We start from the raw sequence: 113,453 nt of genomic DNA on the forward strand, positions 1-113,453 counted from the left end.
ACACACACACACACACAGGTACGTTGACTAATCTTTAAAACTCCCACACACACAATCAGTTGCACACTTACCCAAACTGCTGTTATACATCAGTGGACATACAAGATTCACTCCCACACTGACATACAATACACACGCATGTACACGCGCACACACACAGGATGCACCTAATCGCATTAGGCAAATGAGAAGGAGGCAGTGTGCAGTCAGAAAGGCGCTCTGTTCGAGTGCTGTTGCTGTGACGGATCCTGACATAAATCATGTTTCGTTGTTGTTGTTTTTTTATGTGCAAATCTCCAATTCAACGCACGGACTAGTTGTTAACAAGCACTTTCAAACACACACACACAATAATGTATGGATTTCCGAAGGAAAAAGGAACCAGAAATCGTGTGGCAGCAAACGCACACACTTGCTGTGCAAAGTGTATGGGATAGATGTGGATGCGAAATGCCATGGCCGTCATTACGGGACCCATATTTCATAATCATATGGCCATCCATCAGCCCTGTTCAGCTAATGATGACAAAGCAAACACACACACACTCATAAACTGCTCATACAAACACACACCTAGAGAGTGTTCTCCATTGCAGGTTTGAAAGCTTCTGCCTGCAAGGACAAGCAGGAGCAGCACAAAGAAGAGGAACACAGCCACATGCGTTCACATGAGCACTCTTGAGGAAGCACAATTAAACCAGCACATGTTTAAAACACATCAGCACAAAGACATGTCCAATATGGTACCACACAAACACATTCACGCACACGCACTGAATGAAGTGGCTGTTGACAGATTCAAGCTGTAATTGATACCCGTGTTTGGCAGCCATTTTTATTTGGCTCGACCACAAGCCAGGAATGATCTAAGCTCCCAAGCACAAACACACACAAACACACACACACACACACACACACACACACACACACACACACACACACACACACACACACACACACACACACAAAGGCTTTCTTTACAAGCACCACTTGAAACATCTTGACACATCTCCACACATCTCTCCACACACACATACATGGGAGATAAATCCACACTTTAGGCTCCTTAAGGCTAATGCACACAGGCTAAAAAACTTTCTATCTCAGTTGGTAAAAATAAACGTGCTACTGCTGCCGCTGATGGAAACTCGAGGAAGACAGCCTGCATTTTAATTGGTTGTCATCACTCCACTTTATCTTGCCAGGAATGTTGGGGAAGGGGACAGGTGCAAATTGAATTCACAGAATTCTTCACGCAAACATAAAAGGCAAAGAAAGGAAGAAAGATGAATGAGTTAAATCTTACCTTAAACAGGCGCAAGATGTTGGCCACCATAATTGACACAGAGCTAGCTGCAGCTCCAATCACCCCTACGATTTTATCGGGCTTTGTGAAGATCGGAGGGTCCCCATTAGCGCAGCGAACATCGGATCCATCCCTCTCTATCAAGGCTTGCACAAACGTCAGCGACTGCTCAAGTGCGTATGTGTCCCTGGAGCAGGTATCCAAGATTCGGGCCCCCAGTGTGATGTTAGGCAGCAGATCGGGGTCCTTGTTGATCAGGTCAATGGCGAACATCATGGCCTCCAAACGATGGATACCCTTTTCCTTTTTCAGCTCCCCGCAGGGTGTGCCGCGATCCCCCCTTGAGTGCACAGGAAATAATCCACCGAGGATGATGTCCCCATCCAGTCGGATGGAGTGGGCATACTCAGGTGCGGCCTGGGGGTCTATTGGGAGCCGTTGAGGGGAGGTGACAGGAAGGAGCCAGGTGTAAGAAGTAGCCATAAGCAGGAAGAAGACAGAGGGAGATCCTAGGGAGGATGCCGGGCTCCAATGTGGTTCCATGATCAACTAATGATTACCAAACAACAGCTAAGGTGATCTTTACAAAGATATTCTAAAACTCAGGATGTGTATTTATGAATATAACTAAGGGTCTTGCTATTGGTCAAAAAGGGAGGGGAAAAGGTCCCCGGGGATGGAGCTAGCCGAGCCCCATGAACAAATCATATTCCAGAACAGGCAGTGTGATGCAGAGAACGGTTTTCCTGAAAAATGTGGCAGTGATGTACTGTAGAAGTCTTGTTCTGGTTGATGCTGTAATCCAAAAGTCACATCTTCAGCAGAGCCTGTTGAAAAGAGACAGAGAGAGAGAGAGAGAGAGAGAGAGGAAGTCTGAGCACCAGTGTGATGTGAACATCAAGCTGCTGTAGGGATGCACGGTCCACATGACAAACATGAGTAAACCACTCACGGGCCAGAAGAAAACGCAGCCAAGCATACAAAAAAAAAAAAAACTAGTCACAAATACACACATGCTCATTTGCCTGCACACACTCACATGGGTATAGTCTTTCTAGGAGGAGCTGTCAAATTTGCACTTACATTCTATAATTGAAAACCCAAAGTCTGTCAGTTTATAATCACCTCTGCACAAACACACACATTCACACTCCTCTCTTGGCGTATCGATGAGTGGAACAGCTGTTAAAATGACAGCGGAGAACCCTGGGCTATTCGCGCAGAGGCCCAGACTACCTGCTGCAGTGGAGACGAGGAGAGCAGGAGAGAGAGAAGGGAGGGAGATGGGGGAAACACGGACTGAGGCGAGGGGAGGTGAGGGAGGGAGGGAGAGACAGAAAGTGAAACCATGTGAGACAGTGCGAGAGAAACAGGAGACAGCAGTGAAGAAGACAGAGAGCGGCACCTCGGAGCAAGCGTGCTGCATCATTCAACAACACCTGTTGTTTCTGCTGCAGCTAAATGAACATATTACATCCAGTACACCTAGCTATGCGCACACACCACAAACAGACACACATACACAAACAAACAAACACAGGGCTTGAACTCTTAAGAGGTAGTTTAAATTTTGAATGTTGTTTTGAGGCATTAACAGCATTAAGTTCGTAAAAGTGAACCATCCTGGTCATGATACAAGTGCTAATGTGCTTTCAGTAGGCAAGGCCCTGGGGATTTAGTTTGTCATTTGCCTTTTGTATGCTGAATATGTCCAATCTGAGAGCAATTCTTCTGCTAACTTTTGTCCCTTCATTAGTAATATATTGGGCCGTGCAAGGCAAAAGAGCCTCGTTAATCCATTCCCACAGTTTACAAATCTGTGGGCACAGTTTAGGAAACTGTGCACCCACATTGCATATCCACGCGCATGCATTTGTAATCTGTGGGAACAGATTTGCAAACGGCTTTTTCTTTAGTTAGCTAAGCCTTATCGATAAGACTGGACAATGTGGGAAACAGTTAGCCTACCTGAATTTCCAAAAAATCTGCCTTACACCTTAGAAGCTTGTGTATTAACATGGTTTTGTTATTACTCTTACAAAAGTTTAGGTATAAGAAAATGTATATATTTTTTTTAATGCAGGTCCAATTTGCAAAAATTCTAATCATTTAGCACAGTTTGAGCAAATAAGTACATTTTTTTCTTTGGGCTTTAGTTATTCTGACAGATAGACTATGTTGTTTTTGTCTCGTTGTCACATAAAGGCAAGCTATCCCTCCTTGTTTTTAGTCTTTATGCTAAGCTAAGCTAGCCCTCTGCTTGCTGGAGTGTCATATTATACCATCCCATTAACATATTCACATTTCACTTTCAAACATTTAAGAGTGGATTATATGAATTTATGAACCCAGGCTATATCCAAGGCTAGAATACCAAGTAGGTAAAACTGCTCTGGGCACTGGACCCAAAGGGGCTAAAAGACTTCAGGCTTACTTTAGGGAAGTTAGAGTGAGGTAATTTAATGAATTTCAAATGTGACTGTCTGTACTGTATGCATCTCTAAAGCACATTATAAACCTTAATGTAGAAGATCCTTCATTTTGACACCATCTGTAGGCCTTCAGCTCTGGTTTGCCCCAGGGACCCCCAGTGGGTCTGTCCCTGCCTCCATCACGTCATATGAGGCCCTAATGATTATTTTAACCAGCACCTTTTCTACCGACTTAGGATCAGAAACTACTCTTTTACACTCTTAAAGCTTTCTTAAAGGAGCAAAGTAACTCTGACACCTAGTGTGTAAAATAGGTACTGCAGTCCAGCTTCGAAGCATTGCCGCAAACTGCCTCCCCCCCGCTGCCTCCTCCCTAGAGTCGATGTGCAGGTTGCCATGTCGTGGACACTAAAGCTTCAGTGTTTAACCAGCTCTAACTTATCTTCATTTTTCAAAAGCATCTCTAATATTTATCCTGGATTTACCTCGTGTCTGGTCGTGGAGCTTAATAGAAACATGCAGATGCTTTTTTAGGTCCGGTAGAATCAGTTAAATCTGAACCTGTTTGCTTGCCCACTTCCATTGCTGCAACACCTGTTGGTTTGCCGCCTGAATGTCAAGTGAGGGGCGTCTAAATTGGCCGAGAGGGAGTGCCTGAAAGATGCCTATACTGCTCTGGTCAAAACAAAAACAAACCATTTCGCACCCAAATTGGAACTAAGAAGGAGGACATACTGGTTTCTGCACTGTTAACAGAAAAGGTCATACTTCAACATAGCATGTTTCCTTAATGTCTGACGATAAAGTAAGGTCATTTTATGATTTAATTCAGTAGATATCTTACATATTGGACATTTAACTCAGAGAACACCAACTAAAAGGTGGCCAAACTAATAGCAAGGCATCATCTATGAAGCTTTGATTGACCTAGACTTTCTAATTTTATCCACAGGCGCCCCTAACATGTTTCAGGTTGAGGCCTCATCACAGCTAGAGTCACACTTCCACAAATGTGTCTATAATTTGATTCTGTCCCAATTGATTCATCAGTTTCTTTCAACTCTAGATGGAATTAGGTCAAAGCCACTCATAGTCAGCCAAGCCCCCTCTATGATTAAAACCCCTGCTTTACATATAGGTTAGCCACTACTCTTCTTGCCACAGTATTGTTTATTCAACACTTTTTCCTTGGACTCAGGCTAAATATAGCCCGAATAGGATCCACTGTAGCTCTCAGACTCAGCTTCTGTTGATCATCTCTCTTGCGATTCATCTTCTCGCTTCTCAGAAATGGGATCTTCCAGTAAGGGGGAGCTACCACATGGACTTAAATTGACCTAATGGATGTCTTTAATCTGGGGAGAGCATATTCACGATTTTAGAAAATGTTAATTCATGATGTAACTACATGCAACGCTGTTAGGAGACGTGTCAACATAAATCAGATGTATGCGTTTCATGAGGGACTAAGGCCCTGAGGTTATTAAATGTCTTATGTCTCATTTACGCTGATGATGCTCCTGTCTGCCTGCACGGTCATACGGTATATCAACACAATACTTCTCACCTGATCTCAACACCCTGATCTCAGCTATTACTCTTTTAGTCCTTATCCCCATGGGAGTCCTTCATGACGCCTTACAAAGGCTTAAAAACCAACCTTTTTCTCCCATGTGGCAGCCTAATGGAAGGCACCAGATCTACCAAAAAGGAGGTTTCCTGACTCAAAGATGAAGATGGTCAAACCCTGGGAGGCTACAGCTGGCTCATACGCTTGTTTTCATTTAAACCCCTGCCTGGCTGTGCAGGTGAGTGTTTCCCACTTCTTGTTCTTCTCTTGTTTTATCCGGTCTGCTTTTTGGTTTCACTGCTTCTATTTTATCCTCTCACCTGGCCTCCTTGCCCCTTTTTCTTTCCTCCACTCTTTAAGTCCTTCTCCTCCCTAGATTCTTTAATTGTCACCCTCTCCTTTTTTCTACCTTTTCTCATTCACACTTTTTTTTTTTTTTTTTTAAATTCCATTCCTCTCTGCCACCTTCTCCTCTCCGTCACCTCCTCATTTCTCTGGGGAGCGTGCTGCTCTTTCTAAAAAAAAAGCTTGTCTCTTTCTCTCTCTCTCTCTCTGTCTTAGAAGGGTTTTCTCCGAGGCTCCCATTCAACCATTTCTGTCCGTTTTCCCTCACAATCTCTGTCTACGTCTCTTTCCATTGATATCTTATTCTTTTTAATCCCTTTTGCTCTGATCTCAACCATCTTCACCACTTTCGATCTGATTTTTGTGTGTGTGAATAAAGCAAGATCGTGGGCAGAATGGTGATCCTTCTTTCCTCACCCACACACACACACACACACACACACACCCCCTCTGTGGATACACCCCCCTAATTCAGCGAGGCACTGGCTTACCCAGAATGTGAATAAATTCATAATGAGGCATTTCCTAAAAACACATACATGGAAAAGACACCCATGCAGGAAATTTCATATTCAAAACTGTGTGCAAATCATACACATTATCTCTTCAACATTATCACCAAGTGGAGAGACTTTCAACCCAATGTCATATTTGGATTGATTTTCATATGTATTCATTTATAGAAGTCCCAGCTTTTATTGCTATGAAACACACAGACTATAGCACAGCCCTTATTTCTAAAAGCCCCATGCTTCTAACATGATTAAGTCATGTGTCTGGAGATAAAACACAGCCTACAGGTTCAGAAATAAAAATGGGAGATCAAAGTCTATGGTTGAAGCTCATTATGCAGCGCTATATAGGCTTCCTTTCTGCACAGCATTGCTGGTATTCTGATTGCACCCTAATTAAGACAGTGCCATCCACTGTAAAAGCAGATGTACACCATTGCATTGGTATCTTCAGGGAGAGCTTTTGTTCATGGCTCTGTGTATAAAACAAGGTAAAATTGAGTTCCTATGAATGAAACATACCTCTTTCTATTTACTCACCTAACCATCATTGCACAGATTCCAGGTGAAATGAAAAGAATAAGTCGGGATATTAAGAAAATCCCATAAGAAATAGGCAGCAAGAGGAATTGAGACAATAAATAAGACAGAGTACCCAAAAATCCATCACTGGAGAGAAAACACCCATAGAAAAACAGGAGGTAATGGTGTAAAAAAAAAAAAAAATACAGAATGACTGTATGAGGTACCTCAGGAAATCAAATTTATCCGACAGTGTGTGAAGGGTGAGGAGCTCCGTCTCTCCAGCCTCCCCCGCGGACTCCTCGGGGTCCCTGTCCGCCTCAGGCAACTTCCTTGCGGAGCTCAGCAGTTTTTACGCCCAAATGTATCAGTTCTCCTGGAGAGAGAGAGAGATGTTTTCCACAACAGCAAACGGATTTACAGACAATATGATAATCCCAATGGCGAAGACATGACAAAGAAAGGCATCTTTAGGTGGTCGATGTTAAATGTTCAAATTTTTTTTTAAAAGTGCGCAGTCGTGACCAGCAGCGCAGATTTTCCTGGTGAAACGCAATTATTACGCCTGCACTTGTTTAATGTGACAAAAAGAGGGAGGCTGCCTGTAATGAAGTCAATACCAAAGAATGTGAGTGAGCTACAGAGAGGGAAAGAGAGAGAGAGAGGAGAGAGAGAGGGGGAGAGATAGAGAGAGAGAGAGAGAGAGAGAGAGAGAGGGGGGAATCCATCATAGACGGAATCTGTCAGTCATGATCAATATTGTTGGTAAAACCCACCTGATTTCCATCCACGGTGCTCCTTTTCTGTCTCGAAGCTTTACGCACTTGGCGCATAGACCCCGTCCGCGCGTGAAGTCCACTCGTGTCGCTCTTCCACGGACGCGCGCACACTCCTCCAGTCGGTCGTCGGTGCTGAAGGGGACAGCGCACGACTCCACAGCCGATGAAATAACCCCCCCCCCCCCCCCCCCCTCTCTCTACATGAAACATATGCCTATTCCAGGCACCAAATCATCGTCTAATTGCGCGACTGTCGTCCGGCAGAGTCCGCACATTCAATCAACTTTATGACTAATCAATCGGATCGATAGTTTCCACTGTGGAAGGCTTTGGTTATTCGAACACATTAATAAGTCATAGAAATATGCTCACACAGGCGTTGCGCCACACACTCTTTAATTGCCTCAACTTCAATCCATTTTTACAGCGCCCATTGATTCCCCTTGTAAAAGCAGAGCGCCACGCACGGCTCTTTGGGGCTGAATGGAATTAAATAAATGAACCGCGTCCCATCTGCTGTGTAATAACAATTTGATAAGCTGTGAGGAGGGAGAAAGCAGGCAATCGAAGCGGACCCGGGTGTTCACTCGTGTGACAATGTGGAAGATGTGCGCAACATGTCCAATTTGCGACTCTGCCACTGCAGAAGGAGGTTGAAGGGCACGCGGGGCAATGGCGCCATCTTGTGGCCAAAGTCGTGTAATCGCAGCGGTGTGGGGGAAAAAAAAAAAAAAGAAAGAAGCAGGTTGGGGTCTGTAAGTGCAGTCATCTTAAAATGCCTGAGCAGGAATTGTCCTGAATGTACTTTTTGTCTTCTTCATTCATTCAGAGTTGTCTATATGGCAGGTCTACTGCTTGTGTGGCCAGACGTCATCAAGGGTCCTTCAGGGTCTATTAGGGAGCCCCCTCCAAAATAAAGGTTCTACAATTCTTTAAATAATGCTTCCTTCAATATCAGGTTGCTGAGAAAAAAACAAGCATTTTGAAGTGTTTCTTGAGTGATTTATTTGATAAGCTTGAACACAAAGAGTCCATGACTTTCCAATCCTAAAGGACTGCATTTCCCATGATGCAACCATCTTCAGACCCTTCTCACCTGGAAAATGAACATTTTCATATAGGAGCAAAACATTTTATGCATCTTTTATTTTATTACTTTTTCCACATCCCTACATCGTTATCAAGTCGATCTCCAAATCAAACCTCAATGACGTTTTCCTTGCAGCAGTAAGATCATTAGTTTGTACTAATGTGTGCTTTTAAACTTTTTATTCATACTGCAGTAAGATACCCTGCACTGATTCTTTCCACTTTATGCTGTTCCATATGCGCTCAAACTCAGATTTAATTCACAGCATAAATCCTTGTATCACTCTTTGAGGCGTCAGAAGAAATGACGTACTGCAGCGCAGGAAATAATGCAGGAACGGAAACTAGTAATCTTTCAAAAAAAATAAGTGAAAATGCAAATGTCGAAAGAAGCAATTCCTGAGAAGGCAAAAGAAATCCCCTCTCTGCAAGCACAGTAACAAACAAACATGATTGATGGAAGTTTATGAGTCATATACAAAAAAAAAAAAAAAAAAAAAAAGCCACACAAAGTCCCCCGGTGAGGTTTGAAGCAGTACATTTTTATTTATTAAGTGGTTCGTTTTAACATTCTTGTCACATCTGAAAGGCTTCTGGAACTCTCCTCAGGTTTCTGTAGAAGGTGAGCTTAATAACATGTTACAACTGATCATGAAAGAAATGATATTAATACAAAAGAAAACATGTCAAGGTTTGAAGCCTTTTCACTTCATGACTCATTCCAACAAAACCTTCTTTAAAAGGAATGAGATAAAGACAAGTAATCGTGGAACAACGTAAAACAGACAGATTGTAACTAGTCAGACATGTTTGAAGGAAATGGTCAACCAACAGTTAAGTACAATTCAGTAACTATTTTCACTGATATAATAACTATACTTTATATCATCCGGTTGAGGATGAATCCATATTTACATGTTTTCAGACCTTGTTGCAGCAGTTATAAAAATAAAGTTTGGTCTTTCATTTTCTTCCGGTTTTGTTCCACTTCATGGCTTTCTGTTTGAACATTAAGACGTATCTACATTTGGTCTTTCTTAATATCTTCCTCCTGAACCATGTGCCAGTGTTTCTAGACTACATCTGGGTACTGTTGCTATAAACCAACAAAAGCTGCCGCTCGAAGTTTGAATACAAGCAGAGATAACAATGAAAGCAGAGAATCCATAGATGAAGGTAAAGACAGGTTGACAGAGTTGTGAAACAGCATGTGATGTGTGATGTACATTTTTCAGTTTGTAGAATGAGCTCTTGAGCTTTCTTTTTCGTCACAGCGGTCAAATTTAGCCCCATTGTATCAGGATGAGAACCACAAACTAAAGATTCCCAAACAGCGGGTATCAGTTAAAGCCTGTTACACCCGCTGCTCGGTAACAACAGTTAAGACATGACTGCCTTGTAAAAAAAAAAAAAAATCACCGGGCGCCACATTGCTGTGAAAGTGCATTTTTGCCAATCAGGACGAATTTCTGGAGAGCCGCAAGACTTAAAGCAATAAGTCACTAAAAAGAAAAAGTCTTCTTCTAGTTAATGGTTGCTACGATTTAAATAAGAGTGACTGTTATTGTGACACCGACGGCAACCTCTCCACATAAAAATGTATTCAAACACACAGGAGCAATAATATGTGCAGTCGTCTCGTCCATCTTACTGTAAATTGGATTCTTGCACATTAGCAGAAGGGATTTACAATAAAGGGGATAATAACAGTGTTAATTTGATACTTTGAATGTTTGGCCTGTGGTTGCAGCTGTTATAAGTAAAAAAGAATCCACATTTAGCAGAACATTAACGTAAAGCCGTTGTGATTTAATATTCATTAAGCATCTGTATTATCATTGCATAACCTTCAGCCCATCACAATTAGTGCCACAGTGATTTCTTTTGTTTTTGGTATTCTGTCTTGTTTCAGAGCATTGCTCCCTTAGCTCAGAGTCGTAGGCTAATGAACATCTTAAGACACAGATATCATTTGGACTAACACGTTGGCTGAAGAGTTAGAGCGTGAACAGGGGTTGGTCAAAGATGGAAAAACTCCTTTTAACATAACAAGCAAACACAAGTGAGTGGAAATTGATAGAAGAGTTTCAAGAAATAAAAAGAAGCAAACATCATTTTTAAGAAGAACAAAATATACTTTGGGTTTTTTTTTCCTTACTTTGACCAAACCTTGCAATCAATAAACAATTCATCCTGTGATAAAAGAAATGGCTGCTGTTGGTCACTGCAAAGCTGATCAAACAAAATCAGACTGTGGAATTAGAAAATGAAAAATAATAATAATGAAGTGAGTACTGTTCAACTGATTTGAAATGCTCAGAGCTAAAAAGGCAGGTAGGTTTGTGTGTGCGTCTGTCTGAGCCTGCATGAGCTGAATCCTTTTCTTTCTCAAAAGGGGGAAAAGAAAGTTTCCAGTTTTCTGTGGCGGCCACGATCCAGTTGATTCCATCCCTCTTCACTGACACACTCGTCCTTCCATTGTCTCACGTTGTCCCTTTGCTGAAGGATTTTTACAGAGAGCAAAGCCCTACAAGTCAGTCCTCTGCATATTATCTCTATTTACAAACTGTTGTAAGTAAATACAGATAGAAACCGCCGCAGTGAGTCTTCTTGTCACTACAGTCTCTCTTCTGATAGCAGCGCCACCGTCCAGCAAACTGGCTGGCTTCATAATGTAACTATACAAAAAAAAAATGGGTTCGGATTCCAACAATATATTTGGTTCCAAAGCAAAAGGTGGAAATCCTTTGTACTTCACTCCTCTTGTTCGTTTCCTTCATCTCTGCTCTGAGCTCGTTCCACTCGACCATTGTTTTTCTAAATCGAAACTTCATACGGCTTCTTCTTCATAGGTGTCTGTCCCCTTCATTATCACCGGCAGACTGTGAGTAGAGAGAGAAGAAGAAGAAGAGGTGAAAAAAGAGCAAAACAGAAGAAGGAGGGGGAAAGGGAGGAATCAAGTGAGGAAAAAAAGGGAGCATAAATAAACAAACTGCAAGAAAAGAAAACAGAGAAAAAGAAGCCAATGGGTCTGACTGAAACACAGAAATGAGTAGGAGGAACATGGGAAACAGCTGGCAAACGGCGGAGTGGTGCATTTAAGTCTACAGAATGACTTCATTTCTCCCCCCTCATTTCTCGTCCTGGTGAATGATCTTCTTCACAAACAAAAACAACACACACATCTTTCCACAAAGGAACCTCACACACACAGACTTTTACATATTTGCTCATGTGCACACCACATAGCGGCGTCTCGTTGTGGTTTTTTAAAAACACTGCTGCAACTAGGAGAGAACAAGATGGTAGAGATATCTACTGTGACTAAGAGAAGAACAGAAAAAGAGGGGGGATGAGAAGAGGAGGTGCAGACAGGCGTGAAGTAACAGAGTCTCTGCAGAGGAGGTAAACCCTCAGTATACTCACAGTGTTGTGTGTCTCACCAGACCAGAGATTTGGAGCGGGTGCTGACTCCTTTCCTCCTGTTTGCTGCTGCTGTCGCTGCGTTACGATGACTACGCTTGTGAGACTCCAGGTACCTCTGAACAGAACAATAATAAAAATATGATGATTTATTCTGTTTTATAATATAATAACAATGTGTGTAAAATTACTTGTGTTTTTTGTTTCACCAAAGTGGTAAATTCTCCTCTTTTTATATCTTTAATTCATGATTTAAACAAGTGGTTTTGTATCACTTTTGACAGAAAGAGACTTTAGAATTAAAAAAATATATTAAAAAAAAAACATCTAAATGTTGAGTTTGATTCAGCTCATCAACCACAATATGAAGTAAGGGTCATATTTAGTAAAAGGGTTTTGAGTCAAATTTAAATAAAGTCCCTTAAACCTTCCATTGAGTCTTTTTGAGACAAAGAAGCAGACGACAGAAATGATCCTCAGTTTAATGAGAACTATCTGAGCACACACTGACCCTCACACTGATATTCATACAGTGGATCATTTTACTTTTACAAGAGAAAGAGATTGGTCAGAGTCCATTACCTTCTTGGCGAAGGCTCGTCCACACTGATCGCAGGCGTGGAGCGAGAAGTTCCTGGTCACTCTGACCTCAGTGGACCCTGTACCGCTGCTCTCTGATTGGGTGTCCTGTCGTCGGGTGTGTGGGGTTTGATTGCCAGAGGAGGAGTTGCGCTGATGTGTGTGTTTGTCGCTGCGACGGGTCAGTGGGGGGCTGATGGGCCGATGCTGCTGGTGGGTCTGCTGTCTCTCCTGCTTGCGGGTGACAGGAGGGGACGGGGTCAACGCAGGCGATGAAAGGTCCTGCTGTTTGCGAGTGATGGGGGGAGGCGGAGGCGGAGGCGGAGGCGGGGCAGAGGAAGAGGAGGAGGAGGAAGTTGAAGTGGTGGCTGAAGGCGCTGTGGTGCACTCCTGCTTGCGAGTGACCGGGGGTGAGGGAGAGGAGGAAGAGGATGAAGAAGAAACATGGCGTCCGTTCACTTCTTCTTTGATGCTGCTGCCCGTCCTCTTGCTAGGGTTCGGGCTGTTGAGGACGACCTCGGCGAGCCTCTTCACGGCCCGGCTTTCCAGTTTGGGCATGATCTTGGCCAGGTATGCGGATGACTTCTTATGAACCACAGTTACATGGCGAAGGACGTCGCGTTTGCGGCGCGACTCATAGCGACAGAGAGGGCAGCGGTAGAACTTGATGAAGATGTCGTTGCCGTCCGTGTGCAGCTCAATGTGCTTCGTTAAATTCTGGCGGGAGCTAAACTGCCGCTTGCACAGTTTACAGAAGAGCTGCTTGAAATCAAAGCCCACCGAAAGTTTGGTCATTTTGGCGGGCACCACAGCGCTGCACACGTTTGCACCGCGGGACGTTGAGGAAGATGAGGACGGCGGCATCTTTGGGCTGGGCGGAGCCTCTTCCTCCTTTACCTTCAGGGCTTTGTGTGCCACAGGAACACCTTTAGCTGTTCCAGTGCTGCCGCTAGGAGAGGGCGCTGGGCTGCTCTCAATTTCCTCCTCTTCATCATCATCGTCTCCCTCTGAAGGTTCCACTGCTTCCTCCTTCACTCGGACGTTGTTGCTTGGTGCTGTGGTAGTGCTGCTGCTGTTGGGAGTGGCTGCAGGAGTGGAGGGAGTTGGCGTAGTGGCGTTCTTGTTACTTTTGATGCTGTATATTTTGTGGACGATACGCATGTGTCTCTTCAACATGAGCTGAAACAGAAAAGAAAATAACACAAAATAATACATTTTCCTTCTTGAGAAAAAAACAAAGTAATATACACTTAGGATGACCCCCTAGACTTGAAGTGCTGCTGAGGCCGTTCTTCAGGGCCCTTCAAGTGCCCTGAAGGGCCTGTCATTTTTATACAATCCAAAGTGAATCAAAACTTGGGATATAATAGCCACACATATATATGAGGAGAGAGTTTTATGGAAAGATAAGAGGTTTAAGTTTTCAATTTCTTTCTGTATATAGAGCTGTTTGTTAGGATTGAATCGATAATTGCTTGTTTGTGTGACGTGCCGAGTGAACTGCAGCAACATGACACGATTCTACCAGGGTCCACAGGGTTAACATTACAAAGCATCACAAACATGACAAGATTGATATCTCACAGTTCAATGACAAACAAACCTGGGAGCTGTAGTTCCTCTTGCAGAGAGTGCAGCGGCATGAAGCAGGGGTCGTCTGTGGAGAGGCCGGGGCGGGACTCTGAGGTTTGGACTGGTTCGGGTTTGAAGGCGGCGTCTTTGAGCTCACAGGGGTGGACTTTGAGCTTTGTCCACGGGTTGGAGAGGAGTTGTTGCTCTTCCTGGGGGGTGTGGACTCCAGATTGAAGGGCTGGCCGGGCCGAGAGGCGAAGCCGGGTGAGATGGTGTCCCTCCTCATGCCGCGATGCACCTCATCGAAATGACGACGCACGTTGGCTTTAGTTGCAAAGGTTTTGAGACACACCGGGCAGGATTTTCCAGTCGGTGTGCTGAGAGTCCTCTGTCGACCTCCAAAATAAACACAGATAGTTCAATTTATTATTCAATGTAATTTCTTTAACAGGCACAATTTACCCTTGTGATATTGAAAAAACTGGTCAAATGTGAAGAAATCCTGACACATCGAACCCTGCACTGTACTCACACAAGTACTTAACAGCAGCAAAAACAAAGAACTGACATTGCTGATTTTAAATGTAGGTTTATGTCAGGCACTTTTTCCTAATCCACATCTTAAAGCGAGGATCAATTAAGAAATAACCTTAGTTATGTAAACTCTTACCTTTAACCATAGAGAGTAGGCTTGTGGGAACTGTACGTGTCTCTGTGAACTTTCGGAGCTCTTCCAGTTTGGTCTGGTGCATCTTTCGACAGTGGCGCCTGATGCTGCGGCGAGAGTTAAAGTCCTGACCGCACAGGCAACAGGAGATTGTCACATCTTCAACCTGGACAGGGAGGAGAGAACAAAGAACAGGTTGACCAACTATGATCAACGGGTTTGTTGGGGAGAACTAGACTGTCTTTCTTCTGATTTGGCATTTAAAATGCATCATATCCCCTGCAGCGCTTCATCAAATCCCCAGCAGTTAAAGGAGCATGTCCAGCGTCCTACCCCACTAGTGGATTCTTCATCTTCATGCTGCGGCTGCTCCTCTTTATTCTCCTCCTCAGCCTCCCATCTCCTCTGTGCATGATTGAGCCCTGGGCTCTCTGGCCCTCCCTGCTGGCTCGGCTTGTTGCTGTCTACACCCTCCACTTGTTCTCCTTCCCAAGCCACTGGACTCTCCCTGGCACTGTGAAGGACGATGAGACAAAACAGCCCGAGATGAATAAAAAGCTGAGAGTGGCTTTAAATCCTGTACTAACAATGAGGGTCTAAGAAGTCTATAGAAACAAAACTGTACATTCTGGACTTGTGTTGATAAAGCATGAAGTAAATGCTACAGTAGACTGAGTACAACTTTCATCCGCTAGAATTCCACGCACCTGGGGTTGTGTGATGGATATCTAGCCAGCTCCTCCTCGGTGGTGAGGTACTGGAACACAGCCTTGGTAGTGGTCTGAATGGGCTCCAGTCGGACAACGTAGTCTGGCCGTTCAGCTCTGGGATATATGGCCTCCAGTAAGTCCTTCATAGCTACACTCTGTCGGTCATCACCTATAGGACATAGAAAAATAAATAAAATAATGTTTGAATGATCATAACAATAAAGTTGGTGTTTAGTTCGAGTTGTTTACTTCAGGTCCAAAACTAGACTAGAACCATTAGAACCATTAGACTTCTTACTTTTATAGCTGCAGAAAATTGATTGTATCGTATTATTAATGCTTTGCTGAGCGTTGATGTGCTTTGAAGTGATTGTCTGAAATTACTGTCTATCAACAATCCTGTGTGGACAACTGTGCAGCACTTTCAGACATTCACACATTACCTACTGCTTGTTTTTGCTTATATTATTGAACATCCACCAGATGGATTTCTCCACAGTATACAAGTTATTATTAGGTGCTGTTTTACTGGCTGTTTGATTCATTTACAGATCAGGAGGGATTTTTAGCCTTAACATAGCAACTAAGCTTTGCACTGGAGTCAGTTAATACTTAGTAACAATGGACCAGAGTAGATAAAGAAAAGTTTATAAGACACGTCTTGTTTTTTGGGGGTCTTTCAGAGGGAAATCTAGCTTCTTGTGTGACTATTTCGCTGCGTTTAGTTTCTGTAGTGCCATCTGTTGTTGCCATCTTGGGTTTGCACTCCTGTTAGCCTGTTAAGTGACATTGATAGTTGTGAGGTCAGCACCCACAGCCCACGACCAATTGGCTGGTGAGTCGTTTCAATCAAACCAGCCAATCAAAAGGTTTTATCTAATTAACAGTGTACAACTGTTCTCTTTAAAGGAATACTTATGACATAATGAGGCAGAAAAATAGTTAAAAAGTGGCACCACAAGCCTGCTTTACTTCTATATATACCAGCAAGGTGGCTGCATGCACCACACAATGAATCGGGGCAAATATTCAATTGCGTCAGGTCGCTTGCGAGGGGGTGACGGTGGCAGCTGCACTTAGGGTGTGCGATGGTCTCCGAATTTTACACTGGTATATAGGTCTCTTGGTATATAGGACACAGCAAGCTTTCAAGTTGAAAAATAGATATTCAAAGTTTGTCTTGTACACAGAAAAGCTTTCAAAATGTATTGTAGCAAGACACTGAACCCCAGCCTGCTTTTATTCTTCATCAGATGAAAGCCTAAATATCTGAGTAGATAATCTCACACATGTCAAAAGGCCCTACTCTTGAATCTGATCTTTTGTTGCAAAAAAAAAAGAAGCCCTCAAGAGGGAAAAAACTAAATGCAGCATGAAAATTGATCTGTTATTATCCATCTATGTGCTGAAAGGATACAGCTTCAGTGCCATCTAACATTTTCTGTTTGCACACTCTTTTTTTTCTATACTCAATAAACTACTCTGTTGAGCTTTCTTTGAGTCAATGCTCCACTTTTAGTAAATGAACAAGTTTCTTTGGTAGAAGTCTTCATAACTAGAGATACAGAGAAGATGGAAAGAGGGGGATTGGATTTTATGCACTTAAAAAATGGAGCACAAATCATTTGGACACTGAATGAGTCCAGTGTCAGGGCTGGATGGAGAAAGATTAAGCTTTTTAAATAAAACAGTTTTGTTTATCTTGTATCCATGCAATAATGCTGAGCATCTTAATTATGAAAAACAGACACCAATTAAGTCATTTATCAAAATAACAATACTATACATATTCAGCCACTTGTAATTGACTCTTGATTGAGAAAAATTAAGTCGCTGGTGAAAGGAACAAGATCATTAGGAGAACAGGCAGATGAAAAGAAGATTATGATGAAACCAGGCTCTTTTCTTACGACAGCGATCATTATAGGGAATAAAGCTGAGAAAATTATAATTGACCATTTCTGTTGAGATTGATTTCTCTTTCAGGAGGAGATGAGAGGAGAGTTGGGTAACAAAGAAATTACTTTTAGACTCTCCTAAGCTTCATCCTTTTCCTCAGTCTGCTACCACTTCTAAGCATCAAAAAAGAAGAGAGACAGACACATATGGTGGCTAATGAGATAAAACACCAATGCTGCGAGATCAAAGTAAATTTTCTTCGTGATTCAAGAGAAGAGGAGAGGACAGACTGCACTTTGGGTACCAGACATGATTGATGGATTGAACACTTTACGATGTGCATATGTGAGCTTTTGTGTATTACGTGTGTAATGGAATGAAAGACCGCGGTGTGCAGACGGAGAATAATGAGCGGGAGACAGATGTTGTGTGGCAGAATGTGAAAGAAAATACAATGAAATAATCATTGATTCTGAGCATAGGTCTGTGTATGGATGCCTCATAGGGATGCGACAATACAGTCTGCCCACGGTTCAATAAATACCTTTTCTTTTTGGTCACAGTTTTCGGTTCGGTTCTGAAGGCCCCGCTGTTTTGTTTTTTTGGTATTCCATTCTTTAGAGAACTTTACAGTTAAGATAAAAAGCTAATTATTTTAATCCAAATCTATTTCTTTATTTCACTTTGAAGCAAAAAAACTTTTCCATGTATACACATTCCTTGTGTCTGGCTTAAAGTCTCAGTGAAAAGAAAGCAGCGTTTAAGTAGTGCCGTGTAGACCTGCTGTACAAATAGGAAGACATTTCAGTGATTTTTGTGGACTTTCACACGGAATCAGTAAAGTGTTTCATCGTGTACGGTAACTTTCTTTCAAATGCTGCTTCGTCTTTTCTCCGTCCACCCTCACCCCGTCTGCATCATACAGGTATAAGCTGGTGTCTGTGTGTGTAACAATCAGCAGCTTCATGTGAGTAACTTAACAGCGTTCTGTAGTCTGTTGCTTTAAACTAAGTCAAACTCCATTAGTGTTTCCATTTGAGAAGGTGACACGTGTGAAACAATATTTGCAGAGAGTATTTTTGTTTTGTTTACCGTTGTCTCTTTGTCATTAAACTCAACGCTGAAACCAAAATGTTCCCACAGCACTGATTGAAAAGACGATGGTCAATGTTTCCCCTATATGTGCCGGGTTATGACAATAGGATGGTTGTTGGTTGATTATTTTGTCCAATACATTTTAATAATTATTTTAATGACAAGAATTTTAAAAAATTGCACGCAACTTAAACATTGTTCCACTTCACCACCGCTGCTACAACTCCAACCTAGGGGAAACACTGATGGTGCTTCCAAATATTGCTGCATCTCTTCACCGCTTGCCATGTGAACGTAATGTGTTTTCAGCTTCCCCCAACTGTGGTGCATTCGAGTTTACTTATCTGGTTCACTATTGTATTGAGAATTGTTGCATCCCTAGTTTTGTTTTTAATTGTAGAAACCTACAAGTTTGCATTAATGTATCCTCAGCTTACACTGAAGCGCTGGGTCTGGCCCTTGGATTTATCGTTTCACCTGTTTTGTCTGCTGCAGTATTTTAAACATTTTACAAAAAAAGGAGGAAAACAAAACAAAAAGATGCAAGATCTGCTGACCTATTGTAAAAATGTCCCACTGGATATTGTAAATAAGTTTACTGCACACCTTAACTGGACACCTTTCGTTAGAGTAAACTGCTGGGATGATGCTTTGCCTCCTCTTTGTCTCTAGGATTTTCCATGGGAACAAAGTCTTTCTGCTCTTCACACTGCTATTCATTTGCTGTAAATAAATCTAAATTAGTAACTTTAAAGTAACTTTAAACGTGCCAGAGTTTTATCAATTCCATGTTTGAAAAAGCTGTTTACAATCCATGAAGACTATTGGGGAAATGTCTCAAGTGATGTGGTTGAAATACAGTTGAGACCGTGATTACAAGCATGTGGCATTCATTGACTGATGTTACATGAGTGTGTGTCTGCATGCTGTGCTGTGTCACTAACCGTCGGGTTCGGGCAGCCGTGACAGGCAGTAGTACTCTTTATGTGTGATGAGGTTGGGCAGACCTCTGAACAGACTGCGACACAGTTTACACTCAAAGATGGTGTCCACCTCCCTCAGCAGCATGTGTCTCAGCTGGCTGGTGCCTGTAAGACAAAGAAGTGATAATTACTAACATCAACTAAAGGGAGAGATATAGGACATTTGTTATCAAGCCTTTTATCACGGGAGAGTTACAAAGAAACACTGTCACAGGGAGCCAGCAGCTGTTATATCACTGTGAATCTAAATTCAATCATGTCTACTCTCTTAGACGCTAGACAGAAGTCTGCAAGGTTGTTTACTAGTGATGAGCCCAGTTTCCCAGAAGCTACGTATCTTGCTAGAAAGCTCAAATATTACTATAAAAGATTGGTATTTTGGGAATCTTTTATAAGCACCATTTCATTTACTTAAAGGCAGAGTTGGTAATTTTCGAAAACTAGCATGAATTTGAAAGTAGCATCCCCTCTGTGCTCCCTCAAAAGCCACGCCCCTCACTTACATGCACAAGCGCCATTGGTCCAGAACCTCAGCTCATGCTTTGAGTGTGGGCTCATGCATGCATGGGGTAGAGAACGAGCAGGGAGACAGGGAGGCATGTGATTGGTTCATCAGATTGGTATCTCGTGGCAGACATTGGTCAAAGTTTTTACAGGCTTAAAACTGCTACAGATGACAGATTTTCTTTGTTCCTTTTTTCAGAGCACATGATATCAATGTCTGTCAGGACCTAAAGACAACTTCAACCCAAATCTTAAAAAGTGTATCAGGAGAAAATTACCAACCCTGTGGGAAAAACAAGACTTGGAACAGAGAAAATAAGCAGATTATCGTAACTCTGTAACAAAGCTTGACGGGTCAGATTTCCTCTTCCCTAAAAACACAACTTTTAGTTTCTTCCTTCTTTAGAGGCCTGTAACGGTCCTGGCCTTTGTAACATTAAGTGCTGTTTTTGCGTCACTGCTGTCATCACCTTTACTTTCCTGTCATTGTCGTCAGCATGCTGACTCATGTGTCCAATGCCAAATTTGTCCATAAAGAAGCAGTCAGTGCTTTGTTGGGATTTGTGACTCATATTTGCACACAAACAGATCAACTGCTCTGTCTGCTGGACTGTGCAAGGACACACACACGCACACTTTATAGAATCACTGCCTAAACACTTTTGTATTAATTCCCACTGACATGAGAACCTGCACATCCTACTGTCACACACATTTACACACACATTGTTGTGTCCTTTCACATGTCACTTATTTTACTCTTTCAGATTTGCGTGGTCTCTGCATTTGATGCTCTTTTCCCACTGGCTCAGTAGAAATGTGGCTTGGGTGTGTTAAAAGGCTGGCTCTTAACATACGTAGGTGGCCATGCAGGAAACATGAGTAAAGGAAACACATTTAAATGTTTTATGCTCTGCTTTACATACCTCTTTAGCTCTAACTTAAAGAGGGCAAATTATAGCCATTTTCCACCTTTTCAAACAGTCCCCTGTGGTATAATGAAACATCTGTGATGTGCTTTGGTCAAAATATAACATGAATCAAGCACCAGAGGAGGTTTGTGACCCTGTATAAACCAGCTCTCTCAGAACGCTCTGTTTTGGTGTGTGTGTCTCTTTAAATGTAATGAGCCCCCCTGAGTTTTCCCAGTAGACATCACTCCTCTGTAGCGAGAATAAAAATGGTGGACCTGCGCAAAAGTTTTGTTCTCGGCTGGGGATAGAGTCCATGGGTGGCCCATTTGTGACATCACAAGGAGAGCAAATTTAAAATGGAGCATTTTTCCCTGTGTTGTCTTTGAGAAAGACTTATGCAGACCACAAAAAAGCACTGGATGGGTTTATTTCACATTTTGTGGGTTGTGTAGGTAGACACTCAGGTTACCCAAATATCTGTTCAAAAACACTGTAAAAGTGGATTTTTCATAATATGTCCCCTTTAACAAAGGAATTGGAGCTGAAAGAGTCTGCTGTTGTGCAAATGCCAATCTATTCCTTATAAACAGATACCACAATACGACAGCCAAGTCTCAAGACATGGGAGATTTTCTTGTTTTGGCTCACAGTCATTTGTAGACATGCAGTATTGACAAATCAGGGACCCGGTCATTATGAAAACAAAGCAAAGTTTCCAGATTAGACAATATGTTTTCCTGCAAAGGTGTGAAACAGTATGCACTGGGCTTCCGGGTACATTTACACTCTTTTGGGGGGATGTGTCAGGACTAAAGTATCGGCCATTGTGCTTTCATCAACAAAACATTTTTCTGATAACATCTAGTCTGTTTGTGGCGCTGGTGGCAGAGTGGTTAGTGCACGCTCCACGGAGGCTATAGTCCTCCAAGCAGGCAGCCCAGGTTCAAATCCGACCTGTGGCTCCTTTCCTGCATGTCATTCCCCACTCTCTCTCTCTCTCCCCCTGATTTCCTACTCTATCCACTGTCCTATCTCTCCACTACAGACACATAAAGCCCCCCCAAAAAATATTTAAAAAAGTAAATATAGAACTATAAACTAAATTCTTGTTCTTTTTCTTCTTGTTTAAAGTTCAGTTGTAACTAAGCCAGCGTGTTGTTTCTGCCATTTGGAAAAACATCGGTGCCGTAACCGAATTTAAATGATCATTAATAGAAAAAGAATGAATAATAAATGCATTATGTCACATACCTGAACGGAAGCATTCTATTATCTGCTGAATACCGGACTTGGAGGTCTGCAGTGGCTGCTGGAGCAGAGGAGGGTCTCCTGGCTCCACACAGAGACCTAGACAGTGAGAGAAGGAGAGCGAGGGAGCGAGAGAGAGATTGCACTTTATAAAAGTAGAATAAATAATTACATCTGAGTATGACAGTCTTTGAAAGTAACAGCATCACCTGGGAATTATGAACATCTTGTAAGACACAAGGTACAGTCTGAATGGGGCAGTGACTCACTCTGGCCTCGTTTATGTCACTCATACACACACACACACACACACGCACACACACACGCACACACACACGCACACGCACACGCACACGCACACGCTCCAGCCTGAATGTGAGATTAGCTTATTTTGTGATCAGAAACGAAAAACATGTTGCAGGCGTTAAAAAATGAACGACACATCACAGTGATTTCACACATGAAATCACTGTGATGTGTCGTTCAGAGGAACACAGCTCATGTGGGACTTTTAGCAAACATGCAGTTGAGGGGCAGAGCCATGCTAATGATAAAAAGATGTGCTTAGTCCAACAGAACTCGGAGCCAGCGTAGTATCTGATACCTCAGCATGGATATCAACCAAAGCAGGAGTGTGACCAAACATAAAAGTATTAATGGGTATTGAAAAATGATTTGCTTTTACTCGACACAAACACCAAAGAGTGCAGGGTCATCTGGAGAACAGCCATTCTGGTGCTGGTAGGGATTTTATGTCTGTTTGATTTACTGGTCGGCTTTTTCCGTATTGTCACTTCATTGCTTTTTACAAATCGCCTGCCACAATGTTACAGTAAGGGTACCACATCATCACCTTTTCTCCCTCACATTTCAGGTTGCTAATAAGCTTTCTTGATCTGGAAACAAATCCACGTGCGTTAACTTAGTCAAATAACCAACAAATCAAGTTGAGAGCTTCACAGAGCCCTTCAACACCCTCAGCATACAATGTTACAATATGACCCTGCTAGCTTCTGCTTTGTCTTGTTATGCTGTCTGAAGTGTTGACACTTATTTGTCACATCTCCCATATAGTATTGCTCTTGTCATGTATCTCATTCATCATGTACTTTTCAACATCCCTGATGATAAAAAAAAGAATGAATCAAGTTAATGTAAAAAAGTAGAAAATCCAGATTCATGCCTGAAGCAGAAAGAAATATATAACAGACACCAATAACAGGTGTTATTTCAGCTTATTGATACCAGTGACATTTGCAATTAATTATCTAATGTTGATTTTAAGTATTCAATTATTATTATTAAGTATTAAATAAAAAATGAAAGGAGTGAAGTTTTTGGTCCTTTAATGATTGTTGCAGCAGACCCTGACTCCATGACCAACAAGGGGCTTCTGAGATGAATTGCAGGGTGGTTAAGAACTCTCATTTTATCTCTATTGATGCATTTCATTCAATGAAAAACTTTTTCCCTCGTTATCCTCTTAACTTTTTAGGCAGACAGGAATCAAAAGAGACTTAAACAGATCACCTACACTCACAAACAGATTCACAGACTCTTCAAACGATTGCATATAAGTTCTCACATTATGAGGTGAATATGGTGACAGGGAGAACATACTTTTTGCAGCGACAAAACAACGTTCTGTAACAGTGTTGACTGGGACATAGCTCCAAATTAAACATTGTCAGTGTTACCAGCTGTGACAAATATCCAGTGTTTGTTTGGCTTTCAATCACAGACTTCAACTGCATCTAACAAACTGCAACTAATGTTTAGTCAAGATGCACAATCACCGACCCTAGCAAAATGCTTTATTTTTCATTAATTAATGGCAAATCAAAGAAAATGTTTAGTTTTTAGTAATAAGACCATTTTTGCATTTATTTGCACTTGTTTTGCTCTTTAAAAGATTAAGTTGATTCTGGTCATATAATAACACAAGTATTTGAGACGTTGCAGGTTTAAACCCTTTCTGGCCCCACACATGCTGGTCTGGACACAAAGCCAAGTTCTGGGTAAGTAGAGCAATGTGGGACAACGTGTGTGTGTTTGTAGGCGGTTGAGAGACAGACAGAAGGCTAAAAGGCCAGCAGCAGAAAGACTGACATGCCCAGAAACACACAAACAGAAGAAGGGGTTAAAATGTAAATGAAAATATGGTGAGTTGTGGTATTTGAGGCAGGGAGGGGAGAGAGAGAGAGAGAGAGAGAGAGAGAGAGAGAGAGAGAGAGAGAGGTTATGCATGTGTGACAGAATTTACCCCCCACCCATCCCCCCACACCTCTCCCATACAAGCTACCATCATCCCAGCAAGCCAGGTCAGTGACCGACTGACCTCCACGCCCCCCTCGGCAAGAGGGTCAAAGATCAACCAATCAGGAACATCAGTTGAAGTCAACAGCTTCTTTTTTCACCGTGAGTGCAGAGACTTTTAGCAGCCGTTAGAAATGTAATCCCAGTGGCAAAATTTACATCTGAATTGAACCAAAATCTGGGGTAACATTGAATGATTCTGCTCTTTCCAACATTATGATCAGAAGTCTTTACTTTCTTTGATTATGTTTAGACCTCTCGGAAACCCCTCGATGCGGGCGCCAAGATGAAAAGCTACAACGTGTTGTGAGTTGTTTCACTCTGCAGGAAGTATGATAAATAAGTTAGGGACTACGAGAGTAAACGGACAAAAAAAGCAATCAAACATTCTGGTGTACTTCATCTAAATATCTGCTAATCTTGGTTAACATGAGATTAAACTTTCTTAAAAGTTTATGTATGTGTTAATCGTCTCTGATTTGAGTGTGCTGCAACAACCCCAGCACCCCTACTTCACAAGTCCTTGGATATAGGATTCATTTATCAGGTCTGAACAGAAGAAGAAGAGTTTTACTCCGTTTTAAAGGTACTTAATATTTGTTTAGGAGTATTTTCCTGCTCAGTTAGGGGCCTGAGCTGGTTAATTTCTACCACAGCTTTCATTGTGAGATTAAACATGACTTTCAAGTTCCTCAAACCATTGTAGTTGTCATCCTGAAGCTTGTGTAATAAACTCAGTTCCTGATAAAACTTTCATATGTCAGACATGAATGTGCAGCTAAAGATCCACAGGAGGCTGACAGACAGTTTTAGCCTGTGGGGGTGTGAATCACAGCAGCAGGGAGTGCAGATGGAAGACAGAACTTTCCCCACCTGTGTTATGACTGTTGTCCTCAGTCTGACAGCTTTGGTCCCTGGTCCGGGGGCTGTTACCGCTGTGGGGCTCGGGCATCAGAGGAGGAATGGGCTTCCACAGTGGTTTTGCCTGGAGCTGGGTAGGAGAGTCGTCCTTTTCCTGGATGTCCATCGTGGTTTCCTTCTGGTCCAAGTTCTCCGACGGAGCCTCAATCAAAGCAGAGGTCTCCAGTTGAGTTTCATCATGGGCTTGTTCCCCTTCTTTGGGCTGCTCCTGAGATGGTTGCTGGGCATCTATGTTGAGCTGGTCTTCCTCCATCTCCGCCTCACCACCACTCTGCACGGAACGAAAACCAGACATGAAAACATGAGCTCCTGAAAAATTAACATAGGACTGAAAGGTGCAAACAAATATATGTTTAGAATTATGTTCAGAGAGATACCAAATGCTGAGGATTGACATGTTGTTATGGACAATATACAACAGAAAAATCTACTTTCTCTGCAAGATTAGAGATACACAATTTTAAAATAATATGGGGGAATGGATAGGATATATAGCCTGGAAGACTAGAGTTGATTAAATAATAATAATAATATATATATATATATATATATATATATACTGCTTTATTTGAAGAGGGCTACAAATTCAGTTCCTATATTATTAATTATGTTTTTTTTAGCTGTAAATGTCAATTGTTTTTCTTTGTATTTTCATATATTAAGTTATTCATTCCAAAACTAATTTGGTTTACAAACATAAGCAAACATCAGCATCATTATTTTTAAATCATGAGTTATAAACATATGAACAATGGTGCAGGCTGTGTGTTTCTTTAAGTCAGATTTTCTGAGTGTCCCAGGTCAGATCTGTGAGTGGTTGGGAAAGCAGCAGACAGATTACTTTCCTTAAGCTACCGCTGGATGATGCAGAAATCAAAACATTAACATTCGAGAGAGATAGACTTCCAGTATATCATTTAGAAGACCTTTATCTTCCATCTTGATTTGAGATATCGCTAGAGTCAATTTTGCATTTCAAATCTTAATTATCCAGATCATCACTGTGTTTCTTTATCAGAAAGGAAAGTGTGACCTACTGTATTGAGCATGAGAGACACAAAACTCTAACATAAAACACACACTAACACACAGACACACCATTTCTTAAAGCTGAAACCTGATCATACATAAATAAACTGGACTCAATCAAACTATCAATGACGTCCTCTCACAAAAAAATGTTTCACTGCTTATTGAAAATTTGCATATTGCAGGGCAGCAGAGGGAGGGGTCACAGCAGGTGACAGAGGGAATGAGAGTGTGTGTGTATGTGTGTGTCTGTTCGTGCTTGTGTGTGTATATGTATGTGTGTATTTCTGTCATGTCTCCTGAGCATCCATTGCAGGCGGGACATTAACCTTGTCGCACAAACCCACCCTTCAGCAGATAAGTGACTCCTCACTGACCCAATGGATACACATGCATCCATCTGTGCTAGTGTTTTGTGTGCACGCACACGTGTGTGTGTGTGTGTGTGTGGGGCTGCGTCTCCTGACCAGACCTCCCTTTTCTCTAAATCCCCCATCTTTCTCGTTGTCCCACCCACCAATTTATCCTCATTTTCTCTGTGTCTGTCTCTCCTGCTCCTCGTGTCCCTGTCGCCCTTGAAGAGGGATAAATGACTCCAGCGTTCAGGCACATTACAGCACATCACCACAGAACAAGTGGGCCACTTGGACACTTGTGTCACTCTTACACACACATGCACACAAACACACCGTGCATCAAATGATTACAAAATAGCTTAACTGCATGTAACACATGCTCAGTGAAGCCATCTGTGCAGTACAACATGTATAAACGATTTAAGCCCAAACAGTCTCATGTCAACCAGATCTGATCTACAGGAGATTTAGAAGACATAAACAAAATACCATAAAAAGTTAAATGTACCTTATTGATATGATGTTTGTTTTTTTGCTCAAAAGTACATTAAATGTAATAGCAATGATTTATGTTTATTCCCAAATACAATAAATAGCTGATAGTTACATTAAAGGGAATGATCCAGATTATTAAGTCTAATTATATAACATCTTTATTGTTCTCATTCATAAGAAAGAAGTATCTCTTTTAGCAAAGTTTTTTCTGATTTGATTCTTCTTCTTCTGTGTACTGTACTCGTCAGCTGACTGTCAAAGTAAAAATCAGTCAGTGTAAAATGTACTTTCGATTGGTGCTAATTGTTAGATTAACCGGTTGCACAAGTGGTGGTCACTAAGAACCTTAACTTAAAACGATAAAGACTGTAGGATAACTAGATAGACGCTTTATTAATCATCTGCAGGAAAATACACTGTTACAGCAGCTGCAATCACAGTCAAGACATAAACACTGGATGATAACATCCAGGCAGTATTATTGATTCCAGTACCTGTCTGCGTTGACAGAGAGAACTCTTCCTCCCAGATGACTTCTGGGCCTTCACCATGTTGCCAAGACTGGCCTCCTGCACGTTCACTACCAGCACACCTGTAACCTGCAACAACACTCCACATGAGCTAAAGGAAAAACTGAGGATACAAGTGCAAAGGCTCCTCATGTCTCATAATTATTTATACATTTTTTTTTCAGTATGGATTCAAACCTATTAGTAAGAATGCCTGCAACAGCAAAGCTTTTGCTAAGAACTCTACACAACATCTAGCTTCACTTCACTGTACACATCCTACCCGTAGTATCACTGAAAAGTGTTAATGAAACAAGTATAATTCAAGTTTAAATGAAGTGCAAATCAAGCTCCACCTTCTTAAGTTTCAAGAGCAATGGAAACAACATGTGTTTATAAAGTTCACACTTATTCAGGTTGAATTATGTAGTTGGAGTTATGCAGAGAAGCTGAATTTTAAAGATTAGAAAGTTTAGCAAATTTAATTCTGCCACAAACATCTCTGAACAAGGGAGTGTCCTTGTAAATGGTGAGTATGAAACTCTTTTTCACTCTATGATATTCTGCCATCAGCAGATTCACCAATTAGATCACATTAAAGTCACAAGAACAAGCAACCAATTAAAAAAAAAAAAACATTAACCACCTCTGTATATTTGTATTCTGTTTCCAAACAGTACATCTCCAACACATTTCTGTTTGGATACTTCTTGTGAAAGCATTTATATTGCATTAGAAATCACACAAGCAACATAACAGCTTTGTGGGTTACCTGGCTGCAGTGTTTGGAAACCACCAGGCCACAAACATGATCTAAATATAAACAGAATTAAATAATTTAAGGTCACAGTAATGATTTCCCACAATGCTAATTTGGCTGCTCCTCATATTACTGTCAGGGAAATTAAACCCATGTTACCTTCACCATTACTCTGCATGAGGCATAATATCCTTACTGTGTGCATTCAAAATGAGAACTCGGGCCTTTCTAACATGATGCCTTTCCCAGAGGGCCTCGCAATGGGAACACTGTAACTTTAAATCAGTTTCTGCATGAAAATGCATTTAATAACAGGTCATTTTATGTACAGAAAGTACTACTGACACATTCACACCCACACATTGAAACCCAAACTCTACATTTGGGTTTCAATTGTGGATTCATGTTTATCCACCTTATATCTTCTCTGGCTCATAACTTATTTCTGCCATATAAGAGACTGTGTCAAGATCAATATTTTGTACCAGTTTCTATCATGTTGCATGTTGCATCCCCTACTGGGAGATAAATTAAGACCCCTGGAATACATTCACAGTCTTATTATCTACTGGGTCCATCTAAATCGTTTTCACAACCTCAATTAAGAAATTTGAGCTTCAATTCATGTATCACAGCATCTTTTTGGGAAATAACACTTCCTGCTGCCCTCTAGTGGCAGTCTTAATTAAAACTGCTTGCTCCAACTCAGCCACATGCACCTGACTCCACAAGGATGCTCAATTCAAGTGGAACAACGTGACAACGGAAGCTTCACTCTAGCAATGCTAAACAGCCTCACTCATTATTAATTAGATAAATTGATTAATTTGAAAAGGTTCAGGATCTGTTTCCGCCAAAGACGGCGAACCATCTGATAACTCCAGATTTTGATAAATGAACATTTGGCTCTTTCTTTGTCAGTTGATTAGCTTTGAATGTCCCAGGAGCAAAATGGTGTATTAATAAGATTAGCTGCAGGTGATAAGTGCTTAAAGTTTGTACATGATAAAGGAAAGAGTCCCAGACAACAAGCAAACAGCATGACAAGTACATTCAACTTAGCAGAATAAGAGGGAGGCATACACTTGTTCTTCATGTCGTTTTAAGGTAAACTATCAAAAAGTAGTACAGGAATGGACTTAAAGCTAGAAATGTTGATTGTGTAGTTAACGTCCGGGAAAAGTTCGATCAGGAATACTTAGGAAACATGACAGAAAAGACATGTTTTTTTAAAACGCTCACTGTTTAAAGAAGCTTAAACCTACACATACAGATGCTTCCACTATGCAGCCTGAGTTACACGCACAAGCCAGTAGATTTGTAGTTCCACCAAAAGTCCAGCAGAGGGAGACAGAGCTTGTACTTAAAACATTTTCAGGTTGAAAAGTATTTTAGTCTGGTGATGTGTTCAAAAGACTTGAAACAGAACTCCAACTAACACACGAGCGGCCACAGAGGGGGATACAAAAAGCTTTCTAACACAAAGTATGTGATTTGCCTGTAATATTTCACAGATTGAGTCTAAGAATCAAAATGATCCGCACATTGTATTAAATGCTCCCATCAACTTCATTGCAAAAGCATCTCTGATCTTCATTTTTGTGATCAGTCCGATATCTGATACATTTTTGACTTCAATAAAAGGACCAGATTCTGATTTTAGATTAGGACTTTGCCTCCGTACGTGGGGTGCACCCACTTACCCTAAGGCTACCGACGCCCCCATCTGCTTCCTCTTTAAAAATGGCTTGTGGATGTTTTCAGTTTGTTGTCACACTAAAGTTGCTTTTCTGTACTTTTTGCAGCTAATGTTTGAGGTCAATTCTTATGATATAGGAATTTGTAAGTAAGAGTGTGACTGACAGTGTGTTTAATGTATGTTGATGTGTATGGTGACGAGCGATAGGGGGCGCTTTGAAAAATGTTCATCTGCCAAAGGGGGGCCAACAGAAAAAAGTGTGTGTCTGTGCACTGTCTGCACACTGTCTGTGTGAGTCAGTCAAAACAAACTCATTTGTTTAGGAACTATATCTACAGTTATGGACTGAATACAGCGCTCTGTAACAGTTTATTCATCTCAGTTAAAAGATACAGCCACCAAGTGACACCTGCTTGATAAAAACCAACACGAGGAAATGAGAAAAGTCAAAGAAACATTTGAAACAAAATGACCGTTGACAGTGAAATAACAAAGCTTTAGGTCCCCTTTCTGCACACTTAACAAAATTATCTTTTTAAAAAGACTCAATTGTCTTCCTATTTGTACAGCGGCTCTACACGGTGCATGCATGCATTACATAAACGCTGTCATCTTTTCACTGAGACTGCACAGGGAGTTCATACATTGAAACTAGGCATTAGCTATAATGGGAAATTAAAATTGTCTTCCATACCAACCACTCAAGTCAGGAAACAACCTCATTAAAAATAAATCTTATTCCATGATTTAAAGAAAATGTAGTTATTTCATACTGAGGGGTGATAAATCATATCAAACCCTCCTCTCCTTTAAAACACTACACTATTGACTGTTAAGTGTGAGGCCCCGTAGCCCCTGATGACCTGTTGAGGTTGGTTCAGAGCATTTCACCTGATGCATGCTGGGATAAACTCTGGCAACCTGTCAGAAATCAGCATGAAATATATGAATACATGTAGATCACAAAATTGGGACAAAAGGAGACCATGAGGACGGAAAACTGCAGACGGAAACTTCTGTGGAAGTATCATTGTAATATGAAGCACATAAGTGAATAAGATTGATGGAAAAAAATGTTGTATTCTAAATCCTTAAACTCAGACTGTTTCAGGTGAGGCTTACACTAACAAGTCAGGTGAGGTGTACACTAAGAAATCATCTAAGGCCCCTTTCATAAGAAGCTCTTTACCTCTCAGATTTGATCTTAATTATACTAAAAATAATATTTTATGGAGTAAATAAAACTCCCCCCACCCTGTAAATTCCTGATGTTAGAAATAAGCAGATGAAAAATACCAAACTCAGTTATACTGGAAGGGACACTTTGTTGTTTAGAATATTTTGTATGTTGTGTAACTAGAAAGTTCTTTCTCGTAGAGCTGCCAACCTCATGTCATCAGTGCATGGCTATACAGGGATGGATATAAAGAGGTACTTGTTCGACCACATGAGGTTATGCCAAAAAAATAGGTTTGTTAACCATATTCGTATAGACTGGGGGTCCAAGCAGATACCAGAGGAATAGTTTTGTATTTGAACTGGCAGTCACAGGATATATAAAAAAGTTTTATAGTAGGCTGTGCTCTAAGATGGTTTAAAATTGTTACACCTCAACATTTTTTCTCTTCATTCATTTACAATATGATTTTATCTGGTAATCAACAGCTATGTTTGTCTTGGGATCTGTGTCTTATTTCAATCTGCTGTGGCACCGGGAAGGTTGGAATTCCCAAACCAAGACCAACAGCAGCCTAATTACTCTGTTGAGAAGTGTTTCATAAAAAGCTGACAGGCAGCCGGTGCAGCCAGAGGATTACAAAGCCCAGAATGGACAGCTGTCTGAGAACATAAACACTTATTTTACTCACTTTTTAAGAGGCTGTGTGTACTACAAGGTTGAAAATAAAACACTTCCAACCACACAAGCGCATGTGCCAATGATACACTCACATGAGCACGAGGGACTCTTCCGTTTCCCTGGCAACAGACAGACGTGGTTGTTCCTGTTCTGACTCAGGTAATGAGAGCGAAGGTGTTCAAACTGATTGTTGACGTCTGTGGCTAGGCCTCCTAATCTCCTCTCCGCTCACTGCTTACTACTGGACACTTAAAGTGTTGATGGATGACATATTCAACTTTTAAATTAAACTTTTCTATATAAACTATATTGTTTATTGGTATTGTTTACCCGCTCTACACAAGCCTAAAGTACAATATCAAAAGATCAATATGAGAACAAAACAAATCTGAAAAGGATAATATCTCCCTTTCTCCTCAGCGTAGAACTGTTTAGGATAGGAGTAACACTGTAAGAATGGCTTATACTGCAGAAAAGGATGAATAACCTAACTCTCCGTTATAAATGAAAGGCTCAGATATTATTGAAAAACCTGAGACACTTCTGGCACCTTGGATTTCACAAAAATATCTGACACTTTCGGTCCTCAGAACGAAGAATTTTTATAGCTAAAAATAAGGCAGCTTCTTATTTTCAGCTACGCACAATTATAAAAGTGAACACAGCTATTATTTGGAAAGTGATCCAGCAACACAAATGACTTACTCAGCACACATTTATCTCAATCTACAATTTAAGAATGTAAAACTTCAACTGTCCTGTCATATTTAGAATGTATTTTCAAGCCCTTACTATACCCGGCCAAAGTGCTACATCTTTGCTTCATAATTCACAAATACACCTGCAATTTATTCACCAGTGTAACATATTTATGAGCAAATATGTTTAAATTCAATCTCCAGCCATAATCCATTGTGGGTTCCCAGCCCGAAATCAATTTATCAAAGCGATTCCTTTTTGGGAACATCTTTTATTTTATTAGACAAATCCTTATTTGTCCTTTCAGAGGCAACTAATGGGATGAAATCATGTCAGAAAAGAACTTTGTCGTCGCCGGTGAAGCCTCAGATTTTCTGCTCTCAGTCAGTAAGCCTAAGCTTGCCTTGCTTCATTATATACGATTGTGCATGTATGCCATGTAATATATACATGTGTGTTTTTCGAGCAAATAAATGGAAGCCTGAAATCTTCATTGCCTATACTCGATTATATCCGATGGCTGTGTGGGGGCGATCTGACAGGACTTCCTCCTAATGGAGGGACTCCACACTCACTGACACTATGCTGACGGCTGGCAGACAAACAATCACAACAACCTGACCACAGGATAGGATGGGAACATAACTGACTTATAGATTTCCCTTGTGCTTAGAACTACAGCTTTTTTACACTGTGTTCATGTTCTGTGGCTCTGACTTTCTTCTGCCTCACTAATGGTTCTCCTTATGAACACAATGATCCTCATAGGTTTGTTGAACTGTCACTCTGAAAATGACATCATATGCTCTATAATTAAGTTAACTTACAAAGCAACACAAAGATTCATGCTCCTCATTTAGAGCATGTATCACAAAAATGCTGCGTTTATTTTCCATCTAGAAGTCATCTCATCAAGAGCAACCCGCATACAGTACATCTGTTAAGTCTATTAAATAAAACTACTTGGAAGCTTCTTTGTAAACAATACAGAAACAAGCAGGAGGCTGTTTCCAAAAAGCAGGTGTATTTAATCAACAGACTATCTAATGTTTGACAAATGCATCACCATCCCAGATCTGTGGCTATAAAACTGACTGACAATTTGACACCTATAACAACAAATAAGGAGTAAATTAAATGAATGGAAACAAACACATAATCTCACATATCTTCAGTGTCAAAGTTTTAAAAACACTTTAGGACATTCCCAAAAACTTAACATTGTGATGACTAAACTTTTTCTACACACACAAATGACACACCTACATTACTCCAAATGACAGATTTATCAACAAATAACAAAATGAGTTCCTACCAAGTTCCATTGCTCAACAAAGTTCACAAGGCTGAGACACACATGGAGTTTTGAGCATGTTCTGGCATAAGCTCCACTGTTTTTTTTCACTGTGATAACTTCCATCACCCTATCAGGCCAGAACATTTGCAATTTGCAACTTCTCTTCAAAAAAAAAGTTTAAGAAATTCTGCACAGTGAATTGTGCAGTCTTGATTGAAAGGGGTGACACCGCACACACGAACATGGAAAAGAGACGCAGCAGCAGAGTGTGGAAATCAACACGGACATGGATTGGCAGGTGTGAAAGCACAGCCTATGATCATTAAAATCAAGCCTCTAAAACTATTTGAGAATGGTGATGTCAAAAAGAAATGGGAACACAAAATCTGTGGAAAAGTGATATCCAAAAATAATTTGAAAGAGATTGTAAGGAGACAATTGAACTGATCTTCGCCAGGTTGTGGGAGCAGCTTTCTTCAGCCGAGAAAGTCGGGGCTCTCTCAGGTTGTGCTCTACTGGAAAACTCACAGTGTTGGCCAGACAACAGTTCAGGATTAGATTGTTTTTTTTTCAATGAGTGGCTGACACTGATTTTCTGATTGATGTCTGAATGAGTATTTTAATTTTCTGTTTGCTTACTGACAGGTTGTATGACTGTCAGGTTAATGAGTGTGTTGACTGACTTAAATGAGCACAGATCTGGCTGCTGTTCTAATAAGGAAAGACTCATCTCAGGTTGCTTTAACCCCGAAGTCTCAGGAGATAATGGGAGGCCAGCTGAGGCGCCCAGGAAACATGCAACTTGGGATAAATTTAAATAATATTTTCAAATCAAATATAAAGTATTTTGTAAATGATGTCAACTTCATACCAATCTTTCCTTCTGATTTTATTTTGGTTCCTTATAACCCACTTTATTATCTGCCCTCATGTCCTAGTTACACATTCATGTTCCTTCTCAAGGTTAGACTGGCCATCTATTTCTTTTTCACTTCATACTTGTATTTCCAAAGAATGAAAAGACACCAGCATCAGTGGTTAAACACAGACTGGCCTTGTCTCTTTTGTCTGTATAGCTACACGTGTACTGCTTTTACAGCGGCTGATGGGCCTAAATGTACTGATGAATTAACTTCACAACACATGTTCAGTGGAAAACATCTCTACATCTGAACAAAGCCTGAGCCATGTTCTCAGTCAAAACTTATCCAGTCATACAATCGTATGAGAATAACAGACACATACTGGTTGCCCCAACGGACCTTGAATTGAACATTCAATTATAGAAGATAAAAATAGCCCATAGCAGCAGGGCTGCCTGACTCAGGACCTCTGGGGTGAATCTGTCCCCTAGGGAATAACTTTTCTGGATGCAGGTTAAGAATTCATTTTCCCCCAAGTGTTTTGTTACAGCACCTATAACAAATATAATTGATACACTATGTGACTGATTCTGAAGGTTTCATAAAACAGCACAGAAGGTGCACCTTGTCATCTTAACTAAATACGATCATGTAAACATACAACTTTAAAATTGCCTCATTATGTTATGGCAAGATTAGACAGTGTATCTGTTTGAAATTATAATGCTATTTCAACAGTATAACTGATACAGTACCATAATAGAGAACTCAATTCAACATTATTTCATCGTCAAATTCTCATTACATGCTTCAAAGATCAGACAATAAAACGGGCTGTTATTGTACCAGCATGTTACCAAATACATCTGCAATATCTATTCAATATAAATTACATTTACACCAAAACATAACCTTTAACAGGATTACCATGCTGACTGAATATGCACTTTTTACTGACACTTTCGGGACTTTCTGCCTCGTGAACAAGTTCTCTGAGCCCTGCTGGATGAAACCATGCGCAGTGCCCAAAAGCGCAGGAGCAACAAATAAACGTTCCTAGATATAAAACGCCCAGCACATCTCCATAGCTGGAACGCATGGCGCGCTGTGGATGTAGAAACTGACTCGGTTGAGTGTCCAGTGTCCCAATAACAATCCGACCTAATAGTCAGTGCTGTCAGTAAAGGCTTTACGGTGTTATCATCCCGATCCAGTCGAAAGATTGATCTACACATGAGCGAGTCCACCACAGCCACATGCATCGAGCACCATGAGGGGGGGGACCGGACGGATACACTCCTCTCCGGCCGGCCTGTCGAGCCTTTAAGCTGGTTTAACCAGCGTGTGTGCACGCATCCACTTACGCATCCCAGGCAGGGCGAAGGAAACCTAACCATCGCGAATATACTGCGCGATCTTCCGTGTTCATACACAATCTCCTGTCGGTGCACTACTGGAGAGTGAAAGCGCACGGCGATTGTTGCCGCCCGGGTCCGTGTCTATTGGTTCCTTTTCAGCTGGGGCAGCGTCAGCACACACACACACGGTCTCCATTTGCAACTCCATCGCCCCCCATGGGCGTGCGAGGCCGCGGGCTGTGACGCAAATGGCACTGGGTGATTTGCAAATGACATATCTTCCTCAATCAGTGTCGTCGCCACGGGGATTGGTCCAATTCGCCAGATTTTACACACAAATACCCATCCGATGGTGGGTGACGAGTAAATAGAGGCGGATGAGCAGTTCGCTCTACGGGGATGCGGTTGCATAACTCAGGAAACTTAATAAAAATGTGTACGGAGCGAGTGATGTGCAGTCTCCATGGCTGATGTTTCGTTGTTGTTTCGATTTGATCAGCATGGCCTATACCACAACACTCAGCACACGATAAGTTCCGAGTTTTGGCCACAGGAGGAACCAAGCGAGCGTCTGCACGGGGAACCGAGTGGCCTCGCTATGGTGGATGTGTGGTGGCCAGTGCTAGGACGCATGCACGTAGCTGACAGGGAGAGACAGGACAGCCGGAGTGGGACTTAGGACCGCATTCAAAGGCCATAAAGGGCCCGCGTGAATACTATTGTGCTCTTTTATCCAAGAGTCCCCAACTATTTACAAAAGGTTGGCCAACACACACACGAAAATATCGCGGCGAAATGGTGGCGGCGGTTACAGCAGCTGCCACCGTGCTCTGCGCAAAGCGGCAGCACAATCATTGCGCAGCGCCGGACTTTCCCAGTTTCGTGCAAACTATGTGATTCGTCAAAAAGACTTTTTTTATATTTCTCTCATTCGGGCTCTCCTCGCCTTGCAAGAAGTGAACCAGAGCGCAGGAGCAGTCGCCGTTCTCATGGCACGATTTGCATCGCCCCCATTATCCCCGAAAATCTCCTTTTACACGGTTATATTGTCAGCCGAAAAAAACGCCACTATTTTCACTAACAAAAGGGGCAGCTTGACTTGAGCAAAGGAAAAGCCAAGTACGAAATGCACCTTTTAAGCCGTTGGAGAGGCCCCCTCGTAACGATTGCAGCATGGCAGGGGAGTGCGGCGTAAAAACGAGCTAACCCGAATAAAATACACACAAAGACAAGGTGCAGTGCTAACACAAATGCGTCCATCGCCACCCTGGTCATAGCACTAAACCATCCGCGGTCATTTGGCGTGGCTTCGGGTCGGTTGGGATGGCATTATTGTGAGTGAAAAACGCTGCGTTTTGCGGTTCCGTGCCACCTTTTCCAAGAAGCAGCTTGGCGCACAGAACCGGTGACCCTTCCATCTTTGCGCGTCCTTCTACCGAGCGAAATCGTCAACTATCTCCCCTTTTGACGGTTAAATATTGAATATAACACGTCGTAGTTGGTGATTTCATCGTTTAAGAGGTGAACGCCGCGTGTGAAGGCTGCTACAACTCTCTGAAACTATTCCTCTTCCCATCGCGGCCAGGCAGAAACAAGAGGGCGATGACGCCATTTTCTGCAAAAACAACCATGCTCGGGAAGCCAAAGCGAAGGAGGTTTAACCCGCTCCGCAGCCTCCTCTCCCGCTGAAACGAATAAAAACAAGTCCTTACCTTGTATTTGTTGAATCGATGGGTGATTTGTGTGCTTGAAGAGGGGAAAAACTGAGCTGCTGTGGCTACTTGGAGTCCGGAGATTGTTTATTTCGCCTCCCAGCGTCCCCGGTTCACTCTGAACAAGTTCCTCTGCGAGCCGCTGTCTTTGTGCACCCAGAGGAGCCTCTCAGCATTAACCAGTCTCTGCGCAAAGGTGCACCCTCTACGTCCAGTTTCAGCTGAAAATACAGGCACTTCAGGACAGCATTGGGGAAAATACAAAGCACCTGACCCTTTTTGAATTGGAAAAGTTTAATAATGTCACATTTTTAACCAAATGCTACCATTGGTGCTCTGATATATGCCCCAAAACGCGCAGAGCTCTTCACTGGAGCACGACGCAAACACTAAACAAAATACAAGGGGATTCAAACTCCAACATGTAGAGACTCAATGATTAAAAAAAAAAAATACATAACCCCTAAAAAAATCTGTCACTCGCCTCTTAGCAATAAGAAGACTTATTAAAAAGTGATCTTCATGTTCCCAAAACTACATGATTAAAACACACAAGAAAAAGTATCTTCCAGCTTTGGAAGATGTCTCTCAGATTCAGAGAAGTTAAAGTTTTAATCATAGAAAATGTAAATTACTTTCTTTACATCACTGAGCAAATTAAAAGTTAACAATGATTGATAACGAACTATCCATAGAAACTCGTTACTATTAAATTATGTCAATAACTTAAAGATAAATTCATATTGTCACTATGCTTATGCACTGGCTGCATTGCCACCAAACTCCAAACCAAATAATAAAGTCCAATAAAAGAGGCACAAAGTCAATCAATAGTTGATGGTTCAGACTCTCATGTCTGATTGAGAGCAACATTTTGAGACACAATTATTTTGTTTTAGGGTAAATTAAGTCCACATCTCCCACGAAAACAAACATAAACACGTTTAAAAGCATACATATGATCTAAAAGTGTTGAAAGGGAAGTGGTAATGAAGTGATGTTTCTTTCCTATAACACGGTTTAATTAAGCTACAAGCTAACTGAATGTAGCAGAAGTTTTAGCTAGGTTAGTTATGTTCAGAACTTTTTAACTATCCATAAAATAAATAACATTGCTCATAGACAAGAAAGAGAACCAAGTCGTGAAAAACTCACGTTTTGCTCAATAAAATGACAGCTGTTGAATATGTATTTGTGTGGATATATTCAGTTTGAATATCTTCACAAAGTTAGCCAGCTTAAATGCAACAGCAGCAATATTCATACAGTTTTGAGGCATTCGGCTAATATTTCAATATTTCTTAATATAATGACAACAGTAGTTTAGGACATATAATTATTTACATGGTAATATGACCAAATAACATAAAAATAGCTAAATATTAATTTACCGTCAAGAGTAAACCGGCTCCAGAGCAAAGAAGATATTAAGTTAACTTGATAATGAACAGTAGAAATGATCAGTTCAGCTAATTAGTGACAGCTGGTGTAGAAATTTGACATTATGAAGGTGGAGTTATAAAAGTACATTCAAGGCTGGGTTCAATACTGTGTGATTTTGTTGATATTGTTATAATTGGCATGCAGGTGTAGATTATATTTGAAAAGGTTCTGGGAAATGAGTGGCTAGTTTGAGGACTATTTCTCATAAAGTCATGGAGAAAAGTGAATTTGCATTGACTTGATTGGTGAAGACAGTTGAAAATGTGGATAAAATAATACAGGTTGTGTTACACTGAATGCAGTATGAGGCCTACAGCAGTGAAATGCCATGTTGACTGACTATTTTAGAGAAGAATCGTGTAGTTTTCGTCTTTGTTGATCGTGGTGTAGGAGCCATTTTGAGTTTATCGTTGGCATGTTGTATAATTAGATTTATCTGAATATGTTATTTTCCACTAGGGACACTGAATGCACAGGGGCGTGTATATATAGTGGCACAGGTGACAGGAAAGGGAAGGCTCAGGTAGGGGGGAGCACAGACAGTTCTCACCAGACCGGCATTCATGTTTCAGACCAGCACTCAGACCAACTACAATTCATTCATTCTACTGGTATGTGTTTTGTTCTCATATCTCCATCAAGTCACTTCAATAAACCTTCAACTCAACTTTAATAACGGCTGGAAAATCATTGTTTGCATCTGCGTAAGACTTCACCCCTACCTGTGTATTAATGGCAATAATTGGAGCAAAGGAAAAAATTGGAAAATTGCCATTACACATGGCATTTAATGAACTTTAACCTACGTGAATTTGAGGCACAACTTTACTCATACAAAAGTATTTAATAGTAATGCAAACGTTTGTATGCAACAGTAGGCTACAGTATGCTCTAATTGAATAAATATGATGTGACTCTGTTAACATATGGGACACACATTAGGTCATTTTGCAGTAACAGAAAAGTTTGTGAAATATTCATGCTTCTGCTCTGGAGGTGGTATAACACACTATTTTACATTCTGGTGCAAAGTATCCTTCAGAAACATTGTATAACACAAGCAGAACATGTAATGCCATCATAGTATACTCTATAGCCTAATACATGGTTAGGTTTGTCAGTAATAGTTTTAAAGGTCCAAACAGAATCACAATGACATTCTCTAGGAAACACACTTTTTACAGCATATCTGAAGTTCCTTAGAGCTTTACTTTCAAAGTGTGTGCTCCTATTTGTTTTGCAACTTGGAGGGGTTAACAATAGAGATTCAGGACAACAAGGCGTCATCAGCTGTTTACAACACCATTAACAGGATCTGTGTTTAGATGCTGTCAAACCAGCCAATGAGCAAGCCCACCTGTTGACACATTTTAATGAGAAAAGTGGATCAGCTAAGTAGCCTAATGATGCAAAATGTAAACACAGTAGATACCCTCATTAAACTGTAACTGGAATCCTGCAGTAAGAGATGGAGTCAGAGTATGCAAGAATGGTAAGATGTGGAGAGGATGTTTGACTTAGGCTCAGCTGAAATTTTGATTTGGACACAGTGTGAGCAATTTGTAGTGACCTGTTGTTGAAAATCCTTCTTAATCTTGTCACATGTCGAGCCACTCACACAAGCATTTTATTTCGGCAATTTAGGATACATTTTTTAAATGGGGGCGCCAAATAGCCAAGCAGTTGAGCTGTGCGCACCGTGTATAGAGGCTATGGTCCTCGTTGCAGCGGCCATGGGTTCAAATCCCACCCCCGGCCCTTTGCTGCATGTCACCTCCCACCTATCTCTCTTCAGCTGTAAGGGCCAATAAGGGCAAAAAATAACTAAAAAAAAAATTATATATATATTTAAAATGAGTAAAGTATTACAAAACGTCTGCTACCTATCCTATATACAATCTACAAAAGATCTTATATCAGTAAGAAAAACCCTCAACTCAGTGAATGCAAAGTGGTCGTTTGGGGGAATTTGAGAAGTTCTATGAGAGTTATAATCCCTACCAGCTCTTTCCTTTAGGCTCATGAGAGCTCTCAACAAAGGGTGCCCACCACTATCGCCTATACACAATTAACTAAAGCACCAGCATTATTCCATTATCATAAGAATGCTGTTTGCAATGGGGGGAGAAACTCCTCGGCATTCATAGACGTAGCCGAATAGAGCCCAGAGCTTTTATCTTCTCAATTACATGCAGGCTGCATTTATCACACCACCTAGTGACATGTTTGGACAGTTTTTTTTATGCATGCTAAATAATTAGTTTACACTGCTTATTTAAATAGCCTGTTTATAATTAGAGCAGGGGCCACAAGTGGGCCTTGTTTGAAGATGCTGCAGATTAGGGTACTACTTGATTCCAGTGAGATCCACTTGGATAAACACAAACAAGTTGAGCAGATTGGTCTGATAAAATCCCCAGTCTTTTCTTATTTGGCATTTCAATCGGAGTGAATATCATGTTTTAGAAATGACAATCCCAGAACATGATTTTGTCATCAGATATGTGCTCTTGTGATCTGTTGAAAAAGAGTCATTTGATTTGAAATCATCTGTTACACTTCCTTGGATGCCGTGACAATTCTGACATTCCTGGAAGTCGCACAGTAGCTATTGTGATTATGGATTCAGCAGATGACCTGTGCAGTAATTGTTCATCCCAGCAGGTGTATCTGAATAAACGAAGCATAAATAAGAGCAGTTCTCCACTTTGAGGTTAACATCATTTGTTCTGCATTCATTTATTTCTGAGTGCTTTTGATCTGATTTGCTGCTGATGAGATTTAGGGGTCGTGTTAGAGGGAACTGACCACAAGGTGTCAATGTTGTTGGGAAAGTGTTTTTTTTTTTTTTCTCTCTGTGTCAATTTCAGTCCATTAATGCTGAAATCACTGAGGAGAGCAGTAAGTAGAAAAATGCTGGTTAGATGTCATGCTCAAATAAATCTAATTGGAAGAAGCGATTTGCCTGGAGAGCAGTAACAGACCGGAGTAGATTCATCTGTACATGTAACTAGTGCCGCTGCTACAGTGCTGCTATATGACACATATTAACTCTTTACCATTATCTACAACTGCTCCATATTACAGGGAAAGGATGAAAATATTGAATATGTATTAAGTAAAAGCTTTCCTCTTAAAAGAAAAATTATGTTTGGAAATAGCGGGAAGCATATGAGGGACACCACAGTGCAGTACCACCATCATGAAAAAATAATGCAGTAGGTGCTTTTGTGGGAAAACTCTCAGCAACCTCCGCCTAAGATGGAAATGTTGGAACAACGTGTGGGGCTACACATTAAGGCACCACAAAACCATTGAGTGTCGTGTGCTTTGGCCGGTGTCCTTTGCCTTCAGGTGTGATTTCACTTTGAACTGTTTCTGACCTTTGTCACATGCCGCCTCCTCTTCTCAGATAGGCCAATTAAGAACAAGAAGGAAAAATGGTGTCTGAACTCTTTATAACTTGAGGAACGTGTTGCTGTTATATCACTCCAATGGCCTATAGTTTACGATATTGTTGACATTTTTCAAACCGTCCCCGACCTTAAATCTCAGAAACAAGAAAATAAACATCAATTTTTGGATGATTGTTTATCTACTGGGCCTGTTACAAGAAAGTGTATATGTCATAAAACATAACTTTTTAAAGCAAAACCTTGCCCATGGATTAGATTAAATAAAACAATATTGTCTTAAGGAAAAAAAAAATCCAAGTTTGTACCACCTCACTACAGGTTACATGGCTGCACACGAGGGATTTTGAACACCAGAACACCACGTAATCACACGCATATCCAACACCAAAATACTAAATGGATGTAGTGCACAGGGGCTCAACATAAAATATTGAAATGGTGCCCTCTTGAAAAGTATTGCACAGATGCCCAACACCAGAAAACTGTGCAGGTGCTTGACACTTAAATATTGTACGGGTACTCTACACCTGATAATTAGGCAGTTGCCCTTGACCAAAATACTGCACAGCAGGGGCATGTCCAGAATGTGGCCAGGGGTGACATGGACCCCCTTGAAATCTTATTGCCCCCCACAGGTGCTACACCAAAATCCTTGACTATTATTGGCTATTTGCCTTGCCAGAGATGGGACTTATGTTGACATCCACTATTCAGGCTGTGTTGCAAAAGGCAGTTCATAGTTTTCAGTGTGCAGATGTTTTTTTTTTTGCTATTTTAAAATACTTTAAATTCTGACTTTAGATGTACATATTGATTTAAAGAATTAAGCTAAGAAGATGTATATGTTGCCATTGTCCGGTGTAACTTAAAAGTCGATGTGATTACTGCAGACATAAGGGTGTGCACACACTTCAGGCCACCCCTGCAGAAGTCAGTCCCCAAGTTTTAGGTCACCCCAGTCCAAAAAGTCTGGACACTCCCCTGTTGCACAGGTACCTGACACCTAGGTTACATGGCCTACTCCAAAATGAATGCACTGATGCCATCAAACAAAACATTGCACAGGTGCTCGCATCAATAAATATCACAATGATAGCTCACATCAACATATTACATCAGTTCCTTACCACAAAATAATAGACAGAAGGCCTAAAATACTCCTTATGCAGATTGTGGTTTGGGTAACTGGTGATTGTATGCCCTTCTTTCTCACTGGGTCCTCACATATCTCCTGGAGACACGTTTGGGGCAGAATGGCATTAATATAGTCTCAGGTGTTCAGGGTCTAGAGTTGTGATCCCAGTTTAAATGACTCTTACTCAAGCTAACTAAACCATGTTGAAGTGTTACATCGAGTAATGGGAACAAAGGCTGCCCTCTAGAACAATAGCATAATGCCTCTGTCCACTCCCTGGGCCTCGAGTGGCAGCAGGAAACCCTGAATGATTTGTGAACAAAGACTCTCCACTTGATGAGCCAATTGTACGAGAGCATAAAATAAATTGCCTCAAGTCTTTGAACGGAGTTACCTGCTCAACTCTCTTCCTGTTGATTATAACTGCGCTGCAATCACCTTTAAGTCAGGGAGATATAAACAGCACCACCTGATTATATGTGGGTCACCTCCACCTGTTTCAGCTCGTCTAACAGAGTCTGAGGGAGTAAAGTATCCAATGCTGAGTCTGAGTCAATAAACATGAGTCAAGCATGAGCTGTGGGATTTTAGAGACGCCTGGAAAGAGGTGTGTTTACGTGTTTGAGCATTATCTGTGTCTGTCCCCAGTCCCAGAAATACAAATTATTCATGACCATAAAACAGGAGTTACTATACTAAACCTCAGAAATTGATCCGACTAATTGTTGCAGCTAATTTAATATTGACGTACACTGAATATATTAAAGTAAAAGTAATCATGAATTTAGCTAAGATTAAAGTAAACATGTCAGTCTACAAGTTTTAAGTAAAGTAGAAATACCCCAGTCTTCCACTTAGAATGGAGAATAATGACATAATTAGCAATTTAAAAAAAACAGTGTCAGTCTTCCTGATACACCTTTGATGGTAAAGTACTTTTAAAAGTATTAATTGTCAACTCACTGACTATGTTTCTCTCCATTATTATCCAATAACTTCTCCGATGGGGGCAGCAGGCACTGGACAGCAAACATGAACTACATGTATAAAGTTTATGAGAAAATAAAAGCTTCAACAGGGGAATGTGAGATGAGTGTTTTTTCCTCATCACTTTGTGTTCAGCTGCAGTATTCCGTATGTCCATTGTGTTCTTTTTTTTCCCTCTTAGTCTGTAGCCACCACACTCTCAAGGTCTAGTCACATCTGACTCACACTTGAAGACAAATTAGCTGCTCTCCACAACAGTGGCACTTCCAAGGGTTGGCCCGAGGACCAGTCTGTCATCTCTGTAGGGAAAATGTGGGTGAAATAAGAAAAAGGATATATCATACTACATACTTTCCTAGATATACCATTAGATTACAAAAGTTAATAACAATCAACAGCACATTTAGACGGTCTAATTTGCAGAAATATCCATCTTTTCAGCGATGATGATACACAGATGAAATATTAGAAATGCCTACTTTTTTTTGCAATTAAAATGGCTAAGTAGATGAATCAAAGCACTTAATCTGATCATTAGAAGTAAAGTCAGGAAATAAAGCTAGGGGAATCCGTCTCTACTGCTCTGTAACGACATGCAAAACTATTATTCTTGATTAACACTTCATATCAACATTTTCTTTTTCAGAAAAATGATTCAAACCGGCCTCAGTTTTACAGTTAAATGAACATAAGCTATCTCCTGAGGTCAATTATTTAGAATTGTGAGCTCGACCAGAGTACACTCACTGTCATCTGGAGGGTTTCTGTTAAAGAGAAGATGCAGAAATACTGTAAATATAAATAAAAAAGACAATTACCGGTAACTGCATCAAAGATATTTTTATGCGCTGAGAGATAACAAACCTTTTTTGGAGTGCACCACTTTAACTCTGGAAATTAAGTTGAACGGAAGGAATCTGCTGCTCACCGTTACTTTGAATGTGATACAATTTTTACGTTTCACCTGACCTCTGATCATAAAGCTTCGCAGTTAAGGTCGAGTAAAGAGAGCCCTGGAGAGAAATTGTTCGCCTGCGCTGGAAAACTGTCAGCAATGTCCTTTCTCAAGCTGAGTGGGGATTCTGATGAATGAACAGAAAGAGCTAAGACGGTCTCAGTAGTCCACTTTCAGCTGAAAACAATAGAGAGAAAAAAGGCAGCGAAGTGGCACGATTAAAGCAACAACAAAAAAAAAAGTGTCCTCCTGGCAAAATCCCCACTTCATCAGGTGAACATCCTCAAAGAAAAATGTTCAATCTTTGGAGTTTCATTCAGCTAATAAGCACTGTTTAATGTTTGAAGAGTTAATTTAGATTTAGTTTAGCTCCAATTACAAACTCCAAGAGGAATTCCCCAAAGATCACTCGTTATGCCATTAATTAGATGAGCCACAGAAATGTGTTTTTGGTTTCACTTCCTTGCTAACATATTTAATTTGCCTGCTGAGCTACATTGTCAAGAGAACAAGCGGTGCTCGAGTGTTGTCAGTCATTAGAGCTGAACCTTAACCTTACTAATCATCACACTGTGGGACAAGGAGGAGAGCAACGATCCAGGATCCTTTTTCACTACATGATTAGAACGGATGTTGTTCAATTACACTGCAACATGCATGTCATGTTTTAATTCAATACTGTATGCCTTACAGTATTTAACAGAGCCTGACGTCAACTAGTAGATCAGGATAGCTTTGAATGCTGCAGCTGTCACTTTAAATTACTTTCTCATCGTAATAGGGAATGGGAAATCATTTAGGATCACATGGTAAGAAGCAGAGGCGCTGCTTGTCAACGGGCAACTGCTTGGGGCCCCAGACCAGCAGGGGGGCCCCTGAGGACTCACAAACTCAAACAAAAGCAGTGTCCCAAATTGACAGCAGGAAACCCTCACATCTGACAGTACTCACTCTTATTGCCCTGCTAAGCGTTGCATGCATTATTAATGTGAAAACAAAAGCTTGTAAATGAAAGTCGACAAAGAAGAGTGAAGACGAATTATCCGGCCAAAGGAGAGAAAAAAGAAACAGGAAAAAAGAGGAAGAGGAGTAAGCGTCAGGACGCTGCCAGATATAATGGTATAAAACTGTTGTTGAAGGTGAGCGAGACAGTGTGTTCTACTAATATTTACAGAAGTAAAAAAAATATGATTTTTTAAATTTAATGTAGCCAACTGAATTACAAATTTTGAATGATCTTAAAATAATTAATTTAGAAATGATCACAGAAACAAAGTATCCACAGGGGGGCTACGCTATGTATCTGTACCATCTCTTTTGCTGTACATGCATTAGTTAAAAGTATGTAATGAAAAGCTTCAAATGTCAACCTGTTTATGGGACCAAGGGAGAGGAAAAGTCAGGAGATCACCACAATCAGCAGGTTTAGTCATCTTCTTCTAATAGTTGAGTTGTTTCAGGCTAGACGAAAGGAATCGATGGATTGTTGAAACATCACCATCACTGGAGGCAGGATTCTGAGGGGGAAAAAAGTCTTGTCAACAAGACAAAGCAGAAGTGTCTCATTCTGCAACAACACTCGATTTTGTCTTAGAAGTAGACAGAGCTTAGTGCAGTTCAGTGTAATAAAAAATGACAACAACAGATATGTGTTGTAAAACTCCGAGCAAAATATAATCGAAGCTCCTTTGTGAACGCTGAAAACCACAGAGGACTAGTTTTCCTGTCTCCGGCAACACAAAAATATCCTGTGACACACCAACGATCATGAGTTGCTTTGACAGAAAACATTCAACACACATTCGCAATAATAACAAGTTATCACACAAAACAGCCATCCATCATCAGTGGGACTTTTCCTCCCTATTCCACAGCAGCACGTTTTGTTTTACAAATAACACAACACCCACTTTCAATCATTTAATAAAAGCTTGAATATAAGACCGTTTTCTTTTTACAGCAAGTGTTCAGTTGTTTGGGGAAAAATCTTTTCTTCTGATCCTTACCGCAGTGAGATTGAATTCAACCCCCCCCCCCCCCCCGACTCTTACAAGGCAACTTTTCAGACGATCACCTTTCACTTCAGTCTGGATCAGATACAACAAACAAACAAAAAAAAAAACAGCACGCTGGTTTCGGGGGCTTTTCAAAGCATAAACTCTTCATCTACTTCACCTGTAGCTGCAAGAAAACACTTTTTTACAAATATATAGATACGTTTTTTTTTTCTTCTTGAAATATTTATATAAATAGAAGTTGATTAAAGATCTGGGGGCATTATGACAAAGTGCAACAAAGAAAAATAAAAAGGGAAGCGGAGGAATTTTTACAACAAAAAAATGTTAATACCTCCAAAAAAAATTCAACAACAAATCATTAACTGTACAAAGTGCTCTCAAATTGAACATCCATGAGCTTCATCATTGTAATTTTTCTTTAGCTGCAACAGACTTTAACCTTCTGTTTCCAAGACTGCGAACAAGTCTGCGTGGTATTTCCCAAAAAACATTGTTTTTTTTCTTTGATCTGTAAACAGATGTGAAGTTATTGAGCATAAATCCACATCTTAACCATCCTTAGAAACATCTTCATACTTGTACATTTGTTGGTAGGTTGTGTAAAACAAGAGAAAGCTGTAGGGGGGGGGGGGGGGGGCATGTTTATCATGTAACTGTAGGCATGTTCACCAGTCAACTGACAAACCATGCTGTTATCTACAGCGACAAAAAGACCACTGAGCCGATATCACTGAACTGATCCAAGAGCTGGCCGACAATCTGATGAATCAAATGTCACCATGGGAAGCACAAAAACATTGCGTTATGTACAATTCATTCATCGTTAGTGCTAAGATGCTTTAGATCAATACAACAAATTTAAAGAAACAGTTTCCATAAAGCACTTTGAAAGAATTGTAGCAGGTCGGAACATCGCTGATGCTGTCATCAAGCAAATAAAAATGCTTTCACTTACTTTAACTTCATCAGCCACACTGCATGAATAGGCTACTTTTGACTATTTGTTTGTGACATATGATGGGCTCACTTGACTTTTAAGAAAGGAAATCCTCTCAGACTTCTTGAAGTTAAACATTTCCTGTACTGGGTACAATGTCATCCGCAGGTAAAGCTGTGAGCTTGAGTTTTACTTTCACACTCAGCAGTTTTCTCTTCAATTAGAACTCATTTCTAACTATTGTATATCATATTGAAGTAGATTTCAGGTTACAGGAATGGCTGTTCTGCATCGCCACTTGTTGTGTTTGCCAATGAGAAGCAAGTGAAGGCATTTTGACCTGGCTTTGACTTCAAACACAGCAAAGGACAGACCTCATCAGCCCTGGAAGATTTAAATAGTTGAAAAATAGAGCTGTAGTTTTTGAACATCGGAAGAAGTATGAGAAAGGGAAGAACCACAGGCAAACAGGAATGTGGGGGCCCTTTAAGAGAAAATACTAACCTGGGGCATGGTTTCACAAAAATCTTCAGAATTGTTAATTAGCAAACAACAAAGAACTCAGTGGGGGAAGAGAAATATCAGAAATGTTAAGAAATACTGGTGCAGAAGGATGACTGGAAACTGACATTTTGGATCAACATCTGTTACGTTCGATCATGGAAAGGCCCATACGTCCATATCATTTAGTGTGATTTGGTTGAATAAGCCAAAATACTTGTTTTTCAAAGGCAGTATACAAAAATGACTCAAATGTCCTACTACATACAGTTGCATGTTGATAGCTAGCATGTTTTTCTTTTGGCTATTGTAACACACTTCTATCTGACCTGTGTTTCTCTTGCTAGTTCAGCAAATGGCTTTTTTTCCCCTCCACCTTTTTTTTTTTTATTAGAAATGATACAAAATGTAAGCTTCATACTGCATCCAATTAGAGATCAAAGTTGTGTCATGACCATGTCAGACGTCCCAACTGTTTGCATACTGTATGCAAAGTATGTATTTTGCAAGGGCAACTGCAGAACGTGCCGTCGTAAAAAAGGAAAAGAAAGATGCAATTTGAAAGGCAGGGGAGAATCTGGACAAGGTAAGTAATAAGATACAGCTCTGTCCAAAATTTCAAAATAAAACTAATTGAACACACCACATACTCAGAGCATGCACACAAACTGGGGGGGAAAACAATATCCAGTAGATTAAAAAAAGGCAGTATACTTTTTAAGAATGAATGTTTAAAAAGTCATAACTGTAAGAAAGTTTTATAGATGGATTCCAAAAGATCAAATAAAATAAATGCATATAATTGGTAGATTTCCTTTTTCGCATAAAGCTGTTGATTCATTGTGTTCTTGACTGCTGCTTGATTAGGACACAGCATGTGTGATCCCAGAAAGCTCCATAATAAAGTCTTAACTGAGATATTGTGTTTGTCATGAGACATAATTGGCTGGGTTTCTGTGGAAACAATTGAAAGGAAAGGTCTGATAAAGTCTGCTTCTCAAATTGACCACAGGTTGTTTTTGAAATGGGAATGACATACACAGCAGCTGCAGTCGAAGCTTATTTTTGGCTTTGTTGTAGTATTCAATCAAATACTTTTGAATGAACTCATTCTTTACGATTCCAATAAACTCAATCTCTGATTTTTTTTTTGAGAAACCAGGCGAGATTGCTTCGACATTATCGAACACAGATCAAGGTAGGAAGGCAAAAACACCCCCCCCCCTCTTTAGCTCGTAAAAAGTAAAAAGGGGACAATTATTAATAAATACAAAAATAATAACAGATATGTACACATTTTCAACAATATGAACTACCATAATACTTTCAACATTTCTTCAAAATGCACAGAAGTTTTTTTTTCTTTTTTTGCCAACAAAAAGTCTCTCAACCTCGATGGTCAGTTCAAAAACAAACATTATTTAAGAACGATAAATTAGAATACAAAAACAAGAAGAAAAAAAAAGAGATCCAACACGGAAGAAGTAATTCCTTGTTGGATGCAAGTCCTGACACACAGACAGGAGTTTGTGTTTCTTGCAACATTTCAAACAATCTTCTAAAAAATGAAAATAAAATCTGATTCCTTCCTATACTGAAATACAATGCATTGACACGGCGTTGTTGGTAACACTAACAGTGTTTCTTTTTTTTCATCCCTTGTGTGAGCGTGTCCTCGTGTGGCACTGCTGGAGACTGCTGTGGAGTCAGTGAGGAGGGACGCAAAAGGGGGAGGGGGGGGGGGGGGGGGGGGGGGCAGTAAGTGCACTTTGAACACAGGCATGCTGGGAGGAATGGGGAGAAAGGACAAAAAAAAAGAAAGAAGAGAAATGTAGAGTTGTACAGAAAGATTCAAATAAGATGAGAGAGCTGGATAAAACCCAACCAAAGCTGCTGCTATTTCATATTTAGGGAAGAGGAGAAGCTCAAATTGAGAGAAGGATAGAAAAAGAAGGGGGGAGGGGGTTAAGGTGGTATAGCTGAAGGCAAGTAGGAGTCCTACAGTTATTGTGTCAGTAGGTTCTTCAACCATCTATCTCCCAAAAACAATCACTTTTCTTGTTAGCGGACAGAAGAAAACAGTCAGAACGAGCAGAAAATCTAATTCCAATTGCTTTAAATGTATGTCTCCCCAGAATGTATACAGTGGTGGAGTTGTTTATATGTCTTGAAAACTTTGTGAAGCAATTTCCCTTCCCAGGCGTCAAGTTTTTTGGGCTCCACTGTCTCGTTATAAAAGGAACATTTTGCAGCGAGGCCTGTAAAACGCAAGAGGTGAAGAGTGAAAGTGACTGCCGGCTGACTGTTGGCAAAGAGAGCCCTGATGTCACAGCGGGTGAACTGCGCTGTCATTGGGTAAGTAGGGGGTGACATCGCCAAGATGAAGCAGTCTGATTGGTGCCGTCAGTGGAAGAGTGGTGAGGTCAAAGGTCACAAACGGTGGTGGCCTGCACAGCTGCCCAACATTCAGTCCATGAAACAGGTTTGTGTCAGTGATGCATCTTGGCCTGTAGGGAGAGGAGGGCAGAGAGCTGTTAACTTACTTTCATTTAGTATGTGTTATTTGCTTCATTTTTCAGAGGGTGAATGGATGAATTTAATCACAGTGATGTTTAATCAATTCTAGTGATTTACTTTGCCGTTTTTGACTGACAGAGCTTGTAGATTTTTCTCTTGCAGCTCTGTGATTTCAACATTTGATGTTAGAAACGAGACTGACTAATTAACAAATTCAAGCAGATATATGTGCGCATATCTCAGAGCCTGTAACCATGCTATCATTAGCTGATAAGCACAGAAGACACAATATGTTTTCATATGTGCACTCATGAAATGTTCCAAAGTTGTTAGTCATACACGTCCCTCACAGTGTGAGGATTTCCCTGAAGAACGGGAGGATATGATGTAAAAAGGACACTGCGGTCTTAACGTTTACAAATGATCCAAGGTGGCGGCAAAGTCTGAAAGTATAATGACAGTTTTTGGGTGTTACTGGAAGTATCCACAGCATCAACAAAAGAGCAGAGAGGAACACACTGTATGAAACTGCTTCATTACGTGTACAACAAGCACAGATAGTTCTCATCACTTCCTCACACAGAAGTCTTACTTGGACGCTCACAGAAAAAGTCTGGGTAGAGTTGGAGCGAAAATCAGACAGTTTGCTATCACAAATGCAACAGGAGATTTGTGCATATGTGAATACACCAATGTACTTAAAAGTACACTTGATGGGAATGATATTTGTACAAGATAAGATCAACTTTATTGATCGTGCATTAGGGGAAATTAAACATATTTCAGGTTCTAGTTTGAAAATCTAAGTATTGGATTGGTAGTTATTTGCAGGACTGTTGAAATAAAGTCCGTAGTAATGATGTCTGAACCAAATCTCTAAACAATGCATGTGACGGTTGACTAGATAATATAGTCTGGACCAAAGTGGTGTAGCAACCATGCAATCCACGGAGTTAGCTGCTAGCCTGGCTACATATGTAGACATTCCCGTCTCAGCAGTCTATACTAGTAAGTAATAGTTTTAAAGGTGGTATACATAAAGCCAGGACTAGAATATAGTTAGTAGTGGATATAAAAGAAACAGCCTGTATGTAACAGTGACCTGTCTGGGTGACTCAGGCCCCGAAGCCAGTATTCCTCCTCTTTCACTCCCATTCCCAAAGAGGCTCTCCAACCCTCCCGGCCTGTTCAGCTTGCTGGCCTTCCCCTTGTATGAGCTGGGACTTTTCCTCTTCCTCCCCTCTGCTCCTCCTACATACGCCAAGGGTCCGGAGGGGGGAGTCAGGGGCTGATGGGGGGTGCAGGACGGCTCTCTGTTGGGTGAGTAGGGTATACTGGTCGTGCCAAGTTCTTGACTAGAGAAAGCCAGAAGAGGAAGAAAATTGCCTCTATTAATAATATAAAGTCAGATAGATTTTCCGTGCTGTATATTTAAGAGGAAAGCCAAACACCCGTCATCACAGCCTCTGCACTACTGGCACTGTCCCCTCTGTTTACACACTGCTCTATTTTTAATAAATCACTCGCCTATACACTCTGTCAAGTTATGCCGAGCTCAAATTGTGTTATTTCAAGCCCTGACTGCAATCAAAATGTCCTTTGTTAGACCATTAAAGATAAAAACACTTTCATCTGACTGTATGAGGAGAGGGAGACTTTTAATGGTTTTTAAACCTCCATTTAGACCTTCTAGAAGGACTTTGCAACAATAATGTCCAAAAACCTTAGGATGTGATACAAGGAAAACATTTACATTCGTCTACCTTGGACTGATCCCTGAAGGGCTAAGTAAAAATGACACCTACTTCCTAAAGATCTTTGTCGCAGCAGAAAAAAGGCCTTAACAAGACACTCGCTTCAGTGAAACAGCCTCACTGGTCACTTTTTCAAAAGAACTTTAAACATGTACTTCTCCTTAAACCCATTGTGTAAATAAACAGTGATAAAAAAGAAGGACAGTGTTCTTACCTGTTCTGTGAGTTGATGCTTTGAGACCCCTCAGCTTTCGATAGCCAATCGTCTCCGCTGCTCCAAAGCCCGCTTCCCCCACGCTCTAGTCCCTTTTTCCTTACTGTGGTTGCTGCTGTTCCTCCTACACCTTGCAACGTCGGATGATAGCTGCTGCCGTTCCTCTTGTGATTATCCACAGTCAACAAGGAAGAAGAAGAAAAGGATGAGGAGGAGGAGGAGCAGTAGGAAGAGTTTTTTCTCTTCTTGAACCCCACCACAGAGTCCTCCATGCCTTTGGATGGGCGGCTGGCTTTGTGTGTGCTGTTTCGCGCTTTACCCAGCGCAGAAACTAGGGCGACAGGCTGCGCTGCCTCTCGAATGCTGAACACTCCGGCCGTGGATGCAGACTGAGGAAATGAGGCGGTGTAGGAGAGGCAGTTGGAGGGGGAGGAGAGGAGAGGAGAAGTGACGGAGTTGGGAGACGGAGTCCGCTGTGAAGTGATGGGGGAGGAACCAGAGGAGGAGAGGGAAAGGAGGCTGTCAGTAGCCAGAGGCACCTTCCTGAAACAGGAAGAGATTCTTTTAGTCAGAATTGAACAAACAAAGTGGCTTAATTACTCATATAGATTGGCACTAAACCTTCAGTGCCTAATCAATAAGTTGTAATTGACCAGACAATGGGTTTCTTGGTCTACAAATATTGGGACATTTAGTCTGATTTTATTAAACACCATTTCTTAATGTTGAGCTCCTGTTACTCCCCCCTTGATTTTCTTTCAATGTAAAAATGATTTAAAAAATATTTTTAAAAATCTTTTTAATGTCAGTAATTCTTTAATCAAACATGGATGAAACCTATCACATTTTTAATGTTTGTGGTCTGTCTTATATCTGCATGTGGTCTGCATGTCCTTCTCTGTCATTTTGTCTTTACTGGTGTATTTGTTTAGTGTGTTTTTGTGTATTTTACAGAGTTCTGATTTGCAAAACATTGCAACCCCATCTTCATAAACAAATACATATGACAAAATAGTCCAAAGACAACGTATCAAAAACATATTGAGACAGAGAAATAGCGTTGTTTATGTCAATTTGATGCTGACAAATAGTATTTAAAAAGTTGGGATCGTGGCAACAATAGTCTGGAAAAGTAAAAAGAAGTTAAGCGAACACCTGATGGAGCTTCTTATCGTTAACGAGATTAACTGGAAACATGTAAGTAACATGATTCATTATAAAAAGAGGAGGGGTTCACCTCTCTGTGAAAGACTGTGCTTGCCATAGTGAGACACTTTAAGAGTAAGGTTTTATTTTTAACATAAAATTATAAAGATCTGGGGATTTCATCATCTACAGTCAATAATACCTTGAAAAGATTCAGAGAATTTATAGAAATTAAATGAAAAAACAGGGGGCCTTGATCCTCAGTCCCTCAGACGGCCGTGCATTAAAAACATTTCTTTAGTGGACATCACTTGCTCAGGAACTTTACCAAAAGTCATTGCCTGTGAACACAGTTCATAGCTGCATTTATAAATGCTAGCTGAAACTCTACTATGCAGTATAGAAACCAGATCCAGAAAAGTCCCCGTCTTCTCTGGCTCTGTGCTCATCGCTTGGAGAACTAGAGCCTCCGGCGCACTAACCACTACTCTATGAGCGCCCACCCTCTTTACCATTTTTAAGACACATTAACCTGAAGTCCAGAGAAACATCTTATTTTGAGATAAAACAAGCAAGAAATGCCTGAATTTCTTGTTATACATTTTAAAAATCTGACAATGGGGCAAGCAAACCTGACTTCATCTTGTAATAAGACACAACATCTCAGATAAAACATTTCATTTTTCACATAATGACCCAACCTTTAAGGAATTGGGGTTGCATGTTACAGAGTTCCTATGTGCTTTGTTTGTGTTTGTGTGTATCTAAAAGTGGTCTTTTGTGTGATTTGAATACATTTTCAAGTAGTTCACAGCAGAGTTGGAAATCAGCCCCCGTCACCCGCCAAATATGGGTGTGCTTTTAAAACAACAGATTATCTTGTCTCTCCAGGTTCATTTGAAGCTAAATCAGCAATGTGTTAGCTTTTGAGGACATCATGGCTGCAATAGAAACTTTAACCAGCCTCAAAATAATAAAATGTACTTGTTTCTGTTTATAAGCGAGGCAAAGAGCATCTCAGTATTTTCTCTAACAGTTGAAACATTTACCTTCATAAAATAGCCTACTAATTGAATACTGTAAGCCCTGATCTGCTAATATACGTCATTACATTATGCTGTAGGTTAAAATACAGTGGCAGGTAAAAAAAAAAAGAATGACTGGTATATTTTGAATCCACCAGTCACAGTGGCAGGTAGGCAAATGGGATTGGACGTCTAACTAACTTTCATCATTAAATTAATTAGTGTATTTTACAGAACATCACAAGGGATATTACAAAACATTTTCCAGTCTATACATTTACTTTATTTAATCCCTTCATTTAACATGTTTACAACACAATAAATCACATCCTTCTAAATAGAAATGTTTAAATGTATACTTTTTTGAAATATGCTGTTTGTGTTTACACATCGTCTCATTTGACAAACCTCAACCAAATCAAGATATAAAATAAATATCACACTGTCCGTTCAAGCATACTCACCTCCACATTTGTGCATTAAGGTGTTTCTCCACCGTGTTCTGCAGCGCCAGCCTCATCCTGTCCCATCGCCTGTCGAACACGTAGTGGCCCCGTCCCATGAGTCTGCTGCTGAATACGCAACACTGCAGAGAGACAGGATGAGGAGGGTAGAAGGGATTGGAACAGATGGGAAGTAAAGTGAGGCATAGAGAGAGAAATGTTGATGGTACAACAGGAGGCATATTAGATAGAAGCACATCGGATGGAATAAAAGGGACAGGGAGATGAGAGAAGAGAATGCAGAGGAGACAAAAGAAGAATAAAATACAGTTTGAGATTTAAAAAAAGAGGGAGGGAAATACAAGATGGATAGACAGATCAGGATGTAGAAGAAAGGGTGTCATAGATGGAAATAGCATAAGTCCTAGAGAGAGTGCAGAGGAGGCCATACAAAGTCTAAATTTGGCTGGCGACATTTCACAAGCAAAACCAAAATCAACACAAGAATCGAACAAGTTTAAACATCTAAAACTGTTGTCATCCCAACCATCTGTGAAGGTATATAGGAAGCAATATCACCAGATCGATGCCTGTTTGTAGCGTCTACCAGGAGACTTGACTCTTAAACTTTAAAAGTTTCATGTATGCTCATGTAGTTTCAAAAAGACAGGAAAAGGCGTCATGTCTCCTTCCTGTGACCCTGTATAGCCTTGACCCAGATTTTGTTTCTCACTTCATTTTGTTCCTTAACGAATCCTCCGTTTCAAGATAGATTATGCTTTAAGCTGTTCAGTTTGGCAGGAAGTGTTTTCAACATGCATATTTAACCACAGGAAGCATAGCGGTGTACTATCAATATTTTAAACAAATGACTGTGACATAAAAAACATAATGACATGACACATGACTTTTACCTTGAAAACATTGTGAGCTACTACAGAGCCTGAAAACGCACAAACATTATTCTTCTATTTGACAATTTGAAGCAGGCCCGGCGGAGTAAAGATGGCAAATGTTGCCTTGGGTGTTTAATGTTTAATGCAAGGTTTTGGATTATAAACAGTGTAAGTGGAGCTTAAGAAGTGGTAGTATTTACCCCTAAAGGCTGTGGGTGGTGATTGGAGTAGTGATAAGCTGGCCTTTCAGAGTCCTCCGGAGTCTCTGTGTCTCCCTCGTCGCTAGAAAGTCGACTGCCATCTCCCGCTGCCGTTACCCAACTGTGGGCTGACGGCTCTAGGTTCGCGACCTGGGCGGGGGCTGATGCTGTAGGCAGAGGACTGGAGGTGGAGATGGTGGCGCCGGGAACCCTTGGGTATAAGAAAAGAGAGAAGTGAGAGACACAGAAGAGGTTAGAAATGAGGAGAGGAAGAAGGTAGAGAAAGGATGTGAAGGATATTTGAGGAGAGATGGAAGAGAAATATGAACAGAGTGGAAGAAAAAGTGGAGGAGAAGGGATACAAATAGAGTGAAGATTAAATAAATGAAAACAAAGGAGGCGAGGATGAGAAAAGGCGAAGAGAGGCACAGGAAATAAATTAGATAAGCGTTAAAGCTGATGTCATAAGAAATGCATTCTATGTCATTCTCAATGTTTCCACATGAGACAAAAGCAAAAGAACAACTTCAGAGAGTCATCTTTAAAGGAGAAAGAGGAACACATTTCCTGGAAACAATTTCACCAAGCAGACTCTGCCTTTCCTTTCATTTCCTCATTCAACACTCTTGTTTACAGCACCCCCTGGTGGGAACAATAGGAACTGACAGGGAATCCCCACAAGCATTTGTCTGGGACCAGCACAGTAACACAGGCATGATGTGAAAAAGCAAACTATAAATCACTGAAAAGATGACTTCAATAGTAAAAGTTTAGAATAGTTTTGTTTATAGTGTGAGCAAATGTATTGAAAAAGTTCAGGCAAATGATGACATAAATAAATATAGAAAATGCTTTACTTTTCAAATGATTTTAAGTTTTGCAAACAACAGATATGCCTCCCCCTTGTACTCTCTTAAGGAATATTAGACACTTGGATCATGTGACGGACATTACATACCCTGACTGAACAGAGATCTAATCAACCCTTATTGCCTGCATTATTAGTTTCAAGTTCTCTGTTTTGAGTTAAGCAAATCTAATTTAGGTATCCTCATTTTGAGACTCAGTGTCAAATGGTAGTTTTGAAATGTACAATTCAGCCTTACTTTGTAAACTCTAGAAGCCATGAGAGACTGACCCTGATGGCGGCCACAAGCCGAAACAAGTCAGTCTCATGAAGTTGCTCTTTAAACTTTTAAGTGTTGCTTTTGAGCTTTTTGACCTCCTCAAGCCTTTTTCATTCTCCATGCAACTTAGACCTTACTAATCTCTAGAAGATATAAGCTGACTATAAAATGTTTTTGAGGGTCTCCGTCTGGAAATTACATGATGGAATAGACAGCCAGATAGTGGTTTATAGGTAGTCATATACCTGAAGTATTCAGGACTTATAAAAGTAAAGATGAGCTATGCTTTTGCTTCTATGTAAACCTGCATTGCTATAATTGTGTGTGGGGGTCCACTCTCCTACCTTGGTATGTGTGCGTTAGCCAGTCGAAGCTTCAGCGTGGACAAGGGTCGTCCATTAGGGCAGTGAGGCTTGATGGGAGACACCGTCTCCTGTGACAGAACACTCTGGCTGCTGCCTTCCTTTCCTCCCTGCGATGCATCCTTGTCTTTTTCCTTCTCCTTCACTACATCCTTCTCCTTCGCTCGCCCCTTGTGTTCGGCCAGTAGGATGTCGAAAGTTTTCCTTCGGCCAGGAACGGCTCGCCGGTGAGTTAAGGAGTGAGTCTGTGGCAGCCAAGAAAACAGAAAAAAACCTTAACAGTAATCACTTTTTCATTCTAAGAGCTTATAATTAACAAGTGTTTAGCAATATAATGTTACTTCTACAGAGACCGTGCTGATGAAAGAATGGATCTGACAAGAAATTAAACATTCTTTGGCAGGGCAGATTTTTGGACCCACATCAGCTTGAGTCATGGCTCCTCTGTTTCAGGAAAGTCTCCATAATCGCTGCTCCATGCTGCTGCCATCATCATATTGCCAGTGGATGGTGAGCTTGTTACCCTTCCAACTACTTTGGAGTATAGCCGGGCATCAAACATTTGATTTTCCAATAAATAAATGTGTGTCTGTGTGAGAGAGGGGGGGCTGGTGAAGTTCTGGTTTGAACAGGTTGCCTTTGCTTCTAAAGAAAAATATTCTTTGTATTCACTTTGAGACCATCCTGAAAGCAGAACCTTCAACATACTAAAACATATCTTGAATGATGAATAACAACTTTTCTGGAACATTCTAAGCTGCATTTTTGTATGAAGGGTGGGATACAAATAAATCTGTATTATTAATATTAAAATCATTTTCTAGCATTTGAGCTGCAATGTATCTGGGATAAATATTTTAAGCTTAACAAAAAAGAGATATAGGCGTGCTTATTCTAACCAACCACTAAAACAGTCCATCTGTTAGCCTCATTCATCTTATTTACTTAACAACCAGTTTGAAGTGATTAGGAAAGCTTGATAGGAGTAATTAAAGGGCAGTTAAATGGAGTTTTACAGCTGAAAGATGTCGCCTCATCCAACATCTATAATTACCACATCAAGGGAAGTGCAGGGAGCTGTAACGCTCCAGCACTACCACCCTGCTTTAACTAAGAAGAGGGAAGTGTAGACGTATCCCAGAGACAGACAATGGCGGCAGACAGGGTCAAAGCTTTGGTTCAGAGTCCGACAACAGTGGTGTGCCCTTTAATATTACGACTCTCGTAAACAAACAAAGCTGCTTACCTAGTCAGAAAAAAATAGAAGGCAGGATGAGCACGTCAGAAATTACAAAGAGCTTCTGCGTGTGTTTGATGGAGTACTTGCGTGTGTGTTTCAGTTACCTTGCAGGTGAGAGACCTCGTGCAAGGTCGTTTGGTCTCAGGATCCTGGACTCCACAGTGCTTGTTTGGATCAAACACTCTCCCTGTAAACACACAAACACACACATTAGACAGCTACTAAACAGCAACCATCTAGCAATGTCTCCACCCTTCCTTCAAGCATCAAATCACATTTTCTGGTTGGTGGAGCCTCCGAGTTGTCACAAGTTTGTTAATTTGTCTTGTTTGTGATGCTCACTCGTTGACATTGGTCTTTTGTGTATTCAATCATTCGTTCGCGGTCTCAGCTTTCTGTAGTCTCTTAGTACTATTCAGTGTGACATTATTATTAGCAATGCTTCCACTCTCAAACAGATCTACTGGACAGATCCCGCATGCTGTGACTAATCATTCTTGACAGGACATGCTGGCAGTCTGACAAGAGTCAACTGTGACCGACAGCGCGAAGAAACTCTCTCTGAATAGAATCAGAGGGGAATCAGAGGGGGGAAATGTAAAATAAATAAATAAATAAATAAATAAATAAATAAATAAAAAAGAAGAAGCACAAAATGTAACCCAAACTCAGAGTTTGGCTGCCAATATCTGAAATGTGTACTGTAAAGAAACTGTAAACTGTATTGTTACTCCCCTCACCTTCTAGGCATCTTGGGGAACGTAGCAGGCTCATTATCATTTAGTTATTTCACTTGATAGAAACCACTTCTTTTGTTTTAGTCCCACTTGTTTGAAGTGTGCAGGGATTAATTGTTTTGTGCACCCATCAAGATTTAGCAACATGTGGGTCACCTGAAGACAATTGGTGGGTCATTTTATTCTCTGTCAATCAAATCTGATCAAACCATATTCACATGTTGTGTAACCTGAAATTATCCATTTATCCCTTCCCTGGGACTTATTTTTGTTTGTAGTTTTTAACCATCACTGACATCAATTATAAAAAAAACATTACTTTCATAATTGATTTTCCTAAATGTTGGGCATTACTAACACAGTCAGACACAGGCTTGTCCATTGTAATGGCTTCACTCACAGCCAAACAGGCAGTGAAAAACCCTACCCTGACAGACTTCATTTCTAGTCCTCTCTTTCATTCACGTTAAGACTCAATCACAGGTAGTTTATATATGGGTACAGCCAAGAAAATGTGATTTAGCATTAGCGCATTAACATTGTTGTTCTTTGTCATCTTTAATATTGAGTTGTTAGCAAGCTGTCTGCCTAATCTTTATTTTGGCTGTGTTAGTCATTACGAGTATAAAACTGATCACAGTTGATCTTTGATCCATTCAGATCTCCCCCACCCTGCCCCATGGAGAATGTGTTCCGCATATCCATGAAACATGTTTCATCATAGTGTAATATAAATGTACTGCTGCTAAACCCCTGTACGGCTTCTCAGTGAAAAGAAGGCAGTGCTCAAGTAGTTTGTGTAGGAGATCCACTGTACAAATAGGACGACAATGAAGTCTTGTACAGCATCATTTTATGAAATGTATGGAGGCTGTAGTCCTCAAAGCGGACGGCCCAGGTTCGAATCCAGCCTGTGGCTCCTTTCCTGCATGTCACTCCCCACTCTCTCTCTCCCTGATGTCCAACTCTATCCACTGTCCTATCTCTCCATTAAAGGCAAAAAAGCCCAAAAATAAATCTTTAAAAAAATAAAATAAAATAATATAAAATAAATCATCTGAAATAATGACTTCAAATCTGCGCACTGTGGTTTGTACAAATAAGGTCAAAGGTCATCAAGGAACTTGTTCTGCTAAATCTAATTGATGATATCAAGCGGCAAGTTACGGGACATTCACTCATCTTCTCTTTCATACGAGTGTTTAAGAAGTGGCTAAACCCAAATTCTACTTCAAACTTGTTGATTGTTGTAGTTGCTTCAATCCTGGCTTTAGTTGTAAAACTTTATCATGTGTACAGTTGTTGCCATCACTTTTCATTTTAAGAATAAAGCTGTTGAACGTTTTATTCCAACAACCTCAAATGATGACATGAAATATAAAAAAATAACTTCAAAATTAAGCACTTTTTACAGCAAATTGCAGATTATTTGGGGTCAAATAGTGATACTGACAATAAGTAGATAAAAGTTGAGTGATGATACCAACAGTAAAAGCATAGCTGAGAACTAGCCAGCTAACAACAACCTCTGGTCAGCAGGTTATCGTAAACTGTCTAACTGTCAGAGGGCTGTAATCTAGAGCTGGCTCTCCCTATAATCCCTGTAATCTATTTGTGTTTTCAGCATGAGCCAGCTATGATGGACACAGTAGGACTGAAAAACACATGAACAGCAACAAGCATGTCCTCAGACATCAACAAACTCACATGCTCTCTCTCTCGCATGACCTTTAAGAGGAAGTGAACGTAGAGCAGAATGGTTAGTGTGAACAGACGAGATGAGAAAGGGAAACCAAACAACACACAAAGTTAAAGAACAGGACCAAATGGAAACGAGACCATGATTAATGACGATAAAACGGCAACAAAGAGGAGAGAACAGGGGGTGTGAAAGAAAAAAAAAAAATAGGCCAGAGAATGAGTGTGTAAGAGAGAGTTTAACGAAGAGGTCGAGGCAGGAGGTGGAGCGAGAGAGAGGATTGAAATATATAGAGACACAGGAGGTGGGGGAAATCTCTCAAGAAGACAAGCAGCTTTTTTGGCAGCGGGGAGCTCGTGAATTACAGGGTGTAAATCAGACACTCGGCGCACAGCAAGACATCGCGCAAACAGGGAGAAAAGAAGAGAGAAGTGAGGAGAGGAGGGAGAGGAAACACTGGATAGAGAGGCACAACATGAAAAAGAAGAACCTGAAGCATCAATCAAAAATGTCTTTATTGCTGTGCATGTTTTTACTTTTCTTCCTTTGGGATGACCATAAACTGAACTTGACAGGGCAAAGTTTAACTAATATAACAAGACGTGGAGTATAATTAAAGAAACAGAAACTGGATTTAAAAGGAATAAAGATCAGGAAATAAGAGGCAGGACAGAGAAACCAAGAGAGAAAAACCATTAAAAACTAAAAGAAAGGTGACTACCAGTGTAAAGCATACAATCTCAGCACAACACTGTCCTGTCAGGAACCTTACAACAGGGTAGAAGCTTTCCAGATGATACAAATGAATAATTGCGCTTTCGGGAGGTTGAGAGAACATTTTTGTGTATGTTTTTATGGGAATTCTTGTGCAAAGCTTACAAGAGTAATGTCAGGAGAAGATAAAGAAATATGTGTCTTGTCCTGCTCAGGAATGTACTTGTGTTCTGAGCTACAAATTGATTAATCACATTCATAAACAAACCATAAAAAATGCAGGCGGGAAATGACTGATTTATAAAATAGTCTCAATCTTTTTCAAATACATTCAGACTCTTAACTAAACCCATTAATCAATAGTATAAAAATGTGGGTGCACTCGGAAGCTCGAGGATTACGCGAGTGTCATTTGTGAAACATAACGTTTCCAGAAACAAACTTTTCAGCCGCTTAAGGATAAACAGAGTAAAGTAAACATCTTACAACTCACCTGAGAGTCTTCTGTGAGACTTGGAGGAAGCTTTAGTCCCATTTTGCTGCTTCTTCTCCAATGGTGACAACGATGGTGACGGCAGGGCGCCGGATCGGTGTGCAGGGGAAGGGGATGGGGAGGGTTTTCTGTCCAGAGGGGAAGAAGAGGGCGTAGACGGCGGCCGCTTGTCGAGGGGCGAGCGCGCAGGACTGGGCCGCCTGTCCAGAGAAGATGGCGATGTGGTTGAGCGCGGCGTGGACGGTCCGCTGGTGCCGCGACCGTTCACAAGCTTCTCTGTGGACCGTTGTGAGGATGGGGGTGCGAGGGATGAGGGGTTGTTAGAGGATGGAGAGGGGGTGGAAGAGGAGGTGAGGCGCACATGGGACGCCGAGTTGGCTCGGTTGAGGCACGGCATCTTCTCCAGGCTTACCACTGGAAGGGAAACACTAGAGAGAAGTAGAGGGAGGTTAAAACACTGTTGTTTTTGGAGCTAAAAAGCCTTTCAAAAAATGCTACTATTATATTTGGAAAGTAAACATGTGCCAACCATGTCTTGATCCGAGATCCCTTTGGTGGGTAGACAGCAAGTGGAGCCTTGCTGAAGCGGGAGTGAGGGTAATCTTTAGGGACCCTGAAGGCCAGCGTGTCCCCAGGACTGGGAGCCACAGCAGGGGCCACAGCAGGCGCTTTGGGCTTCATAGGGACCAGGGCACTCCGGGAGGAGACAGGGGACACGTGGCGCTTTTCTGAATCAAGTCAAGAAAGAAGCAGAGAAAAAGATGCATGACAGAATCATGAAACACTCCAACAAAAAAGATCAAGCATTGCAAGGGGGTACTACTTGGATCTGATTAGCATCCAATTAGCACCTGGTAACATGCAGTGTGGTACTTAAACAACTTTTTTTTTTTAGTATTTGTTAGCCTGCTTAGGTGCCAGGTGGCTGTGATGTAACACGGGAGGTACAAATCCATGCCACAACCTTTCCAAATAAAGTACTTATAAATCAATTAAGTGCTATTTTCTCTAATGAGCACCTTGCATGACTCCATCTCCAAGAGCAACAATTTTCACAACATTTTTGACCCAGATCTGATCAGAATACTGAAGTGCAAGGATGCTGACATACAGGAAGAATTGTAGAGATAGAGATAAATCACAAGGCTGTGGGGGGGAAAAAAGTAGGGTAGGAGTGATGTTTACACTTACGGTTTTTGCTATGCATGTCTTTGTGGGAGAAGGGTGGGGAGGGAATGAGGGGGATGTGGTCCGGGACTGTATGTCTCTCTCTGACTGGCTCACAGGGAAACTACACCCCAGCTACCTGAAGGAAAACAAGAGGGGTCAGAATGTCAGAAAAGCAGAGAAGTATGTGGGAAAAACAGACTGCACACACAGTAAATTTCCAAAAATGGGTATTGGCCTCTGCTTAAAATATCTCCTTCTAGACCTGCAGAGATGCAACACATCCTGCTGGAGACAACGGGAGGGGGGCTGGCCCTGTCCTCACACCAACCAATGAACTAACACCTATGGCATCCTTTCTGGCCAGGGCATAAAAGTTAGGATGCTTCTAAGGTCCCTAAAAAAAAGTTAGTTACTTAACGCAATATGATAGAATTGTTTTTTGTATAAATGTATCACATTAATCACATTTAAAGTTACAGTTTCATAATAACTTATTATTGCAGTAAAGACAGTCCTCTTTGGAGTAGTAGTTAGCTCTTTTCCCAGTGAGCTAGCGTAGCGTGGATATCAACAAAATGAATGCAATCTCTAGATTCATATGATATCAATGAAAAGTGAAATATATTTCAAAGTTTTATCTAATTCCATCGTTTATTTCAACTGCAGTAGGGTTCATATTTTGTCCCCATGTTTTTAAAGTATTTTATCGACTTTAGAATGAAAAAACGACAACAGAGTGTTAAGGTAATGATGTGTAAAATGTCAGGTGCCTGAAAATTAAGCTTTGACAATGTTGAACATGTAACTTACACACGCTGTTCATTTTGCAGTTGTGTGTGTGTGTGTGTGTGTGTGTGTGTGTGTGTGTGTGTGTGTGTGTGTGTGTGTGTGTGTGTGTGTGTGTGTGTGTGTGTGTGTGTGTGTGTGTGTGTATCTGTGCACTGGCTGGGGGTTTACGAACGGAGCATCCAGCAGCAACCTGAGCTGCGATAACTTAGTGGTCGCCCTTGTGTTAAACAAACTCCTGTTCAAGTAGCAGGTATGATTTTCCTTACTCAGTGAGCAAGAGAGTGATTATGTGTGTTTGTCTGTGTGCTTACCAGTGTGTAACAATGTTGTACAAGCAGGTTAATGAGTGTAGTAGTAATCTACCAACAGCAGCCGAGGGAGACAAACGGCAGAGTGGACGGACTACTGACCAACCCTGTGTGTTTACTCAGAATGCACGAGTGCTGCTGCAGGTGATCAGGGGACAGTGTGTGTACAATGTGTGTGAGTGTGCATTGTTAGTGTGTGTATGAAAGAGATTAGCCGCACATGTGCAAGTAAAATAGGTCTGTGTGGGGGTAAGATACTGTCCTCGTGCTGCAGGTGTGTGTTTCTCTCCATGGTAAAGGCTGTAAGTAGATTGTCCGCAGGGCAGAGTGTGTACAAATCTGTGTGCGATATGTAAGAGAATACGTATATGAGCGTAAAAGTGAGAATACGGTGTGTGTGTGTGTGTGTGTGTGTGTGTGTGTTTGTGGCAGGTGTGTAAATAGGCCAGTGGCAGCACAGGCAGCTGTATTCAGAGTAGAAGGATCAAAGTCCAGAGGCACATTTGCAGGTATGCAGCTACAACAGCAATAACTTCACACATTGAATCACACATCATTTGGTAAGGCTTCACACATTCAACTCTCAGTCCATTCAATGGTACAGTTCAATGAAGCAGTATTGTACATTATAACTAGGAAAACTGTGTGTGTGTGTGTGTGTGTTTTTGATTTAAATATGTGCATTGGAGTGTTCTGGTATTACTGCAATATCTTATATTTCCAGACAAAAATAGTATAATAATAAATCTTAACAATAAAGAAACCATACCTTTGGATATTCAGCCAAGTTTAATAATTTGGTGGGTTCAACTCAACACTTGTTTTTTCACCCTTTGATTAGACTTCCTGTTCCTTTTTAATTGTTTATTTTTATTACATAAAAACAAGTTTTTAATTGAAATGCTTTATGTTCCAAAATGGAAAATATCAATAAAATGTATTACTATTATTATTATCATTATTATTATTATTATTATTATTAAAATTGTGACTTAGATAGAAAAATTACAAATGGCAAAGCAGAAGGATTATATGCAAATATAATAAAACAGTCCAGGTGTGAGGAGAGAAAGAGATTTGAAACATTAAAAAAAAAAATCAATGTTATCTGGCTTTTTAAAATGATTGCATATTTTACAGTTATTCTGCCTGTAGGCACAGGTGGGCATATGCATGATTTCTGACAACTGTACAAACTCAGAATGATTATGCTCTGTAACACAGCTCATTCTGTGAGTACAGAGCCTGCTGGGAGTTAATCCCACTGATTTACAATGCAGGGATGGCTGCCCGTGCAAGGTCACCAAGGCGCTCCGACCACAAGGGCACCCTCTCTACTACGATCTCCTGCCTGTCTGTCGTTATGGCAATACTGAGAGCCCAGCTGGTAGCTGATTGGTTGCTGACTCATTATGTGGGTGGAGCTGTTGCATGATGAGGAAGCAGTGGCTTGAAGAGCTCAGCTGGGTTTGTTTACATTGAGAGGCGAGCAGAGGAGAGAGTGACGGAGAAATAGTTGGTGAGAAATAAAGAGAAACACTTCCAGCCATTCAGGTTATGTACAAAAATGTATTTAACTATGATTTCACTCGGCTTATACTGCAAAACAAGCTTCCAACATGCAAAGATAAAACAGAGAGATTAAAGACTAGATTTGCAAATGTAGTTAACAAAGCAATGGGGAGTTTTACCAAAGAGATTATTTAAGGACACCTTAAGAAACATGACACCTTACATTTTTTAGAATATTTTCTCACAAAAAGGTCAAAAAGGTATTTACATTCACTTTTTTTATATCAGGTTATCAAACATACAATAAGACTTAAACATCTACATCTACTAGATTTGGTGCTTTGAGTAGGGCTCTGAGAGATGCTTGATATTGGAGACGATAATGTCAGAAAGAGATTCCCCTAGAAGCAAGTAGGTTCTTATTTTATTTGGCTCCCTTATATAGAAGCTGTGATGAAGAAAGTCCAGAAAACAAAGCAATAAATGAGAACTTAACTCAGAAATACCAAAAAGAGTATTCAGGCCTCCTTGTTTGTATTTTCCTTAGTATGTCCAGGGCTCGACATTATAATAGGCCCGCTGGCCTGGATGCTTGATTGACAGGACCGTGCCAGGCGATTGCAAGGTTATGCACGTTTTGTCCATTGGTTTTGTCAAATAATTATTTTTTCACTTATTTATTTTCAATAAAGTGTTCAGAACGTCAGTGTTATTCCTGTTAAAGTTGAATAAATGCATGTGATCCAGAATCGAGCAGCCCGATGATGTGTTTAAGTACATAAAAGGTGAGGTCTTCCTCTGATGATATACACTTGGCTAATCTCAACAGCACACGTGTAAAGAAGCAAAGAAAATCCCTCTCATCTACATGAGCAGCTGGCAATTTAATTGGTCAGAGCCTCAGTTAATGTCTGACACACAGCCAGGCTGCAATAACAATAACACAAGACGAGCAACATCCCCAATAAACTAAACTAAGCAGAGTCTCTGCGGTTAAGGGAATGTGAAATGTATGATGACACCACCGCCAAGGCGCGCACACACACACACACACACACTTAAACACAACAACAAACTGAGAAGCAGAAATACAGAAGTCAACAGTGAGATGAGACCAACTGAAAACAGAGAATTGTTCTTCTTTTTAACCTGCCTCAGAGCTCAATTAATCCACAACTACAGAGAAAGTTGCAAGGTTCGTCGAGAGAGCAAAAACATGACACTTTCATCTTGCACTTGACTTGCTCACAGAGCAGGCCACCAACAGGGAAGAGGAAACAAAGAGTGCATAGATGAACATGTAGTTGATGGGAGAATTGGAAGGAATACACTAAAAATCTTTACAAAGCTTCAAAGGCAAACAAAAACTAAAATGATATCATCAAGTCATGACTCTTCAACTCAAGGTGTTTAAGGCCTAACCAGGCCAACTTGATCAACATGGTTAAAGCATACCTTCACAGGAAACATATCTGTACAACATCATGGCCTCTCCATAATAAAAATTAAATTATTTCTTGGAGACTGTATGGTACGGCCGCTGCAAGCGTGAGGGATTTATTTGATATCCCACTGGGGCCACTTATGCTAAGATTATACATGCATGCTTTACCCTAAGGAGATTTAAATAAACAAATTCACTAAATGGAGCAAGGTTCTGATATATCAAATGCAGTATATGCTCACCTTCTTATACACAAACATTGAGTATACCCAGCATGCATCCAGTGCAGGTCCCTTGCATAAGTTGTGAACACTCTCTCTTCTCCACACAGGAAAACTTGAGCAGCAAACTAGGCGTATATAAATCAGAGCCACTGACCCCTGAGGCAGCAAACCCTCTCCTCCCTTCTCTGTCTGTGTGAGTTTGTGCATGCATGCATTTCTGTATATGCAGGACCTTAATGCTGATTCGATGCACTCTCGAGCATGAAAGCAGACTTCCATGTCGGATACACACACAGAGACAAACACAAGGACATGGCAATGAATAAAAATGCTATAGTTAAGGTAGAAACCACCAGCAGGGAAAAAAATGGCGCTATGCTTTTGAGGATGCTACAGTGACATGATGTGAATGGGCAACAATGGGAGGAAATGCATAAAACATCACGAGCATATCTTGACAGGGTCAGTTCCTAGAGGCAATCCACTCAGCAGAGGTCAGAGGGAGCATTTTTCATGTCATGACAAAGAGTATTGGTGTGCATAAGGCCCCAAATTTAACTTTGAAGTCAATGAATCACCTTTAGCAGCTTGACAGTTTGACTTTAAGGTCACTGCAATACAGTTGAAATCAGAGACATGAAAGTATAAAATAAAACAACATAAATTATTCAAACCAAAGACTTTTTTACTTGTCTGCAATCGACTTGGCCTGCTTGTTATCACATTTTTGCTCGAGGATCGTTTTGTTTTATCAGGGAACTCTCAGGAGATTCCCTCTCTTGATTTGTGTGTGTGTGTGTGTGTGTGTGAGTGTGTGCGTGCATTTTAGACCTGTTGTTACCCGACTCTGTGTGCGTGTCAGCAAGCAGAACCTCTGCCAAAATGAGGGGAGGGGGGTGGCGGGGACCTGCAGGGGGCAGGAGTGGGGACAAAACAACAGCGCCTGCCAGGAGTCTATGAGTGTGTGTGTATGTGTGTGTGTGCGCCTCACAATACCACTGACCTCTTTCTGCTGAGAACCAGAAAGTGAGAATGTGTGTGCATGCAACTCCACCGGCCTCTCTCTCTCTCCTCTCAGGGAGAATAATGTCTGCGTTTGTGTGCATGTGTGCGTGCGTGCTCATTAAGCGTGACCATGTGTCTCCCCCTCCCCGCTCAAACAGACGGCTCAGGCTGGTGCACGTGCCGCCAACAGAAGGAAGTAGCAGCTCGCGGGCAGATGCGAGCACGCTCAGTAGGGCCTCAATCAAACGCAAACAAGAGGTAGACGGACAGGTTGGAGAGCCAATGAGAGATGGGATCAACACTTCACCAACAAAACACAAAATGTTTCCTTTTGATTATTTGAATAAAGCTACGGCTGCTTCTTTTGATTTTAAATTCCATAGGACTCCATAGCAACAGATAATGGATTTTAGTGATGTTAGGCATATAGGTATAAAAATCATAAACAGCTTAGCAACTTTCCTTTTGCAAATGCAGTTTCCATACAAAAACAAGAAAAGGGAAGGCGAAGGATGAAAAATGTGGAACAATTGAGGTTTACAATAAAAAATAAAAATGTATATATTTATTTTTCAATTAAACAATCATCCCCTTATATCTGCCTTTTGCTAGTAAGAATATCAGCCTATTCTTCAGGTATTAAATCGAGAAAGGTAATCTTATACTCATAATTGGCTTTGTTTGTTTAGTCCTTGAATTAAAGAAAAGGTTGATGTGCAGCTGTGGCTCAGTTGGTAGAGTCGATCCTCTTTCAACCGGAAGGTTGAGGGTTCGATCCCCAGCTCCTGCAGCAACATGTCTGATATGTCCTTGAGCAAGACACTTAACCTCAAATTGCTCCCACTGCTTTGTCAGCAGCGTATGAATGTGTATGAATGGGATTAGTTACTTCTGATGGTCACTTTTCATTGTATCCTCTACCATCAGTGTATGAACGGGTGTGAATGGGTAGGTGTGACCTGTGATGTAAAAGCACTTTGAGTTGTCGAAGACTAGAAAAGCACTACACAAGCTCAAGACCATTAACATGTGGTCCAATATCTGTGAATTATTTAGTGGTTTTTAGTTTATAATCTGCCTGGTGAGCATTTGCAGACATAACCAAGTGGAGTTTGTTTATGGAGGATACGTTGCAGTTAGACTATTGTTTAAAAGAGCCCTGCAGGGACAAGTTGTTTTGTTATTATTATTGTTGAATTACTTTCTCTGAATGGCTCTGTTACCATCTATGCTTATGCGTGTGTATGAGCCTGTTTGTTCTGGGCTTCTGTGTGACAACAGGAGATATACCCTGAGGGGTGTGTGTGTGAGTATGAATACCTCTGTGAAGTGTGTGACTATGCCCTGAGGTTTTTTGAGCGGGACTGTTCCCTTGAAATTTTGTTTGCATTTGTGTGTGTCTTACCATAGTGTGTGAGGATGCCCTGAGGAGTGACCACCTGATTGCAGACATGGCAGACAACAAGACAAAAATCCTCCAGTGCAGAAAACTGGCTGTAGACGAGCATCCCTGGAAAGACATGAGGAGAAAATGTGATACAATTATTATAATGCTTATTTATTTCCAAGTTAAAATCAAAACAGAAACAAATTCAAAAATAAAAATGTATTTTCATTCTATGAAAGTTTAATTTATCAACAAACTGTTGATACCCTTCACCTTATGACATATTTAGGTTTAAAGTTTGAATTAAGACTAAAAAAGCAAGTAAAGCAAGATAATGAAAGCAAAAACAAAGTAACAAATGACCAGACTTTGATACGTTGTTCTCGACATTAGCATTTAGCTTTGGAGCTTCTCAAAGTTCCAAAATTGCAGACCTGTTGAATAATGCCGGGACCCTGTTGCCAAAATGATCAGCAACACATCATAGCTAATAATACACAACAAAGAAACAGATTCAGATAAGTGTTCACTTAACAGACAGGCATAAAGAAACAAACAGACGGACGTACAATCCTTCCAAATACACGCAAAATAGCATGTTCCAGCCAGCATACAGCAACATTGTGCATGGATTTACAAGAGACACCCCACCCACTCAACAAAAATTGAGGATTATTAAAAATACAGAGGAAAAACAAATATGTCCAATGGAAAATGGCAATTATCTCCTCTGGCTAAGCTTTGAGAACCTAATCTTCCTGTACCCAAACAAGCTCTGCTGACAGAAATCACAGTACTTATTAGCATGGGGCTTAGCCAGAATCACTGAGGGGTGGTGGTGTGTGGATGTTGTTTTTTTTTCTTGACAGCTAACAAGGGAGGGGGGGGGGGGGGGGGGAGAGATTAGGGAATGTGTGGATGTCTCGGAGTGTATGGATGGGCGCAAAGCATCATGACCTTGCTGGGTCATGTGGGAATCCAAAGAGACCCTCTGTCATGCATAGCACCGATGAGGTCTGCGTGTGCCAGTTCACACAAGGTCACAGACATTTTATATAGAACGTGATCTGTGCTTGTGTGTCACACTGTAAAAGGCTCACACAGAGATGGTTTGAACACTCATGCTCACACACTCTAAGGCTGTCATTTTCATTTACAGGAATATTTTAGAGATTTAAAATAAACTGATATCAGCCACAGATGGAAAGGTTTTATGTCAGACCTACTGTAAGATGCTAAGCAGATGCACTGAAGCAGTTTGCAGTAAGATGCTTTACACAAGTTCACCTTGTCGATACAGAGGACGAGATTATTTCTCACTAATGCTCCTTGTTTTAAAGCCACGATACAAACGCTCAGATTCCCATGTTTCCTGAAAAACTGCTTTTCCTCCGTAGCAAATCAACTGTAGTGTTTGGTGTTTTGGTGCGCCACAAAATGGCAAGATCCGAGCTACATTAAAAACCAAACAAGTATTGTGTTTTTATTAATAACTTCAAAGTGTGAGCAGTTGAGAAGACTGGATCAAACTACACTACAGTTTGTGCCTGTCTTTTTTTCATTTTGTCATCCATAAACTATTAACAAAGCTAGGCAAAATAAAATATCATGGGAACAATGTGTTTTCTGGCAAAGAGATAATCCCAGTGTTTACAGTAACAGAAAAGGAGTTTAGTGGGAGTAGTGAAAAAAAAAAGAGGAAGGAATGCAATTTCCTCTGAATCTGCCAAGTCAAATGCAAGCTAAGTGCGTAACCTATTCCAGCCTGGATTGTGCGTGTCTCTCAAGCCAAGTTTCACAGGCTGACAAATGACTGACAGGCCAAAAAAAAAGAACTACAAAAACATCACTCACTAGTGAATAAGCAAGTTTGGAGATACTAAACCAATACATCACCGGACACTGAGCATGTAAATCAACTCGTTGGAGTTGTGACCTTCCTGGTGAACAAGCAGTAACTATAAACATCAGAAGAAGAGAACACACAGTTACTCAGCCCTACTCTACAAAACTGAGGTTTGGCAGGCTGTACAGCAAAGTAATAACCGCACTGTGCCAAGGAACAAGTTTCACTGAGAGCATAAATGAACCAACTTAGCGGAAATCTGGCCCGGTAGAAGCCATGTTTGAGTAATCGCTGTGCTACAACAGTTTCAGACAAGGGCACAGGCCACAGCAACCGCTTCAACTGAAGTTGTTTGTTTTGATCTGGCACACCAGATAATGATATGTACAGCACCAAAATGTCTGGTGGTGCATACCAGCCTTCACAGTGGATAGCTGGCAGCTAATGTTGCAGACGCCACACTACAACATTTTCTACAAAATACTAAAATATCCCAGATATTTATCTGTATAACACTTATAACTAACATTGTAATAAGATATCTTCACCCTTTCATGTCACAGCCAAAAGTGGGTGGCAGACCTTTTTCATGCCAGTTAGCCCTTACACAAGAGTCGAAGCTGTGTTAGCAGGATGTGACAAGGAGAAACTTAACAGACAAATGAAAGCTGTTTTTGAAACAAAGTATGTGAATAATTTCACAGAGTGGTCTTAAGTTGATAAGTTATAACAATCTCATTCCATTCTTGTATAAATAAAGAAGGAACAAAATAGTAATTGATTTATTACTGTTATAGTCACAAATTATCTTTGTTTAATGCTATGCTTTAGTTAGGAGAACCTGCATGGTTTTATCTTATTATCACTTTATCAGCAGATTTGTTTTGATGAATAGATTCATTTTCTGTCTTTTAAATTGCCCCTCCACTATCACAATTGAACACTTAAAAACAAAGATATTCAGTTGTATATAGATGAAGAAGAAGAAAATCTGTGAATCCTAACTGTCTAAATGTTTGATAAGGTGAATGTTTGGCAGCTTTGCATGAAAATAGATTTTTTTTTTTTTAAATCAAAGTAGTGGAAGAATCATTATTTATTCATTTATCGTGTATTATTTATAAGTCATTACTCAGCTGTTGCTTTTTTGACATACACTTTACATTGTTCCTCTTTAATGCCTCTTTTTTACACAGTCAACCTTTCAAAAGTCAATATGTCATGTATCTGTCAGCGTAAGTGCACCATTTTCTTTAACCTTATTCAAATGATGACAGCGTAATGTCGTGAGTAATTTCAGCTCAACTCATTTAAATGCAGAAAAAAGTACCACTTTTCCTGAATGACTAATTTTAAGTAGTCTGCTAGATATCCGAGAGACTTCTCTGGTTTCAAAAACCAGACGGAAGAGCTAATGAACTCCAAACAGAACTGTGCCAATGCCTGCAAAATCATGTGGTTTGCTCCTTTGTGTTGGATGCACATTTGGCATGGAAAAACATTCAAAGCATGCTTGCAGAAACGATGATGTTCCTGATGATCACCATCCTGTCTTAAGTCAGTGGTAAACACACAAACAGTAGCATCACAGCACTGCCTATTTCTAGTGAGGAGATAGCCCTCTTCAGATTCAGAAGCTCGGCTGTCATTACATCTTTGTACATTCATATTGATTCCACGATGAGTTAATACTGGTGACTCGTGAATTCCCATTGCGTTACGGCGTTACAGAAGCACGACGTGTGGAGAAACAGCAGGAGCTACACATACACACACTCCAACATGCACACACACACACACACAGTTCTGCTCTCCCCCGCTGGCACCGCCGATCCTGTCTCGCCCTATTAATGCCTGTTACTACGTCAGAAGACAGTACAGAGGGGGGATCTTGTCATCCCCCTATTACGCCTCTGTGACATTCACAGTAAAGGTGAGACGTCAAAGGGACGGTCTGGCAGTCTTAACAGGGCTTATGACAGTCTAGCAGTGCTACATCGTGTGTGTATGTTTTTTTTTTGTGTGTCTAAATATGAGAGAGTGAGAAAGAGACATAGATACCAATCACATGTTGCACCACACACCACAAAGCGTTAACCTGACCTCAACATCTACAAATATGTGAGTGTTTGAAACATGTAACATAAAAATCTACTGTAGATCACAACACCTTCTGCTATGCCGAAACAAACCAAAAGCATAAAAGACGTGTTTCCCTGTGTGTTCATGAGGCTCTTGTGAGTGAGCTTGCATATCACTCTCAGCAGGCCTTAGTGTCAAGTTGCCAACAGATCAGCAATTCTGGGAACACCGCTCAGGTTTGGCTCCGAGAGAGGAAGATAAGGCATGTGAGTGAGTAAGTGTGTGTATGTGTAGGAGGTGGGGGTGGTATTTGACCAGGGAGAGTGAGAAGAGTTTCCCCGGCTGCTTGCGTGCGTCAGTGTATTCCTACGAGGGCTGCAGTATGCTAAAACTTTCAGGGATGACTCAAGAATGTTAGCGTGCAGCGCGTGCTCCTGTGGGTATATACAGTATATACGTGGTGAGGTGTGGAGGAACTCCTCCATTTCTTTCTCCTGGGGACAGAGTGGGGAAGGTACCCACTCACTGCTTGGGGGCACCCCCTAACTCCTGACACATACACATCAGGTTGGCTGTGTTGTACAAAAGAGCAAATGCCAAAGACAGTATTTCTACTATAACAATCGCAGCCCCGGAAATACCTTTAAGTTGTGACCATGTCTAGCTAAATTGATGATACACTCTTAACCAAAACACACAACACGACAGACAACTCTTATGGATTTCTGCTGATTAATGTAGGCTTTTACAGTTCAAGTTCATTTGTAAGTAACATATCCATAATTTATGAAAGTACAGTTAGTCTTGTACTTATCCTAAAACACATTTGAGTCTTTGTTTACTAGCTACATGCATTAATTACAAACAGCAGAGACTAATGTAACATTTCATAACACTATATGATACAAGTAGAGGTGAAATTATTGATAAGCCTGGGCATAATCAAAAATTACTTTTTCTTTAACATATATATGAATGATGTTGCATTAAAAAAATAAAATAAAAAAGTGTTTGAATGCCAAACAATCTATTAAAGGATTAATTAATGATTAGTCATTGATACTTACTGTAATACACATTTGTAATGCAGATATAAACTACACACATCAGGTAGGCCTACTGCTGTTTCCCATTAAAGTTGAAATTTAATTTTTTTTTTTTTTTTTTTTTTAATGTTTTTTGTTTTACTTAAAAACAAAAACATAATTTTTAAGAGGTTGGATTGGGAAACATAATCTCCTCGACGATACAGTAGAAACTGTTCAATAAAACCATAACAAATCATAAATGTGTACGTGACAACAGTGAAACTTCCTTACCTTCCTTGCTGAGCTTCACAGCTTCGCCGAGGCAGTAAAGCTCTTCGTCGCTGTTATCCAAAGGCGAGTCTGCGTCTGAACAAACACAACAAGCCACTTACAAACACGCAGGAGCATTCACAACAAACTTTGGGGCCATGCGTGGAGCCATGCTGGTCCGAGGGCTGGCTATCACTTTAGCATTTAGCTTGTTAGCGCCTGAGCTGCCTCAAGCGAGTCAAGCTGTCAAAGCTAACAAACTTACAGCTGGACAGTTGAGGGTAACATGACGACACGCGTCAAATGGACAAACTCTGCACCGTAACGCTTAGCTTTTCTCGCCATTAAACCAACACATTAATTTTGCATTTCGTAGTAATATATTTGACAGTTACTTTGCTGCGCTTTGACAGACCCTGCATGGTGGAGGGGCTTACTCAACTCAATCACAGACAGTTGTTGGACCACGCACTTCCCGACACTTTGCCAGCAAAAACAACACCGCTACCGACGTGCGAACTTACTGTCAACAAAACGTAATTTAGTGGCACTGACGAAGGAAGACCAAGGCTCGCAAAGGAAGGTATCCACACTTGGTATTTGGCGATCCAGTGTCGCCATTGCTCTTCCTTCTTGTTGCTTTGCTGAGAGCCGTTTTTTCCTCTCTCTCCTTCGCACGCAGCAGGCGAAAAACGAAAGAACGAGATATGGTGACGTCGTTCTCGGGTGGCTTCGGCTCGGTTCGGCATCTGCCGGAGGCTTTGAGAGCATGAGCGATAGAGAGGGAGCTACTGTCGAGTTCAAAAGTTCAATGTTTATAGGACGAAGCCTTTGGACATACACATTTACTTACATTTTGCAGGTGTTGGATGGATTCTCCAACAGGATTCTCACTGTTGGATGCTAACATTAATTTGTATTTGTAAGATATTACATCTAGTTGGAGAGGAGTAAAACACATAACATTGCCAATACGTGCTTTGACTATTAGGCTTCATATAGGCCACATTTAGATTCCATCAAAAAGAGGGGAGGGGGTTTTGAAGTTTAAGGTTACTGTTGTTGTCTCCAAGTAGAGAAAATACAACTAGAATATTATCTTTAATAGACATTTAGGGTTCAAAAGAGAAAATAGAATGATAGGGGTCTGGCAAAAGCACAACATAATTTCAAAGGATAACCTTCATATTTATTGACTTTATTAAAACATGTTGTCAACTGGGTATTTTGTAAATATATTTATTGTAAGGATTAAGGGTAGAGATTTCAGACACAAGACCTTACTTATGTGCCATGTGAGTTCATATCACTGAGATCCTTTATTGGTTTATCTGGTTAGATTGTCAGCATACAGCTGCGTCATAACTATGGCTTGTTTAAAATTGTACCTAACAATTTATTTTGTATTGTTTGACTTCACTGAGGGCCTAAAGGTGTCTAAATCCTTTGCTTTGTGCAAGTCAGGTCCAATGGAAGACTAAACAGCAAATACATCCATAGAAAGACTTAGTAAGGCTACTTAGTTTTAAACTTCAAGAGTAACAGATAATGTTTCTTTTTAACGATGCATTTGAAATGTACCCTACCTAAGGCAATCTGTCTGAATTGAAAGAAGTTGTCCCAAGATATTTGTTTTTTAAGTGGCCCAGTAGGTCAGGCTAATGGCACTACATTGACCTCTTGTGGCTGAAAACAGAAACTGCATTTTTAAACTTTAACACTTAAAATCTCTCTGCATCTATTACTACCCCTTGGTGTATTCTAACAGAGGAGATCACAGGATGTCCTGTAAAGTCTCCTGTTTCAGCTGAATTATATGGGGACACTGGAGGAGTTGTATTCTTAAATGAGGGCAAAAAATGTAAGTTTTCATCAAATTAGGCATAATCTGTGCAAACAGTTCAAACAAAATAATAACATGTAGTTGAATTAATTCCCTTTTGTCTTTCCATCAGATTCTCGAGCACACTTCTGCTTTTTCCATGTCTTTCAAACTCTCACATACAAAGCATTACCACAGAATGATCCGACGTCACAGGACAGAAAGGAACAGCACATATCAGTGAGAGTGGTAATTTTCTGTATCTTCAAGGGTCATGATAACAGTTTCAGGTCACAGTAGCTTCAACCTCTTCAAATGCTTACACCTTTATATCGAACACCCTGGACCCATTGTGTCTGAGCTGCAAACAAACGTATAATTCTGTAAAACTGTTCCAGACAATTCAAACACATGTATGGTCACTTGAGAGGTTCTTGAAAAAAATCCTTCATTTTATTGAAAAAACAGACAAAAACAAAGGTACTGTACATGGAACTTGTGCTTGTCACAGAGAGAATATATGTCACTCTGGCAGGTTTAATGCATAGAGATCATTGACAAAGCTATAGCTAAAGTTGGATGAAGATTACAAGAGTGAAAAGGCATAACCAGTATAGTCGTTTCAAATGGTTTCATCCAACGTGCATTTGTATATATATCAAAAGGCAGTGGACAAAAAATAACAATTTAAATCAGAAATTCCTGCAAACAATCATCAACACACACTGAAGATAAAAAAAAAAAAGGAGTTTAAGAACGCAGCACCAGCCATCTGTCTCAGGAAGGTCTGATAAACACATTAGAAAATCAAAAAACAAGATGGACTGTTTTGACCACAACAAATAATAGAGATATATGACATCATCAGAAAATGTAAAAACAAAAAAGTATGTCAGTTTAACAGTTAAAAACTAGAAATAAAGGAATTTAGAGGGAGTCGCCTCTAATCCCAAATGATGACTAGAGCAATCTGTAAAAAAAAACAAAAAAAACTTCAACTGGTACATGTAGAGACTAAATAATCACTTTGGATGCAGACAGAGCAAGATTTTCCTGAAATACTTCTCACTCAAGTCCTCTTCAAAAATGTACACTCTTAAAGCCAAATAAAGCATACTAAGCAACGAACAAGTGCAGCGTGCATGTCACTATAAGAACTTCCTACAATACATGTGCAAACTGTCTTCATGATATTTTGGTTGCAGACCATATTACATCCATCTCCCTGCATATGGATGGACCTTGTGAAGGGCAATCTGTGCAGGATAAAGACTTTCAAACGGATTGATCAGATCAGTGTACTTCATAAAAAGAGTGAACACTTTTGTGTAGACATTGCAGTACCTGCCAGAAACCACTAGTTGGCAAGTGGGCTAACCGCAAGCGAGGGATCGAATGAATCCCTCACTCAAACGTATGAATATCTTAGTGGTAACTCATTTATAACACATTACATTTCCTGATGTAGTAGTATGGCATAGAGTATTCCATTTCATATTGCACTACAGACAAACAGTCAATGGTACCATGTCAGCATCATACATAGTAATGCTGCAGATTTAAACCTTTTGGTTGGTTTGTCATAGACAGAGAGTTTAACGTACCTTACATTCAACAGAAGGGCCATGTTGTAAATCAAAAATAAACCCAGCCAGTTACCTTAAATTGAACTATAGAGTATTAAGGATTCTTTTTTCTCATTCACCTACAATTCACAATTTTGCTCAGATTTAGAAATTTTATAAATATTTGGTAATTTTCTGTGCAAGTTTCTGCTTAATTAAGGACAAGAAGCCACTTCAGAAGGCACTTTAAAATGAGTTCATATACTCATTTTTACACTGATGTTGCTATAAGAAATTAAAAAATGTAAAAAAACAAAAACAATCGTTAAGACACTTACTCCTCTATGGGCTTCTTATTACTGCAGGGCTCCTTCAGCCTTATGAAGGAAATCTTTTGGGAAATTTAACTTGCTTTTAGAACTATTCTTAGTTCATGTACGCCATACAGGTGTAAGGAATGATGCAACATTTTGAGGTCCGTTTTTTTAAACTGACCATATATCAATTTATCCTTCATTTGGATTATTACTCACATGTTGTCACATTGTAAGTGTATGTGCATGTGCTCAAATTGTTGGTCCCTGTGCTTTGTGTGGAGTGCACAAGTTGATATCTGCAGTTTGATCATTAGCATGTGACTGTGTGTTTGTGTTCTTGTTTTTTTTTATGTTAGATGGTCACAGGGACATGTTGCCTTCCAGGTCCGGGAGGAGAGGAGAATTTCTGGGAGTGCCAACGAGTCTCCTTGTAGACAAACCAGGCGTTGAATGCCCACACAAACATGTTTAGGTAGCCGAATACCTGAAAAGATACAAAGAGCAGAAAAAAATATGGATTAACAAGTTCTGGAAACACTAGTGATAAAGGATTCAAGTCTTGATTGTCTTTGTGCAAAATAACAAATCAGCGAAGCATCTCTCGGAGTTACATAGTGTAATAAGTTAAACAAATTAGACACAGGGATTTGTAAATAAATCTGTAACTTATGACCGGAGACAGGAGTCTGTAGTGGATCTAGCTTATTGTCTTGAGAGAAGGCAGCTATAGAGCAAGGGGGGGGGGGGGGGGGGAGTCTGTGCTGCATGGGCGAGCTCAAAGCCGCTGTGTGTCCTTGCCTGGGGTCATCTTGGCTCTTGAAGTCAAAGTTTTTTATAGTGACACATTCAAACTAAACAACATCTTGCTGTAAGATTTGTAAGATCTGGAAGACCGGTCACAAGCCCTTTCCGGTCACACTTTTGTTCATTACAATAAATTTGCTTGGGATCGGGACCCAGATGACACTGAGCACACAAGTGTCTGAACATCAAAGAGTTATTGCTGAGAGGCTCATGACTATGAGTCAGGCTACTTCATGTGATTTAAAAGCATAAAACTAATCAAAATGTCCCAATAAGCTGAAGGAGCGTTGTCCCTTGGGCATGAATAGGCTGACATCGCTGTAATTGAGATCAAAATCTTTTCAATTGTCTGTTCTTTCTTCTCACCACAGAAATGTTGAGCGTCCGCATGTTGGCGTACTCCGTGACCTCACAGGTGATGCTGCTTTCCTTGCAGAGATCCAGTGTGGCACTGAGGCCTTCAGTGTCCGTAGCATACTTTACATTCTGCAATCCTTTCGCCCAGGCAGACGAGCTCACAAGCCACAGGAAGACCAGAATTGCTGTGACAACAAAATCCTGGAAGCAATGAGGGACACATCAGCTCAGCAGGACAGACGCTACAAATGTCTAATTTTCAGCTAACAACAAGTCCTTGTGTATAATCTCATCATTTCCACAGCTTGAGTTGTCTGACTGAAAGCTGAGCAGAAAGGTGAATACTCACAAAAATGGGTCCAAATTCAGAGTTCTTGTAAACATGCATGTAGCCTAGATACACCAACAGAGCCACCATGCTGTGCAGGAAGCAGATGATGCCGATGGCCACAAAGAATTCCGCCGAGGACGCCGAGTCTCCAACCATGTGTGTCAACGTGACAGAGTGGTTACAGACAGTGGTGTTGCCCTCAATGAGCGGGACTTGGCTCAACCTGTGCGACATTAAAAGAGATTAAAATCACTATGACTGTGTTTAGATGACTATTCATGCAATATGATTTTTCTATTCCAAGCATTATCCATCTTTTCTGGTGATCTTTTTGCAACATATTACACAACTTTCGGTGACATTAAACATCTTTGCAAGACGATGAAAAATCCCTACCATGTATTCTTATTCTTACCTGAATGGGTAGTGGAAATTTGCGTTGAGAGTTTCATTTCTGCCGTCACCACATAAGACTGTTAGGATGTTCTTCCCTGAGAATCCACCGCAGCTTCCAAATGCAAACACCGCAGTGAGCTGTTCATACGGACACAAGAGAGAGAAGCAAGATGGTTGAGAATGACGTTAGCAAATCAAGAAAGTTAAAGGGACTGGGTATTTGTTCAAGACGAGGGTGACATCATCTCTGTGGTTTTTGCTACTTACAAAAATCAATATCCAAACTAACTCCTCCTAGGGTCTTCATACAGTCTACAGAAATTCTGTATGCATAATGAAAATACCTTTAAAGGGGACATATTATGAAAAATCCACTTTGACAGTGTTTTTGAACATATATATTTGGGTAACCTGAGTGTCTACCAACCCACAAAATGTGAAATAAACCCATCCAGTCCTTTGTTTGTAGTCTTACAACACAGAGAAAAGTGCTCCGTTTCAAATTTGCTCAATTTGTGATGTCACGAGCTGGATTCTGGTAAAAAAAAATCCCCTCCCCTCCCCTGGTATCTCCACCCATGGACTTTATCCCCAGCCTAGAACAAAACTTTTGCGCAGGTCTGTCATTTTTATTCTTGCTACAGAGGATTGATGTCTACTGGGAAAACTCAGGGCAGGCTCATTACATTTAAAGAGACACACACACCAAAAGGGAGCGTTCTGAGAGAGCTGGTTCATACAGGGTCACAAACCCCCTCTGGGGCTTGATTCATGTTATATTTTGACCAAAGCACAGCACAGATGTTTCATTTAGACCACAGGGGACTGTTTGAAAAGGTGGAAAGGGGGGATAATATGTCCTCTTTAAGATGAAAGCTGTTGAAAGCTTGAGTTGCTCTGTCTGAGTGTTTGGCAATTGTGACACCCAATTAAAGCATTTCACCATTTAAAAAGAAAGTGATTTTAACACTTATATGCAATGTCTAATCTGCCCCAAAGAGAGAACAACAGATGGCCAGCATTTCTACAGCAACAGACAGCCAAAATGAGACTCACTACTCAACTATTTTCTTTATTCTTTGCTTTTCTCGTAGAAATAGCTGATCTAAACAAGCCATCTAGTTACCAGAATACAAAGAAAAGCAAGAAATTTCTTTTTTAGGAAACGATTTGGTATCCTTTCCACTGATAAAATGGCTATCTGATACAATACAATGAAATGTGGCTTACATGGCCGCACTAATGCTGCTATTCAGCTCTTGAATTCTTTCTTGCAGAGGCAGAAAGCATCTGATTCAGTGTGTAGGCCATGTGACACTAATACTCTCCTTAAAACCAACACATACTGAATTCTTTTAGCCAGGGTGGCTGGCACTAGGCTTAACCCTCGAACTGCAGCAGGCCAAACAATGATCATATAATTTGTAGGTATTGAGGTCATTTAGACTTTAATGCTTAACTTCATGGGTTATGATGAACTGGCATTGCCATGTGCACTGTGGACGACACTGCAGAGGAGGGTTTTGTTCTACTTGACATTTTACGTATCAGTTTTCCACACATTTATGCGCTTAACATGCATTAACTTTATGGCACAGTCTGTCATCACACATCTTTACTGAAGCTCTCAGTACAACAGACAGCAGTGTTCAACATGAATTCAAAGATCTTTCTATGTTTATATTGGCTACAGGGGCAAGTATTTTACAAGTAAACCAATGCTACATACCGCCGCATTTATAGCCGTAACTAATTTACAGTTCCAATCCCTGTAATGGTATTAAACAGATTTAACATCTGAGTATAAATCTTATCAAAGAGCAAGGGCCTTCATTCACAAGTCAGACATCTTTCAACTTTTTATCTTTGTGGGTTGGAAACTGTAGAGCTAACTGGTCTTTAGCTCAGCAGTTGGCTGTCTTGGTATGAAGGAATTTGAAAAACAAATGTATCTTGTCCTTCATTTGTTACGGTGTTTAACCTCTTCACACAACACTGAGCTAATTTTGCAAAATAAGTTGATTTGGTAAACATGCTAGCAAACATTAGCACTTACATTAGCACAATATGTATTGTCACTTTAGCTCTATTTTGTGCTTAACCAACTCTTGAGAGAAATCATCGGTAATGCTTTAGCAGCTAAGTGCTACAAGAGAGTCACATGCAGGCTGCTAACATGTCCTGCCAGTTTATTGGCAATAAGCAGGTAGTTTCCAGTGTTGTTTTGAGAGCTCAGTACTGAAAACCTTTTTTTTGCCTGTATCACAAATGAGAACTGTGAGATTAAACTAAAACTGTTGTGTTGTGGGCTTGACAACCAAAGCATTTAGCCAAAAGGCACTAAAATGATCAAAAGAGCTGAGGGAAACGAGTGCATTGGATTACATCAGTATGAGTTTGACACATAGCCATTTCATCCTCAGTTCATTCAAATTATTGCATACAGCAGACGGGGCATCATCATTGACAGAAAATATATAAAACGTAGATTTTCTGGAAAACAAATTGAAGAAACAGAATATTTAAAAGACAAAAGTTGAACTAAAATCCTGCTTAACTTGCAAAACTATATCACATCCTAAAAAAATGCTTACAACAGGCCAACTCAATTTTTTTTTATCCTTTAGCTTCACACCACAAGACCCACACACGTAATGTACTTTGCATCTAGTTACACTCCCACACACACCTCGAGGCCTCTCTCCAGATGTGTCTCCAGATGTCACTGACTGCCACTTCCTGTTTTTCTGGCTGCACACACCAATGTCAGCTACTTTTCTCATATTTTTGTTTCACTGACCGTGTAACTCTCCCACACGGAGGTCAAGGAGCCACTGAATTGACTTTTGTAACAGCCAGCGGGAACCAATCATTTTTATTATTGTATTTCTGTTCACATTTTTAATCAAAGCATAAATTCTGCCGGGTAGTTTGTCTCGTTTCCAATTTCGTCGCTTAATCCTTATTTGACACAACAGGTGATGCCTTTCTCCAAACCTGGTGCCAATACAAACTACTCTGAACACAAAGCAGTATCTTACCAGTCCTTCATTTATTTTTATGTGGCATCCAAGACATCTGCATTCCAGCCAAGCTGTGAGATAGCATAATAGATTTTGCAAACACATTAAACCACCCAAAACGTGCATTTAAAGTTCATTTACAGGTTCTCATAGAAAAGAAAATGTTGCTTCCACTGCCTCTTACACTCACACTCCAGGAAGAGATGAACAATTTTATCATCATTATTCAATATGTCGAGTGAGTGTGTGGCAGCCTTGGAGCATTTGTTATTCCGTAACCGACTTCCTGTTTACTACTCCATGGATGATAATATCTATGGAGGTATGAGCGTAGAGGAAAAACATGTAAACTGGTTTTGGAAGACGGAAAAAAACTGTTGCATTGGTTTTAAACAAGATGACAGACTCGATGCCATTCAATTCATGACAGCAGGAGTAGTGGGCCTAAAAACCTATTAACTTCTGTGACCTGAAAGTCTAAACGTTCAGTATATTTGAACTGTTATGTTAATTAAAAGTAGAAAGTTTAAGGAGCATGCATGCAAAAATTTAAATGAAGGGGCTGCAACGTACAACTATTTCCATTATGGATTTATATACATATATATGTATATGTTTATATTTATGTATATATTTCTTCTGTATAAGAGCAGGTACATCTTCAATATGGTGGGAAAGCTGCTAAAGTAGATGTATGTTATAACATAAGAAGAAAACTAGGTTTGTTCTGCTATCACCTTAGTTTTCTGATGCTTAAAACTTCTGAGCCTGCTTAATGGTATCATATAATGCTGTCTCAGCAAACTGCTGGTTGGGCTGGGCATAGGACATTAGAAGCATTACATGTTATATATAAAATATTGCCAAATGTATCATGCAGACCCCTGTAAATAACAAAATACGCCAGGTTGAATTAGGTGAACACAATGAACCATACACACACTCACATGGAGTCAGATGACTGGGTGTTACTGCTGCTTCCTAACTCTGTGTGCGTGCGTGTTTTTTTTTGTTGAGAAAATAGAACAGCTGAGAGAAACTGTAGTTGAGCCAGATTCCTTCTGACCCAGTTATGTAGAGAAAAACTCATTACTGGACCTTCCTTAAGAAAGTCTCTGAGTATTCCCAGTCTTTTAACCTCCTGGCTGCACAGTTATCCAGAGTTAAATTATTACAGAGCGGTGACTTAATCCCCAACTGTTTGCCTCTGAAGGGCATGCAAAGAGCAAAATGATCCAAATGCAGTGAGTTTCCTTTCCTAAGTTTCCTTAGCCAAACAAGGTTCATTCAAACTTTTTAACGAGTCAATATTGAATATTTCAAAGAAAAAGATAATTTATTAACATTTAGGCCATATATTTGGATCCTAGCTGGATTATTCATGCTTGATAAACCCTTCCAGAGTTTAGATCTTAAGGTTTATTAACCAAATTACATTACTGTATAAATCTTATTCAGTCTTCTACTAAAGTGCAAAACATCAAAGCTGCATGTAGAGAGAAAAGTTGGTATTTGCATTCTAAGGTCATGTTTGCGTGGTTTATAAATATTAATGTCATATACATTCTTATCAAACTAAATGAAAATGAGTACTTCAGGGATTTTTCTCAAGAGTGCAGGGAAAAGGGAAAACCCAAGGATTGAACCTCCCTGTCCTCTGGGTATCTCTCTCTTTCCCTGTCTCTCTCCCACACGTACTAACACAAGCACTAACACACAAATGAAGTATATCTGCATCCAACTTACCCACTCCACTAGTTTGACGAAGCCGAGGGGCTCCTTCAGCGGTGAGAAGTTCAGCCGAAATCCGGTCATAATGGCTGTGCTTCTGACCCAAAATCTTGATCCAGTTGTTTCTTAAATGTGGATGTTGGACCAACAGGGAGAAAAAGGGGAGAGTTCTTTCACTGAATGACGTGGTTTTGCTGCCGGCGCTGCAAAAAATGACCAGCAAATGTGATCCAAAGTCAGTTTCACGTCACAAGTTTGCGCTAAAGCAAATTAACCAAAGTACACAAATCTAAATGATACAATTCAAGTTACTGCTGTTCCACAATTAAGCATTTAAGGAACGTTTAAGAAAGTCATGGAAAAAAAAAACAATTAGTTGAGGTTGATATCTTTTGCAGTGTAGCTTGAAAAACGAGTACCTAGCGCTCCGCTCAGTGATGCGCAAAATACGCAACAGATATGGAGAATAAAAAGCGTAAAGGGTGCCAGATTACGCGCACAATTTGCTAAAAAAAAAAAAAAAAAAAGCGTCATGCGTAGAGGGATTAGAGGTGAAAAGGCGCATCCGACAGCTCCCAAAATGTCGAAAGATAACTTTGGTTCCCTTGTAATGGATGGAACCACGAAAAAAAACCCTCAACTATCGAACGATAAATGCGATCAAATCAATCGAAAACAAATTCAAATATATGCAGCTCAATCATTTACCATATGAACACGTATGCAGAGTAACTCCAGGAAACTTCCAAGACAAAGTAATATTCCGAGAACCGAGAAGCATCAAAAGGGTCCAGCTGCGTTTTCATTGGATCCATCCGCCAGAGGACGCGGGCGTCCAGCCTCCTCCTTGCTGAGTTTGCAGATCCTGCGTTACGCCTCTTCGGTGCTGACTGGGTCATATGACTCTCAGATCAAACCACAGACTCTTGAAAGTATTTCAACCAAGACCGGGGCAACCTCTCAGGGACCAAATGCAACTGGTGGACTTTCAATTAAGTAGAAGTTGTTATCTACGTTGAGGAACACTCTCTTGTTTTAGAGATCAGTCAGAATTGCTCTGTACATTAAGTAAATCCATCAGATGTCTGACCAGTCATCAATATTTAGGAGTTCAAAGAATTGTTATCAAATAGAAAAAGACTGCAAATGCATTGTTGTTTGAAAGCAGTCCTATCTTATGTTTTACAGAAATTTTGTTTTTAGCATGCATAGAAATTTTTCATTCAATTCAATAACCTGGATATTTCATTCTGGTAATTATAACATAGGCTACATTTATTTTTATGGTTTAAATATTTCTGAGAAATTACCAAGATGTTTTCAGAAAAGGATCATGATGAGGCCCTGATTAGACAGATCCTTTCAGGAAAATGCTTTTTGTTTGCATAACTCTTGACCAATTCATCTACCTCTTCCCATGGAACATGAAATCACAGGCTGATGAAATAACATGTTACCTTACCCCCCTTAGAGTTTTACTTTGCAGTTCTTGTTTTTAAGATGTATTTTTGGGCTTTGTTGTGCCTTTATTGGAGTGGATAGAGCTGGAAATCAGGGAGAGAGAGAGAGAGAGAGCGGAGATTCGGATTTGAAACCTGGGCCGCCCACTTGGAGGACTATAGCCTCCGTACATGGGGCGCGCACACTAACCACTGCACCACCAGCGCCCCATACTTTGGAGCTCTTAAACATGTCTTTAGTAAAGATCAAACTGGCAGATTTCCAGAAGTTGTGTGACTGGAACACCAATGGAAAGTGTATTTTGTTTGGATTTTATCAGTGAAAACAATTCAAATTGATGTACATTTTTCACAGCAATGTATCACTTCAAAATCTTGTGAGACTCTTCAGGGGGGCTCAGTGTATCTGACTTTGTGGATCATTTTTGATTTATTTTAGTCAGCTAACAGCCAAAACACTCCAGGATTTGTCGATGTGGATGCAGGGATCGATGATACTTCATGCCCACTTTGTGTACCCGTTTTTACCCGCTCGTGCATGAGAAACTGCACCGTGCTGAAGCTCACCTCTTCCATCCGTGCCAGGGCCATGGAAGTGTACCCCATTGAGCACAGAACAGAGCACTCACACTAGTCAAACAAACTGGACTTTAGGGGGTTAAAGCGTGCTTAGGCACAGTACAGATTGCCCAGTGTGAGAACATTTTTTTTGCAACCACTGCTATAGGAAATCAAACTAAGTTGGTTAATATTTAACAGGTAAAGTTACAGTCTAAATCAGCTCCACACAGAGGCCAGACAAAATTAAATAAATATATATTAATAAAAAAATCAACAATTTCAAATTGACAGGGTGGCATCTTTAATCAATGTATTGTTGACAATATAGCAAGTTATGTTTGTTAAAATATCAGTTGTGTTGGGAGAGGATTTGGGACAACCAACATATACATACAAGTAAAACAACAACAACATAAAGAAAATAAAGTATCCACAAACACTTTTTCATCCATTATACACAAGGCGGTCACACACACACACATTCACACTCATGCGCAAACAGAAGCTAAAAGCTTGACAGTCACAAAAACAGTCACACACGTCCAATTCACACGAGCTGTTTTGGATATTCTTCTGTTGGTAGAAAAAAAACCGTTGTTCCGACAAAAATAATAATATCATCTTTTGTGGTGGTCTCCCTAACCTGCCCGCTCTGCTTTCAGTCAAACTAGTTGTTGTATGTACAAGTGAGAAGGCAGTATGGCCACATTGTAAATAAGGATATTTACTGCAATAATTCGGGCATTTTTTTCCCCACCCTTGGTCATACAAAATGAAGTTTGAGGTAAGAACTGAGACAGTATCGAAATAGTGAAATGAATGCACCTCTGAATTTGAGCAATAAAACAAAACGAACACTGAACTGTGTTGTTGCTCCAGAAAAGCTGGACAACAAGTAATGTGACAGGTCATAACAGAGAGGAGTGCAGACAGACGGAAAACTAAAGAAGTGTTGTTTTCTTTTTGCATGTGTCGTTTACCAGCTTTGTCTGTGTAGGAGCAGCTAAGTCGGAGCCAGAGAAGGGAAACTGGAGTAAGTGACATCACAGGTTTCTTCAAGGTCTTCCCTAAAAATCGCAGAAATCTAGCAGGGTCAAATGGAAAGGTCACGGAAGCTCTAACAGATCCACTGAGGCTGCTAACAGTTAGCAGGTTTTGTTATCGTTAGTGAGCTCCCTGTTGAAAATGTGTGAAGCCATGAATTTAAAAGCACCAGGGGGCCAAAAAAAAGCATGTAACAAAGATTTTAAAGGCAGTCTACTGCTATGCTAGCAGCCTTTTGATGCTACACCTGGAGCTATGTGCTAATGTGAGCAAAATGTGGCATGATAGAAACCCACAAAATTGCAATTGAGCCTGATAGGAATGTCATCAGTTTTTCAGGCATTTGGTCTCAAACTACTTTTAGATTTATTATATAGGTTTATAAAAATCAATCCAACAGTGTAGCTACTAGTGTAGACAGAAATAACATGTTGGAATCTTTTTGAGTTGTATGTGGTTCTACACTGGCAGTGTGTCTATTATGTGCCAAAACCCTAAGTAGGAGGAACACACATATTTTGCTTTTCAGTATAAACAAACTTTTTTTTTTAACCTGTGATGTCACTAGCCCCTTGCTCCAATCAAACCCCTTCACTCTGAAAAGGGCCAACTCAACCCATAGACTACTCAACCATGTGACTAAACACAAATGCAAAAGGGGAGTGGCACTCTGAAGCAAGACTTCACTTATATCTCGGCAACAAATCCAAACAACACACCCGGCTTTTCCCTCTTTAGGGCAGTGATATCGAGGGCGACAGAGTCTCACTTTTCTGCCTCTTGGATACTTTCACTCACTTGTATGTCACAACGCTGCGTCTCCTTTCAAAATAAAACGCCGGCAAAGTAAATGGAAGAGTGTTGTTGATTATTCCCTCGATCAACAAGTTCATTTGCATAAAGGGATACGAGACGATCCTTCAGAGGAAGAAATTATCAGTACACACGCACACACACACACACGCTACACAACCACACACACTTTCAATCATTCCTGCACATCAGAACCAACATTTAACAAATTCATGTCTGCCTGGGAGCCACATATTTAATCTTTCATAAACACATAGTTAGATCATCTTCAGTCCTGTGAAGACAATTTCAATGTAGGTTTTTTTTTTTTTTTTTTAACCCAAAGATTGGTTTTCAGAGCATTCACCACCATGAGGGCTTAATCCAAAACTTTTCACTGGAATTTAAACATGTCATCTTGTTAACATGTTGGGATTATTTAGAATATCAAATTGTTAATAGGAAATTATCTCCTTATAATTAACCTATCATCATAATTATAATTTACACGTGTAAAAAAAAAAAAGAAGGTATATCTTTATGTAATGACTGGGCTGGATTGGGCTGTCATTATGGGGATACTCTTTGGGCAACATAATGGCAAGTAGATCATTAATAAACCTTAAGAGATGCACCAATAACAATCGATTTGGCAGAGTAAGAGTAGAAAATATTCAGGTAGTACATGATGAATAACTTCGGCTAAAGAGCAAGCAAAGGGGGTGAACTCCATAATCACCCAGAAATATAGTTTACATGTTTATGAAGCAACACATTAACAGTTTTTGGGTCAATGTTATTGGTGCATCATTATATACTACCATTATCATCATCCTTCACATAAAAGACAAAGCTAAGTAGATTCAGACATGTAATTCTTTTCTAAACAGTTCTGTACACAATACACGGGGCACGGTCACTGGTGTGGGCGTGGCTTCATAATTGGATATCTCTCTCAGCCATGATCGTCCTCACTCGGACTTACTGTGGGCTCGTTGCGCTCGGAGCTTATTTAAAAAAAAAGAAAAAGGAGAAGAAAAATCTACAATCTTCTGATTTGCTTCTGTGTCAGCATGAAAAAGTCTGCTAACACATCGCCCCCGATAGCCAATCGCAGTCTCACTTTTCAACATGTCTAGGCCGATCAGTGCAACATGCTGATTTTCTTTTTTGTTTGTTTTTGGGGCGGAGGTTGAAGAAGTCATCATAATGGTTTCTTCTCTCCCTCTAACTCATCTGTAATTTCCTGACTTACGCTTTTTTTCCCCTCCTCAGGTGTGTGTTGATTCCAAATTCCCGACTCTGTTAGAGACCCAGAGCAGGTTTTTCTTTTTTTTTAAATTGTGAAGGTAAGTTCTGTGAATATTAAGGTAGATCTTAGGTTTTCTTAGGGAACATTTTTTTTTTTTGTGGGGGGTAGTGGGGCTCTCAGGCTTTGGGAGTGGGTTGTATTAGCAGTGCACATTACCACCGTTTTCCGGAGGTGACGTCAGAGGCCAAAAGGTGAAATGAAGAAGGTGGAGGGGGGGTATTTGGGGGGGGTTAGGGTGAAAAGTTGGGGGGTTCAGTAGTGCTGCGTTCAGTGCTGCAGCTCATCAAGCTCACTCTCCTTGAGCTTGGCATTGTCTCTGACATCATCGAATGTGTACATCTTCACCATCTTCCCGTTCTGAAAGACTGTGTGCAACAGGTCCTGCAGTTGTAGGAGGGAGGACAAATAACCAGGAGGAAGACAGAAAGAAGAAGTGAGAAAATGCAAAAGTGAGAAAAAGGGCATTTCTGTTGTCATCAACCTAGTTCTTTTATGTGCACAAAAGTGTCTGTGGGTTATATGTGGGCATTGGACTCACCACGCCATACTCCTCCAGGTCACCCTTCCCTTCTTCTAGGGTGACAAAGTCTCCGCCCTGTGTCCGGTGCAGAGACAGGCGACCTTTCTTTGACCTCTTGTTGGGGTCCGCCACTGGGTCCTTGAAGACATTTACCTTTTTCCACCACACAGAAAAAAACATGATCACATGGACACGTTCAACGCTCACACCCTCAGAGTCAATCAGATCAGGAAAAAAAAGAGAAGGAAACTCGAGTAGACAGTCAAGAGTTACTACATTCACATGTGCTGGTACTCACCCCAAGGCCGTTAGTCACCACGTAACTGCATTTGAAGGAGCAGTTGAGCAGGTCTCTGGTCAGTTTCTGCAGCAGAGCCCCTCCGGACCCAAAGGCAATGTTCTCAATGGACCACTTGTGTTCCTTCATGCCTTCCACAATCTGAGAAGTAAACCACACTGAGTCAAAAACTTTGCAACAGAACTTGTTCCCATCAGTTGTCATGGCAGAGTTCTCTCTCTTGGTGCAGCGCCGTAACAAATAGCGTCCTTGCATACCTCTTGCAGTGTGTTGATATCTACTCCGTCTCCTTGAATGACTCTGATGTAAGGAGGGAGGACCTTGAATCCTTTTGAGTTCTCCTTTGGAATAAATTTCTTACCCAAGATCTCCAAAACCTGAAGCAAGAAAAAAGGAAAAGTTAGTGCTTTGGATTGTTTTTTAAGACCAAGATTGATAAAAGAAAACTATGCCGCATACCTTCAAAACTGTATCGAGCGGGTTCCCAGAGTCTGGTCGAACAACCAGCGGGGCGTCTGCACTGCGTTTCTCTATCAGCCCCCGCAGGTCCTCTCCCCAGATCTTCTCACAGGCGTTGTAGATGTCGTAGCTGTCGCTGACTATGGACACAGGCACGCTGGGGAACTGCTTGATGATGTGCTCAAAGGCGTCTTTTTCATGGTCCTTCCCCCACGCTGTGATGGTACTTCAGAGAGAATGGCAGCGAAATCAGTATTTTGTTACCCTACAAACATTTGATAAGGTTGACCAAAAAACATCAGCATATTGAGATTAACTCCCATGGTTGGTTGATTTGTGACTTTACAACACAAATGAACCCAATAAAAAAGGTATGCAGACCACTTCCCAACATTTACTCAAAACCCCAAAAAAAGGAAAATGAGTTTTTAACAGCAAGAAACTGTGGAGCTGTGGGGGAAACGTTGAGAACAAAAAATGGGAGTAGAAGAAACATTAAACATGACGGACGTTTAATAATAGGTGAGAAATATGGAGAGGAAGGACTGTGACGAGACATTCATCTTATTACAATGCAACAGATGAACCAGAAGAGGGCAGTGCTAACCAGGATGTAGAGGTGCATCTTAGATTTATTTGGTAGTTAACAGACATTATTTGTTTCTACTGTATAAGAGGAGTTCAAAACAACGTTCAAACCAACTGCAAAAAAAAAAGGAAACAATTTAACCAATTTTATCAAGTCAAATCTGAGCCATTTTTCTTTTTGCTTTCTTTGCCTCTCGGATACAAAAAAAAGTGAAACCCGTAAACAGGATACAGACTGAACCTCAGCTTCCTGGCGCTTAGTTACAAACTAGTCCTTGAAAGAAATATTTGAATAGCACACTTGTCTCCATTGTTTTGCATTCCCTTTAATATTCAACGTTTTCATTACACACTAGAGGGCACTCCAAGTTTTACACTTAAGAGCTCTGAAGGTGACACAACTTTGCTCTACCACCCACCCCTTTCCCTCTACATTAAAACCAAAGTGGAATTTCACTGTGGCTCCTCCCTCTGAGGTAGAAACCAATTTTTTAACAGGGGGGGTGGGGGGTGTATTGCTGGATGTATTGCGTAACGGTTACCATGACAACTACTGCCACCATCCCACAATGCACTGGTGCAGGGAAGAAGGGTGCGCTGGAGCAGCAGTAACTGCCCTGGTGGCTAGGAAGAAGTGCCTGTGTGTGCAGGAGAGCAACAAGAGAGGGAGGGGAAATGTGTGTGTAGGCTACATGGATCAGGGCCATAAAACAACAGCAGAGACATGTGAGGCACATGTGTGTCAGGGCAGCTGGCTATCACAGCCTTTACCTACAGCCAATCACACCCCTGTTCAAAAAGATGACACAGACATAATTAGTTTGAGGGAGACCACACTTCAAACGGCGGGGGGGAGCAAATTAACACCAACCTCAGCCAAATGATGAGTTCATTCTCTCTCTGGCCGATAAATTCTCTCCATTGACATATTTGGCAGATAACCAACTTTTTAAAAATGAACTTTTTCGTTGTTGCTTGTGAATAAAAAAAGTAAGTGTCTTAGTTAATACACTGACGAGCAGTGGGCCCCTGTGGATTACGATCGCATGCTGATAATTAACAATTTACACAGGAATTCAGCGACCTCCAGAGGCAAAATGTTATCCTCAAAGGTTTCTCTTCACCTTGCATGTGTGTTAAAAGAAGTGTTGAACATGTTGGCAGACCCCACTCATACTTAATTGCTGCGGTCATTATTAAAGTGGATGGTGAACTACTGCCCTACATCACAGTGACAATCAGGCCTCTGGAAAAGAGGGGAAAGCCTCTACAGCTGACAGATAAAGGCTTCATATATGTACTCTCAGGCTGTCAAACGATTACATTTTTTTATCTGAGAATAATAATTGTTGGGCTTTTGTTTTGAAAGTTTGTACCGTCTTAAGCTGAGATTAGTTTACTTGCCGTGTGCTTTTATTTTGAAATAAAGTTAAGACCTTCTGGTAGATTGAAGGTTACGACATTAACTTGACCACGGAAGAAGAAACTCATCACGGATCAAAAACAAAATGAAAACAGCTCAAAGGAACGATAAAGAAGGGAAATGTTTGATGTCATGAGGTGAATATTTACTTTTGAATGAGCCGTCTCTTTTTTTAAGTGAAATGAGACATTCAAAGATGCAGAAGTGTTGTTCTTTTCCATCACTGTGCCTAAAGAGAAACTGCTGATTCTATCCTAAAACAAAGTCATAAAACAGCATGTGATTCAAACAGATCAATGCATTAATTTAAGAACTTAATTAGTGACATTTAAGTAGTTAATTCTGAAAGCCCAAATATATATATATCAATATAAATATATGCAGAGCCATAAATACAGTATATATGTATATCTTCTTTGTCCATGTGTAGACTTAAACACAGGTGTATTTTTATTTACAAATCTATTTTAGGTCGACTTCCTTCCTACCTTCTGACCTACATCAGTCAGAAGAATTCAGGAATAGGACTGTTGTGGTGAATGAATTTCCACTGCAGAGAAGCAAGGTGGCTCATTATTATCACCCCCCCTTTTATAATTTATAAAGCAAATTTGTTTGTGAATCAGCAGTCAAAAACTTGCCTGCCTGTGACTTTTACTTATTTGATCAGTTTCTTAACAACAACGCTGGAACAATAAGTGACAAGAGACAAACACACGGAACAGAGAGCAGACAGAAGACAGCAGACAGCAGACAGCGCCTGGTGCTGAAGTGAAGCACTGTCACAGCAGGAACAGGTATTAACAGAATCACCTCCTCTTAGGCCTTTTGACTCCAAAAAAAGAACAAGGTTTTCAAAAACCTGTACAGTACGATTTGGATACAGAACACATAACATGACGAGAGAGAGAGAGAACGAGCGAGCGCGCGGATACCCTGCATGGACCTCACTGAGTTGTGGGCCAGTTGAGCCCGTTTTTACATTATGTAAGCGCTCAGTCTGTCGTTATGTATTCTGTAGCAAAGTCGTATTGCACAGGATTTTTAAAAAAGCACTGTCGTGGTTATACCTGTTGCTGCCGTAATGGTGCTTTTTTTAAATCTCAATGATCTTTTTCTCCTGCTTAAATAAAGGATACATTTATACATATTTCTATGGATAGAAAAAAGAGCGTGGGTGTAGATTACCTGTGCTCTGCAGCGGGCACTGAGAAGCCTGGAACGGGGTCCTTGGTGCCGTAGTACTTCTTAATGACACCGATGCCAGCGACTGTGTCTGTGCCCTTGAAGTTGACCAGATGGGCAGAGGCCCCGATGCCCGCAGTCTGCAAACAGTGGACAATGATTGGTTGATTTATATTTTATTATTGTATCATGAATGAACAATAAGCTCATCCCAAAAACAGTTGCAGGGCAAGGCATTCTATTATAAGTTTATTTTTAATTCCATTTTCTTTTTATTTACCGTACCTTTTATTATTGGCATTTTAAATTATTAGCCCATCCTATCTTAAATATTAAAGCTCTAGAAAAAGCTTTCACAGTCCCGTAATACACTGGGAGATAGGGTGAAAAGCTACAGAGCACACCAGTGTGGACCTTGAGCTGGGACTATGTTGTTTTGGGTTTTTATTTATATAAGACAGTGGATATTGTCCTATATAACCTGTGGGAAAGTTGCTGTAGGTCAGACCTGAACCTGGGCTGCCCGCTTTGAGGACTATAGCCTCTGTACTTGGGGTGTGACCTAACCGTTAGGCCATCAGCACCCAAACTATGTTGTTCAAACTAATTGTACCAGTCCTTAAAGCATGATGGATAAAAATCTTACTGAGCTTTTAAAACGTCATTTCCCAATGAAGACTATTTTAAAGTGTTGAAAGTTCAGCAAAAGGCTAGACTGTACCTTCATGTATTCATCACATTTACCACCTCATTGCATACAGTAAGGCGTGGTTGAGTATGATTAGAATACCTCCTGTGAGGAGACGCCTCTGTAGCCAAAGTCATGTAGTTTATACTCCAGGCCCTCGAGGTTCCCAGAGGTCTCCTGCAGGTACTTAGCGAGGATCTTCTTCTGTTCTCTGGAGTTGGTCGCCACAGTGATGGGGTACCAGATCTGAACCAGGATGGTCTGACGGAGGAAGGAAGGAAGGACAGTTCACATCAGTCCAGTTCCCTAGATATTTGTGCCGTTTCACACATGCACCAATGAATAAAATCCAGTTGTAACAGCAATTTAAGTCTGTTTAAAATCATTTTCTTGCAGCAAAATTGTTTTTCAGCACTGAACACACAACCTTGTTGTCCCAGAATTCGACTGGTACAAGGAGCCCAAACTAACAGGCTCAGGGGATAAAAGAGGACTGCTTATTCACACAAGACAAACTCTGGGAAAAATACATTCCTCCATGCCTCATGTCAACTCTGGACTAGAGTCACACATTTCAAAATGAAAACAAGTGGCTTATCCGTGCTCACAATCACCTTTTGAATACACACATTTGACCAGGACTAGTATTTCAGACGTGTGTGTGAAGCTCCGTAAGCTAATGCCTCTGTACATTAATCCATACCGTACGTAGGAAAACACTGATAGAAGTGTCTGTCAAATTCAATAATAATCACGATGGATTACATAATCAATCCTGCCTTTTATCCCCATTTAATGCAAGTTCAAATCAAATGTGCCAACGACTATGTTATCTACGGGTGATTTGTTGTAACTACATGCTGTGTTCAGGGTCAGGTGTAGTTCAGGTTACTTTATTTGTACGCGTAGCTGCTGGACTTGTTCTGCAGCCAGCGAGAAGATTTGAAACATTTCACAACACACACAAAGAGATGTGAAAAAGAAGAATGAAAGTCAGGTACACTTGTATGTCAAACTTCATCAGCAGCAGATAAAGAACACAAGAACGACAAATATTCAAAACAACAGGATGTATTTTTTTTATTTCCCCCCTCCCCCCCACTGTGTTCTTTTTTCTTTTCTTGAAAGGAGGGGGAAAAGAAACACATCTTTGTTAACTTCCTGTTAAGGTTTCCTCTTTTGACTTTGTCTGCTAATACTATGCAGCGTGCCTCTTCACTTATGACCCTGAGCAGAGTCACATGCCTCCTCAGACTAATCATAATCTAAAGCATAATATGGTCTCATGTGACTGCCAGAGCGCGGCTCCTGTCCTGACAGACACAGCCACTCACGAGCCATGTGCCCTCTGCCTTATCTGCATGTCGACCTTTTCATTAAGTATCTCTAATGGAATGAGAAATATAACACTGCGATAAGATTTGATTAAGATTAACATGCTTTAAGTTGTAGGCTGAGTGGGATTTCTCCATAGGAGGAATTATTATATCTGAAGAACACTATTTGTCTTTATCAAAAAATAAAATCCCCCATGTTTAATTTATTCAGACATTTATAGAAGTAACATATACAGCAAATAAGGTCTGTGATTAATTATGGTCTATTGGGGCAACAGTACGGTAAAAAAAAAAAAAAAAACACTCAGCAAGGAATGTTTGCACACACTCTCATGCACACGCGTGCCAACATATCTTCCCGGTCAGCGTTCCAGAACAAAATGGAGGGAGGTCATGGAAGGAGAGCGGGGATGACAATGAAGGTGGAGAAAGAAAGAGGAAGAAAGATATAACGTGATAAAAAAAAAAAAAGGAAAGGATGTTAAGACTGGGTGAGGAAAAAAAAAGCTGAACAGTGGAAGCAAGAAAACGAAGAACAAGAGCATTTGGGAAGACGGAAACAAGCCCAAGGACAGCAGGCTAATTTTACATCACCCATGAAGAGTGACTCTGTGTGTGTGTGTGTGTGTGTGTGTGTGTGTGTGTGTGTGTGTGTATTTTTATCAGTGGTAGAGACTGACCAAGCGTGTGTATGCGTGTGTGTGTGTAAGTGTTGTGTATCTAAATTTATCAGGACAGTGTGTGTGAGAGTAATAACTCGGCTCTTGGCTGTGTCCAAACCCTCTTTCTCAGCATATTTAGCATCATAGTGGAGTATAGAGAGAGAGTTGTAGAGACCTAATTGGCAGAGATTTGTTCAGAAAACACTCTTATTTGCCAAACCTGCTTGAACACTTGAGGTATAAAAAAAAAATTAAAAAAACAACTTCCTAACAAATCATGATATTCATGGAGCGAGCCGACGTGGAGAAAGAGAGGCTGAGAGAGGATGAGTCAACCGAGAGCACTTTGGAGAAAGGAAGACACACAGAGCGGAGGTAATGCTCGCGGTAAATGAATTTAGTTCTGCCGAGTCATAGCGGACAGTCTGTTCACGGGGCATTAAGTATATTACATGTTCCTTATCTCGGAGGGGGACACGGACACACACACACACACACACACACACACACACACAGTGCTTTCATGTTGAGGATCAGGTGAAAAGCCTCTCAAAGTTATTGTGCTGGTTGTGAAAGGCTCTTTATGAAATATGGGTGTAGCCATCATGTTGTCATTCATTGGTTTGCGGAGAGCACTGTTCAAGCATTCTGTCTTCATCTAGTTTTATGTCAGAGCTGACCATATTCTGACCGGGGGGGGGGGGGATGCAGTGCTACGCCCTTCAATCCTGCTTGACAGGTTGCCTTGATCTGTGACTCGTCAATCAAAAGGAAGGCCACATCCCAACAAAAATCCTGCTTTATCCTCTCTTTCGTTTCAAAATGAACATCATGCTTCATGAAGAAGATTTTTAAAAACTAGCTATACAAACCTTTAAACTCAGTTTGGAAATCATGGGAGCAGTACAGTCATTTCGTTTAATATTCCAAAAAAAAATTAAATTATTTTGTTTCCAACCAGTGCAGCCGCTCCCTGCTGATGGTTAACATACTGTAGTTCAGGTATGAGGCAGCTTTGTATTTTTGTCAAACAAGAGGCCTATGTCTATGTCTATGTCTATCATTAAAGACTGCTGCTAGATGCTAACAAGCAGAGAAGAAGCAAGATGGCTAGGAAACGGAGATCTAAATAGAACAGAGCCAGGCTAGACATTTCCCTTTGTGCTAAGCTAAGCTAAGCTCTATACAGTGTATGGAAACAGATGTGTTATCCATGGACAGCTTAGTCTAGTTTATTGGTTTATTTGACAGGAGTCATGGACAACAGATGTGTTTAGCTAGAGTTTGCTATAAAAGCTAATTTATATCTGAGCTCCCTGGGCAATATGTCAACCTAACACTGAAAGCTATTCATCAGGAATATAAACAGCAGCATAGTATTAACTACCGTACCTACAACAGCTACAACACCAGCTACTGTAAAAAAAAGACTGAATTCATTACAAGTGAACCTGCTGTCCATGACTGTCTGACACAGCCTTAGAGTCAATGAAATTAAAAAAGTAAATACACTTGACATACATTCTTCTCAGTTTTCAGAGCCATTACAAAGATGTGGTGCTCTTGGGGAACTGAACATTGCTCAGGGCAAGCACTTGATTTAGGGCTTCATTTATCCTGTCAACTAAAAAACACTCAACACTGTCTTTTTTTTCTCCCCCCAGCACCTTACTCTCCATTTCTACTTTTCATTCAAGCTGTATGAATGACTGTGCTGCAGTTACAGCTCCTCGCTGAGCAGCCATCGAGTAATAAGCCATGACAAGAATGTAATTCAGTACGATTTAAGGAGAGGTATAAGAGGTGTGAGCAGGACGGCTGCCAAGTGGCCAATTAAAAAGAGAATAAATGTTAATGATATATTTAGTCTTGTAATCAATAATCCATTAAAGCTAACTGTTCAAAAGGGTCGACTTTTGGTGAACCTTATCTAGAGCTGAAGACGAGTGCTGTTAAAGGGATTTAAAATGTGTTCATGAAATTAAGATCAAAAGGACTGTTTCAGCTCCAAAACCCTACACGACCACGATGCACACAACCACATCTTTTAGACCACTCCCTGTCCGACACAGTCTAACTGAACAATACACTTGTGTCATGTATCCACCAGCAGGAATTGTCCCTCCCTGCCCCCCCCCACCACCCCTGTCCACGCTGGACCCAGAGGACAAAAAAAACAAAAATTTACCTCCACCCAGTTGGTGAGCCAATAGCATTCAGGGTCCGTGCTCTCCACTGTGAACAAAACATTGCCTCGAGGGATGACACTCCCCTCCGGCACCGCCTTGATTTCAATAGGCAGGTGTCCGTTGTATTTCTGTAAACACAAAAAGCAAAAGTGCATGCACAGTTACACCAACCCAGATCCAGATTTACACAGTGCTTTTATAGAGGGGTAGCATTTTTTTTTTAACTTGAAAGAGATGACCTTAGAATGCAGACATAGGACACATATTTGGAAGCAATACAGCTTCGGATGAGATTCGACCTTCAGGTTTGTGCTTAACACGTGCAACCGAGAGAGGCAGTGAGACCAGAGAAATCTCATCTTTCAAATCAGGTCTTAAGTACATTCTCCATTATTTTGTGTTTGATACAGTACCACTGCTTAAGGTGAGCAACATTTGTAAGCTTGTGCGTACCGGCTTATAGATGATCAGCTTAAAAATATAGTGTGCTTTGCAGAAAACAAGGCTAGTAAGAGCTGATGAAGGAATGAGGTTAAAAATGATGAAGGGAAAAACAGCGCTGTGCTCTCTCCAAGGTGCTGAAAAATGTCCCTCCTACAGTAATAACAAGGAACATTATACAGACATTTTCTATGAAAGATAAAATGACTTCTAGATGTTCCATTTGACAGTTTTACTCGGATCGCCTTTCACTCATTTCATGGAGAATAACACAAACAAATAAACTGCCAATTATCTTTTTTTTGCTGTTCAGGCTTTCATAACACATCAACAGGGGTGTGACGATACACTCCTCTGATGAGGCGAGTAACGATATTGGGTTCATTTTGACTTATTAAACCTTTATTTAGAGACAGAACAGTGGATAGAGTCAGAGAGTTTTTGAAAAGGAGCCACAGGTCGGATTTGAACCCGGGCTGCCCGCCATTGAGGGCTTCAGCCTCTGTACATAGGGTGTGCACTAACCACTAAGCTACGGGCGCCCCTCATCACTATTTTTAACTGCCATGACAAAAACTTCAACTAGAAAAATATTCATTGATACGACTGAAAGTCACAAAATACAAAACAAAGCAGGTCCATTTTGAAACGTTTTGATTATTAATCGTCTTGTAATGACCGTCACTGCTTATATCTTGTTTGTGTCTTTTCTATTACTCTGTTTCCAGCGGGTACCCAAAATGCTGCCTGCCACACAAATGACTTAAAAGTGGTGGCGGAATCTTCTATAGTCATTTCCAGTTCAACATCAGACTCTTTCATGATGGCTGCTGCTCTGCGTCTACGCACTGATATCACGAGGCAGTTTTCATCTTGACAAGAAATATCGGGACTATATCTTATTGTTACACCCCTTCACAGCTTTTAGAGAGCAACACACCATCACAAACCTTGATTTTGGGTTATTTTTGGCCCTACTTTGCAACTGCAGAATGTTGCCCAAAGGCCTTTCCGTTTTAATGATCAAAAATTGTTACAAAAACCTTTTGTGTTCTTCAGGAACTCACTGTATGTCCTCAGTGTGTGTGTGTGTGTGTGCACGTCTGATTCAGAGCCTCTCCGATTAGAGAGAAAACGCCTTCAGAATGTTTCATGTGCAAACATTTAAGTGTTCTGGCACCTGTGTGTGTGTGTACACCTGTATCACTGCTTCTACATTCCAGCTTCTTTCTCAATAAAGCATTACCTCTAAAGACGCCCTCATTGAATATAAACAACAGTTTAACTTTCAATTTTCTTAAAACATTACCTCCAAGATATAATTCCATCCCTTCTCGTTGAAAACGTCATCCTGGAAGTGTTCTCTGTATACCTCCTTCGCCTCCTGGATCTTCTCTGGAGTCACCACCTTTCCTGGAGAGGTAAAGAAATGAGGGATCAAAGAGGGTAATGGCAGAGCAGATGCACAACAAGGTCCAAAGACAGATGCTAGAGAAGGAAACAAACCAGTAAAGGTAATGTGCAGGAAATGTTACAGTGCATATCGTGTAACTGAATCAGAAGCAAACCATGCACACTGACAAGGAGTCTTTGTTCTAACAATCACACAGCAACATATTTTGTTTTCGTCACATTCAAGTTCATAGACCAAAGAAAGAGTTGCACTTTCTCAGAAATGGGCCACCGTCATAGGTGGAAATACCACTGTCATAGCTGTACAGTAAATATGAAACTTCTATGAGTAGCCAGTTAGCTTAGCACATAGACTAGGAATGGGGGAAAAGCATGTGTAAAGCATAGATATACAAGCATATACTGTAGTTAGGGATGGACCGGCTTACACTGTCATTGAACCTGGCCCACTTAAACTTCCTTCTCTCTCTCTCTCTCTCTCTCTCTCTCTCTCTCTCTCCCTCCCTCTCTCTCTCTCCCTCTCCCTCTCTCCCTCTCCCTCTCTCCCTCTCTCTCTCTCCCTCTCTCCCTCTCTCTCTCTCTCTCTCTCTCTCCCTCTCTCTCTCTCTCTCCCTCTCTTCATGTCCCATTTAAGTCACTAACCATATATTTTCCCTGGAGTTCCTGAGCTCCCTTGTCTCATAGCTTCCTCTGGATTTTTGCTGCTGCTGTGGACCCGCCTAACTCCAACTGCTACAATTATTAATACAAGTCTTACGTCTCTTATCATTATTATAAATGTTAATGTGAATTTAAAAGCTGCTGCTGTCACTAACACCACCAGTCCTGAGTCCTCCCTGACGCTGTATTGACATTACAGTTGCTTATGTCAACATTAGACTGGTCAATCTGTGATCATACATTGTTGTTACTGCTAATACTACACTGACTTTGACCGTTATCACAGGCATTGTTGCTTTAAATCTCCCTCCATTCCACTTCTTAAGACCCTAAGAGTGGTGGCAGATGGCTGTCCAACATGAGTCTGGCTCTGCTCGAGGTCTCTGCCCGTTTGAAGGACGTTTCTTAAGCATCTGTTACTTTGCTGCATGTTGCTTAGTGCTGTGCTCATGATGGATTAATGTTGGGTCTCTGTGTAAATAATATAACCAAGAGTAAGGTCCACACCTGCTCTTTTTGTAACGTGCCTTGAGATAACATTTGTTTTGAATTGTCGCTATACAGATAAAGATTGATTTACTGAAGTAGATGAGTGCCTGACTATTAATTGTGTGGCGCAGTGACTTTCTTGCCACCTCAACTACCCCCAATGACACTAAACTTGGGAATTGAAATTGCTTTAACGCTATCATTATGCTTAAATCAAATAAGACATTAAAGGTAAAGTTTTGAGCTTTGCAGATGTTAGTAAAAGCCAAGTTGGATTTTACCTGTTTCTAGTCTTTGTGCTGAGCTAAGCGAGACACTAAGGTACTACCAACTTTCTCATCAAAGTTTTTCCTAGAGAAGTAATTTCCCCAAATGTATCACAATCCAGCCGACTGAATGTGTTTTCTTCACAACACTTTGTTGGGAGACTTTTTGAATATGTTTGTTGCTGCCTGCAGCAGGAATCCAATTCAAATGAATCGTGACTCGGTCCAGAAGAATCATGTTGCACACTTTTGGTTTCACAAGTTGAAGGATCAGGGATGCATCTCTAATGCTCGGCCTAATCACTGGGCTCCGAGGGGCGCTCTATGCAGGCAGCTGGCCTTTCTCACGCACACGGTGAAAGAGCAGCTGTGCTTTTGTCTTCTCTCTCTCTCTCTCTCTGTGTTCTCCCCCGCACCTCTGCTACCGCACCATGAAATCCTTTTAAGAGACAGGAGGGAGATGCTTTCTGTTTCTTTCTTTCCACTCCCTTCTTTTTTCGGTCTCTCTTGCACTCTCTCATGCCCCTCAGGATCACCATAACTAGCTTTAACATCCACTTTTACAAAACTGAAGTTAATGAGAGCAAAGAATGTATTGTATAGATGAAACTTTGCTGGCTTTTTGTTACGCTCTGTACAGTCTAATCACTGTGAGGCACATTGTAACCAGGCTGTTGCTGCAGACAACGACAGCGAGCACCTGCCCTGCTTGAAGTGCCCTTGAGCAATGCACTGAATCTAGAGTAGCTAGAGGCACGCTTTTCTGCAGCCGACCCAGCACCAATCACACCTTGTGCTGGAGGGAGTAAAACGCTAAAATGCTCCAAGAGGGACCCATAATGCATCACAAAAGGCTTTTGGTATGTGCCCTGATTGCAAACTGGACAACAGTAGAATATTGTAAATCCATGCTTGGGTTATGTAATCCTAATATTGGAATGTTACCCTTATCTAATGTGTTAAATTGACTGGAAACACATTTGTCTTTACACAAACACTCTGGAGAATCATTAATAAAGGTGGCTTTAGAAGGCCGCAAACCTGGAAAGCTGCAGAGTCGTTGAATCGGGCAGTGTTTGTGACTGAAAAGCCGGGTTGTGCTCGAGGGCGCTTTTATTTGAATTGACAACACACAACAAAGCGGCCTTTTAGTGCAGCGGAGGTGAAATCTGAGTACACACTTACCTTTAAGGTATTTCTGGAGGATGTACTGCAGGCCGTAGAAGACGGTTTTGTCATATTTGACCTTTCTGTTTTTGCTCGGGTCTGTCCTCGTCTCACGGCACTCAAAGTAGGAGTACACTTTACTCGTGTTGGGGGGGTACTGTTTGTAATGTGTTACCTGCAGAGACAGAGCAGGGCAAATCAGAATGGCCATTTACAGCAAGAAAACTGAGGTACAATTTGAAATAAAGCACAAACATTATAGTTCCCACAGGACAACCAATATTTTTTTAGGCTTTATTAAGTGGCCAATATAGGACTAAACACAGATTAATTGTATCAGCCAATTTTTTTGAACTATTCTTGGTGTGATTTTAAAACCTTTGATGACTCTTTAAAGGTCACATATTATGCAAAATACACTACCATGTTTTTACGACAATAATATGTGTCCTAATCTGTCTACAAACCCCCAAAACTATGACAAAAATCCATCCTCTCCTTCTTTTGCCTGCCTCCCTTAAGAAAATGTGCGCTCAAATAGGCCGTTTGTGACATCATAAAGGGAAGTAACCCCTCCCCCAGGTGGGTGACACCCGCACAGCTAGGTGTTTGTTCTGCCCTCTGAGTGCACCTTTCCACTGTAAACACTTGGGCACAAAGCAAAAAAAAACCAAGCCGTCCAAGAAAGGGCATGGTCAGACCCAGCTTACATTTAAAGCTACACACACACACAGAAACAGCCTGTTCTGAGCAGGGCTGAAATGGAAGGGTCTGTAGGCATGATACAATACAGGATGAGAGTAGATTTATAACAAAAAACTTCCAAGACATGTTTTGGGGAGCTCTGAGACTTGTTTTAAACTTGTTTAAAAGGATTATAATATGTGACCTTTAAACAGTCTGCAGCATCACAGTTTAGCAAACAATGACCTGTGCTAAAATGATCTGACACTGGTGGACGATGTTGCACATTTTATTATAAAGTGGTTGAGAAAGCTGCCTTCTGGGTATCTTCCAGTCGTCATATGGGTTTGAAATCAGCGTACGACCCTCAAAGTAAAAGTACATGTCATTAAATTGGAAATATTCACAATAAAGGCCGACTCATTACCAGACTCCCTTTGGGGATGCCTGAATGTATACCTCCTAAAATCTGAACATAATCTGTGATAGTATCTTTTATATGTTTTAACCTCGGGCCAAGAGTGATAGTGCTGGCAGTGCGCCCATGCTTTTATGGCCCCGGACCCAAAAAACAAACACACACACACACACACACACACACACACAACTTTAAGCAGCATGATTAATGAGAAAATTCATGCTCATCGTTTGCTCTCTCTGGACTGTTCTTTACCTCAGGGTATTAAAGGAAACAAGCTCTCTCTGTCCAAATGAGCCACATTCAATTGCCTGATCAGGCAGATTATAAAATGCATGTTTCACTCATAAGGTACAAGTACAAGTTGTTTCACTGAGGATGCACGAGACATGCCAATCTTGACATATATATTATAAAACAGATAGTAGCTTTTTAACATTTCACAATGTGAAATACTTGACTAACAATCCTGATAAAACCTTGAATATATACAGTATGTTGTAACACTGAGAAATGCCAACTCAAAATGAAGCCCCCAAAACGTCAGATCAAATATTTCATTTGTGGGATGTTGTCGAGGCAGTTTCTGAGATGAAGAAAACATTTAACAGGGCAGCAAATCAAATTTTCATACTCTGTACTGTGGAGGAATTCAGTGGCTGTCTTTTGAAGCGACAAAGTTCAGATTCAGGGTCACACAGCTAAACGTTTAAGGAGCTCTGCCATTACTCTGTGATGATAGCGAACAGTCCAGTTGAACAAGAGAAATAAGAAAGTCTGAAAATGTCAGAGTTTTCCCACCCATGCACATTCTTTAATTTATTTTTCTATCTTGAATGTGTGTGCTTTGGCTAATCTTCACCTTTACTGTCAACTGCATGATAAGAGAAATAATGACAGTTTGAATAAAAGACAAGACAAGTTTGAGACTTGTCCAGGCATGTCTCACACAGGAAGGATAAACCGTTTTTAGAAGGACTGCACAAACATGCACCAAGGGAAAGATTCAGAGTCATCTGAAGACATCTGGCCGTCAATTAAATCCCAAATGAGTCGAGGGTTCTCAGCCGAGTACACTGGGGCATCGAAGGTCTATTTTTTCAAAAATAAGGTTGACAACATGATGGGAGCATCTACGTTTCACTCAATCATTTTCTAATTCACCGTACTTTCAATATCCAATCTGTGAGAAATAAAGGTGGGACTTTCCCATAAAAAGAGGAAGAAAGTAAGTCAAGGGTTGGTTTAGGAGTCAACAAACCTTGTAACACATATGATTTCTCACCTACGTAATATAAACACATTGAGGTTACATTAGAGTCACAGGTGTAAACACTCCGGCTTCCTCACCGCCATTCACTTCAGAGAGGAGATAAATGTCAATGAACTACTCAGTGTCTTTGACCCCCTGTCTCTGTCCTTTCCCATGAGCTTTCTGGGACTCAAAATAGAGTCAAGACACACAACATGACACTAGGCCTGACCACGTGTGTGCAAACACTCGCTGGCAAACAAACACATCGATGTATACACAAACAAAGTTTAAAAAAAAAAAAACAATAATCACAAAACCTGTATCAGATGTCACGGCACACAAGTGAGACCTATTTTAATATCATCTGAGGATAATAATTATCACTGATTATCTATAATAATATTATTACACTTTAAACCAATTATAAACATATATTAAATTCAAAGTAAAGACCACTTCTAAAAAATAACAGTGATATGAAAGGACTGAGTCGTATCGACAAACTGACAGAGAACACAAACTACACGCTGAAGCTCAACTGAGTGTTGTTGCATCCTTGAAATCATTGTTTTGGTTAAAATGCAAATAAACAAGGATACAATGTGCACCTCCACCCTTTAATATAGTCAAATCTTACTGACCCCTAGGGCCAGCACTACACCCAAGCATGTGTGTGTGTGTGTGTGTGTGTGTGTGTGTGTGTGTGTGTGTGTGTGTGTGTGTGTGTGTGTGTGTGTGTGTGTGTGTGTGTGTGTTTCCAGATAATAGGCAAGCTTGGCTACACTTCTCTTTTCAGTTAAACAGACGAAAAGGCCTTCAGGTGCAGCGTAGTTTTGTGTCCTACCAACGAAGTAGATCAGACAGGCACACTGCTTGCTTTTCTCTTGATTATCACACTGGCCTGAACAGACAAGACTAATGCACGGTTGCCTAGTTTCAGGCGTACTGAGACACAATGTAAACACAGATACAGCTCTTTTTTTTTTTTTTTTAAGATTTATTACCGGGCTTTTTATGTCTTCATTTTAGAGACAGGACAGTGGAAAGCAGGAAATCAGGGAGAGAGAGAGAGAGAGAGAGAGAGTGGGGAATGACATGCGGGAAAGGATTTGAACCCGGGCCGCACGCTTGGAGAACTTCAGCCTTCGTATGTGCACTAACCACTAACCACTAGGCTAATTGGCATTTTTTAACATCTGAACATTTTGAAAGCTCAACTTTTCTAGATGAATGTCTGATTTCTTCATGTTTAGTTTCTTTATGGTAATTTAACTGGCTGATTCAAATGGAAATGACAATAGATTTAGGAATGCAGAACATGCTTTACCTCTCTGGCAAAGCCTAAAAATGACACTTTGTGCATACGCTCTCTGTCTGTGGCACCGTCACACTATAATTCTTATAAATAATATTTATGTTAAATTCAGCGCCATCCTGTCTTGATTACAGCTTTGTGGTGTGTGATTAAAAAGCTTCTACATGCTGACGTATTGTAGAAGTACCATAAAAAAAACAAAAAACGTTGATAATAAACAGACAGCAATATGTCTAAAGTGGAGATGCAAAGAATGTACAGTAAGTGCAGTAAAAACATCTGTGTCTCCCGTGTTCATCATCAGACTCAATGTGAATGATAACATGTTAAATCTGCTTGAGTGTGAAAAGTGACGTCCATGCAGGAAGAACCAGATATTTCTTATTTACATGAAAGAATTTGCCTTTACAAAAATAAAGGGAGAATACGTCAACATTTTTGACAAATGAAATTTGGTGCATAAAAATAAACCAGAATACAAGAATGGCAGTGTTGTCCAGTGATGCTGAAAATGTCCATGTTGAGGAACCCAAGAAAGACCCCCCAGGTTTAATATTCAACGTCTTTCACCTTTAACTGTAGATATCAACAAATTAGCTTTTATGTTGTACTGATTTTCATTTTGATCTGGGCACATTTATTTGTATAACACGTTAGTTCTGAATTGTTTTTCAATTAGCCTTTACAATTATTGTAATTCCTCATGTTACTTATAAAGTGTTGAGCCAGTCTGCACAGCACACCTCTAAATGTACGAGGTTGTAAAAGTAGCATCATCTCCTCATTTTGAGCCAGGAAAAACTAACAAAACCAAGGCTATGACTTCTGCTACAACAGCAATGACACTTATGTAATAAATCAGGCACCTCTTACTGAGAGGTTTTATTTCAGTCCATGACACCTTAGCTAGCAGTTACGTCTGTTTTCCTTAATCACTTCTCTACACAACGGCTCAGGACTAAGCAGTGGTGCATGAAAACAATGACACACACAATATTGACTGTTTCAGATCAACACAGTGTGCAGAACCTTAAACAAATACACTCTGAGTCTGAACTCTTCCAATCTGACCTTCAACTTCTCAAAGAAACTAGAAATACGTGGCATCAAAATGAAACCAAAACATCAAGTCAAAAATGAAAACCGTTTTTTTTTAAACTACAGAAACGACCAATCAGGGGAGTAAGAACCGGTTCACGAAACTGAATTAAGACGTTTATGCTATATAACTGTAAGGAGATTCGAGGCAAAAGCTACAACAATTTTCTGAGCCTTAGTTGCTGCTTTACATCACAAAACATCTGTTTTACAGTCTGATACACCTGACGTCAAACGACCTTTCATCATAATCTCAGCCGTTCTCACAGCCTGGCTGAGAACTGAAGAGAGATAAGAAATAGACACAAAACTGATAGGCTACTTGTGCGGTATGAGGCATATCAGAGGAATAAAGCGGTACTCTACACCTTCTGGAAAACATTTAGACTGTTTGAATTATTACATCTACTCTAATAAACATGGTGAATAAACAAAACCTAGAAAAAATATCAGAGACATACCAGTAGTTCACACAGGTATTATAATGGTATCAACACACTGTAAAAACATGTTTTGATTGGTTCCTGTTATTATGTTTTAGAGATACATATTCATTTAGACTATTACTTTGCACATATAGGCAGGCATACATTTTTGTTGCACAAGTCCAATTTTACATTTTAAAAAGACTAAACTAAACTCTGCTGATGCCTCTCACTCCCTCCCCTGGATCATCTCTCTCTCTCTCCTGTCCTGCAGACTGTATGTTCAATGTTTTCACATGACTGCTGTACATGGCAACAAGCATGGCAACCATTTTCAACGTGCATTCACTCATGCATTTCTTCCTACATAATAATAATAATAATAATAATAATAATTCATTTAAGTTGTAACGCACTTTACATTTTTGCAAAAAAAAATCTCAAAGTGCTACAGGAAGAAAAAAATAGAAATAAAAACAAATTTAATCAACTAAGCAACTAACGAAACTAAAAGCACATGCAGAAGGCTTTGTTAAAAAGGTACATTTGTTCTCTGTTTACATTGTTATCGATCAGTCTTTAAATGTAGCATATTTGCAATAACATTAACAACCGAAAAATTAAAATGTAATTTAAATGACATACTCAAATTAGTCATATTAAGTGTCTCTTTTTAACTTTCACTTTTGATTTCCCGAAAGTGACGCATTGCACAGACTGTGGCTAACTCCATGCTGGCTAACATTATGACCTGCTGGGCTTTTCAATGAGACTTGCCCATGTGCAGGTTACCGGTCCAATCCACACAGCACCTGCTAGCTAGCGGCTAATATTAGCTTTTATTATGTATCAGTGATCAATCCCTACTGTCTTCCTTCTGCGCTCCAAGTGAGCTAGCATGTTAGCTTACACAGCTAGCTTGATACCACTGTGACTCGCAAAGCCGGTGGGGAACTGGCTCCCTAAGAACCAGCGGTTTTAGACAAAGCTAAGAAAGAAGGATGCTTCTCATTTTGTTACCCCATCACTGCTGCACCAGCCCCTCTCCTCCCCTTCCTCCTGCCCATTCGGCCCGCCTTGAAGCGACGGAAACCGGCCACAGAGAGCACAGTGATGGCCTTGGGACTGATGATGAAACCACCTTGACTTTATCAATTTTTCACCCATCAGCCGCTCCCTCCACCCGGCCTCCCTCTCTCTACATGAAACCACCAAGAGTACGGTACCTTGTACGAGTCGGTCATTAACATTATGTTGCAGTCGGCTTCTCTGTGCTCCATCTTTCCCTCTTGGGTTTTGAGTCAGTCGCAGGCAGCTGTCAGAGTGTTGTGTTGCGCGCCGTGCTGCCGGGGCTCCAGCCTGTAGTGTAGCTGGGCAGGGGGGAAGGACGTGCGGGGAGAACCGGGCGGGATAAGGGGCGGGGGGACTGACGTCACAAAAAAAATGTACGGACTCCCTCCTTCGGCTGTATTCGACTCTATTCGGCACGCAAATCCGATTCAACCAAAGCTTGTCTATACTAACGAAGATGTACCACACAAAAATTAATGCGAGACACTTACACCAAATCTATTGACTCTATTAACAGTCTATGGGGTAAATGCATTTCTGCTTTTCATAAAGAAAATTCACTCTTAACATTATTTTTATCTCTTTCTTAATTAGCAAGGCTGGACCAGAACCCTGCTTTGGCTTGACTTATGATGTTTCCCCAAAATATATAAATTTTTAAAGGATGTTAAAGATTTTTCTAATTTTTGCACGGAACTTATAACACTATTTTGTGTTAGTCAAAGGAGATGTTGTGTCCCAGTTTAACTATTTTCAACTATATACTTTGTAAACTTGTTAATTAAGATATTATTCACCCTAGCAAATTAACTTGTATAAATGATCCAAAGTCATGAGTACAT

At 40.6% G+C, this 113,453-nt stretch overlaps 5 protein-coding genes across 10 annotated transcripts in view; all 5 read right to left on the reverse strand.

Moving 5' to 3' along the window:
* The window catches only part of grm8a (glutamate receptor, metabotropic 8a), a 219,729-nt gene extending 212,124 nt beyond the window's left edge, over nt 1-7,605 (reverse strand). For 2 of the 3 annotated variants that reach the window (XM_061029471.1, XM_061029473.1), the window contains exons 1-3: nt 7,464-7,605; nt 6,915-7,063; nt 1,307-2,133 (exon numbers count right to left, since the gene is read on the reverse strand). In XM_061029471.1, coding sequence (XP_060885454.1) covers nt 1,307-1,849 — 543 coding nt within the window. In that variant the 5' untranslated portion in view covers nt 1,850-2,133; nt 6,915-7,063; nt 7,464-7,605. Of the gene's footprint in view, nt 1-1,306; nt 2,134-6,705; nt 6,863-6,914; nt 7,064-7,463 lie in introns of those variants that run through there. The other variant, XM_061029472.1, reaches the window with a different exon arrangement.
* Nucleotides 7,606-11,334: 3,729 nt separating this feature from the next.
* znf800b (zinc finger protein 800b) lies at nt 11,335-38,177 on the reverse strand. Of its 2 annotated transcripts, XM_061029574.1 has the most exons (12): nt 38,022-38,177; nt 27,761-27,865; nt 25,339-25,657; nt 22,153-22,248; nt 19,445-19,588; nt 15,504-15,675; nt 15,130-15,310; nt 14,800-14,962; nt 14,161-14,525; nt 12,561-13,736; nt 11,982-12,096; nt 11,335-11,437 (listed from the first exon to the last, which is right to left on the reverse strand). In XM_061029574.1, exons 2-11 carry the CDS (start codon nt 27,815-27,817, stop codon nt 11,995-11,997), a joined length of 2,775 nt encoding a protein of 924 aa, XP_060885557.1. In that variant the 5' UTR covers nt 27,818-27,865; nt 38,022-38,177; the 3' UTR covers nt 11,335-11,437; nt 11,982-11,994. The 2 variants fall into 2 exon arrangements, with proteins under 2 accessions (XP_060885557.1, XP_060885558.1); XM_061029575.1 differs by lacking the exon at nt 27,761-27,865.
* Nucleotides 38,178-47,864: 9,687 nt separating this feature from the next.
* On the reverse strand, nt 47,865-77,768 carry atxn7l1 (ataxin 7-like 1). Of its 2 annotated transcripts, XM_061029215.1 has the most exons (12): nt 77,570-77,768; nt 77,067-77,141; nt 71,838-71,942; nt 64,510-64,708; nt 63,981-64,408; nt 60,442-60,524; nt 59,080-59,342; nt 57,609-57,819; nt 56,534-56,655; nt 53,899-54,441; nt 53,033-53,285; nt 47,865-51,920 (listed from the first exon to the last, which is right to left on the reverse strand). In XM_061029215.1, the coding sequence occupies exons 1-12, from the start codon at nt 77,664-77,666 to the stop codon at nt 51,903-51,905; spliced, it is 2,397 nt and encodes a 798-aa protein (XP_060885198.1). In that variant the 5' UTR covers nt 77,667-77,768; the 3' UTR covers nt 47,865-51,902. The 2 variants fall into 2 exon arrangements, with proteins under 2 accessions (XP_060885198.1, XP_060885197.1); XM_061029214.1 differs by lacking the exons at nt 77,067-77,141; nt 77,570-77,768 and adding an exon at nt 65,172-65,286.
* Nucleotides 77,769-79,285: 1,517 nt separating this feature from the next.
* On the reverse strand, nt 79,286-88,246 carry sypl1 (synaptophysin-like 1). Of its 2 annotated transcripts, none has more exons than XM_061029627.1 (6): nt 88,100-88,246; nt 87,407-87,594; nt 82,657-82,775; nt 82,260-82,464; nt 81,920-82,111; nt 79,286-81,233 (listed from the first exon to the last, which is right to left on the reverse strand). In XM_061029627.1, the coding sequence occupies exons 2-6, from the start codon at nt 87,473-87,475 to the stop codon at nt 81,102-81,104; spliced, it is 717 nt and encodes a 238-aa protein (XP_060885610.1). In that variant the 5' UTR covers nt 87,476-87,594; nt 88,100-88,246; the 3' UTR covers nt 79,286-81,101. The 2 variants fall into 2 exon arrangements, with proteins under 2 accessions (XP_060885610.1, XP_060885611.1); XM_061029628.1 differs by lacking the exon at nt 88,100-88,246 and adding an exon at nt 87,811-88,093.
* Nucleotides 88,247-89,689: 1,443 nt separating this feature from the next.
* nampt1 (nicotinamide phosphoribosyltransferase 1) lies at nt 89,690-112,926 on the reverse strand. The gene is made up of 11 exons (XM_061029328.1): nt 112,767-112,926; nt 106,364-106,520; nt 103,660-103,763; nt 101,909-102,037; nt 97,824-97,982; nt 97,037-97,173; nt 93,838-94,063; nt 93,636-93,755; nt 93,379-93,519; nt 93,099-93,233; nt 89,690-92,941 (listed from the first exon to the last, which is right to left on the reverse strand). Exons 1-11 carry the CDS (start codon nt 112,818-112,820, stop codon nt 92,828-92,830), a joined length of 1,476 nt encoding a protein of 491 aa, XP_060885311.1. The 5' UTR covers nt 112,821-112,926; the 3' UTR covers nt 89,690-92,827.
* Between the last annotated feature and the right edge of the window lie 527 nt (nt 112,927-113,453).

This window comes from Labrus mixtus, chromosome 22 (genome assembly GCF_963584025.1).
Source record: "Labrus mixtus chromosome 22, fLabMix1.1, whole genome shotgun sequence".
In the NCBI taxonomy this organism is placed as follows: domain Eukaryota; kingdom Metazoa; phylum Chordata; class Actinopteri; order Labriformes; family Labridae; genus Labrus; species Labrus mixtus.

Excerpts from the sequence above, each read along its gene's own strand:
- znf800b (XM_061029574.1), bottom strand. The coding sequence starts at position 27,817 with ATGGTGAAGGCCCAGAAGTCATCTGGGAGGAAGAGTTCTCTCTGTCAA. Across the intron at positions 19,589-22,152 it reads AATAGAATGCTTCCGTTCAG|GCACCAGCCAGCTGAGACAC; the intron begins GTATGTGACATA and ends TTTGTCTTACAG. Across the intron at positions 15,311-15,503 it reads TATCCATCACACAACCCCAG|TGCCAGGGAGAGTCCAGTGG; the intron begins GTGCGTGGAATT and ends CGTCCTTCACAG.
- atxn7l1 (XM_061029215.1), bottom strand. The coding sequence starts at position 77,666 with ATGGCGACACTGGATCGCCAAATACCAAGTGTGGATACCTTCCTTTGC. Across the intron at positions 77,142-77,569 it reads TAAATTACGTTTTGTTGACA|ACGCAGACTCGCCTTTGGAT; the intron begins GTAAGTTCGCAC and ends GTGTTTGTTCAG. Across the intron at positions 56,656-57,608 it reads ACCACCCACAGCCTTTAGGG|TGTTGCGTATTCAGCAGCAG; the intron begins GTAAATACTACC and ends GTCTCTCTGCAG.
- sypl1 (XM_061029627.1), bottom strand. The coding sequence starts at position 87,475 with ATGACCGGATTTCGGCTGAACTTCTCACCGCTGAAGGAGCCCCTCGGC. Across the intron at positions 82,776-87,406 it reads TCGTCAAACTAGTGGAGTGG|CTCACTGCGGTGTTTGCATT; the intron begins GTAAGTTGGATG and ends CCGTATGAACAG. Across the intron at positions 82,112-82,259 it reads CTGAATTTGGACCCATTTTT|GATTTTGTTGTCACAGCAAT; the intron begins GTGAGTATTCAC and ends CATTGCTTCCAG.
- nampt1 (XM_061029328.1), bottom strand. The coding sequence starts at position 112,820 with ATGGAGCACAGAGAAGCCGACTGCAACATAATGTTAATGACCGACTCG. Across the intron at positions 102,038-103,659 it reads GATGGAATTATATCTTGGAG|AAATACAACGGACACCTGCC; the intron begins GTAATGTTTTAA and ends TTGTGTTTACAG. Across the intron at positions 94,064-97,036 it reads GTGCCCGCTGCAGAGCACAG|TACCATCACAGCGTGGGGGA; the intron begins GTAATCTACACC and ends TTCTCTCTGAAG.